General features: G+C 41.1%; 1 protein-coding gene across 1 annotated transcript; it reads left to right on the top strand.

The window, feature by feature from the left end:
* Window positions 1-19236: 19236 nt before the first annotated feature.
* Window positions 19237-133184, top strand: VCAN (versican). The gene is made up of 15 exons (XM_075411446.1): window positions 19237-19480; window positions 27492-27567; window positions 35955-36326; window positions 47724-47898; window positions 48013-48140; window positions 59008-59301; window positions 71713-74907; window positions 94832-100333; window positions 102379-102492; window positions 104965-105078; window positions 112812-112970; window positions 113740-113822; window positions 128603-128747; window positions 129891-130073; window positions 130541-133184. The coding sequence occupies exons 2-15, from the start codon at window positions 27498-27500 to the stop codon at window positions 130669-130671; spliced, it is 10665 nt and encodes a 3554-aa protein (XP_075267561.1). The 5' UTR covers window positions 19237-19480; window positions 27492-27497; the 3' UTR covers window positions 130672-133184.
* Window positions 133185-133438: the final 254 nt, after the last annotated feature.

The raw sequence follows: 133438 nt of genomic DNA, 5'->3' as shown, positions 1-133438 counted from the left end.
GTGTCCTGGTGGACGACAGGTTAACCATGAGCCAGCAGTATGCCCTGGCTGCCAAGAAAGCCAATCGGATCCTGGGGTGCATCAAGAAGAGTGTGGCCAGCAGGACGAGGGAGGTTCTCCTTCTCCTCTACACTGCCCTGGTGAGGCCTCATCTGGAGTACTGTGTCAAGTTCTCCGCTCCCCAGTTCAAGAAAGATGAAGAGCTACTGGAGAGAGTCCAGCGGAGGGCTACGAGGATGATGAGGGGACTGGAGCATCTCCCCTACGAGGAGAGGTTGAGGGAACTGGGCTTGTTCAGCCTGAAGAAGAGAAGGCTGCGAGGGGACCTTATAAATGCCTACAAATATCTGAAGGGTGGGTGTCAGGAGGATGGGGCCAAGCTCTTTTCAGTGGTGCCCAGTGACAGGACAAGGGGCAATGGGCACAAACTGAGGCACAGGAAGTTCCGTCTGAACATGAGGAAGAACTTCTTCCCTCTGAGGGTGACGGAGCCCTGGAACAGGCTGCCCAGGGAGGTTGTGGAGTCTCCTTCTCTGCAGATATTCAAGACCTGCCTGGACAAGGTCCTGTGCAGCCTGCTGTAGGTGACCCTGCTTCGGCAGGAGAGTTGGACTAGATGACCCACAGAGGTCCCTTCCAAACCCTACTATTCTGTGATTCTGTGATTCTGTGATTCTGTGATTCTGTGATTCTGTGATTCTGTGATTAATGGGAAATAGCCACCTTTCTGAGCTGTATTTATTGTGGTTGCCATATGACAGTTTGTTAGAACTGGCTAAAATATTTTTCTGCGGAACATACAGATGTGTTGATATCATAATATTTTAGAAATTCAATTTTGATTTTTGCCAAGTTGTTTGTGCTATAAAAATTCCCAGAAAGTCCAGGAAAAATTGGAAACAGAAAAGAAACAAAAGTCCAAGCATTGCTTCAGATTGTTTTGGGGATTTCCATTTCGGCTAGATTTTTGTTCCTCATTTTATTTAAGTTAAAAATCTAAATCCAAATCAAAAGTATTTTTTTAAAGATAAGAAAGTATTGCTTAATCCCAAAGTAGTTCTTGAGCTGACTGAAAGCGATAAACTTTGTATCAGCCTGGAATAACGGTCTTTTCCGTTGGTCCTTTATTTTGTTTGTTTTCAACTAGCAGTTAAAAAAAAAAAAGCTGTTCTCAGCTCTGGTTATAGACAAGAAGTGCCAATAAAGATGCTGGGATTTGTCTGAATGAAGCAATGAGGAGAGTTTGACCTTTCCCCATCCTTCCCGGGCAGCCTGACTCTTCCGCCCTTGGGGCCTTCTGAATGTGTTTAAGAAAGGTGAAGCACAGAAACTGCCTCAGGGGGGAGGTCGTCTTTGGTGGAGAGTTAGTTTTAAAAGTTACATTTTTTGCCATCAGCATTAATAAGATTTTTCACGCTAAACTTTCTGTTGTTGTTTTTATACTTGAAACAGGTTTTTTCGAATATTCTCATCTATGACTTGTATTTACGAACACCAACTGGTGGATACTCCGCACTTATTACACAAGTTAAAATGTGACCTTCTTGGGCACCTTCTTGGTGGCAAAACACCAGGATTTCGGTACTTGAGTTCTGTCTAGCAGACATCTGCCAGTTCAGCTTAGCAGGAATCCCCTTGGGACACACCCACAGTTGGACTGTTTGTAACCAAGCCGAGCTGTGAAGCTTTTGCTGGCACCAGCCATACCTTTTCCACTGGAGAAACAATATAGATAACATGTCATCATGAAAATTAAAAAAAAAAGTGTTTTCCAATGCTTTCGATTATCCAGAGGCATTGTTGTTCTCTTATTGGTTTTCTTTTTTTTTATCATGCAGAACATACAAGCAAAAGCTGGCTGACAAATGTTATAGTTGCTTTCAAAATATGAAACAAATGGATCCTACAAACATCGGCCAACAACTACATTCTGAGATTTGTTTTGAATGCAGAAGAGGCACGTGTGAGCTGAAAAACTAGGTCCCATAAATCTATCACATGCACATTGCCAGTTTATTTAAGTGATACAGTGTTATGGTAGTTGAAGTGATTGTAGGAGAGCACTAATAGCAAGTCATTAGTTACTTAGGTGTATTTATTTAAGAAATATAACAGATTAAAAGCCTTCTGGTCAGAGTAGATACTCCATCATCTTTAAAGTAAAATAATTCCTGCAATTTATGACTACTTTTGTCATAATTCAGGCTTTAAAACCATGAATCACAACTGAATTGCTGTTGACTGGGCTATAGGCAGAGACATTTCTAACAATAAAAAGATAGTGGAAATTTCTGGTTGTTGAACTTATTTTCCCGTTCAAATAGGTTTGGAAGACAACACTGAAATGCTCATTTCTGATGTCCCTATGCCTCCCACATTTTCAACTTTAAGACGTCTCTTTAGCAACTGAAAGTGCTATCACGTGATATAAGAAAAGCATTTGCTTTACATTTTCATGGTTAGTGGAAAATGATATGTGTTAAAAAGACAGCAATAACATTTCTATGAGCCCTGTGTATTAAACTCTTCATATTATTGATTACATTGACATTTTACATAAGCATCACAAATGTGATACTTGAGCGTAAGTGGTGTGTGAGGCTAATTTTAAAAACACAGCATAAAACAGAGGAGAACAAAAACTTCACCCACTGTGTGGTGATGATCCGAAAGCCTGCAGAAGCAGGAACATTAAAAGCTGATTGTCAGGACCAGGACTATTTCTCTCATATCTGTCGTGGCAGCCTTCTGATAGTTGTATCTCTGCACACTGGTGCCTCACCTCTGGGTAGAAAGCTATGTACGGAATAAGCTTCTAAAAGCAGAGGATGGCAAAAGATCACCTGTAATTTTTAAATCAAAGTGGGGTTTATATATACACATGGCTGCTAACAAACCGTGGTCTTTTCTGTGCATCATGGTACAACCTAGCACACGAGCAAAGGCATCTACCCCCAGCTGTTGAAAAGCGTACGCGTGAAGTTTGTTTGCTGGAGGTGAGAGACTAGCTCAATCTCATTACCCAAAGATCTTGACTTCTTTGCCGCAACATGCAATGGCAATGGCATCTCAGTAAGGGTGTGCCAGGCATCTGTCACTTTGTTTTGGTGTGACAAAGAATAAAGGTGAAATCACACAGTGTGTAAAGAGCGGTGAGCACTGGTTATGCGTGCTCAAATGTAGCTGAAGTGATCTGGATTTGATCTGCGGATCTCATCTTCCTCCTTGCAAATTTTCTCTCTAATTTGCCATGTACTCTTGTAGTTCGTGTAATCCCCCACATGCTACATGTGCCTTGTGACTTCAGTTCGTCCATCCGCCTTGCTTTCCAAAGATGCACTCAGTCACTGCTTGGTGCTTGCTCACTGTGAGTTGCCACCATTATCTGACTCTTACTTTCAGTCTGGCTGCCTTGTAAACATTACATACAAGATATAAAGGCTTGAAGTTCTTGCTCAAGGGTGGAAGAAATGCAGTATTGCTGCTCTACAGCAGTTGTGCGTTGGGTGACCATCTCCCAAATGAATGTATCTCTCACTGGCACGAAGCTCCCTCAAGCTCCAAATACCTCTGTTTGAAAAGTGATGATGTAGTGATATTTTACCATGCACTTAGAGAAATGAAAGAACAGACGTTGTGGTTTTGATTTCTTTGTGTTAGAGTGGTGAGATGTGTTTTATACCATATCCACTTCTGTGTTCTGACAATGCACAAAGATAATGAATATTTATAGCCTAGCTTTTTGACCATGGAGATGGGTCACCTATTTCATACTACTATGGCTGTAGGGTCAGGGATGGCTAATTGGAAAGGCTTTTGGGAATGAAAGCTAAGATTTATTCGATGATGCCTCATGCCAACTAGAAATGGCTACAATATTAAAATATCTGTTCTTTTTCGTTTGTCGGGCTGCTAATAGACTATCTGTTGCTCTAAAAAAAGGGCTGGCTGTACAGCTTTTAATCTGAATAGGTCATTGTGTAAGTCATTTTCTGTAAGACCTTTCATTTGCTATCTGGGACCCAATAATGGAATTGCTTTCTATGTAGGAGCACTTTTTCAAGTTAGGAATATGAAAAACATTCTTGTCTGACTTGCTTCATGGCAGTAGAAATGTTAATATATGGGTAATGTTTAAGCAGAAGGTCTCTAATATCAAATCCTTCAGAAGGAGATGTGATCCGCTGTTGAACTAAAGCTCCTTTATGCTACATGGCAGCAGGAGTTGTGGTACTGGCACATTTAAGTCACAGCTTCTCAGTTCAGAGCTGACTTTTATTGGGCCAGTCCTTACATGAACATGATAGCTGGGCTTTTCATAGCAGTCTGTAGAACCTGCGCATGTCTTTCCCCTGAGCAGATGATACATACGTGGACCAACCTCCCAGAGTGAAAGTCTCGGTTTAAAATTGTGATCATTTTCCTAAGTCAGTCATCAACATTGGCTGTGCCCATAAAACAGCTGCAACGGTACTTATTAGTTAAAGTAAGTAGTTAAGTAAGTAGTGGAGTAAGCTTGTTAGTTTCCTTCTATAATCCTTCATTCAGAAAACACGTCACCTATTTATGTAAAAGTGTATTTGTATGAGTACCTACGTTTAACTCTAATGATACAAAATTATCAGAATTTTTTAGGAATTATTCAACTGGGTTATCTTCCTCTGTGTTTAAAATAATACTTATTTTTCCTATCCTGGGGACGGGCTCAGAAAACAAAAAAGCCAACGTTCAGGGTCTGGCCATTCTGCACCGTTCAAAGCTACCTCCTGCTCCTTCTGACAGGCTATTGTACACATGCTATTAACACACTGATTTGTGGACCGATAGGATGAATGCCCAGGTGGTCTCCAGTCTGCCAAAAGAGCTCGCACACTCTCTCTTCCTTCAGGCAAAAAGAACCGCTCACTTAGATCAATGCTACCTTATCTTGCCTTTCTTCAAAGTTTGCCTAAGTCAAATCAGGGCTCAGCTTTCAGCTTGCAAACTCAGAGTTGTGCATTAAGCCCCTGAGCTGAATGTTAATGTAGTTTTTCTGAGGGCAACAGGCACGCAATAACAAAACCCAGGGAATGCTATTAGTCCTCTTGATAGGTGAAGTGTGTGGTGTATGTACGTGTGAGCATGGGTGCATGAACTCACACAAACAGGGCATCCTATCTTAGTCTATTAAAATAATTGCATTATTATGTGAAGAGCTTATTGCAGTCTTCTGTGCAGGTTTAAATGCCTGGCCCTGAAAATGTGCATTTCAGAAAGATAGCGTTTTTCTATTTAAATGCTTTCAGGTTTCCTTTCATAGAGGCGCAAGTACAGTCAACATATTCCTTTTGTTTGACCTTTTTACTGAACACATTAGAGCATAAAGCTCTTTGAAGTCAAGGGAAGAATTCTGAGGAAATTCAGGAACAGGGATTAGGAGGTAGATATGTAATACAAACAGACACAAGAGATAAATACCTCCAGTATTGTCTTCTGTTAAAAACTTGGGCTAGTCTAATGGTAAAATCTAATAATAACTAATACAATAACAATAAAAATAATAAAAATGTAAAAATATATGGGTTATATATATACATCCCACAAACAAAAATGACAAACTGAATTTTAAGAAACCCTGCAAAATTCCTTGGGAAATCAGAAAATTTCAGAGGTAAGACTGCAGTGGCTCCTTGATGGTGGCTGTAGAAGTAACTTCATATGAACAAATTTCCTTTGGTTCAGTGTTCCCTTCTTGTAGATTATTCTTTGCTAGAGAGACACAATATCGATTCCCTTTATCCAGAAATAGTTCCATTTGAGACTTCGATAGCCAAGCATTTTTTAAATGATTAGAAGTTAAAATGATGTCTATGAGACGTAATGGCCGCTTCTGTTTCAACAGAGATTTCACACTCGTGATTTTTCTCACTCTGTAGCTGATGTCTGTAACCATGCCTCAGGCCCTTTCCCTGCATCATGACGTCCAGAATGTGGACTATAAAATAATGAATGTTAGTGAAAAAGTACTGGATTAAAAAAAAAAATTGTTTTACTGTCTTTTTTCCTTTTCTTCTGCCAACAGGGAGGGTTCCTCTTCAGACTCAGCCATATGCTGTGCCATCAGCATTGATTGCACAGTACTCGTGGTCATCTTCATCCACTGAAAAAATGAGGTGGATGTGGGGTATTGCCTCCATTGCATCCTCCCATAACGCCTGTTGTTCTCTCTCAGGGCAAGGGAGCCAGAAGTTACGTTGTTCATCCAGGCTGAAGGGTGTGCTGCCGTTAGTCGGATACCAAGCTATCTTCTGACTAATTGAAGACTGTAAATGAATACTGAAAAGCTATAGCCCATAAGAAATAGCTAATATTTTTCTTGACTTGAATCTTTGCTGTTGCTTTGTTGCACAAACCATTAACTCTTATGCAAAAACTGTGTAGAGACTTTCATATAAGGTACTTCTATCCATGTTATGCATGTTACTTTCAGTCTTAAAAGTCAATGAGTTGCTTTCTAGCTTTTCAGCAGCCAAGGATCGTCTGCAGTTGGATAGTTAATACATTCCAACAGCAGGATGTTGCTGGGGAGCTGTCTCGGGGATGGCACTTGCATATCTCACAGGTATTTTAATTGTGGCCCTAACCACAGTGAATAGCTTATTCCTACTCTATATCTTAGGGGACATTTTTGAGCTAGCTCCTTAATTTATCTTTACCATTTATTACCTGTAAAAAGAATGAAGCAAAATCTAACAGTCTAAAGATTTCCTCAACTTTCCTGCTTAAAAGCAGAGCTGTATTTGATCAGCTTTTTTTGCTGGGATGGAATCAACTCCATTCTCACATCAAAAGGAAAGCTTCTGCAAAAAGTTTTAGCACAAACAAATGAAAGCAAAAATCTTTTCTTCCTCTGTTTGCCCTGTTCAGCCCTCCTCTCTTTAGTTTCACAGTTGCTTAATGTAATTAAGAGGAACAACGATTGTCAAGAGGACATGTGCAGCCGGGGTATTAGCACCCATGATTCAGTCTTGCTCGTGGTGATGGAAGTGATTATGATTTCAGAAACAGAATTAGTGCTGCTGAATGCTCCTCATACACGATCAGCTACTCAGCAGCACTGGGAATTTGAAGCACGATCCTGTGAAAATAGATGTTGACAAGACCTCAGATCCTGTTCTCCATCAGCGCCCTGAGATACTGTAAGCACTGGGGTGTGGGAACTCAAACACAAACCAAGAGTCCGGATTTTCTCAGCTTTTAAGTCAAAATAGAAGGAGTGTTTGCCCAAGAAAAGGAGAGGCCCTTGAAGGAAGCAGTCATGCTATACATTCGAGAGAGACATGTATGAACAGAAGACACTGGGCAAACTTTGCAAGAAGAAGCAAATCTCATGGAAAGCTTTCTCCAGCTGCTGCTGACAAGTACAGCAGTAGATTTGCCAGGGGTTAACAGGGCTCTAGGACCTCCACTGGCCCAAAGCACCTCTCTGCAGGGTCTCCTGAAGCAGTCCAGCATGTACATGGCCCTCTTGCATGTCCAGCAGTCCCACTGCCTGTCCAGGGGAAAACTGCAGTCAATACAGTATCCGCAGCCATGAATAAATTCTGGTCTTCAGACACAGATCACTTACAAGGGATTTCACCAGCATTACAGCCCTTGGCTTTAGCCCTGTATTCACGAACTTGAGCATGCTTTTTCTTGTCAGCTTTGAAATATTGTAGGTATAACTTGAGCATGCTTTTTCTTGTCAGCTTTGAAATATTGTAGGTAGAAAAATGCTTTCACCTTTTATCCATCCACCGTTCTGTGCTGAGCATTTGTTCCCCCCCCCCCCCCCCATCTTGCATACCTGAGTTGAATATAAGGCAACTATTGCAGTGTGTGGCTACAGTGACACAACTGGTATTTGTTAATAAGGCGCTGAATCTGTAGTACGTAGTGGTGCACTGAAAGTCTTCAGTGTGATGCTGAAAGCAGCAGAATGGGCTGGACTACATTAGGAAGTTTCTGAAGGCATTAATCCCAAGGGATGCTCACAGGCAGAGACAATCCAGCCCTCTGCGAACCAGAGCGAAATGAATGCAGTAGTGCAGGGAGCGGAGGGCGATCGGCACAGGTTACACGATGTGAAGGGCTTCGCTGGAAGCTACTCAGACTCTCATAGCACAAAAACAAAACCACGGCAAAATGAGCAGATTCTGAGAAAAAGCATTGTTCAGGCCTTTGTGTTGCTTTAAGCCTATGAGAGCTTATTAAACAATGCCACAAATACAAAATTATGTGTTCTCATTCAGTTTTTGAAAAATACAAATGTCTCTCTTAAACTGAACATCTCAAGGCACTCCACAAAAGGCAGACAGACCGTGGCCTGAAAACTAACGTCTCGATCCTGATGCGGCAGCAGAAACACAGAAGAAACACTAAACACAGAAGAAAGTGGCTGAGAAGATAAAAACGTGCGAGTCGTGGCAAAATCGAGGCCTCCCAGTTCACCAAAAAAACGGAGCTAACAAAGATGCTTAAAAAGTGAAAGGGGCAGCAGGAGTGTGCAGGTATGAATGGATATCTGGTTGCATCACAGCTGATACGGTGTAAATACATCTGCCCACACATTAGAAAAAGGTATAAATCCCCTTGTAGCCTTTTCCCGTTTGCATCCCGCATGCTTCCGCCGAGCTGCTCGGGGCTGTGTCAAAGAGCCCACTGTTCGCCAGCAACCGGGGAGCTGGGGCAGCTTCTGAGCTCGGAAAAAGCCGCGTTTCACTTATCTCTCCTCCTCTCCTCGCGCCCAGATGCTTTGCAAAACAAACAAACTACATATCTACATATCATAGCCAAAACCGCGTATCAGGCTACATTCACTGAAAGCCTCACTGTCTGGAGCTGTGAGATTCAGCAAACCTTGGCTGGGCTGCCCATGAGCCTGCTGCTTGATTTATGTTTTCAGATGGAAACTATATGAAGCTCTTAGTTATGCCTGGTTTTCTGCCAAGATCATTTTGACCTAAACTAGACTTTATAGAAACTTAAAGCATGAGGTGAAATGTCACATAATCCACATTAAAACCTGGATCTATTTTTTTTTTAAAAAGGAGGCATGCGTTTTCTTAGGCCAGACTCTGAGTTTTTCACTCATTTTAAACTTTCTCTGTAGGAGCTGTGAAAGGAGTAGCTGTAAGGCCCAAACTGGCTTTCCTGCCTTGTCTTCTTTCACGGCGTTATTGGTTGAGTCTGATACCAAGGCAACAAAGAAGGAATGAATGCTGAATTGGGACTGAAAGTTGTCTGTTTCCAATAACAAGCACTATCTCTCGAGGGAAGGATCCAGCTTTACACACGTGTCGGAGGCTGACAAGTTTCAACAAAACGAGCGCGGAGGCGAAGAAGCCATGGCGAGCTCTGAGCATCTGCCGAAAAGAAGCGGAGGTCAGAAGCCGGGATGGAGAATGTTCACCCATCTCGCCTTTAAATAAAAAAAAAATTAAAAAAATTAGAAAACAAATCGTAGCTTTGGTTCCACCCGCTTTGGCCGGCCAGAGAGAGCGGGCAGCGCTCATTAGCGGCGTCGGGGTTAATTACCGTAATTCGCAAGAGGGGAAGCGCCACCTAGCGGCCCGGGCCGTGCGGCCGAAAGGGGGGTGGGGGAGGGGAGAGAGTCCGCCCTGCGGATCCCGAAAATGTGGGACAACAGGGCCCGGAGACCCGGGATGGACGTCCCCGGGGCAGATGCGTTGCTCTTCATGCAGTTCGGTGTACCGAAATGGAATTCCTCCAGGAAACCTCAGCAGAGCAGCGGGTTAATGAGAACCCTTAGCAGGGAGTGTTTGCTGTGTGAGCCATTCCACCCCTAAGTAAAGCAAGGGGCAAAGTCTGTACCAAACTCAAATAAAATCTGACAGGAGTGGGGGGAAAATGCACCAGCTGCAGGTCAGCAAGGAACGCTAGCGGATCTCAAACACCAGCCTGCCTATTTTCGTTAAAAAGCAAATAGAGAGCAAAACAAACACTTATTTTTCCCCCGACTTTTGTTCTTCTGTGGAGTTTGTTTTGACACTCACCCTCCTTCAGCTATACTGTCCCCTGGTTTCTTCCCTTTCCATGGTGTCTTGCTGCTCCTCGACCCCCTTTGCCTCTGCCTTGCTACCTGAAAGGTGGATTGCTCCTGTGATCAGGCCACGTCGTCTCAGAGTACTTCTGCCAGGTCCAGTCTCTCTCTCCGTCGTACCGATGGATCCTCAAATTCCCTGGCACAAAATTCTGCGTAAAAGCAGGAAGACCCTCCCACGCTGAGCTGCTTGATGCAGGTCCCCTGGAGTGTATTTGGGGGATCCCCTCTCACTGTCCAGAGTCCGAAGTGCTAAGGACTTGCTTAATGCAGGAGAGGGAGGTTGCTGTACTTCAGAGTCCATCGTTGCGACAGTGCTGTTGTAGCTGTCATGTGGCAGCTCTGTCCAAAGGACCAGCCGGTGCTGGTTTCACTACGACTTATTGCTTCTCTGCTGCGGGATTTTCTCTAACTTCTACACTTTCTATTACTTTACTCTCCTGATAGGCCCGACGCATTCTGGGGCTGTTGACTGGTTGGTGGGAACTGGCCGGAGGGCAGTCTGCAAGAAGCAAGCTCCCCAAAACCTACGATCCCTCTCATACCACCCCATGACCAGCATGGCCTCTGGGGTGACTGCCACCATCTTCAGGTGGTTAGCTGTTCGATCCGCTGCACACAAGAAAGTGCGATACCCTGCAATGCGGCTGATAGGCAAGAGAGGGAAGCTGTGAAACTGGGTGTGCTACTGCATAGCATGACCAACGGTTTCAGCAGAAACACTTAAAACCACAGCTCCCCTTATCCCTCGTGCATCTGAACCTGGGGAAGAAAAAGAAAAGAGAAAGAAGGTGATCAAACAGCTGTTCTTAAGTGGCTTTTATTGAAATATTCTGTGCAACGACGTAGCTGAGGCCAAAGATAAAAACGAAATACATCCCCTCCAATGTGAACAGAACCGGAGCACCTCCTGTCCTTCAAAATAAAATGACAGAATCACAGAGTGTTCGGGGCTGGAAGGCACCTCTGTGGGTCATCTAGTCCAACCCCCCTGCTGAAGCAGGGTCACCTACAGCAGGCTGCACAGGACCTTGTCCAGGTGGGTCTTGAATGTCTCCAGAGAAGGAGACTCCACAACCTCCCTGGGCAACCTGTTCCAGGGCTCCGTCACCCTCAGAGGGAAGAAGTTCTTCCTCATGTTCAGACGGAACTTCCTGTGCTTCAGTTTGTGCCCATTGCCCCTTGTCCTGTCACTGGGCACCACTGAAAAGAGCTTGGCCCCATCCTCCTGACACCCACCCTTCAGATATTTATAAGCATTTCTAAGGTCCCCTCGCAGCCTTCTCTTCTTGAGGCTGAACAAGCCCATGTCCCTCAGCCTTTCCTGATAGGAGAGATGTTGCAGTCCCCTCATCATCCTCATAGCCCTCCACTGGACTCTCTCCAGTAGCTCCTCAAAATACCAAGCAGGTGGGTTTTTTCTGTATTTATTGTACCACAGTCCCCCCCATTTCTTGACTCATGGGACCATTACTGGGGGCAGGACCGGTGGGAAGGACCAGCAGCGATTGCAAAACCTCCGTATGGCAGCAGATTTTGGTGAGTCTCAGGGGAGCTCGTGCTCCCAGTCTGAGATCTCCTTATTTGCTCTGGAGCATGTCGCTGACCCCGTCTGCAAACTCAGCATCCCAGAAGAGATAGTGCGAGCTGCTATTCAAGCGCTTTGGGCACGGAAATGTCAACCGCTGGGGCTATTTCACTGCAGGCACGTGCTCAGGTAGGTGTCCCATTTGGAATAGAGAAGAAGACCTTTCTGTTGCCCTGCTGCACCAGGCTAACAGGGGAGGTAGGTCCACTGCTGTTAGCACAGAAAAGTCTCGCAAAATTTATGGAACTTCTGCCTGGTTTTATACTAAAAAGGGCATTTTTTAAGCTCCTGTACCCAATAATATGAACGCAGAAGTTGTTCCCATTTCCCCTCATTCTGGGAGACCCCACTCACCACGACAGAGGAAGCCTTTCACTTAATTATCTGTGTACCAGAAACACTTCTTTTTATCCTTCCCTCAGCAGCTAGAGGATAATAATGGCTTGTGTCTTCGGAGGCGGCCATTGCTAATAGAGTGGCAAAAATTAGCACGCAATCCTTGGTCACAACCAAGCCCTGCTGGTACTTGCTCATAACGGAGACCCGGGAATGGTGGGGGGATCTTGACGTTCCCCAGGCAGAGTGCCCTGCTTTGGTTTGTGGAGCATTTTAGCAGCATTGATGATGCCTGGCTTTCAGGTTTTACCCGGGGATGTGCCCTCATTTTCTCTACCCACCTGCTGCAGCGTTTGGAGGAGGATTGAGCCGCAGAATGTGGTGCCGGTGCTCATGGTGTACACCACGGATGGATTCTCGCTTATTGATGGCTCCAGGCTTCCCAAAACACTGAGCCCGTCTTCCTCTCAAACAATGAGATTGCTTTACAAATCACAGTTTTTTCTGTCTTTGATTATTTTTATTTGCGCATTGGGTCTTCAGGGCAAAGTTGCTTCCTCTTTCCGAACTTTCCTCTGCTACCGCCACAATTCGTGTTCTGTGTTAAATGCAAACGAGATTCTCAAGAATGACATTTCCTGCTCTGAGGACTTTTTTAAAAAAAAAAAATATATAAGTCGCAGAACACTCCACAAAGCAGGGTTATTTTCATCAGAGGGGGACTCCTCCGGCAGCGTAAGGACAGCAGGGTGTGCTGAGAGGTCGGCAGTGGTGGGACCCCAAGCAGAGCAGAGAAGCCAGCGCAGATTCCGGCAGAAGCCAAGACCATGTGCAGCCCTGCCTGCCCCTCAGCACCGAAGGGAGATGGTTCCCCAGTGGGATGACAGGATATGTCTCTCTGTTTTTGTACCCACCCTTTCTCCACGGAGTGAAAAAGCATCACTTACTACATAGGAAGTGATTAAGAATTTCGTGGGGGAAATGTTTGCAACTACCCCAAGAATCTTGTGGATTATTCAAGATGTATTTGCAGACCCCCTTGCCCTTTTTATTGATTAATTTATTTTAAAAGGAGGAATCACAGATATTATCCTGGCCATGTCTGAGAGCCAGCCAGAAGTTGTGGGATGCCAGGAATAGGCCCGGCTCAGCTCTCTCAACCTGCTTACACTCTTTCTTCAGATGGGTTATGACTCTTTGTGTAGACACAGACATTTCCATCTTTCCTTGCCTGCTAATGACTATCAAAACTTCCACCTTTTTATTTTGATCTCCAAAAAGAAGTCCCTGTGGAAGAAAAGCAGAGGTTTTCCTGCATGGTGGAGGACAAGGAAAAGCCCTGCAGTCTCCCTTTCCTCCTTTTTTTAGGGCCTTCCTGCTCTGCTTCATTTCTTTGCTCCCATTCACAGATGGCAAAGGAGAAGAAACTATTGACTGACACTTGTGGAATCAGCAGGATCTTTCTAGTGACTTCAGTGGGCTTTGGATTAATCACATTGCGAATGTTTGTTATTGCTTTAGTAAAGGATGAGAAGACCCAGGAAAAAGAGATTAGTTAAGAAAATCTCTCTTAATCCGTTTCAAGAGCTCGCCCTATCAGTGTGGAACCAGATCCAGCAAGTTTATTCTTTGCACAATGGTGGTACCTTCATATCATAAAAAGAAAAAAGAAAAAAAAAAGGAGAAGTTATGAAAGGCTCATTTCATTTGGTAACAGTAAGTGAACAAAACCACATTTGATTATTCAGGATTACTTCTACACTAAAGCTTATGATGCAGCCACAGAGTTATCAAAACAAAAATAACGCGTGTCCAGGATGGAGTTTATCAGAGGAAGCCCAGGGCAGTACGGATTAGCACAACACTTGACTATAGCTCAGGATGCCCTGTGCTGATAAATTTTTAGTTTCTTTCCCCTTTGCTTGCCTTGTCCTGTGCTTGGTCCTTGTAGGCATCAGTGTTGAGAAGGACCTCAGCAGTGACCTGCCCACCTCCTCCCCAGAATTACAAAGCAACTATTCTTTAAAGAGTGAACTCTGGCTGTGTAAAACAGACGGCTTTTTGAGCCTGACTTGAAGACAGAGCCTCATACTTTGGCTTACACCAGCCAGAACCAAACACCACCAGCTTTTTGGCACAGATTTTGGTGGGACTAGCCGTGGAAGCGTAAGTAAAAAGATCCCAGCCTGGACCCTTGTCCTTGGAGTTAGTGCAGAAACACTGAGGCAAGAACAGGAGGCAACATCAAAATGCGGGAGAAAAACATGCCGTTGTCTTTGCCATTGTCAAGTCCTGCTGAAAGCCTCCATGTCCTGGACCTTCTCCTGATAAACTCTGTCCTGGAAGCTGACTACCTTAGTGTAGATAATGCCGTGTCTGCATCATTACATTTAATGCAGAAATAATACCCAACCACCAATTGTGGTTTGTTCTGTTACCAAATGAAACACTCTATTCATAGTTTCTCATAGCTGAGCACTCTCTCTCCTCCGCTGCAGAAATATGGAGTAAAAATAGGTGGAGAAGGGTTTTGCCACAAAAGAAACATTTACATAAGCCATCAAGTGTTTCGTTTGAGAAAGTGGTTGTGTACACTACGGTTACCACTGCTGCTAAGGTTGACTCTTTTGAAGAGTTTTAATTTGGCTCTAAAATCGTATTTGACTGAAGCATAGGAAAGAGAAGGACTGGGGAAAGCTTCTCGTAAAAAACAGAATCTGAGAACTTGCAAAAGCCTATTGTTATGAAAGATTTTGTGGTTTGCGAAAACACATTGGGTTTTAGATAGCTGAATCACGGCAGAACCAGGAAGCAGCCTACATTTCTGTACCTTTAAGAGGAAAATTGGACTGATGGACTCCTTTTCAGCACAGCTGGCATAGCACAGCCCTTTGCAAGTAGATGGGAATGGGAATTTAGACCAGAGGTAGTGGCCAAGTGGGATAACTTTGCAAGGATCTTTGATTTGCCTGAACTGACCTTAGTCCTCCTGGCTTCTAAATTGTATTAATTATTTCCTTGACTTGTATGCAGGGCTTTTCACACACAGGAGCTCAGGAGAAAAAAAGGAGGAAAAAAGCATAAGAAAATATGAAGAAAAGGTGACTGTGAAGTCACAAAAGATCGCTTGAGAGAACCTGTGCCAGACAAATTAGTTTCTTCCTTGATAGACTGTATTTCAGATTCGCAATACTCCTTCAAGCAATGGGAAGCTTTTTTTCCCACAGATGTTCGATTTGATATTTGCACATTGGCTATAGCCACGGTCTAATTAAATTCAGATATTTTGAAACAATGGTTTCTCATAAAGAACCGTTCAGGGTCTGTGTTTCGCATTTTAAATGATAATCATTGTTGAGTCACTAACATAAAACCTGTGCTTAAAAAGTGTGCAGTGAAAATAGTATTTTTCATCGTCTCAAGACTATGATGTAGCTAGCAGGATTTTTTTTTTTTTCCTCCGGTGAGATTGCTTTAGGATTGAGACAAAGCCTAAACATTTTCCCTTTGTTGGGTTTTCTCACACAAATCTGAACATCTGAAAACAATGATTTGTCATGGGAGACATTTGGCAGCCCGAGCAAAGGTTTACTGTTTCTACTTTGCCTAAAATATTTACAAAGAAAAATATCTGACGTTCACAGTAAATCAGACAATGTTTCAGGGCCTCTGACATAACTCGTGGAGGAAGTTTGAGGGGTCTCTCCGAGAGGAGAGAAGGAGATCCCGTTTCTGGACCTTTTTTTGATTCAGTGCAGAAACCTCAGCTCTCGAGGAAGGAAGGGAGAGTCAAATCAAGCAGAGTGAGGGGTTGCAGAGGTCTGCTTTCCTAACTTGGTCAGATCCTCGCTTTCCTCAGTCCTTCTCTCCATTCTTGAAAGCCCTGAGGGTCTCCAGGGCAAACCACCCTCCCTCCTCACGGTTGTTCTTCCAGTCCGGGGATGCCCGCGGTGAGAAACTCCCCGGCCCCGCGTTTCGAGCACCGCCCACCGCATAGGGAAGTGGTGGTGGCTCTGCGACCACCCCAATGCCTCTGCCCGTGCCTTTGTCCCGCCAGCCCGAAAGCCTCCCCCCTGCCCAGAGACCCCCTCCCAACGCTTAGACGGGAGGGAAGGGCGGGGGGGGGACACGCACAGGGCTCCTCGCTGCGCCCTCCCTTCGCCGCCTGGCTCGGTTACCCCCGCCCGGGAAGATGAGAGGCGACGGGGGCGGCCCTGCTCCCCCACCCCCCACCCCCCCGCGGGGCTCCGCGCCTCCAGCCCCGGGGCCGAGAGGCTCCGCGGGGGCGTGGGGAGCTCCGCGCCGGGGGCGAGCGGGGCCCGGCGGGAGGAGGAGGAGGAGGAGGAAGAGCGGGGGGGGGGAAAGGGGTGGTTTCTGTATCCTCCGCTTTCTTCGCAGCTCCTTGAATGGGCGGCTTGGCCGTCCGGTTTCCATCAGGGCTCCGGCATTCGGGGGTAGGAGATGAAAGGGGGGGGGAGAGGGGGGGCTTTTTCTCTTTAAAAATAATCTCTTTTCTTTCCCGTCGTGGAAAAAAAAAGGCGATGCAAGCGAGGAGACCCGAGGCTGGGTTAGCCCCGGGATTTAGCTCCTCGTTGCTTCTTGGTGGTTGCCTGTAGGCAAAGGGAGCAGTGCCTTGCCCCCCTCCCCCCTCAAATTTCTGGTCGTCTCCCTCTCCCCGGGAGGGTTGGCCAGCTCTGCAACTGGACCCCCGGCACAGCGAGTGTCTCAGCGGGCACGGGGAGCTGCAGCTTCCCCACTCAGGGTTGTCCCTCCTGCTCCCGGGGCAGCCACAGCTGCGAGAAGATGCTGCTCGCCCAGCTCTGCGGGAAAGCTGAGATCTCCACAGGGCAGGGAGAGCAGAGCCACCGGCTCCGCTCCCCTTCCTCTGCCAGGAGCAGTTGTTCCATCTCCAGTAGCCAAGAGGTGGTGGAGAAACAAGACCAGGGCTGCAGAGGTGGCTTCTGCTTTGTTAAAGACCGCCCCTCCCGCCTGAAGCCAAGGCATGGAGCGGAGTGAGAGCCGATGGAGCTGGAAAAATGGGGCAGATGGTGGAGGCTAGAGGGGACAGCTGATCTACCCTCAGTTTGATGGCAATGCCTGGTCATTTACGAGTTCCCCATTTGTCCTGGTGGGTGGCCTGGAGAAGTGGAGATACCTGATGCCACAGGGTATGTCCTTTCCTCAGGCCCAGGGTGGTGGCAGGGGTCCCACCACTGTGCCCAGAAAAGGGAACGGGACACTGGGACTGGTGGAAAAGGAGGGGATTTGTCCAGGGAGATTCCCACCTTATCTGTGTGTCCCCTGCAGCCGGAGAGGGGCCTGAGATTGTACGAGGGGAGGGAACAGTGCCCCAACTGTGCGTCTCACACAACCCCGTTGTGTCTGGCAGAGCTGAGGAGGCTCATCTGAACCGACGTTGGAGAAATTCAGTGTTAGTTTTCTCTTTTCATTACAACGTTGCGCAGAGCAGGTGCGCGCACAGCCTGAGCAGCGAGGGTGGCCCTCTGCACATGGCGGGCAGGGAAGTCCAGGCTAGCAAAGAGTGGCGTTAACTCTGACAACCCCCTTCCCATGACTTCGTATGAGCTGCGATGCCTTTGTGTGGATTTGCATTAAAAATCCTCAAAAAATATGCCCACCACTCTTTACGGTGCCTGTTTGAAAGCACAGAATTGGCATTTCTCTCCACCGTTTCGCTGCACGAGGTTCAGGGGTTGAGAAACTCTCAAGCTCAGTGCCCAGGAGGCATGCATGCTGTGTAGGGACCGATCCACGAGAGAGAAACTGGAGGGATTGGTGTCAGGGGAGGCGGCACTGGTAGGGGGGCTGCTGCACACTGCCTGTGTCCACACGGGAGAAGGGGATCAGCCCCTCTTCAGGGCCCTTGCCAGCAAGTAAGCGATTGTGGATTTACCCTGTTTAAGGAGGAAAGAGCAACCAGCCCCGTGAAGGTGAGGTCAGGATTTCACGCGGAGGTCATGCCCCGTTCACACCCAGTGAACAGCTCGCACAAACCCCATCCGGTTCAAGCCGCCAGGTCTCCCCTCTCCCCCTGCTTGGCTGTCATCTCTTCCACTTCCCGCTCCTCTAGCTTGGCACCAAGGGCTGTCTTTGGAAACAAGAGATTTGCGCTGGTCTCAAACTCGTCAGCACGACTCTGGGGACAGAGTAGCTGGAACAATAACGGCGAGAGGCGCTGGGGAGGAACTCCTGCCGCCTCTGCCCAACAGTTGTACCTGGGGCTGCCAAAAAAGTGCCCAGCGCGATGCGATCAGACGCACCTACCTCTCCAGGCATTTCTTCTCTGGCTCCACCATTTACACCTTGCTGGAGGAGGGGGGATTGTGGGACAGGTTGCTCTGAGGGTGAGCACGCCCGAGGCACCACTCCTGCCAGTGTTTTGTGCCTGGTGAGGGGTGCCTCAGGCGTCTGTCACGGACCAGGATGGGCACTTTTTGGGAGAGAAGCTGCCCGAGGAGCACAGCTAGACCCTTTTTTAATCGGTGAAAGTCCGTTGTAAAAGGGTGGTTTACAGTTCTGCTTATGACTTCATCTCCGAGAGGTTTGGACAACATGCGGAGTTTAATCTTAAAAAAAAAAAGAAGGGGGAAAAAAAGAGAAAAAGTTAAAAAAAAAGAAAAGGAAAAAAGTGGCTGGAGATGCGTAAAGCTAGGGTGGAGAAGCTTGGCTCGGGAGGCTGCCGATGGGAGACTGCCTGTGAATTGGCACCGTCAGGGGAAGTTTGGAACAAGCACCGATATATTCCTCCCTTGCAACCTCCGCGGAGGGAGGCTGGGGAGGCAAAGGGGGGAAAAGGGATTCCGGCCCCGGCCACTTTCCCCGTTTCAACCGGCTTCGGGAGCCGGGGTGGAGGAGGTCTCTCCATTCTCTCCCCGGTTAATTGTTTAATTGGGGAACAATGAGCCTCTCGGTGCCGGGCGAGCGGAGGGACCCGTCCCGCATCCATCATCCCCGCTCATTTCGGTCTCGCTGCCGGGCTGGGGGGCTGACACGCACACAGACAGACAGACAGACAGACACACAGACACGACCCCCGGGGGCTCGCCGCTCCGCCGAGGCGAAGCGCTGGGGGCTCTGCTGCGCCCGGGGAGGTTTGCAAATTGCGAGGAGGCCGTTGCAGAGCTTGTGAACCCTCCTCTCCCCGAGCCAGCGCCCCTCCTCTGCAGCGCTGACGGTACAAACGATATAATAATGATGGGTGGCTGAGGCTCGCATTTGAACTTGCAGGCGAGCTGCCGGTGCCCGCAGATCGGTTCGGGCTCCGCGGCTCGGAGTCAGGTGCGGGAGGGGAGGCCGAGGTCTGGGAGAAGGGGGGACCCCGGAACCGCCGTCTCCTTCCACCGCCGACCAGGGGATTTTACTCTTTCATGCGGCCGCTGGGATCTCTGGACTAGCCTGAGCCACCACGTTGTGAATTTTTTTGCAGTCTCTGCAATACGCTACCTTTTAAGGTAACTCTTTTAATGCCCGTTGGGTTTTCTTTATGGGTTGGTTTTTTTTGGTGGGTTTTTTTTGTTATTGTTTTTTTTTTTCCCTTTACACATGACTGGCAGCAAACACCTAGCGTAAGATTTAAAACAGTTATTTTGCTGCTGGTACCTGTTCAGGGACAAAGAGTTGAACCGCAGACCTTAGGCGGGAGAGAATAGCGATGACCGGTGAATTTAAACAACCTGGGGTAAGTTCAACGGCACACGAGGGAAGAGGAGAAGGGATGCTCGGGGGACCCACGAACCCCCCACCCCCCCGCCCCAGTGCGAAGGGGAGAACAAAGAAAACTCTGAAATAAAAGACTTCGGAGTGGGAGCCCTGACAGCAGCCTTTGGTGTCGGTTGTCTGAGCGGCCGGAGAGGCAGAGCCGGACCTCGGCGAGCGGCGGGGCCGGGGAGCGAGGAGGGAGGACGCGGTTCGGTGCGGGTGTCCGGCACACAATGCACCCGGGGGGCAGGAGCGACGGGGGGGGGACACACACACGTTTTCTCCCGGCTACCGGGTTTCCTTGGGCTGTGAAAAGCGTGGGCTCCCTCTCCTCCGCTCTGCTGTGTTCCCCCCCTCATCCTTTCTCCTCTCCCCCCTCACCCTTTCTCCTTTCATCCCTTCTCCTTTCACACCCCCCGTCCCTTCTCCTCTCCCCCCCATCCCTTCTCCTTCCCCCGACGTTCCTGGAAAGCTGCTCCGAGGGCAGAGCGGGGCTGGGGCTCGCCGGGCAGCATCTCCCCGAGCGGGGAGGGGCCGTCTCCCCCGTGTTGTCCCCCCCTCCCCCCAAGCCACGTTTTCCCCTCCGAAGAGGTGGGCGGTGGGTTGAGGAGGAGGAGGGATTGCAAGGTCGGCGGGGCGAACCCCCCCCCCCCCCCCCCAGCTTCCCGGGGCGCTGCCGGCCCCCGCCGCTCCTCGGGGCTTCGCCTTTGTTGCGCGAAGAAAAAAGCGAGAGCGTCGTGGGAGGAATTAAGGGAGTCCCGACGGCGGGAAAACGCGGGTGGGTGGTGGAGGGCGGGGGGTTTGCGGCATCGGGAGAGGATCGGGGTCCCGGGGCAGGCGATGGGACCGGCGGGCAGCTCCCCCCGCCCGGGCCGGCCCCAGGCTCCGTCCCCTCACAAAGGGGCGACGGGGAGCGGGCGGAGGCCGGGGCCAGCCCTCATTGTCCCCCTCGTCACGTCCTGCCCGGCCGCCCCCTACCCCTCCGCGCACCGGCGCTTGGGATCAAGCCCCGGTGGCTTCTCTTTTTTTTCTTTCTTTTCTTTTCTAAAAAAGAATGAGTGTCGAAACGTGTTGCAGAAGCCTGCCCTGGGATGGAGGAGTGCAAATGTTGGGGAGGGGTTGGGTTTTTTCGGTATTTTTCTCTCAGGAAAGCTGAGGGTAAGGGGACGTTCCCAACAGGAGTAAGACTCGGCGGGGCGAGAGGGGCGCAGCGCCCGGCGGGGGAGCCCTTGCTGAGGCGGCGGGGCGGGCCCGCCCGGCCCCGGGACGAGGGGCCGGGGGCAGAGGCTGTGCCGGAGCTCGGCTGTGCCGGTCCTGGGGTCTGCTGGGGGTGGGGGGGTACCCGGCGGGCCGGGGCCTGGGGCTCCCGCCTCAGGCGTGCGCGGCCCCGGCCGCTCTCGAGGAACGGGCCGGGCCGGGCGCGGCGGCGGCACTGCGGCGCCCCCTGGCGGCGCGCGGCGGGCTTGCGTCGTTTCTGCGGCCGGCCGTTTCCCGCCAGAGGGCTCCCCGGTTTCTCCCGCGCGCCCTCGGAAGGGGGTGTGTGTGGGGGAAATCATCTTCGTTGTGAATAATAATTAATAAATAACAATAAAATAAGTTTTAAAAGTTGTCGCCGCGGCGTTTCGGGCTGCTCCTCGCGCTGCCGGGACCGCGGCCCGGCGGCGGTGTGTGACAGTGGGGCGGGCCCGGCGGGTTTCCCTCTCCAGCCGGGCCCTCTCAGCGCTCGGGTCCTGAGGCGGGCCCGGCGGCCGCCGGTCCCGGCTGAGGGGGGGACGGGAGCACCCTCAGCCTCCCGACGACGCCCGACGAGCCTGTCAGCTGCACTGAGGAAGCCCCGGTCCGGCCGATGGCGCTTGTCCTTGTGCTGAGCCCCGCCATGGCGGGGTCGTGCCCGTCAGCCGCGCCTTCGCACCTTTTTCACCACCGCTGCTCCTCACGTGTGGCTCCAGCGCTGAGGAGAGGCGGGGCGGGAGAACGTCCGTGGCTGTTGTGAGTTCCCCCTGAGGCTGCCGGTGCGGTAAGGGATGACACCGGGTGCCCCCAGGACCTTCCTGGGGCCCTTGGGAGGAGCTTTGCAAGCCATGGTGGGCTAAGCAGGGGCCGCTGTTGCATTGGACGCAGGCGGCGCCTGCTGTGTGGCAGTACGGTGGGCTAATCAATCGCACGCAATGGTGGAGACGTGGTGAAACTGGGAAAGTTAATTAGGGAGCACTTGCGGCCGCAAGGCTGGTGCGTGTCCGCGTGGCATGAGAGGATCAAAGGACTGCAAAAGCAGAAGAAAGCGCAGACTTTGCGCGTTTGAGGAGGGGTGGCAGTGGTGAAGGTTTCTGGCGGAGCTCGGAAGGTGGCAAGAGGTGTGCTGTGTCTGGGATCGGTCACTTCCAGCTTGCCGGGGTTTCACTGGCAAGCTGTGTAATTTACTGTTTTACCCGTTAGTAGGAGCAGCAACCTCGATTCACTTCTCTAGTGCCAGATCCTGTTAAGGTTTTGTGGGGTTTTTTCCCCTTTCTTTTTTTTAATTTTTTTTTTATGTGAACCTGACTTTCACTATGCAGGCAAGGAGGTTCAATGGGCAGAGGCTGCTTTTTACGTGTTTGAGGAACACGTCCTGCTTTTGCAATACAGCTATAAAGCACGTGCTGAATCAATCTCAGTGTGACTTGGGAAGCTGCAGCCTTTAAAGACAGTGTCACCTCTATGAAAGTAGCTGATTTCTCTTTGTCCCAACTTCAGAGAAACTGGGAATAGTTTTTGGATGGTTTTAGTCTGTTCCACACCACGACAATTCCCTGTCTTTCTTAACCTGGAGTTTAAAATGGAAAGAGAGACATGATGTTCTCCCATCTGGTTAAATTAAAATAGCATTGGTGTGAGATCAAGCTTATACTGTAAACTAAACACGAGCTGGAATTTGATCAGAACTTATTGCTCCTACGAGTTTTTTGCTGTGGTAAGGGAAGGTAGCTGTGCCTGCAAAAATAGGAGCCCTGCTCTCCCCCCACGGAGCGAGCCTCTGCTGCTAGTTTTTGAATATACGAAGTTTGTCAAGGACTTGGAATCTTTTGGTTAAAAGATGCTGTGTTCAGCATTGCATCCAGTTTAAAAATGTAGTGCAGATTACTGCTGTAGATCCGTCTGGCTGCTGTGACTCCTAATAAAATGGATCAGTCCAGTTGGAAACCAGCCAGCGGGCAACCCAAGTTTGCTCACATTAAGTGAGATACTTTTTTAACAGAAGGTGGAAATTAAACACTTACTCAAGTCTTGCAGTCCTGAGTTGGCAGGATTTTCTTACTGTGCTTGTAGTATTATGGCTTTCTCTTACTCTAGGTGTAGTGACACCAAGGGGAGAGAAAAAAAAAAGAAAGCTTGTGGAGAAAGGTATGGTTAGGAAGGATTTTTGGCTAATTACAGTGGACTTCGGGGCAGTACGGCAGCCAACCAGCAGAGGCCTTTGCAGAGTGCAGGAATGGGGAATACAAACCGGTTTTGGAGCAGGGATATTGCTGAGAGGGCTACAAGTGAGCACAGTCAGCGGCAGCCTCTGCCAGCAAAAGGAGAGGAGGCAGGAGCACTCAAGTCTGACAGCGGCGGCCTGGAAATGTGGGCAGCACTGAACGGGAGTTGGGGTGTTAGGTGTAAGCAGCAGCCTCTGCCTCTGCTATGGCTCCTGAGGAGGATGGCTGGTACCAGGTCTGCAGAACTCTACCTTCTCCTAAGCTAGCCTGCCTTGGGGGGCTGGGGGAGCTACTGCTGCTATAGTCTGCGTGCTGTCGTTTGGAGAGGGTGGCAGGGCTAATTGCACATTTAATTCTGGCAGCTGTAGTAGAACAGCGCTCAGTAACCCAGGAGTGTTTATGGGAGCCCACCAAGGACCAGAGTGTGAAAACCCTTGTGTATGGAGGGTTGCATGGGAATCATGCTTGTGAGCCTGAGGATTGAAAATTTGACCCTTCCCACTGTGTTAGTCGTTGCTTGAGTAAGTGCCTCAAGGTAGAGGAAATTTAGGAAAAGAAAAGATGGAGCGATGGTTTTCCGAGAGTTGGGTGGGGATTTTTGGCAGGTGCCTCATATTAAACTCCCTGCTCAAACAGCACAGTTTTTTTTTGAGCTATCTGAGCTCTTGGCACAGCAAGTGTAGTTTCTGCATGACTCAGTAAAAGGCTAAGCAGCTGTCACAGCCATTGAATGCCCTCTTCCGTACTGATGGTTGGGTTCAGCAGTCACAGGATACCTTGAAAATTACTCTTCCTTAGTTGTCTTTCTGATTTCATATTTCATTGTGGGAGTATGTATTGTGTCCATCGACTGGAAGCTGAAGATGCGAGGTTCTTTTCGACAAGATCCCTCAAATTGCACTTGTAATGCGGTCGCCAGCATGACCTCAGAGGATCAGCACTCAATGCTTGTGTGCAAAGTGGAGCGGAGTGGGAAGATGAGGTCTTCCTTGTGCTCTGGAATGGTAGAGGGCTCAGCTGGCTCTGAGCCTGGCAGCAGGGCTTGTCATCTTACCACACGTGCGAGTGGTTACACCACCTGTTATTGTGGCAGTATCGCAATGGAGTCCTGATGGCAATGGGCCTTCCACTGGCATGTACCAAGCATGCAGATACTCCTGGTAGGGGCTGGTACAGTGGAGCAGGTGGTGGCTGCAAAAAGCAACCAGCCCTGTTCAGGTACAGCACGCCCGTCTTCCAAGGGAAAGAAAATAATTTGTTCTTCTCAGTGAATTTCTTTTGATTCTCTTGTTTCTGTTCCCAAAAGCCAAGGTTGCTTTCTGGGGGAGGAGGGAGATAAAGCATAAGGGTAAACAAGGAAAGCTAAACTTGTAAACAGTTTGTTCTTAATTTTTGTGTAGCTGTTAATGTAGCCTGTGTGTGACGCGTGAGAAACATATGTGGACAGAACATCTTAAAAGGAGGTCTGGAGCTGCTCTGCTCTCACAGGGGCTAGAGCTTTCGCGTTGTCTTGCAGATGGGCCCAGTATTCACCGCCTCTGAAGGTGGAGAACTCTGCAGGTCGTCTTTTTGTGCTCTCTCCAGAGTGCTTGTGTTACTGAAGGAGCTAGTCTGCAATGGGTTTGATGCTTGAAGCTTCCAGCATTTTCAGGATACGAGGGTTGCTTGATGGACCTTCTAGTCTGTGCACATCTGTAGGCTCAACTTGACCTTTCTTTTTTGTAAAACATTGTGTAGTAACGAGGATCATTTAAGTGTTTATCTAAGCAAACACATGACTGTCTGTATTTCAGAGCTGGTCCATGGCACTAAAAGGACTTCGATATCTGCAGCTCTTATCTTGTGCAACCTCCTCACTCGTAACAAGTTCCTACAGGGAATTACTAGGGCATACATAGTATACCAGGACAGAGTATGGATTTTTTATGTCAGTTATTAAATAGCCACTTTTGTTTTCTCCATGTACGGCTTGGCTTGAGTAAGTGTAGGGAGAGATAAAACTCTAGCTGGATGGTGTTGGGGGGCGTGTGTCTTTGGAAAATCTTTTATGGCAGATAGGGCTCAAATTGAATGAAGTCAAAGAAATCCCAGTTCTTGTTTGGGATTCAGTCATAAAAGTGAAAATTCTATGAAGTGAATATTGCAAAATAAGTGATATCACATTATACACTCAGCTCTGTTGAATGCCTGAAGCAGACATGGGGCGTCTTTGGCAGCGTGCAGTCTGCTCTACAGAAAGCAGCTGTATTCTTTCCTCCACGCCCTGGGAATGGGCTGCAGCATGTGTTTCCTAGTGTAACCAGCCGGCTCCGGCCATCCACATATAGGGAATGAAAAGCCCTTGGGTTTTCAGCCCTTTTGGGTGGGAATTTTTATCATGATGCTGTTATGTTAGAGATTGCCTCATTGGAAAGGCTTGGTCTGAGATGTTTTGCGTCTTTTCTGAACTGTTCAGCCGCTGCAGGATAGATGCCAATTCACACAGACTCATGTGAAGTTTGAGCTGCAGCTGTAAGCTGTGGAGAAAATTTTCCTGAGGTTGAACATGTCACCACCAGTTTTCTGAAGATGTTTCTCTGTGTGTCTTGCTGTCATGTTCAGTATAGCTTGTGGAGTTACAAGTTAATGTTTTAACCCTAAAGCATTAGTTGCAAGTACTAAAGAACTAAAATGCGAGTGTAAAAAATGCTGAAATATGTATGTGCAATACAAGTTCCATAGTTATAACACAGATGCATATCTATTAAATCTCTGTTTCACAGTTCCTTAAAGCATTTTGGTTGTAATCTCTCTTGGACTGGAAAAAACTATCAGTTCAGATTACTTGCCCAAATGAATCACAGAATCACAGAATGGTAGGGGTTGGAAGGGACCTCTCTGGGTCATCTAGTCCAACCCTTCTGCCGAAGCAGGGTCACCTACAGTAGGTTGTAGAGGACCTTGTCCAGGCAGGTCTTGAATATCTCCAGAGAAGGAGACTTCACAACCTCCCTGGGCAGCCTGTTCCAGTGCTCCGTCACCCTCAGAGGGAAGAAGTTCTTCGTCATGTTCAGATGGAACTTCCTGTGCTTCGGTTTGTGCCCATTGCCCCTTGTCCTGTCACTGGGCACCACTGAAAAGAGTTTGGCCCCATCCTCCTGACACCCACCCTTCAGGTATATATAAGCATTTATAAGGTCCCCTCGCAGCCTTCTCTTCTCCAGGCTGAACAAGCCCAGGTCCCTCAGCCTCTCCTCGTAGGGGAGATGCTCCAGTCCCTTCACCATCCTTGTAGCCCTCTGCTGGACCCTCTCCAGTAGCTCCTCATCTTTCTTGAACTGGGGAGCCCAGAACTGGACACAGTACTCCAGATGAGGCCTCATATTGACAGCAATATCAGGAAACCCAGGATTTTGTCATAAAAAATTTTCAACGGCAGTGCTTGATAAACTGTTGCTGAAAATTATTTCTTATGTTGGCTACCTGGTAGGTATGCGTGATGATACAGAAGAGGGGCTGTTTATAAACCTGTTATAATAATAGACATTTATGAGGCTTGCAATGCTTTTGTTAGTGTGCTCTTCGAATTACTGGGATATTTACAGATTCATCATGTGTAACTAAGAACTGGAATAAAAATGAAGATACACTATTATGAACATGCAATGTATTGTTATGTACATATGATATGTGGGAAGAACTTTTCAGCTGCTGGAAGGTGGAACCTGTAAAGGAAATGAGAAGCAAACCCAAAGAGAACTCGCATGTCTGAGTATCACTTTGGACTCAATAACGTGAAACTCATTATGGATCTGTATTTGACAGGGACACATTGTCATTATAACAAATTTCCACCATAAAATATTAGATGGAGAAATCTTGAAAGCAGGAAGCCTTACGGCAACCTACTTGCAGACGGGAAGGATCATAGCACGGACATTGGCTCGCTATCAAATTTTATGAGAAGTTTGTCATGGGGAGCCCCTCCTGTCATGAACCAGGTTTTTACATGTTGCTAAATGACAGAGTACTTTGTGTTATGGACATAAAACTACCCAGAGGTTGGATCTGAACTGGCAGACAACACAGGAAAATGTAATCAGATTATACTCATATACTGCTTCCACTGTTTGGGAGTAATTTTAAAACAGTGAATAAAATGGCAGAAGATCAATATACTAAGAGTTCTTCACTGTCCTGCTGAACATCTCTTTTGAGTAGATGACTGCTTCTAATATCAATGACAGATTTTGATGTACTGAGTTATAACACTTGATAAGGACACGATGCAATACTAACCACTTGCTCCTTTATTCTTTATTTGTAGGTCAAGATGTTGTTAAGTATAAAAAGTATCTTATGGATGTATTCTACGTTAGTTATAACATACGTGCTGCCTAAAGGTAAGTCTGCTATACACAGAACCATTTATTAAAATTCATTTTAGTGGTCCAATCAGAAAGGTATTTCCCAGCACTCAGGAAACAACCCAAATTCAGGAGATTCCGCTGCTGGTGTTGCCTCTGCTGCTCCTTATGCTGCATTGTGTAATTAACGTTGTTTCAATGTTGTCCTCGTTGCCTTGCTGATTTATACAGAAAACTCCTGGTGGGTTGGCATGTTTTTGACAAGGTTTTTACATGCCTGTCTGATGTTTCCTGAGGATTGTAAGTGCCATTGCTATAATTCAAGTAAGAATAAAGTTGTTACAGGATTACATTCTGTAAAGCAAAACAGATTGCCTTCTCCAGATATTCAAGAATGCATTTTAATGCTTTAACCTGCGCTTCTGAAATGTTGGACATGTTGGCCAGGCATGTCTCTCACCTTCATTTTCCATGATCCACTAAGAAGCTCCTTGCAGTAGAGAAGGTGAGGGCTGACAAGGGGGACTAATTTTAGTGGAGGGCAGATACCTTCCATGGGAGCTTTAGCCTGATGCCACAGACGGAGCAGCAAACGGTGCCAGCGGCACAGGAGCAGCAGCGGGTTCCTGGGACAGACCGAGCGAGGCTGCAGAAGTGGTGAATGAAATGGAGTTTTTGGGCTACAGGAATGCCAGTCTGGCATACCTCCCAGCTGGATCCCGATCTGTGTGCTCATGTATGTCATGGCACAGCAGCCTTTTGCGTCTACGGGTCACAGCCCATACCCTCTTTGTATTCAGGGTGAAAGGTGCCATGTGCAAGTGGGATAAGGGGAAACCAGTAGCCCCAGTTTGTGCCTTGCCCTGTGATTTGCCAAGGGGACATGCATCTGGAGTGGGCAGTCTGGCTGCCAGCTCCCTGTTGTGTGAGCCAACCTGGTGGTGTATCCCTTGGCTGCTGGGGTCTGGAGCAAGGATATGTTAGGGCAGCTGCAGGTCTTGGGTTTGGGTGGAAAGGAGGAGTGATTACATGCTAAATCTGAAGTATCTATTCATATGTGGTTGCCATGGTTATTTAAAAGTTTGACTCAAGTCTTTAGTAAGGAAAAGGCCCCTACAGCTGCTGCAGACTCACAAAATTGGGATAATAGCTTTCCCAAGCCTCAAAGCAAGATTTTCTTGATCTTTGTTTCCCTTTTTGTTTTTTTTTGGGGGGGTCTTTTTTGTTCTTCTGTTCTTTCTAGGGTATCTTTGAACTGATTTTAGCCTTTGTGAAAATGAAATCTACTCATTTTTCTTCCCAGCTTGGACACTGTTGCTAGCAAAGTTTTTGGATAGTCCTGTGACATAACAGAAAAGACAGTTGTGTGTAGTGGAACCAACTGAAAAAAAGTGGGCGTTTTTTTCCTCAGGCAGGTTGAGAGCACCTTTCTTTAGTATTTCCTACTATCACTTTCTCCTTAAAGCTGGTTTTGTTTTTCCGTTCTTAGTTAAACATGCAACAGGCCAGGACAATTAGACTTGTCTTCAGCAACAACAGAGTCAAGGCTTCAAGCAGAGGCCAGGCCACTAAAACTGAGCTTCCGTTTTCTTATTCATGGAGGGCTGAGACAGGTTTGTTCTCCTCTCAGTTTTTAACTTAGTATAATGTCTCTAAGTGTAAACTGAGGTATGGATCTTGGATTAACAGCTGACATTTAATAAATTTGTTCCTATGAAGCATTCAGAGAGGCAAAGTAAGTGATTATCAGAAGAGGTCACAGACTTGCAATGTAAGTCTACATGGTGATCTTGGAAGTTTGTGTTTGATAAATTACTTGGTTAAAGGGGCCTTATAAGAAAGATAGAGAGACTTTTTACTGGGGCAGAACAAGCGGTAACTGTTGTAAACTGAAAGACAGTAGGTTTAGTTTGGACAGAAGGAATATATTTTTTACAGTAGGAAAAAAGACGGTGAGACACTGGAACAGGTTGCCCAGCGGAGCTGTGAATGCCACTATCCCTGGAAGTGTTCAAAGTCAAGTTGGATGATGCTTTGAGCAACCTGCTTTGCTGGAAGATCTCCCTGCTCATGGCAGGGCAGCTGAACTAGATGATCTTTAAAGGTCCCTTCCCAACCAAACCACTCTATGATTCTAAGTTCTAGCTTTCCTCAAGGCGTAAGTACCTCTTATAAGGTATAGTAAAAGGAAGAGCTGTTAGCAATAGTCAGCTTCCAAATGGAGTAAACGGTAGGACATCACTCACATGAAGAGAGGTCTGAAGACAAGATTTCGCTGTAAATCAATGTTGGGATGGAGAACATGTAAGGAGACAGAATAAGTAAGGCAAAGGAATTTGAGATGAAATTTAAACCTAACGTTTCTGTTGTGACCTATTTAAAGTCCCTTCATGTTTACTTAGGGCATAGTTCCACAGTCAGTCAAATTGCATATAGATTTTAGCACTGGGTGGGATGGTCCTGCCCCTTTTCCATCCCCTGGTGCTAGTTTTCATGCTTTCCTTCTTGCTGACAGTAGTGTTTATGTAGGTATATGGCCATCGGAATCAGGTAAACGACTTGTTTGAAAGACAACATATGGCATTTCTTGCAGTTTATTTTTCCACTGGGTCAGGCCTTTGATCTGACTCATTGCCTTATGCAGATGCTAGTGCAGGCACAATTCAGGGACTGGGTCCATTCATTACTGGAAGTGGAGAGGAGTGGAATGGATCCTTAGAGTGGCAGAACATGGGATGGCACCTTCAGAAGTTCCCTGACTTATTCCACCTCTGTCCACCTTACCCTGTCACCTCTTAAATGGCTTGTGTGGTCTTGAGTAGAATTTTTAGTACTTAACAGGTTCTATATGCACTTCTCAGTAAGGACTTCTCAGGAATATAGACCAGGTTCTTACTGGTCCTGGTTTGTCTGAATCTTTTGGAAGAAATTCAGAAAGACCGTTGTGTTCCTAGAACACGCTGTGAATTTTGTGGGTTTTATTTGTGAAGTTGAGGGCAATACTTTTGCAACAGAGAGTCTTCAACATTTTCAAAGTATGGCCATGGTGAAGAAGACAAAGATGAAGAACACTTTTTTTCATTAATTGATCCTATAGAGTCTATGGGATCAACTCCTTCTGTTTTGTAGAAATGTCAGTCAGTTTGTGTAATAACATTTTTGAGGATGAGTGTTACAAGATTACAGACAGTCTTTACAAGTACAGCTGTTTCTTTTGTTTAAAAACAAAAATTCTAAAATATACCTCTGCATTTCGAAGTTAGGTTTCTGAAGTTTGAACTTTTATTCTTTTTAAATCCAGAATTCACATAGAAAATTGAAGCCTTGAAATCTTTCATGAAACACAAATTTCTACGCTTCCATACCCAAAAAAGAATGTGTCACTCCATATGACTTCATGAAACAGTCACTTCACTATGATGCATTGTAGCATTTCCTTTAAAAATCTTTCAGGCAAAATTGTTCTGAAAGTTTAAAATTTTTCTTTCAAGAGTAATACGGGGAAATTTGTCGAAATCGGCAGCTATTTTTAAAATGTAAATCCTGGAATCTGTGGGTCTTAAAAAGTGAAGCTTAATTTAGAACACAGCAAGTTACGAGCATGCAAAGTTTTATGCGTTTACTGCTAACCGTTATTCCCGTCTTTGTTTTCTCCTCCACTCTCATCTTTGTGAATGGTCACATTCATAAACACATAAGATGTTTGCAAGGCATGCTCGTTACATTTTAGCTAACGACAAAAGTATTTTTCCTTTGAGGGCAAATTGAGAATGGTCTTGCATGGCTTCCATAAAACTCTAAATTCTCAGAAGATGTTTTTCAGAAGGGCAGCAGGAAATACGGTGTAAGCTTCTGGGGTCACGGGAGTGCCCCTCTGCGAGACCTTTGCTGTTTGCTCTGGTGCATGTGAAGGATTAATGACAGAAGTTCACGAGCAAGGTTTACGCTTACTCCTAGTGTGGCATTTACTCACTGTGAGCTAGCTAGTGTTAGGATATCATAGTTTACAAGCTGGACCTTGTGATTATGAGCAATGTTGGAGCTTATCTTGCCAGTTTTGAGTGACTATTTGTCATGCTGTGAGTATGCTTTCGTGAAAGCTTTGTAATCCAGAAGACAGCAGAAATCCCCTAGATTCCAGTGCGTGATATGTTCTTTCAAAGGTATAAATAATATATCATTTTAAACATCAGTTTGTCTGATCATGTTTATGTTCTATATGTGCTATAAAATACATGTGTGCTTGCCTGTGATGTCTGCATGTGTTATGTTGAGTTCTGCAGCTAAGATTTACACTTGCCTGGCTTCCTGTGTGTTTCTTGCAGAATATGAAAGTAGTTGGTTCTTCATCACTCTACGCCTCCTTTTCTTATTCTGCTTAATCAGACCAGAAATCGCCTGGTAAAGAACTCAGTGAGGGTTTTTATTGGGTCTTAGTCTGTTACCTGGGCTGTCAGAGTTTCATACACGTTTGTATAAGCAGCGCATTCATTTTAATTTACCATTATCTTAATTGAAAGATTTATGGTTAATGAAAAGACTTCTTTTAGGCTCAGTGTTAGTAGCCAGATTAACAGAACACATAATTTAATTAATTCTTTCTATTGCTACTCGTAGGCAGGACAGTATACCATATGTCTAGGCAGGTTGTTGATAAACTAAAAAATGAGATTCAATTTTTTTTTGTCTCATAAATTTGGCTTAAAATAAATAGAATCTTTTGTTCTTTAAGCATGTGTTTTTTGTCTGCATACTCAGGAGCAACATTCTGTTCAGTTAAGCTTAATTATCTAGCATAATTGCTCCTTTAAGCAGTGTCACTTCATGTAGGGCACTCTTTTTTTCAGACTTCTTGTCCATTACAAACCTACTGTTATGGTCGTTATAGTTAATTTAATACAAAAGGGCAGAACTCTACCTCTTTATTTTTTTTTTTTCTTTTCTATTTAGATTTCTATTTTAAGAGTTTTGTAACATTTACAACAGGAAAAAAAGTACATATTCTAGGGAAAGAGACTTTGTTCTCAAGCAAAAATTTCTTTTGTAGTTTGTCTCCCGCTTCAAAGAAAGATATCAAGCTATATGTCATTGGCAGAATAAGATGACTTTGCCACTGAAATGGTAGACAGGGGGGACCTAAGGCAGTTTCGCTGGGGGGAAAAAAGCAGGAAAAGTCAAGCTGGAATTTTTTTTTTTTTTAAAGAAAGGCAATGCCACGTACCATCATCTCCATGATAAACTGGTACAAATGCATAACCATAGCTTTAGGTTTGGAGAAAATAGGACAGTAAAGATTTGTGGCAAAATCCTATCCAGTAAGTTAGACCTCACAGGACTGTCTCCTGCCAGGACATCTCATGGGTGAAGCTTTCATTCTGTTTCTGCTGCTTATTCCGATACTGGAAACAGGGGAAGACAACAAAAATATTCAACTGCTAAGGCATGCTATCTACGGAGTCTGTTCATAATCTGACTGCATTGTGCTGCTCTTGGCCCAACTCTGTAGTCCCATCATCTTCTACAAATCGTTTGTTGACTTTGCTGGGAGTTCTGCCAAGATATGTGTTTGTGGCCAGGTGATTTGGACTTAGCTGTGTATTTTATTCCTTTATTGTCTATGTATTTTCCCTAAGAAATTAATTATGCATGAGTGATACATGTTAGTTAGCAGCAGAAAAAAATGCTTATATTAAATGCCAATCTGTTTAGTCATTTCAAAACCATCCTCTTGTTCAAAAGTATGTGATGTTACAAGTATTCTAGGTCCTACATGATGAGGTGGAGATATGGTATAAAACAATATAGGCAAACACCTTTTTTTTTTTTTTTATCAGCTTGCGTTCCAATTTGCAAACAGTTACAAAACGTTTAGTTTTGTGTTTTTGCCCACCATGTCCTTTCTAAGGAATAGTCTATCACATACCGTTGAAAGTGGCTGAAAAGGAGACTCTCCTCTCCTCTCATCAAAACAAAGGGTGCTTTTGTATAGTTTTTTATAGTGCTTTCTACAGCTAGATGGGCATGGTCTCCTGTTCTGGGGTGCAGCCCAATTTATGATAAATCTGGTTTGCATGTCATGACGACATGTGGTGTTTGCCAAGAGTTTCGGTCTGCTGATGTAAAGACACAAATTTTAGAGAGAAAATTTCCTCAGGGTTCAGTGCTGATATTCCAGATCACGCATAAACAGAAACAATGTTCTCAAAAGTTATTAAAATTCTGTCAGTCAGGATAATTAGGTAATTTTTCATTTAAGAAGTTCCTGTAATGTATATAGATGACAAGAGATCATAATAAATACTAAATACTTTGAGATGGATCTTAATCTCCCACCTGTGCAATTTGGCAGCAATTCCATCACAACTGATAGGACTGAGTATTCATTCTATTTCTTTGTCTCTAACCCACTGTAACTCAGTGAAGTTTCGAGAGATTAAAGGTGGTATAAAAGGCAGTGGTGTTTCCATACTGTACATCTTCAGGATAAAATCAGTCCTTTCTAGTTTTAAGCAATCAGTGACTCTAGGTGAGTTATGTTTTTATTTCCTAACAGAAATTAAAAAAAAACCAAACTTCAATGGATTTTTTTTTATTTCCTTACAGAAATAGAAACTCAATGGAATTTTTTTCCTTATGAAGTGTGTATGCAATCAAAGCTTTTGAGCTAGTCTTAAGTCTTCAGTAACTTCTACAGTTTTGTCTTCAAGCCTTGTGAATTTTCCAGTCTTCAGTTTTATATTGGACCTGTTTTTGTCTTTCCCAGTTTTCCAAGGAAAGAGGATCTTGCTGAGTGATCATCTTGCTGGTAAACATGCTCAGACGCTCAGTGCTCAGTGCTGTTCCATGTGAACTTTTCAGCTGAGCTTTGGGTGCAACGCAGCTGTTTTGGCACAGCACTACCCCATTGCTGTTATACTGTCTCCAGTCTAATCAATTTTGGCACAGTCACCTTGAGTGTATCTGCATTGTGTTCCGAAGTGTTTCTAGTTAGGTAGGCAAGGACGGAAAGGACCTGAGGTCTTCCGTTCAAACTCCAGGGTCTTCCTTGGTCAGTCAATTTCTTTTTGGTTTTTTTTCATTAGTACTTTATTATTAAAATACGTGGCCATCAAGCTGATGATTCTTGCATTGAACCTTTTTAGACAGTAGCATCAAGACTTTATCCTGTATGAAGTCATCTGTCTCTACTAAAAATAATCAAGTTAATGAGTAATTTTTGCTTTTTTTCCTTCTCCCCTCCAGTCTTCTACTCTTTATAGAGAGATTATATTTTTGATGATAGGTAAACTGGTAGATAATTTTCATGTGCTGGTGTCTCCTATTTCATGTATCACTCTGTTGGTGGCTAGTATTTGAAGTTACTGTATTTCTAGACTTTATGAATCCTAGCTCACTCCAGATTAATGACCAGCATGTTCCACCTTTCAGAAAATGTTAGAATGCAGAACAGTGAAAGAGGTGAGACAGATACTGTTGTGCATCAGCTTTTGATCTTCATTAAGCCATTATGTATGGTGAAATAACAGCACACACACAAAAAAAAAATCTAACAGAAATCGTCTCTTCACACAGTTGCTGTGTGCAGGTTCAATGAACAGTAGTCAACTTTCCCCTCAGGATATTGTCAGATGGAAGCATTTCACTGCAAAGTGTTTGCAGCTGCAGATGTCATAAAAAATGATAAAGGTCCTATCATGTCAAGTCTGAGCCAAATAGGGACTTTCTGTGCACTTTACTTCCTTCTTTGCTTTAACATCCTGAAATACTTTATTTCTGCAATGTGTTAAAGTACCTGAGGCTACAAGAAAATTATTTCAAAAGAATGACTGTTTGGGAGAATCTCACTGGAAAGGCTTTTGTTTCAGCACATATGCAATAAAAATTGTTAACGCTTGAAGGAATAATGGAGTAAGGGATGTTATGTGTGCGAAGTCATGGGCTGTTTTTACTCCTAGAGCAGGAGCGAATGAACAAGCTACTGTGAGATAAGGCAAGGTGTAAACATCAGTAGCTCCGCTGTATGCATGCTGTGGGCCAGCCACAGACATGAGACAACTCGCCATCTTTTACTCTGAGCGGTCTTCCTCCTGTCAAGTAAAGAAACCATCTCTCTTACAGATCATCTGTAAATTTCACAACAGTTGCTGAAGAAGGTCAATAACTTGGTGATCATAACAGACAGAGAAAATATCAGAAAGCAGTGAATTAAATTTGCCCAAGCTGAAGAGGGCTCCATCAGCAGCCTAGGATAGTAGTGCAAATATTTTTTTAGCTTGTACTCATCAGTACTGTTACAAATCAGCTAAGGTTCATGGATTTCAGGTCTTGCATGCCTGTGAATTGTTAAACAACAATGAAATGTATCTGTTTCTGCTTTTGCTGTTCCACTAACATGATTTCTGCTTTCTCTCCCCTTTTTCTAGTTAAAGCAGAAAAAAAACCCCTGGTAAAGGGATCCCTTTCTGGAACTTCAGTCCTGCCATGCTTCTTCTCAACCACACCCATTATAGCCTCCAGCTATGCAGCTGAGTATCTCCGAATCAAATGGTCAAAGGTTGAACTGGATAAAAGTGGAAAAGATGCAAAAGAAACCACAGTCCTGGTGGCCCAAAATGGCAACATCAAAATAGGTCAAAGCTACAAAGACAGAGTGTCTGTTCCAACCCATTCAGAGGAGACTGGCGACGCTTCACTGACTTTCTCTAAGCTGCGTGCAAGTGATGCGGGCGTGTATCGCTGCGATGTAATGTATGGAGTTGAAGACACACAAGGCATTGTATCACTGGCTGTGGAGGGTAAGGATTTATCTGTTTCATAGGTACTCAACAGGGATTCTAGTTAAAACAGTAAAAGCTAGTAATTAACATATAACTAGAGGAGCGTCTTTAGCAGTTTACCCTTCCTTAACTCTTAACTTTTCCCATTCTCTTTCTGTCTATATATTCTTATGAAACTTTTCAAGTCCGTAGCACTCTCATTTCTTGCTTACACCTTACTTTTGATTCCTGGAACAAATGCTGTTTTCTGATTTCCAGAGCAGTTTGGTACTTTGATTGGGTTTATATCCTTTGCAAGACAAGCTCCTTCTTTTTCTTTTTTTCTTTTTTTTTTTAGAAGATATCTCTCCAGTTTTCTCAAACCAGCCCTTTTGAAACATGATACATATTGTACTAATACGTCTGTTTGAAAAAGTCAGTGTCCTTGCAAGAAGACAGACTTGGCAGGCAGAAGTAGTTTCTTTTTAATTGTTTGCATAGGATGAAAAGAAGAAACTGCCGTGCTGCTGGGGCTGTGGTCGGGCTGTCTTGACACTTGGTGTACAAAACCATAATGCAAACAAAACTGGCAGCCACTCTTTCTGTGATAGGAACATCAAGCACAAAGGAAGAGTTTCTGTTGTCCCAGCAATAAAGGTTGGGTAGGTTGGAGGAAACCCATCTGGCAGAAGCTGCAGGAAAACAAGTAGGGGTGTGGCTGCTAATGTTCTTCCATGTGGTGGATCCAGGGCTCAGAGTTTACTTGCCATCACTATAAGGAAATAGCCTCCAAAACTCTGAGGGAGAGAAGTGTACATGTAAAGCAATAAAAGAGACAGGACTCTCAAAAGCGTGTAAGTGGCAAAAGGAGCATCTGATCTACTTGTTTTTCTCCTAAGAGCCTGCTTGTACTACACGATAAGTGCAGCTTAGAGACTGCTCTAGAGCCTGGAGCTGTATAGCCCTGTCGATTTTTGGCACTAAGCCTGAGCTACCAATCTGTGCTGAAAGGCAGGACATATTAGCCCTGGCTCTGTGCCATGTAAATGCAAATTCTGGACCCAATTTTCTCTGCGTGCTTAGAACAACACTGTGATGTGTGGATGTACCAGCTCGCGTGAGCCTTAGTTTGGACTCTGCCTTGCACACCTTTGCACTTCAGTGTTTTTTAAAGTTCAGTATTTACTCAAATAACTTAATCCTAAAGTAAACATTAATATCTGCTGCTGGAAATTATGGCTTTGGCTTAGATTTCTTTTTTTATAAGCTTAATACTGTATTGTTCTTCCAATATGCTTAACCTAACTTGAACAGTCTGTCAGCATTGATTCAATGAAAGGTTTTGAAGGTGTGGTCTTAATTTGGAAATACAATAAATCAATGTAAGCATTAATGTCTGTATAACTTCATAAACTGGTTAGTCCTAATGGCAAAAGCAAAAGAAATCCTGTTTTGAACACTACTTTTCAGTAACTAGTGTACCTGGCATTCGTTATTCCTTTTCAAGTGCTCCATTGACTGCATATCTATGTCCAGGAGCAGCTGACATTTACTACAATAAAAATCTGATTATCTATGGCAATACTTTAACTTCTGTAGTTAGTGCTCCTGCAAAACACTGCAATGAGGTGAACTGAAAATATTTTTTTTTTTTTTTCAGTGGAGAGAAAATTTTACACGTTCCATTTTCTTTCTGCAACTATTCTTTTCTATGATTGCTTTAACGTCAACATTTCAGGAGGGGAAAAAGTCAGGTCTTGGCCCAGATGGAAAAGAGCATTATTGGATTGTCATTTGTGCACTTCATTCTCAATTTAGTACATTAAGTAAATAAATACCATTTATCAGACTCTTAAGGATTTCCTGTCAAGCTTGCTGCTCATATATTCTGCCCTCATTTCAGTAAGAGTGTATGTTTTATTTTTTTTGTGTGATTTTGGTTTTCACAGAATCATAGAATTTAAAAAAAAAAAAAAATTAGTCCCAAACTTAATTTATTTCCGTTGTCTTTTTGAATCTGCACCCCAAAGTGATAACAACTGGAGAGACGAGATCTTCTGTACCATCTCTTTCTGCCTGCTTTGCTGCCTGTCGTTAGCGTGGTGTGGAGAGATCTTTCCACCTTAATTCTGGCAACTTCAGAGCTGACAGCTTGTGTGGTTCAGCACTGTGCTTTGGTCAGCTCTGCTGGGTGCAGCTGTGGCTGCTGCTTGCAGGACGACCCGGGAATGCCTGACAAAATTATCACCAGTTTTGCTATTCTGCATATTTTATGCTCATCACAAGTGTGTCGTAAGATGCCTTTGTGTAGCATTCATTCTGTGAGGACTGAGCAGGCATGTGTTGCTGTAGCTTTTCATTGGATTAAAATAAAAGAGTTCTTCACCAGAAGAAGTGGTAACTCTCGCTCAGGTAGTACATGCTTGATCATATAGCTTAGCCCTAAAGATAGGAAGCTTCTGCAGATTTCACTGTCTGGGGCAATTTAGACGTGGCACTAAATGTTACTAATGCTTCAGGAAACAACACTCATCTGTTTCTTTAAGTGCCAACACTGTTACGTATATTAAATCTAATCTAACAAATTTCTCAGGAATGGCCAAATGAAGTAGGCCAAAGCTTATCTGCATCATTCTGCTTAAGTAGATTTAATTGCTCTTCTGTTGCTACAATAACTTTGTGGGGTTGGTACGCTCGTTTGTTTGGGTATGTTTAAACCAATGCAGGACTTGAGTTTCAGGTATTTTCAGGACTTAAATTTAATTTTATGGACATTCCCTCATATGAAACAAAACGCATATTCCAGCATCAATGAAGCCAGGTAGATATGCTTAGACAGCTGTGCTGTTTGTTTTTGAAATGAACCTTTGCAATAGGTAACTGGGAGTGCTAACCTGAACTGGAAGAAAAATTACTGTAACTGCTATTTCTATACTTTCATTTAGGTATGTTAGGAATATAAAATGTCTATTGAACCCATTGTGCACCAGATGAGTGTATTTTACCAATGAGGGAATGTATTATGATTGAAAAATGGGATTTCTAAGAAAGAATATGTTTCTCTGTAGCATATACTTTTTCCCAAACAGTAAAATTTTAATGCCTATTTTTTTTTGGCTGGAGTCTTAAGACCAACTGTCTACAAAAGAAATGTATAATTATGCATCTATTTTGTCTGTGTAGCTATCAGAACAGACAAATTTCATAATATGTATGTAAATATCCAGTTAATTTGCTATTTTCAAATGACAAATGTGTATCTGAATTTCAGAAAAGTCAGAATTATATGTTATTAGCAACAGAATAAATACTAGCTTTACCAAGAAGATAGGATGTAAATATAAAACTGCCTTCTTTGACCATGACAAACCTATGTGTCGGTGCTTTGACTCAAAATGCTTCAGCATTGAATCCTACCTTGACAGAGGATTATTTATGTAGGTCTGAGTAGAAGATTTTATTTTTGATATAATCAACTGTTGCCTAAATTACGCTTCTGTCAAATTAGGGCAAAACAAAACTCACATCTGTACCATTTCAGACAAAAGATCTGTCTGTCCCAGTGTCCTGTTGCCATGAAAGCAGCAACAGCTGACACCAAAGGGCAAATGTCGCCATTTTCCCTGTGTACAGTGTTGCTGTCAGAGACTTGTCACCAATGGACTTCCTGAGGCAAAGGGGATGGCTCCCTGTTGGATAATCCTGCATGGAGTTATTTTTTTTTCCCTTTTTTTTTTCCGTTTTTGATTTTTGAGCTTGTGTAAATTTTTAGTATTCACAGTTGAACTCCTGGTTAAGCAACCACTTAACTGCAGCTGGTAAAGTTAATTGCTATTCACAAGGAAGATATACATGTTTAATCACCCATGCTGCCTTTGTCTCTACACTGCATGTTTCTGCTACATCTTTTTTGGACAGGTAAAATCTTTCTGAAGAATGGCAGAATCTTGGCAACTGCCATAATTCTCTGCTTTTGCTTTGCTTTGGCTATAGGAAGAACCTATGCCAGCTACTTGGATATCAATAGCTGCTTATGTTCTGTTCACTAGGAGCTCAGAGACATCACCAAGACTGCGTGGCTTAACATGGTATCTTGTATCTGCTGAGCAGTGCTTAACTGTGTATGCATCATTACCTTGTGATAGAGGTGAAATAATGTGGTTTGAACTCGGTTTAAACTGCTCAGCTTAAAGCTGAGTCTGAACTGCAGTGTTTTTACTAGGGGTATGAGAGTGGTTGTATTCGTGTTACTAACCGGGGTCACTCAGTTGTGTGTACAGTCCTGGGGTTCTGATCTGGGAAAGTCAGAGCAGTGTAGGACTAGAAGGACATGCCGGGTCACTTTATCTAGTTCCTTTGGTGTTGCAAGTAACAATGTTATGTGCTGTGCTACATGCCTTTGTTAATCCCAAAATCAAGCAAGAGTACCCATTCACATGGGTTATCAGGTGCTTTGCATATTTCATCTCTAAGATCAGTGGGCTTAGATTGAACTATACCCTGTATGTTACTCTTTTCATGTTACAGCTGGTGAAAGTGCATGACAGAGGAGCGAAACACTTAATTTTAGCCCACGCAGGAAGTTTTGGGGTTGCCAGATGCCTGCCCTGCTCGTTAATCGCAACGGTAGAGCTGTCCTTGAGGCAGGGGACGGTGCCAGTGCCGATGGCTCTGCAGGCTCATGCAGAGGGCTGGTTCCATCGCACTAGATACCTCCATTCCTGTTAGTAATTGTGGGAAATGCTTTCCTCGCTCCCTGGGTGCTGCTACAATTACATTGACCTCTCAAGACAGGGAGAGGTTACGTTCAAAATATGTCTAACATTATTACAGTGTTATGCTCTTCAGCTTCTTACAAGAAGTGAAATATACTCAAGTCATTCATATTTGTTTTTCTTTCCACGTGTTTTCTTCTTGTCTGCGTGTCCCTCTGAAATTCCCCCTTTTGCTCAGGAGCAACTCTGTCAGCTCTTGTAATTTCATCTTTCTACAGTGTTTTGAGCTTGTCTTCTGACCCTTCTTGATGTTATTAAACACACAAGTCAGACTGTCTCCCGTTAAGCAGTCTATGGCCTGACAGTTTTTGAATGCTTAATATTCTTTGTTCTTAGTTGTTTTCTTGCCACTGTTGTCTGAAAATGTCAGGTCTCGGGAGCTTTTAGACACTTGAGGGAGACAGTTTTCCTTTCTCAGCAGCTAACACTGAGCTGGCACTTCCTTTCCGCTTTAAGCTGCTTTTGGACACCAGTAGGTTTTCACTGTGTCCCAGCAGACACATCTGGGAACAAGGTGGAGGCTGATGACCAGCAGGTAATGCCTTCTGAAGATCAGCCCCAAGCGTTCACTTGCCTGCTAGTAGCTTACCAAAAGCAATTTCACAGCCTTGACTCAGATGCCAAGCCTGAAATCAGGAAACCTTAAGTTGGGGTGAGATTTATTTCACCTTCGACAATTTAACGTTGCATGCCTAGTCTAAACTGAACACACAGGTTCGTGCTACATTCAGCTTCTCTCTGGTGAGAGTCTGGGGTGAGATGAGCCCTCTGGTAGTCCATATCCCTGGTCAAAGATTAGAGAGATTTGGAGGACTAGTTTAGACTAGACTTCTAACCTTTAGGCAAGGCAAACTTTGATGATTTGAATCCCAGAAAGCATTTTATAAAAGTATTACTGCACCTCTCTATGTCCATGTTTATTCCCTCTCTCTAGTTATAACAAAGTCCCCTTGTGTAAAATAGTTTTGAGATACCATGTAAAAAGCTGGCCTACAAGTGCGGCGTAACAGTACTCTTCATTCTGGAACGTAGTTGAATATTTAATGAAATTATTATTTTATGTGGTGCTATGATATTGGGCAATAAAAAATAACATGTATGACCAAGTGTAATGAAAAACAAAAAATCTGAACAAATCATTCATTTGAGCTGATTTTTTATTATCCTCCTTGGAGATGATTGGATTTAAAGGGATCAAAGTGGCAAATGGGATCCTTCCAATTTTGTTGCTCTTTTTTCTTATCTTGCAGGTGAATATTTTTTTTAACAATAGTGAGAGCATTTTGTCCTTAACGATTTTTTAGATCACTGGTTTCATGGGCCTGATTTTGATAGCTTCTCTTTCATTCTGCTGCAAGTCTGAGAGATTTAGTTTTGTGTTGTGTTTTCTTTTGTTTTTAAAAAAAGCCAGTAAATAAAATTCTAGGCTTAAAAGCCTGACCTTGTTAATGGAAGAAGCAGCAATTAGGGAAGCAGAGTAGACAGTAATTCACATTTTCATTTTTATGCAAACTTCTCTTTCTTGCAGGCATTATAATGATAGTAAATGGGAGTTGTTTCCGATGTGGGAACGCTGCCACTCAGTTGTACTGTTAGCCCTAAGAGATTGTGTGTTGACAACCTAATTGATTTATTCTCTCTGCAGCCAGAACTCCCCTTCGTTATCTCTTAAGTATGGCATTTGAAGCGATGCTTTTATTTAATCTTGTAGACTTATCTGTCTTGAAACCTTACCGCTTCTTGAAGTTGAACTTCCGTGCTTCCTTGTTAACTAAATTACCATGGGCTGCTGCATTTTTAAGCTTGTGCTTTACCCTCCTGCATCATGAATCCCAAGGAATCACTGACTTCTGCAGCTGAGAAGGAAAGAGCACAATGGGTAGCGGCCATCAAAGGATGGGAAAGGGAAATTTATTTCTGGGTGAGAAAGACATGCAACGCACGTCAGGAACAGGGAAGCAAATGTTCTGATCAAGCTGCCGTGTCCCTCATGTAGGGACTGGGAACATGGCAGCCGATGGACAAGCTGGTGGGGTTTTTGCATCAGGCTGGATGGAGGACCTTCGGTATCAGAGCCCTGAGCCCAGACAGCGCATGGCATGCCTTCACATGCAGGATGGTAGAGCAGAGGGCAGTTCTGATGGCTAAACTGGTTTTAGGAAGTTGGTCATACTGCAGTAGGAGGACGAGGCTGTGTATTTTTTTTTCCAAGTAATTTTAATTTAAGTAACAATGCCTGGGCCTCAGTGAACACTTCTGTGACCTAGTATGTTCCTGTGCAGCCATAACGGAGTGGGAACGTGGGTAGCTTGGTCAGAGGAGCTCACGTACACCTGCATGTAACTGTGTAGCTCTGTGGGGATGGATGCAAAGATTTTGCATGGAGGAGCAACGTGTGAGTTTGTGCGGGAAGTCTCTGTCCCTGGAGCTGTAGCAGGCACTGGGCTGTCAGAGCAGGGGGTTGGGGTTGACATGCACTTTCTCTCCCCACAATGAGACGTTCCCTCAGGCATTTGGCAAGAGAGCGCCTGCTGGTGCGAGGCAAGACTGTTCTTCTCAGATTGCCAAAGCCTAAGACAGGGGTCAGAAGATGGGTGCAAGATCTCGAAGGAGGAACACGGATGAATTATTCATGCAGGAAGATGAAAATGCTGCCTTATTCCTTCCTTTAATACAGTGCTGAGTAACCTCTACCTTGGCATGTGTTTGTAATGTAAATTTTCTTCTGCGTTAAAGGCAAGAAGGATCACCAAACGTGTGCTAGCTTTGGCAGTGGATTGGGGGTGATATCAGGGGTCTGCACCACAGTGGCTGAGGTTTGAACATAGAAATGAATGGCATAACAACCCCTAGCATCATAATCTTTTCATTTTAGATATTCTTTGCTGTGTGAGACAACTCCTGAAATTCAGGCTGTATGTGACTCCATGAGTGCATGTTTCAGCAGAGTGAGCTCAGTAGTGAAAGTGAACTATAGTTTATTAGCCATACCAGGAGCAATTCCCCTGCAGTTCCATGAGGTTTTGCTGCACGATACCCTGGCAAGCAGTAAAGCAAAGTTGCGGCCCAAAGATGTGCAACCAGAGACCCAGCCTCATACCTGTGGAAGCCCTAGTTTGTTAAAGGTGAAATACTTTACGTTTTTGTTTTCTGGTCGAAGACAGAGACAAATGATTAAAAGACATTTTTTTTCTTGCTTAGACAGAAGTGAATTTTGGATGCTACAAATCACTTTCCTGTGAGCTCTTTCTTGCAGATGCTGCTGCTCCTTCCTGTAATTACACTGACTTTGTTTGCCAGATGTTCAGTGACAACTTTATACTGCTGTAGTCTGTTTTCCAGTTGCTTTATTTGTTCCTAGGACAACTCCTTTCTTGCCTTTTCTTTCAGAGACGAAACAGACAAAGGCAAAAAAATCCTTTACAAATGTTTTAAAGTGCAAAAACTCGGACAATGGATTTTGCCTCTCTCTCTCTAACTGAAACAATGAAAGTCCTGCACGTTAATCTTCTTAGCCCCAGGGGGTCTTTTAATTATTGCAGCTGTTGCACAGGCTTATACGTACTGACATCCTCCTTCCCATTCATCTTGGAGGCTCTTTTATGTCTGGTAGCTCCTCACTGGAAATGGAAGAGCCTTCAACTCTAAGAATAGGTGAAGTTTACCTTTTGGATCAGGGTGAGGAGTACAAAGCATTCTCCAAGTTCCTTTTCAGGATTTACAAATGACCAAAGGCTCTTCTCAGCACTGCAAAAGCTACTCCAAATGTTAACTCTTTAGTCCTGCCTTATTCAGGTATCACAGGGATCCCAAATGTATGCCAGCTAGGAAGGGCAGTGGTTGCTTCCAACATGCCAGAAATGAGAGGTGAGACAGCTGATCGTGGAGAATGCACTCACATATTCAAGTAGTAGGAAGCTTTAAAAAAAAATACAAGCTCAGAGAAATATGTTGCCAGCTCCTGCCAAGTTAGCAAAACTTTTTGTGGTTGTACTGAGAAGCAGTGCTCTTGCACCCAGTTGAAGTCATATAGCATCAGTTAAGCAATCTTGGAAAAAAACAAACAAAAAAAAAACCCCAAACCAACAAAAAAGAGGCAATTATTTTAAGTTCATATAAGATACATTTCAATTAAGATTAAAATAACAAATCAAACTAACAAATTGCTTAACATACGTAGGCATTTCTGGTTTGACTCTGAGTTACAGAGTTGGTGTCAAATATTGTACACTACAGAAACACCAATGCTACCAAAAAAAAAAGGTTTAAAATGTTTGTATATATTCAACAATAACCTGCAGTAAAGCCGGATGCCCAGCTTATGAATACTATTATGGGTTCATACTTATCATTCTGGGTGCATATTTTATCCGCATCTGTTGTGAGCTCTGTAAACCTTACCCATTTCTCATTTCTAGACCCAGAACAAGTCTCCAAATTATATTTCTGTTATTTTAAGCTTTTACGTTCCAAATATGATTAGTTGCTGTTGCCTAACACTTTATGTTGTGAGTTGGCACTCTGTGGTAAACAGAGGTAAACTACTGTGTTGTCTAAGGTACACAAAGCCAAATATGTGCACACACACACATGTATAAGTACATATATATATGTAAAAATAAAGTTTTGCATGTCTTAAGACAGTGTAAATGGTATGTAAATTCTTCACTTGTCACTATTGCCAAACAACGTTTGGGTCCATTTGAAGCTGAAATTACATCTTTGCTTGGAAGAAACACTGTTCATGAAGGGTTCTGTCAGTGGTTCTGAAAATGCGTTTTATGGGGATGCCAGTGGTCTGTGAGCTTCCAGTTAGTGGCTGCAGCTGTCAAGTGACTCTATATTAAAAGATGAAATATGGGGATTATCAGCATTGCCTCTTCTATCTCCTGTTTCTCTGCCAGTAGCTTTGATAAAATTTGTGTCTAATGATTGAGGTTTAACCTACCTGTGAGTAGTTTTCAGATAATGTGTTCTGTTTTAACTTGAGAAACTTTGTTCGTGAATCACAACAAGAAGAAAAATGCGTATTTTCTATTTATTGGCTGTATCCAGACCTCTGATAAGTGGAAAGAAATTACTGAATTTGTCTGCGTGAGAAAAAGTATTTCTAAATATGTTGGAGGCTCTTGAATCTACTTTTTACCAAGTTACTCATATTTCTCTTTACTCGTAAATTAGCAGATGACTTCAATCCTTCAACAATGTTCTAATAACAAAGACTGGTTGTTAAATTCATTATTGCTACAATGCCACCATTTCCCCAAACTGTATTACAGTACGTTATTTCCACATCATGAAGTACTCCAATAAAATCATCAGAGAAAAGGCACATTTTATGGTTTGTTTTTCTTGCTTTGTAACTGTTCTGTGTAGTGGATGTTTTGTGGTGTTGCAATGCTTCTGAGAGATTTTTAGAGTGCAATAAGTGAGGTTGAATGTTATTTTTCATAAACATCAGGGGAGATCATCAGGGGATGTCCTTTTGATGCTAAACTGTAAGAGACACTGGCAATAGTGGGGAAGTGATTTTGCAAAGTGGGATATCGATCTACTGTCACGTAGGAGTTGGTGCCCTTTATGACTTGTTTTAGGTGTGCGTGTACAGCTGTTGCTGAATTCAGTGGGAATTCTGTGTATGTAGAAAACAGAATGCGGTTTCTAGACAGAACCTGTCTTAACCAAAAACCATCTTAACTCTAGCCCTCCCTCTCCAAACATCTGACATACTTAAGTAACTTTTGAAATTGTGAAGATTCTTTCCAGAACCAGAAAGGCCCCAGATAAAACCAAGGGTTTTTTGTCTGTATCATTTGTAGTGTGCACAGGAAAATGGTTATGAAACATTGACCAACAACCATATATTTATAAAGGTTATATTTGTAGTACGCTTTGGTGCATAGGAACAGACATTGGGGCCATCATCGATTGGCAGATTGCATCAAAAGTACGTTTTTTTTTGGTGTCCCCCTCGGTCACACATCTCACAGCAGCTAGCAGACCTCAAGCACTCAAGGCATCCACCGTTCATTGTTGGCACTTCTGCAGCTCCTGCAGCTGGCTGCTTTGCAAAGTCTATTTTGAAGTCCACTGTTTCTGAGGACTAGATGTGCTTAGCCTTGTCTGGTCACGCAGTTTGACTTACAGCTGGATGTGTCACATAGGCCAAAAGGCCAACATGTCGGGTAGTGCTGCTAGCATAAGCAACCCTTCCTGCAGTGCAATTAGCCGACCAGCCCTTGGAACTGGAAGAGACCGGGTAACTGTGTGATGTCATTCACAGATCTGAGCGTTCATTCTTCCTGCTGATCTGTAATGCAGCAGTGAAAATGTGTATATGGTTTAATTACTTTTTCTGTGTGTACAGTAAATATAATTTCATATTAATATTTCATATTTATTATTATTTATTATTTCATATCAATTTCATATTATATTTCATGTTTAATATTAATAACATAAGGTGTTATATAATTACCGGTAGCAGCCACTAGAGGGGGGGACATCATTTGTATGATAGCATGTCTCTCAGCCTTTTACTGTTTTTATTGTACTCGTCAGTTTTCAGCAGTGTAACAACGCCTAGGTAAAGTTACGGTATGATGATTGTTGCAGAAACAATGCAAAACGTGTCACTAATGTAAGTTTTTTGTCTTTTCAGGTGTTGTATTTCACTATCGTGCAGCAACCAGCAGGTATACTCTAAACTTTACACAAGCTCAGCAGACTTGTCTGGACAATGGTGCTGTCATAGCAAGCCCAGAACAACTGAAAGCAGCCTATGAAGATGGATTTGAGCAATGTGATGCTGGCTGGTTGTCTGACCAGACTGTTAGGTGAGACATTTAAAAGGCCCCTTGCCACAGTTTCCCAAAATTAATATGCTTAGCCTGTACAGACTTAAATTGCTGATTTATGGTAATACTAAATATGAGCATGGTGCATTTCAGGTATCCAATTAGACATCCAAGGATTGGCTGCTTTGGAGATAAAATGGGAAAGAAAGGAGTGAGAACGTATGGGCGCCGTTTTCCTAATGAAACTTATGATGTGTATTGCTATGTGGAACACATGGAAGGTAAGATAGGTACACGTTTACTCTGCACTGCCAAATTTAAAAATGACTGGAGATTCTAATGCAGAAAGGCAAAGAAAGAAGAAATTCTGTGTAAAATAACTTTGGGCTGTTTTGGATCTGGAGAGAATTGCTGAGTGAAGTGAACCTATAGTTTGTGGTCTAGCAGGCCTTAATTAAAGGCAGATATGGAGTCTACAGAGAGACAGATTTAAAGCTGCTATAGTTAGTGCAGTAGGTCTCACAAAAGTTGCTGTTAAAGCATCTTATTTTTTGAATGTTATAAAAGGATTTTCAAAGAAACTTGTTTAGTTTTCGAGAAACTATATATACAATATATATAGAGAGATTGATGTAGTACATGTGCTGACTGTATTATAGTTCATAAAGTATGTAATTAAGGTTTTTATGTGTCCACGGCATAAAATTAGACAGATACTTAATTGCAATCCAAGTTTAATAATATCTTTTTTAAGAATGGACATCTCGGCATCAAAAAGAAACAAAAAACCCACGAAAACTTGCCAATGATGAGTTGGGATCAAATTTAAAAATTCTTTGCAATTCCGTTGTACATATATAGTCTTTGTGAAAGCTGCTAATTAAAAGGCTCTAATGCAGCAGAGTGATTATGATTCTGCCACATGGTGACTAAGACCCATGGATCATATTCTGAACCTCATGGTTCCTTGTGGTCCATGGCTAGGCCCAACGATCAACAAAGAGTTTGCTGGTGAAAAGAAAATTAAGGTAAATTTTTCCATGATTGGGCGGTTCTAGCATGCACAAATCTCTGTGTTGCAGGTGTGGTATTGTAATCATTTCTTATAATCTCTCCTCTGGAAGTGAATTTAACTCCATCCTTTCAGTGGGTCTGTAGATATGTTGTGGACACCAGGTATCGTTATCCTTAGACATTACTGTGACTAGCTGAGTATATAGACTTAAAATGTAAATGCAGAAATATCCTTTCCTGTCCTGTAGCCTATTTTTTTCGGCTTTGTCCTGGTTACGGACATGGGAACTTAATGCTGGTACAGAAATACTTTGCAACCAGGACCAAAGTACATTTTCCACTTACTGCAGTGATCTCGGTGTGTCACACAGATTCTGTCTGGACAAGTTTTTATTCTATACCCATTTCACTGTTCCTTTCTAAAAAAATACTCATAGTTCCTACTCAATATCTTCTGGGCAGATCCTTGACTTATATACATTTAGTTTAGTGCTCTTGAAGTTGGCATGAATCACCTATGGCTCTGAGCAAGCCTGCCTTTGTATGTGTACATGCATTTGTAACAAGCCATTGCAAAATTAAGGTGCTCAGTGTTTGTTTGTATTCTATCTTAGAGCAGAAATAAATTAGTTCATGCAAATTTCTTATAGAGATGTTAATCACTGAAATCAGTAAGCAATTTTCTCTTATTTTTAGTAGCTGAGTATCTGCCCCAGACTTTGCAGAGTTATAAAGTAAAAGCAATACAAGTCTTGCAAAACTCAACAAACATATAAGCTTTGCAACTCTGAAGAAGAAGTGATGCAATTTTGTTGGTGCTCAGCATTGTCTTAATTTTACTTATGTTCCATATATACCTGTCTGCGGACAGCATGTCTGAGCACCTAGAGTTCATAACATGATCAAGCCTTGATGGGATTGAATTCTGAATCATCTCTGAAGCAAGGCTTTCAAAGTCAGTTTGGGTCTTTCCTAGCTAAAATAAGTTTTCACTAATCTGTATCATTCCTGGATGAAGAGCAATGCCTTGTTCCTTTCCTTCTTAGGAGCAGAGAAGTGTAACTTATCCTGGATACATGTGACACAGTGATTTCTCAGAGTCAAATATTCTCACTGAGCTTTTAAAAACAAAAATTTTAATAAGTCAAAACTGTAATCTATTTTGCTGAGGTTGGTGTTCCATGCTCAGAACAACATGGAACCCGGAGATGAGGTTCAAAGAGGTTGCAGCGACTATGGTCGTTTCTTTGGGGAAGATGCACATGCTTAGGTTTTCAATTTCTCATGAACATTAATTGATTCTTCTTTGTTACAAAATTTCATTCATGAAGATTTATGAGCTGGCTTTCTTCTCTGGGCAGCTACACATTTCTGTCCTGTTGTTGCGGGTGATCATCTGTTTAAACATGTGCGTGTCTTTGTGGCCTATCAGCTGGACTGCGGTAATGTGATCTGTTTGGATATGAAACCTTCAGCATTTCAGAAATACAAGCTAGCACAGACTATTGGGGAGGTTTGGTCTATCAACCCAGGCAACAATAAGCACATTCATTTTACCTTCTTCCTTGCACAGTAGCTTGCTGTGGAAAACTGACTAAAGCAAATGCATAGTTTCAGCTTTTATCTTAAAGGCTCCATAGCCTGGGACAAGGGTTAAAGACCTACAAGAAGAAGATCTGCAAGGGCTTGTAGGTCTCACTTGAAGACCATCATTGACAACTTCACCTCTGAGACCCACTGAAGCTCTTTAAGACTGTTACAAAGCTCACTGTATAGTAACAGAATGCTTGTAGAGGTGGGTAGAGGTTCAGAATGAAACGGCAGGAGGCAAAGGTGCCTGCGAGTTTCATTACCGTCTGTCCCAAATGCAAAGTATGTTTGATGTAGCCTTTATCTAAATCGTTCTCAGGATATGCATTTATAAAAATGTCCTTGAATTTTTTCTCCCAAATTAGGGAAAGAGCACTCCATCTTAGGCTGGTAAATATTGTTTGCTTTTTTTGCACTGAAGAGGGTGTGAGGCAAAACAGTGTGATAAATGACAGCTGTTTTGTTAAGTTAATAGGTAATGGCATTGCTACTATAAGCACCTTACCACTGTAGTAAGCTGAGTCTGAGAAGAGAGAAGAATTCCCTTCACAGCTTTACCATTGACTTAAAGAAAGTAGAGTCAGATCAACACTGAGTGCATATGAAAACTCATCCTTAAGCTATTTATGTATCAGGAAGGTCCTGTATGTGCTGTGAAGAGGTGACTGCTGTGAACGAGATAATTGCCAATTAGCTGTACAGCCTCAACCTGCTGCATATGGATGAGGTTTTTTTCTGATTGTATTGGTGATTTTTAATACCAGACTATTATAATAGTTAGCCAAAGATGCTTTTCCTCCCACTTTTTTCTGAGTCCTTTTTTTTGGCCCTTTTTTCTCAGAAGTTTTCAAATGAACTGGAGTCTGAAAATAACTTCTAGGAGTCAAAAGGAGTGATGCTTAGTGGGTATAAGGTATAGGCATTGTATAGACATGTTATACTGACATGCAGATGAGTTAATTTATCCTATTTTGATGAACAGAAGCAGATGCATGTTAGAAAGATGCAGTACCACATCATAGTATAGTGCAGGATAAATTATTCTTCGATGCATTCACAGAAACCTGAGCCTCTGAGCCAGACTTCCTTTTAAGATGGGGCTAAGGAGCCAAGATGGCTTTGTCTATATAACAGAAGCAGTTTCTGTAAGAACAAGGGTTAATTTCAAATGCAGAGCTTGTTTGAAGTTACATAGCATCAATGAGATTACACTTTGGAACTGCTCATCCACAGAAGACGGAAAATTAGACAAAATGTCAGTGCAAGTTACTTGGAAAGGGAAAATTGCAGTAAACTAGATCCTGTGTTTTGTTTGCTGTGTTGTAACACATGCATGCATTGTAAAAGACTTACCTTTCAAGATTCAAGGTTACGTCAAATTTCTGATTGCCCTGTCCACCAAAGGCTGATTCTGCACAGTACGACCAAACACTCTCAACACTTCACTAATAACAATAGACATTCATGGTACTTAGTATACTGTAGAAATGTACTTAAACATGATTTTTTCCATATGAATTTGAAAGTTCGTATCTGCATAGCCTATTCGGATTCGATGCCAAATTCATGAGACTTACTTGCACTAAATAGGTCCTTTTTTGGACGGCCTGTGTCAGTGGGATGACTATTCATGGAATAAGATGGTGCTTGATTAATGATATCAAAATCTGGGCTGTAATGAGAATGTCATCATGGAAGTCATCGACCTTGGTGTGTTGGCAACTATTAGCGTGTTACCCCAGAGAGCCATAACAGTGGTAGGAATACTTGCACTACATTTTAAAACAAATGTATTGCATTTACAGTCTAATTTGGGTACTTGCACTGAGGATTTGCACGAGCCATACCATTTCAGTTTTCTTCCTTTCTGGCCATATGAAATCACAAAGTTAGCCAGAGATGTGGATTTCTTCTTGAAACACAAAGTATTATCTGAAATTAAAACCAGTTGTCTAGACTAACTCTTACCATTTCCTTGTTCTGAGGAAAGCCAGAGACATTAAAGACTACATAATTAGAAGTTAAATATTTCGAGTTTTGCTGAAACATTCAAGAGAATAGTTATGGGGCGCATTTAAAATTTCTGAACTCCTAGTGATAAAAATAAGAATCTGGAGGAATCTGGAGTCAAAATATCATTAAACAGGTACTCGGCATGGTCTCTTTTTATAAAATGGTTTACATTCCTTGTATTTCATTGAATATTTCAGTGTACCAAGCATTAACAAAACCAGTTAGAATACCTTTTACTGTGGGACATGATTTACTAATAAAGAGTTTAATTTAAAATCGTTGAGCTGCAAAGGTTTGGGTATAACTCTGAGGTTCTCTTAACACCTCCAGCTGAAGGACTGTCTGCACCAGTGTCTTCTACAGAATAATCCCTTCAATGGAAATGAATGATGGGGAAGGACGTGTTTCCATTCTGTCTTCAGATAGACATGTGTATGATTGATTTGACAGTGCTGTGGTGTCAAAAATGGAGACAAAGTGAGACCAGGTCGCCAAAGCCCACTGATGAAGTGAGGAACTGCGAGTGTGTGGTGTGGAGCCAAAGCTCAGACTACTCCATGCAGCATTGTCTTCTGGCCAAAGCCAGTTAGAAGTCATATATGTCTAACAAGCATATGTAATATGCAGATGAGGACTCATGCTAAGAAAGTTATTTTGGGGTGGCTGTGGGGAAGATTATACAGTCTCTCTTTCATGCACCATTTTCCCGCCCACAGTGAGTGCAGAGAAGAAAAAGAAAAAAACAAAACCAGATGTCCCTTGAATACTTTCCACCTAGTCTCACGCAGTTTTGCTATTGTCATGGAAATTTCTGTGAGAATAATAATAATTAAAGAAGTCATAGTCTGAAATATGGCTTCAGGTGAGAAGTTTCTTCTGTGTCTTGGGCAGCTAAAGATCTTCTCTGGAGTCCATTCTGATACTGGAACAACAATATGACTAAATTTTAAAACAGGGACACAGAGAAAAGGGTCTTTTATTCTTATTTCAGGGCCTGAGGTAGAGTCAGCCTTTGCATTGGCTTGTACTGGACACTTCTCCAGCCTTCAGCTGTGTGACCTAATGCAAGGTCATGGATCCAAGAGTTCTCAAGAGAGCTACAGAGCCCAAAGAGAGTGAAATAAAAAGGAAATAATGCCATGGTGGTTTTTATGTGTGATATTGTGTTTGAGCTCATAATGTGCTAAAGCTTGTCTTTGGGGAGACCCAAAAATCCTGACATCTAATTTATTTTTGTAAGATTAAAGCACAAAAAACCTAACCATATAGAATGTAAAGTTCATTTTCCCCCTCTGTGTAAGTAAAAGCCAGTAACATTTTGCAGCTACAGCAGAGCTCTCCAATGTTATAGCAGTTGCCATGCTACTCTTCTTGCCTGAGGACAAGCCTATGGGAAAAGTATGCTCTTCCATTCTTGTCAAATGCAGTGAATTCCTGTTCAGCCTATGATTTTGCATAGAATAGACCCAAGACATTCAGGAGAGTTTAATTAAATCATTACTAATGTGTATCAAAAGGAATCAACTAACTTGTTCTAACACGTAAGAGAAAAATACTTCTTCAGCTTCTCTTGCTTTAAAGTTGAACCTAGCTGCTTACGTCTTTGTGGTTTTCCAGTCCTAGAGAGTGTTTCGCGGTAATTTGTGACTTTTTTAAGGATACTTCATTATTAGCCTCGTGTGCCAGAGAACCAGCCCTTAATGGTGGCAGGATAGAGGAAGAGAACTGCAGCTGAGACAAGGTGTTTTGTCTGTGGGGTTTGGGAAACCGGTGGAAGACTGGAGCAGGAGTTGGATTAATAAACGGGCTAACTATACGTAGCCTCCAAGGCCCCTGCCTATGGTGAAGACAGATGCAACTTATCAGTCTTGGCCCAAATGTATCTGTATGATTTTCCAGAGTATGCAAGACAAGGGTAGTGATCTCCATTATTTTCACACATGTGTGGAGAGGAGGGATAGGTGTGGCAGTATCTCTTCCCTTCTTGGTGTACAAACAGCCTAGTAGTCCTGTTGGTGGCTGCTGCTGCCTTTTTGTGTGGGCTTTTTGGCCAAAGAGGTCTTCTGCAACTGTAGTCACAAAACCCTTGAGCTCTAGCGCCCCCATAAGGGCATCTTTGCTTGGTGCGTTCCATGATCTCTTAGAAACAGCTGATGAACAGGTCTGGAGTTCACCACAGACCCAGTATGCTCAGAAAAAGAGAGCTGCCACATTTTTAGTGGGGGATAACATGAACACCACCAAGAAGCTAAGATGGAACTTTTTTGTCTGGTTTTAATTTAAAATTATTAGATTTAAGTGTTTCCGTCTATGAGAATGATTAGCTTTTTGTGTATTTAATATCCCTTTAGTTGACACTGAAGGTAATGGAGGCTGTAGAATCTTAGCACCCAACCACAAGGTGAAGCTTGTGAGCACCAGGTTCCAGATGGGACAGTAACAATGAAGCTCCTGTTCCTCTGAGAGAGTGAAATGGTGGAAAAGACTAAAAATGCTACAACCTAAAAAATGTGAGTGTCTCCTTAGTATATGTCATTCCCTCACATGAATTGGATAATAGCCAGGACATTTCATAGGTGGTTGACCAGCCACCATCCACAGCGGTTGGTGTGTTACCAGATGTGTCAAAAGCATTCAATAGGAGACTCACAAGTTACCTCTTAAGCTTCTCTTCAGTTTTGGAGAATCCTTCAGGTATCTGTAAAACTTTTGTGATGGACTTGCATGTGATGCCTTCATCTGCCAGGTGCAAGTGACTCGTAGCTCATTTGGTTGTGCCTATCATGGTGGGTGATGGTATGTGAAGTTGAGGAGATGATCTGTGTTGAAGTATTTGAAAGGGAGAGAAAAAACATGACTTCCATCAGGTGTCTGTTTTAACCAAGCAAAGCAAACACATGTAATGGGAATATCCTGGGGATTCTTCGAGTGCTCTGACTGCTGAGGCTGGATGGTCAACCTGAAGCTTGGTTTTAAACAGGAGCCAGCAACAATACACGTTACATTATTGTCTGCAGTCTAAACATTGTCATGGGTCTTCATTTCCACCCCTGGTACTGTAGAACTAGTTTCTCTCCATCTGCTGGTCTAAGCCCCGGGGTTTGCTTGCATAGTATTGCTAAGTTGCTTGGAGTGTACTCGAGGTACAAAAACATTACACATGGCTTTTAACACACAGACATGCAGACACACACACACACACATACAAAAAAAGCCCTGCTTTGGTGTTGGTGGCTATGTCATTTGTTTATTGACCGGACAAGTTTTCTCTCTTAATTTCCTTGTTTCCAGTGTTTTGGCTGAGAAAATGAGGTGCTTTAAGACATCATAATAAGGACACTTTAAGGTGACAGGATGAATCCTTCTGCTAAATACGGAACCCCTTATGCTTTCAAAAATCACAGTTAATTTTAGAGACTGTATGGATTAAATACATTTTATTACCTTCACCATTATTTTTTTTACTTTTTAGAGGAAGTTTCTGTGCAAGGGTCAAATCTTTTTCTCTTTGGTACTTTGAAGGAGTCAGGATGTTTCAGCTACATTGACTGACATGCTGAAAGCCCAGACTGGAGCACAAGTCATTTTTCCATGGCCTCTGGAAAGCCTCTGTCAGTTTTGAGGTAGGGTTCATGAAAGAGCTCAGCAGAACCTGAGCTCCATTGTATGACTTTTCCCCAAGTGCTTAGCAGTGCCAGAGGAAATTCCTAGAGCTTCTTGCTGTTCTTGCTTCAGCATTCAGCACCTTTCTTCACATGCTGCCTTCTACATTTCCTGCTGTGTTGCCCAGCTTTTATGTAGGCTGGCCGGGGAACAATGTGGTTTCCAACCCAAGTTCTTCCTATGAGAGAAAAAGCCACATTGACGGTGAAGTAGGACCAGCGCTCTTTTCACATACAATAAATTTAACGTCCATGTTGCTGGGAGGATAAAGAAGTGGGGGATTGTTAAGTAGCGCTTCGAGAACATGTACCCGAAGCATCAATAATTTCATAGTCATCTCTTTCTGACCAACAAGACAGGTGCTGAGCAAGTGTCTTCACAGAATCACAGAATGGTAGGGGTTGGAAGGCACCTCTGTGGGTCATCTAGTCCAACACCCTGCCGAAGCAGGGTCACCTACAGCAGGCTGCACAGGACCGCATCCTGGCAGGTCTTGAATATCTCCAGAGAAGGAGACTCCACAACCTCCCTGGGCAGCCTGTTCCAGTGCTCCATCACCTTCAGAGGGAAGAAGTTCTTCCTCATGTTCAGACAGAACTTCCTGTGCTTCAGTTTGTGCCCATTGCCCCTTGTTCTGTCGCTGGGCACCACTGAAAAGAGTTTGGCCCCATCCTTCTGACACCCACCCTTCAGGTATTTATAAACATTTATTAGGTCTCCTCTCAGCCTTCTCTTCTCCAGGCTTAACAAGCCCAGCTCCCTCAGCCTTTCCTCATAGGAGAGATGCTGCAGTCCCCTCATCATCCTCATAGCCCTCCACTGGACTCTCTCCAGTAGCTCCTCATCTTTCTTGAAGTGGGTGACACGGATAGCAAAATGTCATCCCTGCACCTTCCAAGTGATTGCTCTTACCACACACAAACAGTAGATGCTGGTTAGTTGTCTCAGTTCTGTATGGGTCACATATCCCTGAAGTGCTAAGCCTGCTGTGAAAGCAGTACACATGCTCACAGTCTGCTCCAGGTGGGAAGTGCAGGAAAGGTTGTGCAAGCTTTCTCATCACATAATTTAGAGCTGTTGTGAATCAAACTGATGCCATTCAGCTGAAGAAATGTTTTGAGCACTGTTTTCTTCCCAAGCACTCAACAGAAAACATAAAACTTTCTGGCTTCTTGTTTTTTTAAGGTGTTTTTGGAAGATGGCAGGACAACTTTTAAGTTTTTAATGATGTTATGCACAAGCTTCCTTTGGAGGCAGTGATCCAGATCAGTTGATGGAAAATTTGCTTTGCTATTAATCTTGCACTCAGAACAGAGGTGGCTGCCCTGGAGGGGTCTTTCTTTGTTCCATTCTTTCATGATACTGCTGTTGGGACAGTAAGGTGGGATAACTGCACCCATCATTCTGTGTTTGCCATGATACCAGATCTGCCCCTTGATGCAGAAAAAGCTGTCTTCTGCAGAAGCATTTAATAAATAAATTCATTGTCCTTGTGAACTGAAGAGATGAATGAAGCATCCTGGTACTTCTGAGGATGAATGATTCTTTGCTTTCCTTACCTATCCCTCCTCAGTAGACTCGCTCTGTCACTTTACCTCTGAGCTGGAAACTCCCTGCAACATGTATATAAAACTTACACTACAGAATTGATACTACAGCTGTAAAAACAAATCAGAGTTTCTAACTAGTAGGAAAAAGAAAGTTGGCGCATTGCCCCCTTTCACACTTCTATTCCTTTCAAGCCTGAAACAAACGTAATATTGATGTGAATGAAACTGCTTGGAGTGATGTAGGTTTGGTCTGTCTTTTGCTGGTTGCCTTGAGACAACTGCAAAGGTAAGACAGATTGCATGTCCAGTATGAGTAAGCAGCGTTTTCCTGCAACACTGACTGTAGTGTTCTGGCCTTTGGTAGGTAAGGAAGAGAATTATTGTCTTGTAACAAGTATTTTGAATTTGCATTGTGTTCGACAACTGAACATATTGATTTGAGGTCTCATCTGTTCCATCTGAAGTCTGAGCAAAAATTAGAAAGGAGTTAGTTTACTGTTTCACTCCCTGGACATGAACATTAGAGCCTTGATTTTGTTTGTAGTGTTTGGGTGAAGAAGGCAACCAAGCCAACTCCATAATGGTGTTTTGGCTTGGAAGTAAAATGTTAGATGTGCCATTTGTTTTGTTTCAATTTCCAGCTGGATGGCTATTATTTACAAATTATTATTCCGTGGAAGCTAAACTGTACTACCAGCATTCTAGACTAATTCAGCTTTGTCACACTAAAAGGGCTTTGTGCATGCAACATGACTAGTACATTCCCTCACCTTTGTTTCCCTATGGGGCAAGATGAAGACTGATGGAAATACGACATTAGAAGCTGCTGTGGAGCAGCCAGTGAAGAATATTTGCTTTTTTGTGTGTCTCAAGAGGGATTGTAGTGATGGCTAAAAAGGTCAGGTAAGAGGCTTGCAGATGTAGGAGGTTTGTTTTACTGAGAAAGTAAATTCTGTTGGACTGGATTTAATTAGCACAGTTGAGTTGCAAAGTGTACTCAGCAGAGGTCACAGAGAAGCTTCACGGCTGCTATTACCTCTGCCCAGAGACTGAGAAGGGGACTCAATCTCCAACCACAGTGTACCTCATGGCATAAAGTTTGCATATAAATGCTCATGCTTTGTGTTAGGTTCACTTTCATCTTTAAATCTGAGACATTTGATTTTCCAACTATCTGAATTTTTGAAGTAAAAAACTACTTGAAGAAATTTTGGGAAAAAAACCCCGACCTTGCAGGACACTGACTGGAAAAGGGGAACTAAGCTGGCTTGATGGTGGAATGTGATTCTCAGTCTCTATCTTTGTTTTCTTCCTCTAGATGAAGTGGTTCATGTCTCAGTCCCCGAGAAGCTCACCTTTGAGGAATCTAAAGAGCTGTGTCGGAAAAGAGATGGCGTTCTTGCTTCTGTTGGGAACCTGTATGTTGCCTGGAGGAATGGCTTTGACCAGTGTGACTACGGCTGGCTGGCGGATGGCAGCGTTCGTTACCCAGCCTCCGTGGCAAGGCCCCAGTGTGGTGGAGGTTTACTTGGGGTGAGAACCCTGTATCGCTATGAGAACCAAACAGGCTTTCCTTACCCAGATAGCAAGTTTGATGCCTACTGCTATGAACGTAAGCTTTTTTTTAGTTATAATTTTCAGTATGCTCACTACTCTAACCCTGAAAAGTGTTTTCTCTAATATGTGTTTTATTTGAGTTCTTGCGGCGTGCATGAGTTTTTAAAAAATTCTGTTGTCACTATGGCTTTACAAAAAAGAGAGAAAACCCAGACTAAAACAAATACCTCAAAATAACATTGGCAGATAAAAATAGGCAAAGTTTTAAGGTAAGATTTCAGCCTGAGTAGTGTTTTTACACAGAGTGACACACCATATGCACAGTTGCCCTGAGTCTGCAAATGCTTTGTATTTTGGTGCCTGAGTGCACCCTGGTGTCTGTGTCATGTCAATGAACATAACAACAGAAGAAGTGTCCTGCTTGACTAGGTGCATGACTGTCGTGTAACTTGATATTCTGTCTCCAGTGATGGCAATAAGAAAGGCTGTTTACAGACTGCTTACAAGACTGGCTATTTTTCAGCTGTCTAAGATGCTGGTCATTTGGGAGCTATCTCTGGATTCCAGTCATTTTGTCTCATCTTATTTTTTAGGCTTCTACAGCAGTTGTAAGTTCTCCTTTCACTCTCTCAGTGTTTCATGTGCCAGTCAGCTGGTACTGTGGACAGTGTACATTGCCTTTGTTACTGCTGCTTTTTTCACTCCTGATATTTTCAGAGGTGCATCAAGCATTTGCCACATTCACCTGGTAGACTGCATCAATCTAAACCAGATCTCCTCCACACCTGTCAGTTTTCTTATGACTTTGTGGTTAAATATTCCTCTGTAACCTCTTACATCTTCAGTGCCGGCAGCCTGGCTCTGCCATTATGATGTTGCAGCCTATCCTTGTATAGGTTCCTTTTGTCCCAAAAGGTTCACCATCTTCTAGTGTACCTGAATTTCTGTTCATCTCACCTGTGCATCAGTTCCAGATCCCTGCCTGTGTCCCAGGCCTTCCTGGAACTGGCGATGCTTCATAGACCACCAGCGTGGAGGTCCTGCTCTCATCTGCTTGGCCTCACCCAGTACATCTCTCCTACATTTCTCTCTGTGGTTCGTGATGACTACTTACTCTTTTCCTCCACATCCAGAAACCCATCCATGCATCTCATGATATGAAACATGTAAGTTTCCATGTAGCCCTTTCAAATGCCACAGACAAGCTATCTGTGTTAAAAGAGGATCTCATCACCTTATTTCAGTCCTTTAAGATCCTCTGCATCACAGGAGTGTTCTTTGTGCAAGAGGACACTGATAGTTTTGGAAGGTGCATTGCATCTAGGAGATCAGAGTGCTTTTTACCAGCTGAACATCCTGCTTCCCTGAGACATACAGCTTCCTCAGCAGCATAGGGAGGTTGGACTGTTCAACAGGTTTCCTGCAGGCCTCTCTGTTCAAGGAAGTTCCTGTGGTTGCAATTTGTACAGTTGACATTGAAGTGTAAAGGCTATGTGTTGAGTTAGAAGTTCAGAACTTGGTCTTTAACTGTGAATATCTCATTTTTTTGTAGATTCAGTTCTGTGTCTGCAAGTTAGAACTGCTTGAAATGTGCAGCCTGTACTGTCCATGTTTTTGTGGATGATGAACCAAGTGCAGCTGCAGGTCTTTTCAGCTTGGGCGTTGGAGGCTCATTTATGAACAAACTTTACTGCTCGAGAACAAATCCCAACATCTAGTGTAATATTACAGTCTGGCTGTTCTCAGACACTTTTCTCTGCAATATTTTAAAGTAGGATTGTTTTGGGTTTTTTTCCCTTTATTGCTTGTGGGTAAGATGTTCCAAAACTTTGCATGTGGAAGCAGTCCTAATGGACTTCAAGGGAACTGCATGCAGGAATAAAGACCTGTGAAGTTCAGGGGCATGTGCTCTGATCTGCAGAGAAGAGTTTTGTCATATCACTCCTTCTGTTCCTCCCCCATATTGTTTATGATCAGTTTTAAGTGTTGTGGGTAAAATTGACTTTAATCGGGATGAAATTCACCAGTTACTTTAAAAGACTGAAGCTTGGACTGAACATTTTGCCTGTAATGTAGTCTTTATTTAGGAGAAGTTCCAACTTTCTGTTTGTTTGTGTGAATGTCACCCCTTGCAAACAACACGTGCCTTTTCAATGCTCTTTCTGGAACTTTTAGTTAACAAATTCTAGCAACAGACCATTTGTTCTAAAAACATCCATGATAAGTATTGGGTTGTTGCCTTCTGTATAACTGCTTTTCTGCAAACTTTTGCCCTTGATAGACGGAGAATAAATATTTCATCAGTTTGCAACCCAGAAGACAGTCTATGACTATCAACCCTTTTACAAGAAAAAAAAAAGACTAACCAGAACCAACACAATTCGGTAGACAGTGGGCTGCTCTCTAGCAATTTTATTTGCTATCAACATTACATCAGAATTAATTAAATGCTGCTAGCTAGATGACTCAGGTTTTGCCAAATACATCTGTTTTTGTGTAGGAAAATGCAGAAGTTTAATGCTGAACCAAGTACCCTCATTCAGGGCGCCTGTCTACCACGTATTTCAGAAGTTACTGAAAGCTGTCTCCCCCTCTCAGAAGGTGCTTGGGATCTCACAGGAGCCAGCTGTAACCCTTAATTGCTTTTGCTAAAAGATTTATGCAAGTGGCGAGTAATGAGACTTGCTACCTAGCATCTTGGTCTTTCACATCTCAAGCAGCTGCCTGAAGCAGTGGCTGTAGAATGAGTCACTTTCTCCTGTCAAAACCTTGGAGTAAGTCCCTTTTTTGGGGCAGAAAAAGGGAGAGAAAGAAAAAAATAACTCTACAGTATAGCAGGAAGCTTGAATTTAAGTCCTTGTTTCAAATCATCTTTTGTCTGGAAGTTTCTTCCAAAACTTCCCATTATCTCTATTTCAACGTTTCGGTGCAGTAGCCCATCACAAAACCCACTATCCCCAAGCTCTGACTGCTTTTGTCTTGATATGAAGTTTTTACGCAGCAAATCCCACCGTACCAGACAACAAAGCTGTCCTTCCCAAGACCCTGACTCTTTCCATGTAACTCCAATCCAGTGCTTAGAGCTCCAACTGTGCTCATTATGTGTCTCACATTACATTGTTATGTTTTCCTCCTCGCCAGAATAGCCAGTATGCCAGCAAAAACCTTCTGTTGCTGAAAAAGAATAAAAAAGAGATGTTATGTGCATTTATGAGATCTTGGTTAGCTAAAGGTAAAAACACAGAGTCTCTCTGTGAACAGGGCAGGATCAAGCCAGCTATCCAGGTAGCAGCAGCGCCGAAGGTCTGCAGCACAGATGTTCATGCAGTGATCTCAGTTTTTTTACAGCATGCCCATAAAGTTTGCTCTGCCTCCTGTGTGATTCCCATTGACTCAGCTCTGAGGGTAATGGCCACATGTTGCATATTTGGTCTGGAGTGAAATGGCAGTGATGAAGGACCTGTGTCTGCCACTTTTACTCAGGCCACCAAAACAAATGCCTCCCAGCCACAGAAAGGATGAGTCTAGTGCTTGAATTCACACATACTCTGAAACAATAGATTTGTGGCAAAACAGGCATCTGTTTTAGTCATCACCAAGCTGAACTGTATATTTAAGAAAGGGGTTATCTCTTTTTTCAGCCCTGCTTAGAGTCTTTACTCCTGTCCAGCAACCTAAAGGCTCTTTGGTGGAAAATCTCAAAATATTAATTTTAAATTGCAGTGTAAAGGAATCCTCAATTCATATTTTGAATGTTTTACTTTTATTTGTTAAAATACATGAAGAACAGTAACCCAAGCAGTAGATTCAACTTAAAAATGATATGCACTAGTTTCAATAAAACAGCCAACCTGGACAACATTTAGCAGTACTGTTATGTTCAGAATTTTAACTTCAGCAGTGCTCTGTTTACAGTATTACATTATACGAAGTGTCTTGATTTTAGGAAAATAAAAGTGGCCCAGACTAATAATACAAGATTTAAAATCTAAAAATCATATTAAAAAAGTAGAAAACCTTCTTCACTTTGATCCACAAGTGTTTTTTGCTCTACAGAAACCACATGGCTCTGAGTTTCCGAAATATTATCCACGTTTCATCTCACCCCTCCAAGACTTTTGCCAGAATTTTTGGTTCTTTTTTTCTGAGAGGTACCTAATAATGTATCTGATAAGGCTTGAAAAAGTTGCAGGTTAGATATATGATGAAGTACTTGAAGCTCCTTGGAGGCCATCGTCGGAGGAAAAGTTTTTCAGAGGAAAATTGTTAACATATAGGACTTATATATATACAATTTAAAAAAAAAGGGCAAAAATGGCAGAATAACTGTTGCTGAACACTTGAGAATAAAACTTTGTATCAGAAAAAAAAAAGCATTTTTAATGGGTACCTATTTAATAATTAGTTCCTGCATAGAGCTATAGGGTATTTATTTAATTCCATCCCTCAGCCACCCAGGCTCACCAGATCTAATTCACTGAAGTTTGTGGGAATCTTGCCACAGACTTCAACTGACTTTGGTTGGGGCATTTTTTACTACAGCATCTGTATAATAATTTCTACTTCAGAAATGCACTAATCAAAATGTGTATACTTTTTGTCTTACCTGCAACAAAACTGAACTTGATGAACTTCAGATACAGAGGTGGCTGAGTTTTTGAAACATAATTCTGTGATTTACTAAAGCTGAATTCTTTCATAGACCTGTATGGATTTTGGCAAATCTTTCATCAAAATATTTTTTGCTTGACTCACAACATGTGTTGACAGTTTTGCTCTGGATTTGACCATTTTGTTCCAGATCTGCTCTTTCATTTTGACTTTGTTTCATGTACCTTTGTCGTTTCTCTTAGTTTATGCGACTTTGGTTTGGCATTATGATTTCATTTTAGCTGGAGATTGGAAAATTCCAGTTCTGAGACCGCGTTGACGTATGTGTTCATCATGAATGGAGTCCACATTGTTTTGATTGTTTCAATACAGCCTCATCAAGAGTGTATCCAAGTCAACTGCTGCTTGTGACTGAGGGCCTCTTTCTTTGATGTTCATCCCTCTAAAGCTCAAAATCAGAGTGCGCTTTTATAGAAGAAATATAGGAGTCAGCAACCTTCATAGTATGTAGCAGGACAGACCTTTGTCAGATGAAAGCGGAGAATTATTGTCTCTGCAAACGTTTCCTCTGCCCACCCCAAAACCTCTCCAACCAAACCCTCTGTTTCATGTCAGTTCGAGTAAGAGTGTTTCGCTAGGACAGGAGTGTTTGGTAATGCAAGGTTACTTGCTAGCAGTGTTCTTCCGTGGAGGACTTCAGAGCAGGGAAATAGAAAAAAGCCCCTGCTTTGGGAGGTCCTTACAGCATGAGCTGCCATGATTGCAGGCTAGGGCTCAGAAACATCAACGGTGCTCCACTTGTCTGGCAGCAGAAAGGATAAGGATTTTAGGCATAGCTCAAAAGCTGGCAGAAGAAGTATCGTCTTCGTTTTTGCTGCATGTGACTTAGTTTGGAAAACTTTGAATAGTTAGACAGTTCTGTCCTTCTCCACAGCAACCGTCGGTAGCTACATGTCCCAGCTATTTCCTGGATGAGGGGATTATTTCCAGCTTGATGTCAGGGACTGTATTACAGAAGATCTGTGGATTTTTGATCAGTTTGGGAATGACGACAGAATACTGAAGACAAAGGGCGTGGTGACACCCAGGGAACAGAATTGTTGATCTGAAGAAAAAGAACAAAAAAAAGTTTATCTTGGATGAAACACAATAGAGTGCTGAATAACGCCAGTGTCCTCCACCATTTCACAGTCCAGTGTCAGAATGGGTGAAATGCCTTTGGGCGGAGAAGCATCTTGAGGTCGTGGCACTGACCACAGTGTATACAAGGCTGTTGGCTCTGCTCGTGCCTCCTTGCCCTTCTGTGAAGGTGAAACTATGCAAAGGGCTTAAGCTGCCTTACCAAGGCAGCTACCACCAGATAACAATTCTCTAGCTTTTATTATTTTGCTAAGAAGATAGATCTCTGTGCTTCTCTCACATATGCAGTTTAGCAAGACCTACATAGCTGCAGAGATCTCCAGTAATATCTTGGACCAGGTGTAGGAGGAATAAATCCCTGGAGCTCTCTGCTGGATTTATAGCATCAAGCAAACATCACAGAGGCTGTGCACACTAACAGCTTGCAGCACGTTTCTTGGGGCACTGTGCTTCAGTTGCATGACAAAGGAATTTTTAGAAGACAATCAGGCCATGCTGGAAATGGAAAGAAGATCTCAGTAAGCTTGACAAAATCCTGTGCCTTAGACTTCACTAGTACCTCACCCTGAGAAGAAGGAGGAGGGGGAGGTGATGGTTGGGTGCAGCTTGATCTTTTAAATGCTGTGTAAAGCATGAACAGAGAGAACCTGATTTATCAGTCGACTGATGTATGTGGAGCAACTGTTGGGAGCCTCAGGAGATGGAGCTTCGGGAGGAGACACTTCTTTTTCCAAAGCAAGGGAACTTGCATTTATCTGAGTGACTCAAAACTGGGTTCCTGAAAAACAGTCCCTAAGTGCAAACATTGTGGACAGAGGGAGAGGGAAGAAAAGAAGACACAATTGAAGGCATTTTCCTTTCATTCCCTCACATCACTGAACGGGTCAGGTAACAAGGATGGGATTAGGAGCAAGAAGGTGAAGAAGATCCATCCCTTTAGGTGTTTAAGCACAGGAGAGATAAATTGGTTTTGCCCTTTATTACCTTTGGTCACTGCTGTGGGAACTGGGTACCACTCATGGGACATATGGGTAATTGTGTCTCCTTTCACACTAGGCAGGGAGAGCAAAGCAGCAAGAATTTTGCTGTCAGTTCCTGATATGAGTGACAATCTTGGCTTTCTTTGTTCTTTAATTGTTTTTTTTTGCAGTCAGGAAGCAAGGACTGTTGCTTCTATTTGGTGCTGGGATACAGATTTCATCAGGAAGATCTGACTGAAGAGGCTCGCTGATTCTTTGTCCTCTTTGGGAGTTTTATTATAAATAATGTGGAAAGAGAAATGCTTTTGTTATTGTTCTTTTGTGGATAGATTGACAGGTTGTAATTTGTTCACAGAACTACAGTTGTATGTGGGAAAACCAGGAGACAACATATCCTTTCTCCTTTAACCGTCTGACTTCAGAAGTTATGAAATAGCAAGTGGTTTTACTTAAGAATGTTTGTGTTCACAGAGCTAATAGAGCCACTGCCTCTGCTGTTTTGTTAGCTGGAGGAAAAGAACCTTGGGCAATGACATGAAGAGGATTCCTGACCTTTTTTTACGCTTTTAAGTTTTTTCTTACAAAGATGATGAACTAATAGCTTTTAAATTTACTTTTTTTAAGAATCCAATTAATTTTCTGTGATACTACACACATTTTTTAAGTGGAAAAGGATACTGCATTTAGATTTTAAAATTATTTTTCTTGTTACATTTGACTCATGTTTTGATGTCAAAACACAGTTTAGGTAAGTGGGGGGATACATGTGAAGTTATAGAGAATCTCTTATAGCTGGAGTATCAGATTTTGAATCCACCATATGCTACCACGTGCCCCATAAGTAATGAACAACACTCTGCACCCCCTGTCCAACTTTCTGCTTCCTGAAATGAGTGAATGAGTGGTACAGAGTCAGTGTAATAATAAGAGATTTCTGGCTCAGTAACCCAGAGCACCAATTTTTGGTTTTTTTATCTGTTCATACTCTTAGACTTGTCCAGTTTGGAAGGTTCTGCCAGTAATTTAAACTCCAGCAGGCATAACTCTTGGAGTCAGGGGAACATTTAAGACTGTCCTCTCTTCCAGAGTTGGTAGCAGGGAAGGGACAGACACCCAGAACAAACTTAACAAAGCAATGAAAAAATTAACATACAAAAACATGTAAAAATTAAACTAAGAACCTCTCTGCACAAGCGTCATGCCCTAAGTGTGCTGGAAGATGTCAAACCATTAATTCTGACTCTCTCAACGTTACTGATACTTTGGAATAATTTATTTTGGCTGTTATTCACAGAAAGAATTCACTATTTCCAGGTTTTGTTCTGACTTCAAAGTATTTTTTGTTGTTTTGGCGGTTGGCAATGACTCAAAACAATTTCTTTTTCTATCTGTAGTACCTATGTTCTTCTAGGTTCTTAAGTACATACCTAAATATAAACACACAAGCAATATTTATGAGTGCAGAGAAACTGCTCAAGTTGTTCAAGTTAGACATATTTAAAAATTTTATGGAACTGGTTATACTGAAAATGTGTATGTATATAATTATTAATATACATAATTTTTAAAAAAAGCATTTTTTCCTCCAGAAAGTACACTCAGATGTCCTGAAATTATTATTAAACAGCACAGAACATATTAAAAACCCTATTTGGTAATCACAAAGTTAAGCCATGTCTAAAGGTGTGTAGTGTGATTTCCTTGAAATAATATTAAGTTTTAATATTACTCCATTATTTATTAGGGGACCCAATAAATGCTTACAAATATCTGAAGGGTGGGTGTCAGGAGGATGGGGCCAAACTCTTTTCAGTGGTGCCCAGCGACAGGACAAGGGGCAATGGGCACAAACTGAAGCAGAGGAAGTTCCTTCTGAACATGAGGAAGAACTTCTTCCCTCTGAGGGTGACAGAGCACTGGAACAGGCTGCCCAGGGAGGTTGTGGAGTCTCCTTCTCTGGAGATATTCAAGACCTGCCTGGACGCGGTCCTGTGCAGCCTGCTGTAGGTGACCCTGCTTCGGCAGGGGAGTTGGACTAGATGACCCACAGGGGTCCCTTCCAACCCTGAACATTCTGTGATTCTGTGATTCTGTGATTCTGAATCCTTATTTAAACAATGGTGGGAGAGAAGAAGAAAATGCTGTACAGTGAAAGCATAAAACAAAAAGAGAGTGAAAAAAAATATAGTATCTCTACAAAGTCACATACTCCATCCAAAACCAACTTCAAGCTGGTTGTTCAATACAAAGGGAACTGATTAAAGAATGACAAGATAGTCTTTGATATGACCAGCTGTTGGTGAGAGTATTTGCCTTCTTGCTGTTAATATGTTCACGAATTTCATTAGGAAAATCTGCCTCATGTCTTGAATCAGAAGAGGGACAAAGGAGACAACATACTGCATGCATGATGCAAGAAGTACAGTAATGCAAAACACCTGGGTGGAGTGGATGACGGTTCAAACTGATATTCAGTCTATTAAAAACACAACCTTCTCTTTGGTTTTTATTTTTCCTGCAGAAAACCCACATTGATAGATTTCTCCTTGAAGTAGAGTCTTTTTTTGATCTGCTCAAATAAGTTTGAAAACCTGAAAGATCTGTATGAATAATCTTCTATTTATGATAAAGCAGTTTTGGAGGCCCTATCGCTGATTTTAACCAGAATTGCTCTTTGTGCACTGGTAATGCCCTGTCAGCTTCCAAAGGAGAAAGTTTGGCTGTTCATTGCTAAACTCTGAAAAAATATGTGCTTTTCTTACACTAGCATATGAATTTAATATTTATTGATTCACTTATTAGTATACACAAATCAAATGTGCTTGGTATTTTTTCAGGTTTACTTCATAAAAGTGTACCTATGTTATCAAGTAATTATCAGATAGTGAGTCATGAGCAACAAATAACTGCATCTCAGGCATAAATATGTGAATGTTTAGGACTTCCAGGCTTTCCTGGAAACTGGGAAGCAAGGTAAATGGTTCTCAGTAGAGTACACAATTTCCCAGCGGTCATGAAATAAAGTTATCTTTTTTTCCACGGATTTAAAAATCTGTTCTTATGCCCTCATTTTTGTCTAGCTTTGTTAGAGGGTATTACGCTTTCATATTCTTTCAATAGTTGATAGTCTACTTAAGATAGTCATATTTAATCATATTTAAGATAGTCACTTAAAATATGATAACTGGGGTCTGAATGGGTACTTGATGTTGGCTGCAAAACAAATTCAATCTGCATTAAGGAACTCATCCTATGGTTAGAAGGAAAAAAAATGAGATTATGCTGTCTCCTTTCGCTTTTTCCATAGAAATAAAGTGGTTAAGGCAAACTAGAGGGTTCTTTGGTAGAAATTTAGCAACTGCCAGCTGCCACTCAGGAGGACAGTACTAACTTATGTGTGTGAACTCGTCACTCCCTAGCTGTGAAGTAAGACTGTGGTTTAAACTATCCTCATGCAAGCAGAGAGGGAAAAAAAATTGTAAGAATTTATTGATTCTTGATTGTGTGAACACCATCTCACACTTGATCACATACACACTGAAAAGAGCAGTAAGCTTTCGGTTGTACAACCCGAAACACAAAGATCATTTGTGTTAAGGCTGTGCTTTGCTTAGTGGGATTTCAAGAAATTTACTCCTTCTTGCTCAGCTGAACGTTTTAACCTGCAAAAAAAGAGTATGTAAGTAGCTAAGTCTCCTTTGTAAGACCACAAAAAAGATTTAACATACAGCAGGGAAAAGAATCTGTTCCTTTTTCTGCTGGCAAAGAACATTACTTCTAAATATAGTGGTGTCATATTTTCTTACCCTGACAGTTTCCTTTTCACTTTCACTTCTTATTCAAGAAAGCTGAAATATCTGCACTTTTTCTTCATTTCCCTACTCTGTAAATCTACCCGTTTCAGAAATCCTAAACAGACATCCTCTGGCAAGCCTGTCTGCTTCAGGGTAAATCAAATAGGTCTCTTGCAAAAATGTCATTTTCAAAGCTTGGTGTGTGAAATTAAACAAATATTTCTGTGACCCTAACTTACACATGCAGAATTCATATCTGCAAATATCAAAGGGGTACCTAATTAGACATCGGTGTGTGAAAAGAACTAATTTGTGCATACATACTGCGTATGCTTGAGTATAAACTGTCATTGCACAAATATGTAACTAAGTTGAGACTTTCTGAATCTTTCACTTACTTTCTTCCTCTGCTTTGTTCATATTGTTCGCTCCTGCAAGTCCCAAGTCAGTCAGGGACTGCACCATTACCTAGAACATCTTCACCCCCATAGGCCAAGAAGTAAAAATCCAGTCTCAGATCTCACTTTGTCCCCTGATAGCTGGTATTCATACCTTACACTGAGTAAAGTTTCCTGATGTCTCAAGTTAACACACAGCTAAAATAATGACAATTTGTCTTCAATAATTTTGTAAAATACTGTAACATTAGTGATTTCTGCATGTCAGAGGAATAGATTTCTTTGCTCTATTGAAAGCTGAACAATATTTTGTTTTGCAAGAAGCTATGTGTGTAGTTGTATCTCTCTGGTAAGCGGTTAGTCCTCATACACACATCCTGTCTAATGCATTCTTTGTATTCTTAGTATCATTTAAAGGACCATATTTTGGTCTTTGCTTCCATCCATGTAAGGCTTTTCACTCTCAGTCATTTAGCAATTAACAGCAGTGATTTAAGTCATTCATGTCTTCCACCCTCAGCTTTTTCTGAGTAAATTCTGTTTTCTGAGCACAAACTCACCTTCTTCAAGAGTTTAAAATCTGATACCAGACTTTGCAATGCCATGGTTGTCAGTACACATTTCCTCCTCAGATAGCATGGAAATCTGGGGCAGAAGGAATGGACAAGGTATAAGGCAGCAAGATTCTTTAACATGTCACAATTTGGTTCACTGATAAGACCATTCTTTGTATTTCTTGTCAATCTAGGATAGCTACCTCCTTACTCTTCCCACCATTCAGAGGGTTCAACACACTGCCTTTTCATGTTCAACACTCCCACAGAAGCACTGCTGTGTCTGAAGGAGTTTCAGATGTACATCTTTGAAGTGTTTTCCAAAGATCAACATCATTATAGAATTAAGTTTATGATCTTATGGTTTACTGTTCTCACCTTTCACCATAATAAATTTCTCTCAGTATAATTTAAGTGCAGGGCAGCAGCTCTTGCAGCGTTGTAAAACGGTACTTTCTGATGGCATGTTTGTTCCTGTTGCTTAAGAGTGCTCTCACTCCAGTGAGGATTCCTTTTTGCAATTTGTAATTATGTGCTGAAAATAAACTAAAGTTATATTTCACTCCCTTTACACACTTGATTTTTATGCTACAGTAAGCTTTGAAGAAAACCCACAGGTTTGCAGTACCACTCATTCATGACATCATTAAATAAACTTTCATATTCCTTGATCAGTACTTAGCTGTCTGATGGGTATTCGTTTAATATGAGGACTTCTATTGGTAATTATACAAACAATAAATATGAAGAATAGTGCTACTCTTCTAATTTCAGCTGACTTTAAGTTAGATGTTCTGCAGCTTCATAATGTACTATTCAATGTCATTCAAAGCTCTGTTTTATGCTAAACTATCTAAAGCCTTTGACCTTTCCCCTTCTTTCCCAGTATAGCATTTATTTTTTGTTGGGACCATTCAAACTGAATTAAAGTAACATTTGTTTGTGTTCTGACTGAATGATTTCTTAATATCTTTTTTTTCTTTTTTAAGGTAAAAAAATCATGACAGAGCCTACAACTGTTAAGCTGATTACATCTCTGAAAACTCACAGCATGAAATCATCATCTGCTAGAGTTACTGTTAAACCTCCTGTTTTTGAGACTGCGATTACTAAAGTGGCTGTTACCAGAACAGAGGTCCCTGCTTTGGAGCAACCAACCTCAGAGACTGAAGATACAGAAATGACTACTCATGTGGCTGAGGAAAAAAGGGAAATGGAGGTGCTTATGGAGAACATTAAGTTAACCACCCTTCTACCTCAGACTGTCACAGATGGCGAAATAAGCACTTATGATACACTGGGAAGGACTGAACATGATGTTTCACCTAGATTAACAGAGAGCACATCTGCAGCTTTGGAACTGGAGCACACTTACTCTGAAGCAGAATTTCCCGAGGAACAAGGTAGGTCTGAAAGCATTGAGGACGCTTTCTTGACCTCTGTAACTTTTCAGGATAGCACAGCTGTAGCTAAGAGTTCCACTGGTTCGTGGGAAGATACTGAAACAGGAGATACACAAAAACAGGATTCTGATAATCAGACTGAACAAATAGAAGTGGGTCCTATGAGGACAGCTACAGATAGCTTGTTACCAACCTCTTGGAGAGAGTTTCCCAGGACAGGGGCTTCAATTTCACTAACAAAAGAGAATATGTATCTTGGTGCCCACTCAACAAAAGAACCCACTAAAAAGTCAATGGAGGCAAAATCTGACAAGAAACTTACAACTGTTGTAATTCCTAAAGCTTTTTTCACTGATCAGTATGATCTTACTACAGAGGGGGAGGGCAGAGAGAGCATATACACCATTATGCCTGATAGGGTTTCTGGCATGGCGACTGGTAGCGTCCCAGAATCAGATGTGCCTGCTGCATCAGAAACACTCGTAGACAAGCACACAGTAACCACTGGACAATTTTCTACAGCAGATGAGTCTACTCCATTCATTAAATTTAGTTCTGCGACAGTGTTTGATAATGAAGCATCAGCTGAAGGGAGCAGAGAGGATCTGAGAGATGTGCAGCCTACTGTGTCATCTGGAATACCTGTATCCTTTTCTGTATCAACTGTTAATCAAACAGGATCTGAGGCTATCGCGCTCTCAGGAAGTACTCTTTCTCCAGAAAACTTTGGAGAAGGCACCACATCTGCTTTCCACTCATCTCAGCATCCGGAAGGATCACCTATTTTAGAGGAGCAGGTAAAAACAAAGGAGGCAGAAACAAGAACAGTAGATGTTAAGTTCCCTCATACCACAGCCATCATTCCTACTCACATTACAGCAGAATCTGAGGGACGTTCTGCAAGTGAGAAGTTCACACAGGCTGCTCCAGCTTCTGGCATGTGGCTGCCAACAGATATAGATCAGGGGTATATGACAGAAGAGTCATCTCATACTAAGAGAATACAGGAGTTAGATACAGAAGATGATATCTCTGGAATGGAGCCTACATCAGCTCCAGGGCAAATTACAGAATATACAAAGCATCCAGGAGCTCTGATTTCAGCAGTTACAGATGAAACTAAGACAAGCATGGAGCCAGCGGAAACGAAAAGTGACGAAGATGCTGTATCAGCTGATTTTGATCAGAGTAAAGATACTACAGGTGTCTCCGACAGAGGCAGCTCTTTGGATTTGGAAATGACCACAGTATCCAAAGTATCACTGAATGAAAGTGGTGCAGCCATAATGTCTTTTAGCTCCTCAGGTGTCACTGTATTTCCAACTGCTATGCCCACAGTCATGGAGGTAACTGAACATGAAGGAGATGAAACATCAGAATATGTTTTGAAAACATCTGTTCCTGCCCCAGGAGTCGAACAAAGAGAGGCTACTGAGACATCGGTAGCAACACCTGCCGAAGAAGTCTCTACTGAAATGGAGGTCTCAAAATACACAGTGACAGAGGAAGGCCAGACAAGCATTGCGACATCAGCTGAGGAGGATTCAGTGGCAACACTTCAAGACAGAAAAGGAACACCATCAGCTGGCTTTGGAGGGACGAAGGAATCTATTACATTTACAGATGTAACAAAGGTAGCTACTACGGTTCCACAGAAAGAACATGATGCTTCCCTAGTTCCAGTCACTGTAGAGAGTGAGGTCACTAGACATATGCCAGTTACTGATCAGACTCCTTTTGATGGTGTCTTTCATACAGAAGCAGCAGAAACAACTGCAAAAGATAGCGAGGTGTTCCCAGAGGAACTTGCCACGAAAAATCAAGATGAGGAACCAGGTAATGCCACAGAGTCTACCTTATATGTGACATCTGTCCAAATACATGAACAAAAGACGGCACCAGGATCTGAATCATCTCAAACAGCTATTGAGGAAAAACAGGATGAGACAGGTTCAGCTTACGATGGGACATATCCAGCAACAGAAGTATTAGTGTCTGCAGTGAAGTTCACAGATTATGGAAGAGTTCTGGGACCTGATGAAACTAGCACCAGGATGTTGCACCTCACAATGACTCCGAAAACTGGAACTGCTGCTGATCAAGAAGAGAAGGTCACTGAAATGATGCCTATAACGGTGGGTACCCAAGCAAAAACATACAAAAGCAGAGGAACCGCCACCAGAGAAGAAGACGGAGATGTAGTGAGCTGGGAATCTGTGTTGCCCCCCCATATGATGCCGACTGATCATTCTACTGTGGAAAGCATTACTCTTCAGACTTTGGCGGCTTCTCCAAGTCAAGCTCTGGAAGGTTCAGGAATATTGGAAGCACCTGAAGAAACCAAACCAGCTATATTTTCAGCTAATGCAACAGATAAGGCAACAATTCTCAGCGATGTAACAACACCTTCCATTAGTGCTGTAGCCAAAATGCAGCTGACATCAGCATCCAAACCTTTTGTTACTCAGAAGTCACCACGTATCATTCCTGAGGAGGAGGAGGAGGTAACAAGCAATGACATCATCATAATTGACGAATCTATTTCTCCCAGTAAAGCCACTGCTGATGACGATCTGACAGGAAAGATGGTAGAACCAGAAATTGATAAGGAGTATTTCACAGCATCAACTTCTACTGCAGTTGCACGACCTACTGCACCACCCAAAGTGAAGGAGGCCACAGAGTCTTTACAACCTCAAGATGTGTCTCCTTCTACTTCACACGCTGATAGTGGAAATGACATAAGAATGTATGTTATTCAAATCACAGGCAATGATACAGGTAAGAATTTGCTTTTTAGACCTGCAGTCCATCAGAATGGACAGTTTATCATAACGAACTGGTGTACTTTAGAATACACTGGAGATGTTTCTTGGATCACCGAAGGATGCAAAGTACAAGTTTTATCTAGACAGCAACTTACTAAATATTGGTAGGTCTGCTTTTCTATCCATTAAAAAACCTCTCATATATGTGTTATATATATGGTTTGGGGTAAGACTGATTTCTGTGTGAGAATCTATATGAAATTGTTGTATTTCTTCTTAAAAGTCATGAAGACTGTAGTCCAGTTTTCTTATTTTAAGTTGTCAAGCCACTGATTTAACTTCAGCTATCTGTGAAACAAGCATTTTAATTTCACAGCTTCCATTCCATGCATTACTAGTCCTAAACAAAACATTAGATTATTTTAACATTCCATTAGTCCGTAGCAATTAACAATGCCATGTACTGTGTATTCAGCTAAAAAAGGTTAAGACACTCTGCTGTGTCCACAAGTGGACCTCCTGTGATCTGGGGGAAGGGTTTTGTGCACATTTTTGTGGCCTATCGCAATGTTTTTTTAGTCCATTTTACAGAATGTGTAATGCAAAATGACATAATTTTTAGTTTCATTACATTTTTTAGCTGATGGCACTGTACGTGTGTGTAGCTTCAATTCCATGGGTATCCAGAACAGAAACTCCTGAAGTAGCAATAAACAGTTGAGTTTTATGATGAATGTGTCTCCATAATGCAATAGGTGAAGGCTATGCAATTTTACATTGAAGAAGTCAATAGTCAGCTGAGTATTATTTGAGATGTCTTGGTAAAAACTTATTTTTTAGAATGAAATGTAAAAGAACTGACAAAAAGGATGAAGGTCAAAATGTCTGTTAGGTTCAATGTTGCATTCTGTTTAATTATTTTATATTTATTTTATATTTATTTTATTTTTTGAAGGAACACAGTAAAAATTCATTTATGTCTTCTATACCTTAACTATATGCAATGCTTTTGAATGGTTATATAAGAAACTATTTTCCCATTGGTTCTCGGCCATAACATTTATATCTTTGTGGAACTTATCCAACAGAACACATAATTCATGGAAGTCTTTTGGTTGGTTTTGTCAGGTTTGTGCTTGGTAGAGTTTCATTTGAAATCAAAAGGCAGAATTAGTTTTCCTGAGATGTGCCGTATGATTATTGGACTTTTCATGCAGTGGATTTTGTATCTTTATTCACTTTATGCTTATTATCCTACTTTATGTGTACAAGCAGTAAAACTGCACAAGTCCTATCAGTGGTAGCTTAACTTTCTATTTCAGAAAATACTAGTTCTGTTGTTTTAACATTTAAACACTACTTTGGTTTCTGTGGTATATTATCATTACTTTTGTCTGAAGGTTTAGATGTTGCCAGTGTCTTGGCGGTCTCAGTTAAATGAGACCAGTCTGGTAAGTCAGAACAGAAATGTGATTTCTAAAGACTAGAGTTCGGCCACATATTGAGTACTTTTGTACCTGTTGAAATTTGATTAATTTGACTTAATAATTAATAGTTGGACTCTGTCATAATGAACTAGTTTTCCCTGTTACATTATTGAGTTATACTACAATTTATTGCCTGTGGGAGAGTGGGTTGTGTTGGGCAGCTGCGTGTTCCAGGTGGATGGAAAGAAGTAGGATGGTTTGGGTGTGGAGATATGGTGTTTCTTTCAGATAGTGCAGAAGGTATACGATTCATGATTTCTCTGCATATGCGTCACAGAGAGTCTTATTTTATACTTTTTTTCAGAATGATATGGGCACTGTGCTTCATAAAATTAGGAACTGGTTAAAGCTGGGTTATCTAAAGGACAGTGGATCAATGCATAGCCGCTCTTCAGAGCTACTCTAGCTTTCACTTGGGTGATCGGGTCCTCCTTCAGGATTTGCCTTCTACATCTTCACGAGCTTTCTAAGGCTGTGCATGCATTTTCCAGGTGTATATATATACTCATGCGTGGGGGTGTTTTTAAGCAGAGTTAAAGCTATACATCCTTAAAATTCTGCCTTTAGGAATTATTTAATCTGTCAGCATAGAAAAAAAAAATCTTTCTCTTGAAATACTATGAAATTGTCTATAGAGCAGTGTCTGTATTCGGTTTAAACATAATGAGATTTACCATGCCTTTAGCGCAAAAGGAGTTTTTTTTTTTTTTTTGTTTTCAGAATCTGACAGTAGAAATTCCTCCATTTAGCTATCCACAGAGAAAAGGCATCCTATACCTACTTACCACAAGTTAAGTTAGAGCTGCCAAAGATTTATTCTGTCCGAGATTCAGATTAGTGTTTTCTTTACTTTCTCCAGAAATGAAAGACTGCATCTGTAAAATCCTGTCAAGCCCAGTTTCTCTTCATTGTTCCTCAGTCCATAAACTTTTATTTGTGCTGAAGAAAATGTACATAGGAGGTGCTGAAGAGGAATCAATCTGGAAAATCTTACTAACATATGCCTTTGACTAGGACATAGTTCAACTTCTTACTCTGTCACTCTTTGTATGAAAATTGATCCACAGTCATACAGGAACTACCTAAACTCTACCTATGGCTTTTTGTTCTCAGCTAAATGGGAACAAGAAATACAGTTTTCATCATTACATTGATCTGACAAAGGTTTTTCCTCCTTCACTTTGGCATGTTTTCAAGATAACATAGCTTAGCACTCTTAAATAAAATAATCAGTGAGAGTTACAAGCAAAGGCCATAATGATTTTCAAGTCAAGAGTCCAAAATTGCCTCCTGAGAAATGACAAGATGCTTATCAAAGCCCATCAAACAATAGCTGTTTCAAATAGGAATAATAATGAGAAGTTTGCTGTATAAACAGTATTGTGTATAAATGAAAATGATATTTTTCTTTTTGTATATGCACAAGAGTTGGAAATATTTATGAGATTTATTTATTGTTCTTCTTTCTTTACCTCCTTCGTATTCAGCTTTTGCCAGAAGCAACAGTTTAACAGTGAAACAGGGCTCAGCAGCAATGTGGTACCGTGTTTTGTTTCCTGTCAATCAGCTGTATCACTTAATTACAGTAAAAACTTGCTATTATACTAACACAGATGAATATTACTCTCCACAGCTCCATTTACCTTCTGTAGCATAGGCATAATAATACTTAAGTGCACCATGGAGATACTGTTAGGCTTTGTTAGTTATGAGCAATATTTTATGCTCTGAGTGGAAGAAAAGGGTCATGCCAAAAGAACGGAGTTCTGAGAGATGCAGATGTTTTTAGGAGTTCCCAGCAAGCAGGACAGAGTGTATCCCTTGCAGCACAGGAGTCCCTTTGCCATCGGTAGGTGTCCTACCTCCCGGTGAAGCATGGTGAGAGCAGCTCATTGCTGCTTTGGGTCTGGCAAGTTCACCCGTGGCCATGCTCTCGTAGAGGGAGAAGCAGGAAGGGTTTCTTGCGCCTTTCTTCTCAGTCTTAAACCTTCGCTAAACTGGCACCAGTTGCAGTCTTTGGCTGGAATGTGCTGTTGATATATGGAATGTGCTATGGGTGTATGGTATGTGGGGAATATTATTCTTCATTATTATTGTAGACTCATGCTGCCCTTGAAAGACGTTGAATGTTGACTGGGTTAAATTCAATTAAGTATTGTGGCAAGGATCTTAGCCTGTCTTAGCCATCATCCCCCCCCCTCCCCTTAATATGAGGTAGTATGGTATATAACTGAAAGTGGCTATTAAATTAAATATTTTCAATTTTTTAATACAAAAAACCCTTAAATTTATTAGACTAGAAAAAGTTTCTCCTAGAGGACTTCCTTTCTTACACCATCCAAAAGGTAAACAGTTATAGCTTTTAAAATGCATGCTTGCAATCAATTAAAAGTTTCATAAAGGATGTTTCAGTTACTTTTAGATAAAAAAATTTACCCATGGAAATAGAAGTAATTTGGGGGCCTGATGGAAGGTCAATCTCATTAGCTTAAATTCTGGAAAATGTCCTCTAGTGCTGATAAGAAAGAACACAGTGCTGAATGGATTAAGCTGCTTATTTGTATAAGAATACAGCAGTTTTCACTGGGAAAATGTATTGTACAAACAATCTGTACACTTCCATGTGAGCAAGTGTGAGGCAGGTGCACAAATTAATGAGGGATATAAGGCATGGTTTTTCAGACAACCTATGGCACATAGGCAGATCTAGGGCAGGTGTTCCAATTAACGAGGCAAATATATTTGTGCATGGGGAAACATCCCTCTTAATGCTACCAAAAGGACCACGCACATGTTTCATAATGGAAGGAGCTTGGGACTTCATTCGCTTGAGTGGAACAGCAGGCTATTGGCTTGGGATTGTGACCGCGTTGTGAAAATGAGAAAACAAAATAGCCCTGCACTCTGATGTGTTACTATATTATCAGCTTTCCAGCACATCAGATAGGACAGAGGAGTTTGTCTTTCACTACAGAGATGCAAAACTTGCCACCATGTGCCCTTTCAGGTTCTCATGGCTCCTACGTATTGTGGTGGTGAGGGCTGATGCTGCTGCTGGAAGGTAATGGATTAGCAGCTGAAAAAAAACCCAAACCTGAAGGAACTTTTCAGCTCATAAAGCTTTTATGAGCTGAAAAATGCTTGTGGGGGTGTTGTTTAACAGTGGTTGAGGGGTTGCTGGAAACATAACTCCTGTCTGTATCAGGAATAGTTTGCACACCTGCATTTTTTGGAGACATTTGAAAGTCTTTGCTTAGTGAATATGTTTCAAAGTGCTTATTGAACCCTGGGACTCACACCAGCTCTGTCTGGTTTCTTGTCCCCTCCAGCTTTGAACAGAATGAAATTGCAGGAACTTGTGCTTTGTAGATGTAGAATTATATGGAAAGAGGTTAAAAACCTTTGTGTTTCAACATGTAATTCTCTGACATGCATATTTCTGTCTTAGCAGTGTAAGAGGGCAAGTGAAACTTGAATGAAATGCAGAATGGTAATGAGTCATAGTCATAAACCTTAACAAAGAAAGCAGAATGGTAATGAGTCATAGTCATAAACCTTAACAAAGAAAGCAGTGTAGGGTCTTTTCAGGTCCATCTTAGGTCTTGTCTTAAAATTCATTTAATCTTCTTGTCTTCCCAGCTCCTTCTGGAGGGCTGTCCCAGATCGTCACGACTCCTTTTAAGTCTGATTCTAGTATCTAGCCTGAATTGCTTCTTGGCCAGTCTATACCCATATTTATTCTTGCCAGCATTGTTTTTTAGCCTGAATAGGTCTTTTTTCTTCCTGACACTTATCCCTTGATACTTTTATTTGTCTGTTCAGCTATAGGGTATAACTGTGTCTCCTTTCAGCCTTGATTTTGTTAACTTCTGAGGGGAATGTGTGCGTGGGAGAGTGGAATTGTGCTGGGAGCGTGCTGGGAGGAAGGACACTGGCTCTGTTCCAGAGGCTGTGGGTGTCAGGACGGTGCTGTGACCACACCAGATGATGGTGTGGAGGTACAGGCACAGCATGCCTCAGAAAACCATTTCCAGGCAGCACCTCGCTTGCAACAGAGCCAGCTCGAAAGCATGCAGCATGTAGGCTTGTATCTGTCTGCGCCTGTACCCACGTTGTTCTCTTTTAAGTCATTTTATTTATGCCCACTGGCAAATATCTATCTGGACGCTGTTCTTTGTAGTATACACACATATGCTATGTGCAGTTTTTGATGTACCTTTCAAAAGTTACATGTATTCATTATTGTGTTAGAAAGACTTCTGCAGAAGGTGAGGAGACTTTGTCTTTTATGTGCTGAGATCAACATTTGTTTTTCCTCAAATGAAAAATGTATGCTACTGAAACTTATTGTTTATTCGTAGGACGTATTTCAAGTTACTGTAAAGGAAAGATGCTCTTTCACATTCACTGCATTCTGCTGCTTTATGCAGTGACTGATAACACGCCCGAGTGGATGTGTATGAATAGGATTTCCCTGCCTGTGCAAGCTGTTCAGCTTTCTTAAGAAATGCTTATTTCTTGATATCACTGATATCACTTGATATAATTTAAGAGAAGAATTCCAAATCTACCTAAACATCGCAGTGAGCCAAATAGTGTTTCATTTGCAAGTTCCACCTTTATGCATTTGGATGTGGTGTTCTGTGGCCACTGTTTATGAGTATTGTGCAACTAGACTGACCTGAATTAATTTCTGGTGGGATGTTGAAGCAATAGTAAAAGTGGCCTCACATGGGCTGAACAAACTTCCCATCTTATTAAATACAAAATCTCTTGTTTATTTAATGGAGGGCTTGGCTTGTCTTTTTATTAACTGTAATGTCTCAGCTGACATTAAGACTATGGCAGCTGCTGCTCCTCATCAGCCCTGGGGAAAAAGCGCATTCCCTGCTGCCCTCAGCACGCTGCAGTTAGTGGACATGGTCTTACTTCAGTGTTTGGGTTAATAATGCGGTCCTTCCTGGCAGTGTTTTGTTTTGAGCTCTGGGCTTGTGTGTTCAGCTCAGACAGAAAACCACCCAGTGGTTTTGAAACACATTTCCAAGCAAAACAGCTTTGTCAGTTTCTGATGGCCACTCAAGTCATTTTCATGCCCTGAATGACTGAATTCTCTGTGTTATTCATAAAACCTGTCACAGAGACAATCAAGTTCTTATTTTATCTAGAGTAACTGGAGTGTTAAATGCTAAGTAACATGCCCAGATTCTGGTATCATCTTCCCCAGTGTAATTAAACCATAGTAATTCCAATGAGATGATTGAAAGCAGAATTATTGTGGGGATTGGGGATGGCATTAGAATATCTTCACAATGTTTTCAGCTTCTGGTTCGTTCTATAATTAGGTGATTTTTTTCTTAAGAACAAATTTGTGTAACATATTTAACCCAAAATGATAGACCTGTTGCTTAATTAAACCAGCTGGAATTTTTCTATTTTAGAATACTTCTGTTGCACTGGTGCTGTGAAGGGCTTTTTAAAATACATTGGACACCATCACATATAAATCATATTTAAAATGCAACAGCAATGAAGTTCTGTGCTTAGGGGTTAAGCAACCCCTAATAAATAAGTAATTGTTATAAATGCAGGCTTTTTGTACACTGTTCCTTTTTCCAAAACAAAGGAAAAGAAAAAAACCAACCCCATATCCAACAGAGCTGAAACTTGATACTTAGAAAATTTCACAAGGAGCTAAGGCTGTGAATGAAGAAGTGGTCTTTAGGCCACTATTGCTGGCTCTTCCTGAAGACTTCTTATAGAACAATAATTTATTTTTCCACATTCCTTTATAGGCTACCATAGATACAAGGAACAGTGCCCTCATGTTAAATACTGTTCAGAGGATTGCTACACATTCTCTGCCGTTTTTACATTGTTTCCAAGGAAACGTCTCAGATCTGGACATAAGGATTACACATTTCTAGCTTTCTTATAGCTCTTTCTTTATTCATGAGAGAAATGAAGTAATTTTATTCATAGGTACCATGTAATTTTTCATACTTCTGTTCTGATGGAGAGTAATCCATTTAAAAATTTTGTTTACATGTGGAGAAAGTCTGAAGGAATCCCCTTGCAGAAGAGATGAGCTGTCTTTTACAGGAAACACAGTATGAATGAGGAAAGTGGTTTTCTGTACTAAAGTTTTCTGAATGTATCCAGACTGTAACAAATCTCAGTAGTTCTGATGAGGATATGATCTTTTTTGCCTCTTTCAGAAAATATTATCTACCCTCTTTTACTTCACATGAAATGATTCATTGCATACAGTGAACCTCTGAGTGAATACAGGATGTGATCCTGAAAATGTAAATAAAGATGTTTTCATAAATGGCTCAAAGGCTAAAGATCTTAATAGAAAGTCATTCCTTTAATGCAGGTCACTTGATAATTACTCTACTAAGAGCTCTTTTAAAATATTTTTTGGCTATTCTTTCTTTTTAAGTATGTAGTTTTCAGTGGGGTTTTTCTGCAGTTGTTCTTTGAACACTTTAGATTTAATGATTGGATTACTCTTGATAATCCAGCTAGTCTTCTATCTCTGTGTTGTTTTTTTTTAAGTGTTTAGATGATAAATTTGATCGATAGTATACCTAATACCCACTGGTGTCTTTCAAGATACTTGTGAATGATTTCCTGGCACAAGTCAGGGTGTGTTGAGAGTGTCTCCTGCGTATTTTGTATCATCTCTGAGTACATGGAGCTGAACTTGTCTATCTTTTTCTGTGCAGTAATTAACATTTTTTAAAAAAATTACTCAGAGAATTGTACTAGGACTTGTCTGACAGGTCCTATATTACTATATTTGCTTAAATGAGGAGAAGTTGATATAAAAATTTGTGTAGAAATTTCTCTTCATTTCATTGGATTACTAGATGACCTAAGAGGGCACAAACTAGTTGTTTACTCTACCCTAAGTTAAGTAGGAACATTTTGAAAAATAAATGAAACTGAAGTATTTCTGTGTCTCCAAAATGTTCCTTTAGCATTTATTTGTTCTTACTTTAATTATTTGGCTTCTTGGGCTGTGTGCTTTTTTCAGTGTATTCTGCCCACATTCAGGGTCTGTCAGGTGTGAACTAATTCTGAATCAGTAGCCCTATAACCATGTTCATACAGGATGAGTTTGCACTAATAGTTTTATGTCAAAAGTCTGTTCCCCTCTGCCATTTTTTTTAGTGCTGCACCAGGCTTACCACAGCCAGTCTATTTTTAACTATAGATGGCTGAAAACTTTTGTTCTCAAGTATTGTCCAACAGAAATGTTTTTTTGAAAAAACAAGTGTTTCTACAACCAAATTAGTACTTTTCCAAAACAAATGTTCCATTTTTCCCAAGAAAAAAAAACAACCTAGATGGAAAAAGTTCTGCTTTTAAAGGAAGAGTGAAACCATTTCTTATTTTTATACATGCATGTGCTTATGTGTTTAAAAAGCAGCTCATGCTCTGTATGCATTATATATCTCAAAGCAATGAAATGGTTAAATATTTACAAGTATACTGCTGCTTGCTCTCAGATAAGCCTTCTCCAGCTATAAGCTTATTCTAGAGTATTTGCTGCATCAGGCTTTTTTTTCTGCTCTGCACTTTCTATTTCATCTGCTGTCCACATGTCTCTGCAAAGTTCAGGAAAGTGTGAGGATCGAAAGCCCCCTGAAAGTTGATCCAGGTAGAAATTATATATCAAAATACCATTCAGTAATTAATTTTTGAAAGGTTTTCAACCATATGGCACTGTACTCCTTTTCCTAAAATTGTGTCTGAAAGAGAGAGTTACACTTGTGTCATTTTGTCTACAGCAGTGGGGTTTTTAAAGCCTTATGTTGGTTTGACTGAGAATCGGGTTTATTGCTAGGCTGCTTGGGATGTTTAATACCCAAAGCAACCATGTTCATTAACCCCTATTACTAAATTTCAAAATTTTTCAGCTTTTTTCCACACAAGTCAAGGGGTGATGTTAAGAATAATCCATTAAAATTGCAATTGTAGAATCCGGTCTGTGTCTTCTGAATAATATTTGTAAAGTGCAAGACCCGGGTCTGTGTGCAAATATCCGTGTGCCACGTATGTCAATACTTCTGTGCATAATCACTCTAGCTGTATATTCTAATACATATATTTGCATTTAAGATCTTATGAAGATGCTGTAGTAGCTGGAGTTACTACTGCTAGTGCTGCAATAACTCAAGTAATTTTGCACAAGCAGATGGGTCTAGGACAAGGGTATTTTTCCCCACAATCGATTATTCCAGCAAAGCTTTGATCATATTTCAATGAAGAAAACTGAAACTTGAAACAAGATTTGCCATGACAGAATGAATGTATGTTGCCATGTGATTAATAACTCTAAATATCTCCTTGAAAGGAGCAGGGACTACAGCCAAACGGTGCAGCTAATCAGCTGTGATTTTGAGGGCTGGCTGCATGACCAGTGGGCTTGTGCAGACATGAAGTTAGAAGTGTACTTATGAGGTACTTGAATGATGCTTGGAAAATTGTAGTGGATAAAAAGTCAGAAAAGGATCATGATAAGTGGCAGCACAGTACATAAACTTCTCTAGATATTTGTAAAAAGACCATTGTGAGGAAGCTCAGATGGGGTAATCATCGTCATAACTTTAGTTCTTTGAAAAGAGTTATTCAGAACAAAACCATTTTTCATGAGGACAATCCTCCTGAAAATGTATGCTTCTTTCTCTTTCTTTCTTTCTTTCTTTCTTTCTTTCTTTCTTTCTTTCTTTCTTTCTTTCTTTCTTTCTTTCTTTCTTTCTTTCTTTCTTTCTTTCTTTCTTTCTTTCTTTCTTTCTTTCTTTCTTTCTTTCTTTTCTTTCTTTCTTTCTTCTTTCTTTCTTTCTTTCTTTCTTTCTTTCTTTTCTTTCTTTCTTTCTTTCTTTCTTTCTTTCTTTCTCTCTTTCTTTTCTTTCTCTCTTTCTTTCTTTCTCTCTTCTTATCTTTCTCCTCTTTCTTTCTTTCTCTCTTTCTTTCTCTCTTTCTTTTCTCTCTCTTTCTCTCTCTCTTTCGTCTCTCTCTCTCTTTCTCTCTCTCTTTCTTTCTCTTTCTTTCTTTCTTTCTTTCTTTCTTTCTTTCTCTCTTTCTTTCTTTCTTTTCTTTCTTTCTTTCTTTTCTTTCTTTCTTTCTTTCTTTCTTTCTTTCTTTCTTTCTTTCTTTCTTTCTTTCTTTCTTTCTTTCTTTCTTTCTTTCTTTCTTTCTTTCTTTCTTCTTTCTTTCTTTCTTTCTTTCTTTCTTTCTTTCTTTCTTTCTTTCTTTTCTTTCTTTCTTCCTTTTCTTTCTTTTCTTTCTTTCTTTCTTCTTTCTTTCTTTCTTTCTTTCTTTCTTTCTTTCTTTCTTTCTTTCTTCTTTCTTTCTTTCTTTCTTTCTTTCATATCTCTCTTCTTTCCTTCTTTCTTTCCTTCTTTCCTTCTTTCTTCTTCTTTCTTTCCTTCTTTCCTTCTTTCCCTTCTTTCCTTCTTTCTTTCCTTCTTTCCTTCTTTCTTTCCTTCTTTCCTTCTTTCTTTCCTTCTTTCCTTCCTTCTTTCCTCCTTTCCTTCTTTCCTTCTCTCTTTCTTTCCTTCTCTCTTCTCTCTTTCTCTCTTTCTCTCTTTCTCTTTCTTCTTTCTCTTTCTTTCTCTCTTCCTCCCTTTCTTTCTGTCTTGTCCTTCCTTCCATCCTTCCTTCCTTCCTTCCTGTCTTGCTCCCTCCCTCCCTTCCCTCTTTCTCTTTGCCTCTCTCTCTTTCTCATCAATATACAGCCACATACATAAACACTGCTGTCTCTCTTAGAGCTTGAACATCAGAATATTTTCTGGCTTTTTTCCCCACAAAAAATTCCTCCTTTGAGACAAACTGCTTTGATTCAGAAAGTAAAATTTAGCTCATATCTACTATGTGAACCAACCTTTATTACTCCTGCACTAATATGAGATCAACCTAGTTTTTTTCCAGAACTGCCACATTAAGGAGTATACTCTAAGTTTGTTCCTAAAGCCAAATATTGTTGACATTACTGGAGAAAGGGACAGAAATATTCATTATAGGCCATTTCGCATCTGAGCAGCCACAGGAGCAGTCAAATGGTGAACATATGCTTTGACATTGTAACTGGAGTATTTGATTTTTGCCCCAAATCTTTGTCGTGATAAGTCAGTTTTGGTTCTTCTGGGGGGGACAGTCTCTTCCCATGTTAGTAGGGCCAGAACTGGTTCCTTCTTGTTCCATCTGTGTAATGACAGAAGCATTTGGTATCACCCTGGTGTAAGTGTAACCAAGGGATGGTGATGAAGTAGGCTAGGAAAGGGCAAGATCGTTAATATCTCACTGTTTCCACCTCATTCGTGGAATACCACACATGAGATCAAGGCTGAAGTTGTTTTGATGAACAATTGCTTTCCTTCTCAGCCAGCTCTTCTGCTTACCGCCTGACCTGATGAGTTGTCCTGCGGAGCTGGACTTTTATATATACATATATATATATGTCCAGACAGACCAGCTAATCCAGATACCGTGTGACTACACAGTCTGACTTTTTGCTTTGCTGAGGATTTCAGCTGGAGAAAATGATTTATTGCTTGCCAGTTATTTGTTTTTGGGTTGTTTAGCCCTGCAGAGTTTTAGAATTGTCTTCTCTGTAGGCAGTAAGTAAAATGTTGTCATTGGAAGGATGCTTGTGTCAAGGACCACTCAGGAGGAGACACCACTGGCTGGAGTGTCGTTTTGTTAATGACATATTGGAGTAGAAAGGAAGTGGGAATAGTTGTCATTAGAATACTGTGTGACAAATATTCAGATCGTTATCCAGGGAACTGTATCCTGCACTTGCTGGAGCTTAGACTTCACATTGCAAGAGCTGCCATTTTTAACAACTTGACATTTTACTCAATCTGTTTTTTCTTAACAAGTTTACCACTGTGTCACGGAGGGAACACAGGAAGCAGTGAAGCTGAAAGAAATACTAGACACTGCCAGAAGGCTTCATGATTTGCTTTTATAATAAAATGGTTCCTTTATTTCTGACATGGTTTTTGCATCATCATGTCTATTACTTTAAAATTTGGCAAGGACTTTTAAGCACAGCCACACAGGCCAGAGCCCTGTGCAAACCAGATGTCCACATAAGCAGCATCCACTTTCCACAGGTGTTTCTGGTCATAGCCAACAACTCTGTCAAGATGGAGCTTGGGGGAATGGTATAGCTGTAAAAGGACTGCAATTTAGGAACATGCCAGCAATTGATACTCAGGTTTTCAGCAGGGCTGTATCTTGCATGGAAACAGAGACAACCAAATATGGTAAAGCAGGCTGGATAAGTGAATTAGAGTAGGCAAGACTGACCACCCACCTTGAATTACTTTCAACTCCTACCCAGCCAGCTGTGCAAAAATTATTCTTTGCAAATATTTTCCTCCAGAAATTTACTTGAGCAGTTCACGCAAGGTCAATTAATAAATGACTTTTTTTCCACTGCTGATGAGATTTTAAAAATGCAAACTACTCTATTAACTATCAGAAGAAGAACAAAACATAAATTTTGATAAAATTTAGAAAGTAAAAAAAAAATAAACCTATTGAAATGTGCCCTACATCCTTAAGCATTTCTAAAGGGAGCCAAAGTTAACAAAACTTTTAGAAATACTTATCCAGCTGGGGAACATTTTTAAGCGAACTAAATAAAATCTTCTGTTTATTTAGACTGAACAGTAATCAAGAACTGGATTTTACTAGACCTCATCATACATATAAGTCACGTTAATGTGAGGTAGGAGGATTAAAATAATCAAAAATTAATTATTTCTGGACGTTTCTTTGTTGTCTTTTACTTAGGTGTGTGTAATATTAGCCATGTTTCTTTAACACCTTAGACCAGCTCCTTGGCTGTATCCCCACCTTTTCCTGACAGGGGAGATGGGTTATGCCTGAAGCACTGTTGCACTTTGACCGTGCTTAGGTAGGTTAATGATATTACAAGATGGCACAAGTTAGAGGAATTGCATGTACTGAAGGCTGACACTTGGAATTTTCCTTCAGCAGGAAACGTCTGTATTTCAAAATCTTATTTCTTTTTGAAATGAGATGAAAAGAACAATTTAAAAAATCCCTTTTCTATGAAACAAAATGACCCAAAAGATGTTATCAGAATGTTTTATTTCTGTGAAACTGAACCTTTCTCTTCCAATTTAAATGTAATATTTTAAGGGAAAAAAAAAACAAACCCAAAGGTTTTGAAGGAAAAATTATCTTTCTTTGTATGGGGGCCATTTTGTCAGATCACTTCTTCACTTCTTCAGTATGCTTTTAAAACAAAATATATTCAATGAGGCTGACACATTCCTGTGGAATTGGTTGAGTTTTGTTTCTCTGGAAGAGTTTCAGCAAGCTGTAGTCATAAAACTGCTTGAATCCACCCAGGCTGCAAATCGGGTCCCTGGGAGAGCTGAGGTTCAGGGGAGTCAATGTAGGACATAAAGCTGTTAAAGTCTTTCCTCATGCTAGATCCTCTCCCAAGGCCAGATACGAGACTTTCACAGGGTTTAAATAAACCATTTTGAACCTCTTCTACTTTGAGGACTCCTAAATATTTTCCGGATGAAGTGGAGATACCTGTTGGCTGAATTTAAGTCTGCTCACTGTAGGCCCGCTCTTGGTAGGTCACCTTTGCAAACCCATCAGGAATGTCACACAAAGGCACAGCGATTTTGAGATAACACAATAAAGCCTTTTGTTTAGGTTATTCAGAGAATCTTAATCAGATAGTGTGCATGTTTACTGAATTATTATGTGTATTGTCTGTTTGGATCCACTCTTCATACCAGCTTCAATCTGCAGGAAATCCTGTGAATGTACAAAAAAGAGGACGATAATGATTCATGTGTCTGCTGTCCTCGTTGCCGTCAGTGTGCTTTTCGTAGCATATTTTTACAATCTGTTCCTGCAATGACTTTCTCCGAATAGCATTTTTTGAACGAGTAGGGGTCTGATCAATAGCTTGAGACATCTGACTTGAGTTGTCATTTAAACGCCTATCTAAACTGATAGTCTGTTCTTTCGTGATCAGCTGTACCATTGTGTTAGCTGCTAGGTATTAGGTATTTTTCTTATCTGCTGGTCCTATTCCCAGATGCCTCTGACCTTGATGTCAGAGCATCTGATCAGTTGGAGATGACATTTAATTCTGTTGGCAGGGAGTGCAAGTTCATCATCATGTGTGTGATGGTAGTCATCTGCAGGAGGTGATGACTGTGGTACCTTGCAGACCAACTGTAGTAAAGAGGGGGAAGACATATAAAAATACGTGTAGAGAAGATGTCTGTGGGGAAGAAACAAGATGACCTAACAGGGAAAATCAATTAGTTAACAAGTATGCACAGGGAAAACCCCCCATATTTTCTCTTTTTTTTACTGAAATTAAACTGCTTATTGCTTTTTTCTCTGAGCCAGATGTTTTTTATTTTCATTACAAGTTATGGCATTACCTTTTCCATAGTCAGCGAATGTTACGTGTGCAGAAATTTGGTACAAAACCACATACATACAATATTGTAACGACATTTTAGTCATACTGTGATCTAAATTCACCCTGATATAATTCTGTTGAAGCTAAAACAAAAATTTTCTGATTATCAAGTACAGGAAGAAACTACACTAGTGCAAGCTGTTTTGTTTTTTCATGCTAACCTGTGTTGTGGTTATTGGTTGTTGGTAGTGAATGTTACGGAGTTTGTGATAGTGTCACATTATGCTGTGAAACACATGCTTTCGAAACAGACAGTCCAAAATGTTTTTGCTCTTCTTTTTAAGTTCTTTGTTTCCTTTTAGCTCTGTTCTAAACAAAATGTAGGGCCTAATTCAGAGTCCACAGAACATTTTTGGAATCTTTCTGTGAATTTCATGTTTATCAGACCTCTAGTCCTTCTACAAAAGACTGAAGTCTGTTACTTCTTGTAAACAACTCAGCATGTTGCTACGAAGCAATAAATGGACAAAGAGCAGGAATCTATAGGTGAAATTCTGTTATTTGCAGGATTCCAGGTTAGATGTTAAGAGTCCCATTTGGATGAGATTTCACAAAACTGTGCTAAATCCATAAGTCTTCTGAATTAAATATTTTGGGTTTTGAAAGTTTGGAAAAAATCACAATCTGTTTCCATTCTTCTTAAGCTGCTTATCTAAAGGTTTGTGAGAGAGGAAATGCTTTTTACTGCCTGACGCCTCAAAAATGATCTTGGAAAAGCCCTTTAGGATTCTTTGTAGAATATTAAAACTCTTCTCTAGAAAAAATGTTACTACACGTTACACATTTTTTGGATGTGCAGAAATTTGCTGGTCCACGACTAATATAGAGGCAATTTTTATATCTGATCCAGTGAAAAATTACTGTGGGTTTAGAACCAATTGTCATCAGAAGGGTTGTAATGGAAGTTAATGCTACCTCAGTCAGTTGCTCTGTGGTTATATGTAGTAGCAGTCAAGTCCTCTTGTGGCTAAAAAGCACCCTGTAGCCAGAGGGATTTCCATTTCTTACATATAGTTGACTGTTACTGAGATAAATGCCTATTCCATACTGGTAATTTGAAACATCTAGACATATTAAATGGATTAAGAAACACTCTAGGCTGCATATACACTCATCCACCTAACTATTCCATCTATATTTCAGTGCATACCTCATCACTTTCCTCAATAAGAGGATTTATGGATAAATCTCCTTTAAGACTTGTTTGGATTGGCAGTCTAAACTGACAGCCCTTGGTTTTACTACTTTTTAGCTACTTGATTTTACTTTCTTGGAGTCAGAGTAACAAAGACAAAGCACCTCTTTGAACTAGGGTCTATTTGTCTTGTTTGCCATGATAATGTGTGAACTATTGATAAACATATGTAGGAGCCAAACTCCCTTCTTTTCTAGTTGTCATTTCATCTCCTGTTAATAGTCTCAGGTCTGTATGTCTACCTGCAGCTGGAATGGACATGAACATATATAGGGGTAACATATGTCAGCTGCATCTAGCCAGTTTAAAACTATTGCAAATGTTTGTGTGTCTGCCTTAAGCGTCTAACAAATCAGTTCAACAGAAAAGACTTTTCCCTCCTGCATTTGTATTTTATGGTAGCACTTAGTTTTTTCATCCTAGTGTCTTGCTTATTCTTAGAGGACAATATTATATGTTATAAGAGCTATATTGTTACATAGATTATTGGCCATCTCTGGGCCAATAGTTGTCTTAAGACAACTCTACGTAGCTGTGAACTCTGAGCATTGGGACTTTGATAGCTAACACTGAATAATCAAAGCTCTAGAAAGGAGACGAATTTCTAATTAAAAAAAAAAATTCATTTGGATTCTTTACTGTTTTCTTAAAAGCTGGTTACTATTTTCTTGGAAAAAAATCCAAACCAAAACCGCTTAGTATTTAATGAAAGAGACTCTTGAAAGTTTATTATTGGAATATCATACCTTTACCCGAGGTGCTTTTATGTGGATCTTTGTGGCATGTGAGATCTTGAAAAACCTAGCAAAGCAGAAGTAAGGTCTGATAGAGATCTTTGCATATGTAAGAATTTGTATGTCTTCTAGGTGAATTTGGAACAGATGTTGTTCATTAAATTTATTACCTACCATAAATGATTTGGCGTGAGCTGGTAATTTGAGGGACTCCACAGGTGTGCACTGCTACTAAAATAGTACACTAGTCAGAACTTGTTAGTCATGGTACCCTCCTACAAATCACAGTCTATCCAGTCCCATCCAGCTTTTATAATTTTTTTAAGGTAGTTCTCTGCAAAAGCATGCTACATGGTTTGTGCACACAGTCCTAACAGCTGTGTATGAAATTGTAATTAAACCTTATGATTAGTCTATATACCAGGTTATTTATACATATTCCTTATTAATCTGTGCGCAGAGTACAAGCCATATTTCTTGCCCATGCACATTTCTGTAAGTAGTTCTTTAGTTCTGTATGTTGGTGTAGTTATTTTTTAGTCAGTTTACTGAGAATCAGAAACCCTCAAAGCTCCCGAGCAGCTTTGATTAGCCATTCTCCTTTCAGTTACTGAATTCCTGTGTATTTTTGCCTTCACAGTTTTGAAAAGTTCTACAATTCTGTGTCGATTAGAGCTTCTACCTTTATGAAAATACAGTTGCTCAGTATGACTAGTGTTGCTGTTCGCTAAAATTTGTGGATTCTTAAAGTGATGTTCTTAGACATGCTCCTCCATGTCATATTGCAAATCTTGGATGAATAACTAAATTCTTGCTTTTCTGCTTGAACAAAATTTGAAAGAGAGATCTGAGAAGGCTCAAAAAAATGGCTGTATTTTCTGTGGCATCAAGTAGCCTCTGTAAATATTTACAACCTACTGGAGAAAGGAGAAGGGAGAAATTCTCTCCTTTTGAGCATTGCATAAAACAACTCCCAACAAGCACATGTGAAGGAGAGAGAAGTTTCAACTCTGTAGTCATCTGATGGAGCTGTCGTAGCACAAAGTAAACACCAGGCTTCATTATAGCAATAGGCAGGCAGAAATGAGGTTAAAACTTACCATTTTTTGTCACACTGGGAATGCTGATCTTAGTGCTGTACAAACAGAATATTTCAGTGGAAATACACAGTGCTGAAGGTGATTTATTCTTTGTAAGGCTGACATGGGTCTTAATTTTTCCCAAGTTGTTTAACAATTAGATCAAAGCCTCAGATTCAGGACACCTTATTACCTGCTCTTTGTAAAACAGGCCTGAAGTTGCCATTTACTCTTCAGCTGGAGGTCTAGCAAAATGAAGATTCAGTAATACTTTGTGAGTTTAGCTGTGTGAGATATTAGAACATTTGTTCTCAATAGAGTTGCAATGACCTTTTCAAAGCCCATGTTGCAGTCCATCTGCACACACGGAACACCCCAACCCAAAGAATCACAAGCCTTTCACAGTGCTCTGTGTCAGTTCAATGTGATTTAATACATTCTATTCCAGAATGATCACCTGATTACTCTATCTCCAAGGGCTCAGTAGTTATAGAGGTTAAATGACATTCATATGTAGGGAAATTACTTCAAACTAATGAAATACTTTAGCTGTCAGGTTCTCATTTTTTTTACGTCTTTGAATAGCTTTAATTAGGAAGATTTACTTAAAAATTGCACTCTGTCACGCACTGGGTATACCAGAATGCCTGCAAATATTCTTTGGGCAGCAATCGTTGCTGACAGCACTGTAAGACAGGAGTCCTTTATGTTGGTTGAGATCCTCTACTGGCAGGTGTGAACAAAGCTCTTTTGGCTGCACCAGTTTATACCAGCAAACAGTAATTTTGCTTTGGACGAAGCGGTAATAAACATAGACTCAGAAGAGAGATACATTCACGGAATAAAATTTCAGCACAGTTTCCAGCTTCAAGTCAGTTGGACAAGCCTGAAATGTGGTTTTTTTCTGAGTCTGCTGTATCCTTTTTTGTTTTTGTTTGTTTGTTTGTTTGTTTTTTGTTGTGTTGTGTTTTTAATAAGGGTAACATCTATTGTCTGGAACAGAAGGTTTGAACTAATGCTTGTGCTGAGGGCACATTTAAAAAGCGTCAATGGAGTTTGGGATTATAAATCTTAGAGGAATTCACAAGATCTTCTGCAGCTAAAATCTTGTCTGCTTAGAACTTCCTTCCTCCTCTTTATCTGCTTGGACACCTAGAAAAAGATTTGAGAGTTCTGCGATCTGTGGGAGCATGAAAATAGTTCAAAGTAAATGGCAAGCAGAAGAAAATAGCTGGACTTTACTCATGTTACTGTCTGAATGGTGATTGATCTTTGAATCTGGGAATTTTTTCTTATTTGCTTCATAATGCTTTATAATGCCAAATGGAAACAACTTTCCAAAGTGAGACTTTATTTACTGACCTAGGGCCCAAATGTAAATAATAGAGCAATTGATATAGCCTTTATGGTGTTCCTAGTAATTTAAGTTACTCTATAGTGAGAATAAATGGAGTTGCAGAGGCATATTCTGTAAGTCCTATTTTATTTTAAACTTTGCCTTGCTTAGCTGTGTCGAAGTTCAATATTTGGTAAAGGTTAGCTAATGTCTCAAATCTATGGAAGCTGTTTCTGCAGGTTGGGACCAGAGTCTTCTGGTCTAAAAATTATTTTCATCTTGTCCATTTCTTATCTCTGCTGGATAGTGTAGGATAAGTTAGCTCAGGTGTGGATTTGGGACTAAACACACATGACAATCAACAGTATTATAAAATTAATGTGTTCAATGTACACAAAGACTTAAAAGAGAAAATCAAACATTGTGGCAGTGTTTAAGTTTCTGTCAATAGAACAACACACTGAATTTTCTATGTTTCATTTTGAATTTATTTTGTTGTTTGTTTTTTTTTCCCAGTGGTTTGCTTGTACTTCGTATGTCTGCTATAATGCGCAACCATTGCTGTCACTTAGGGATTATGAAAAACTCTTTTTTTTTTGCAGATCATCCGGTGAATGAAATTTTGGATCTGTTCAGTCGCCACATACTTCCTCATGCAATAGATGAACCCCACATTGATGCAGAATCAGCTCAGACTGAACCCTGTACTTCAGACTCTGTGCAGGATTCATCTGAATATATAATATTGGATCCTTTCTTTCCAAACATTATAGAGTTTGAAGAAGAAGAAGATTGTGAAAATACTACTGATGTTACAACTCCTCCAGCTTTGCAGTTCATCAATGGAAAGCAACAAGTTACTAGTGCACCTAAGAGCACAAAAGCTGAGGAAGCAAGAAGTGACCAAATTGAAAGCGTTGCACATTCCAAAAATGTAACCTTTTCTCAAATCAATGAATCAAACACATTTATAATACCTGAAACTGAAGCTTCTGGTACTATGCAGCCCAGCAAATCTGGAGAAGTAATAGGGGCATTTGAAGTTACACAACCGACCGCAGATGTTGCAATGTTAGAACCTGTTTATAGTGGTGAGTCAGAAGTTGCCACAACAGAAAAATCAATAGCCATTACTTCTTCACATGAGCAGTCTCTGCAAAACAATAAAGAGACCATAACGTGGCATGGAACAGGGGATAGCTCTGCTAAAGATACAAAAAACTGGCTTTCAATTACTAGTGAATCTTCTGGAGATGGGTCCACTGAATCACATTTATCCAGTTCTGTCTTCTCAGAAAATGTGACAACGTCAAGAAAGAAAGATGGCGAAAAAAGTTCTGGTATAACTTCTGCTCCTGATGGATTTACTGCCGAAAGTTCTGCTGTAACTGCTTCTCTGGATGCAGTTTTTTATACTGCTACTGTAGACATAGGTGTGAAAGACCTTATTCGAGAAGAGGCAACCCCTGTTCCAGGAGATTATTATAAATCAACGATTAAACTTAATCCAAATTCCCCTACTGGAAATCTGGAAACAAGAAGTCATACAGCAAAGCCTGAGATGAGTGCTGCTTTTATAGTTCTAGAAGGCTCTGGAGATGTGGAAGAGGACATCACTATAACTTCAGCCATGACAACAGAAACAGCAGTAACAGAAACACTTTCACCTCAAGGTATTTCTTTGGGCTCTGACACAGTACTGCCACCAGAAATTTCTGTAACCATTTCAGGAATCTCTTCTGCTTTGCCCAGAGGAATAAGCACTCTTTATTCTGCTTTTGATCAAAGTTCTGAAGTAACTCTTGCCACCAATTCTGTGTCTGAGTTTATTACAGAAAAAGTAGTTGCCAGCTCTCTTGTAACAGAAAAGAATATTGAAGATGAAAAAGAAATACAGACCACTGTTTATTCAAGTCACGAAAATTCAGCTACTGTTGGAGAGGGAAATTCAGAGCTGAATGAACTTGGGAGCAGTACTAGTAAAGTCAGAACTATAAGTCAAGAGCCCAACCCGCTCAGAAGAACAGTACTGGTAACAGGTAGCATAAGTTCTGAAATCCAAAAGGTCACCACCGCTCCTCTCTTGAGAGAGAAGAAGCTTTTTATAAATGAAGGATCAGCAGAAGAACCAGCAGACATATTTTCAGGGGGTCCCACGAGAAAAGTGGTAAGTACTGACTCCCCGTTTATTGATCCGGGTTCTGGAGACATAGATGCTATCATGGAGTCTGCTACTTTAACTTCAGTTCCATTAAGGCCAGTTGCAGAAACACAAACAGAAAAGCATGAAGGAAAAGTTTACAGCATTGATGATGCTTCACTGAAGAATGCAGCAACAGTATATGAAGAACATGCAAGGACAGATGAACCAGTAATATCAGCTTCAAGTACTGGGTCATATGACTTGACAAAGGAGTCTGAAGTAGCAAGTCAGATGTCCCAGGATGTGTTTAGTACAGAAAACCCAGGAGAACTGAATGAGGAAACAGAACCAACTTACACAGCTCCTTCTGAAGTAAAACATAGTCATGGTTCTAGAAAAGAGATAATATCTCATGTTGGACAAGGAGTTCGAACTGAATATTTAGAAATAGGTGAGGTCACATCTTCTCCAGTATCAGTGGTTAGTAACAGCCCTCTTGACATCATGGTGACACATGGTATTGGCAGTATAAAAGCAGTTGCTGAATCTACAGAAAGCAAAAAGGCAAAAGTTAGTTCTTCAACTGTCTCATTAGGCAAGATTCTCCTGATAGAGCATGGCTCTGGAGAAGAATTCAAAGGTGACAGCAGCACCACAAAACTAATGTCTAATGGGTCTACTGAAGAAATACTTGGAAGTCATTTCTCATTTATTGATCAAGGATCTGGAGAAGCAGACACAGTCATTGATTCTTTTGCAAAACCAGCAGTTTCACCCACTGGGAGACCAGAAGCACGAGACAAGTATGACAATAAAGTTGTCAGCACACCCTCTATGGATCTTGCCTTCACGACTGAAGCTGATCAGCTAGTCACAAGTACTGAACATGATGCCACTACAATGGTAGATGTAAGTGACATAAGAATGGAAGAGAAAACCATTGATGAACTGACAGTGAGAGCTTTTGCTACGAAGATTTCTTTGGTGGAAGACACATATTCTGGGGAAGACAGGCCACGGGAAATTTCACCAAAACCTATAGAACCTTCTGAAGAAACAACAACTGACCCATTCTTTGAAAGTGCACAGGCTAACCATGAACATCTGGGATTTTTAAATGTTCTGACTGTTGGTCCATATTCAGAAGAAAAAGAATTAGAAACTGAATCTGTTGAAAAAATACTTTTGCCATTTAATAATGACAGAGTAACTGAGCCTGTAATGACTGAAAGGAAATACCTAAGCTCTCCAGTTACAGGTACAGAGCAGGAGGAGGAGTTGGTACAAAATATTTTCCCAACAAATGATATTCGCAGATCACTTCTGACACCCAAAGAAGAAAAGCTAACAAATAATGAGCTCATCAGTGATCCATTATTTTCAGGACAAGGATCGGGAGATGACCTTGCTGTTATTCCTTCTGTAGCGCCATTGGCAGTCAAAGAAATCATGAGTACTTCAAGTCCTCAAACTTCTCATCCTGCAAATATGGGACCCAAACTTTCAACTGACAAGACACAAGACTTTGAAAGAGGAAGCACAAATGCTGAAATTAATGAAGAAGTTACAAGTGCTGTAACTGCGCTGCTGTCAGAAACAGAAGACCAGTTCCCCAGCTCAGTGATCACCAGTTCCCCAGCTTTAGCAGAACTAAGTTCCAAGAGCTTCAGCTCCAAAGAAGTTAAAGAGATGACACATTATTTTGCTGCGATTGAAGAATCTCACAACAAAGGAACTAACTATAGGAGAGGAGAAAATGAAACAGATAGGACAACAGCTACTTCTAAAGATGTTTCTCAAGAGGAAACTTCACATTTACTGATTAAAGATGCTGTAACTCCTATTTCTGTAATACTGAGTGGGACTCCAAATCTTGAAACAGAAGCATCGCTTATAACATCAACAACAAAAATGGTAGGCAGAGTATTACCTGAAAGCTCTGGAGAAGGATCTGGCTGGGGTGGTGTTTTAGATTCATCCTCTCCTGGTATGTTTACTCATTTGTCAATACCTCCTGTGTCAAAAGTAGAACAAAATGCTTCATACAGTGTTTCTGGTGAAGTTTATTCTGTAGTTATGACAACAGAGGCACCGATAGATGGATCACAGACTGTGATCACAGGTCCAACGTCCCTTTTTACAGAAGAAAAAGAGATCACAGCAAATCTATCTGCTGTCCAGCCAAAGACAGCTACATCAGAAGAACTGGTAAGTGATACTGGGTTATATGAGAAAATTGATGATGATGATAAAAGAAGTGTTATATTGAACGTTTCTGTTTATGGTGATATCACATTAATTGAAGAACGACTTCCAACCCCATCAGAAGAAACAACTATCATAGACATGGATCACTCAAAATCAATGCTTGAAGATATAATAAGTGTGCAGACAATGCCAAATCCTGTCATAGAATCAACATATGGTGGTGATGATAGCGTGACAGCTGAAGGGAAGAAATACGATTCAACACCTAAATCTTCCATAACCAAAGAGAAGACACTTGGATCTGGCGATAGTCTTTCTTTGACTGTTTCCAGTCAGCCAAGTAGTGAATCGGTAACAGCTGGGCATAGACGAAGATCAGATGACAAAGATTTGGGTTCAGGGAATGTCATGAAGTTTGCAACAGAAACTCTCATCACTACTGAACTCTCTGAGCTGGGCATTTTCCTTCCTACGGTACCATCACTGGCAAGCCCTCATGTGCCTCATGAGTCTAAATATGTTGTAACAAGCACAAGAGAAGATGCCTATGAACTGAGTACTTCAGCAAACAGCAGAGTAACAGTAGATCAAAGTGAAACAATCTCTGTCTCTGGCTTTTCTGGAATGGGCCAAGAAGAACTGGATGATAAGCACTCTGTGGTTCCTTCTCTCACACCAGTTTTAACTACTGAGACAGAAAAGGCTTTGACAACTGACATGTTTGATGTAAGTACTGTCACCACACAGCATACATCCCCACTGACAACCGTATCATCTAGCAAGAATGAAGAAAAGCATCCTACAGTATACACAAACACAAAATCGGCATCAGCAGAGTATGAAGAAACAGATTCAGTGAGCTTTTATTCTGTACCTCAAACTCCTAAATCCTCAGTAATCGTTCAGTTAGTTAATGGGGTATCTGAATATCCTGAGGTAATCGTTCCAAGTACATCATCATCAAAGGATTCAGATCAGTCCAATCATTCATCAGAAGGAACCTTCAGAGAGGTTAGTTCTGATATTGCAGCAACATACAAACCCCCCCCTACAGGCTTTCTTGACAGAACAGAGTCTTCTCTGCTGGAGTTTTCTCCCAAGCTCATTTCAGAAAGCACAACCACTGAAAGTACTCCTCACTTTAATAGACTTGTAACAGACAGGACAGAGGAGACAGAAACTTCTGTAACTGATATGACTGTTGAGGAAGAAGCTATTGTTTCTGGAGATTCTCCATCAATACATGCCTTGCCTACTGCTTTTCTGAATTTTGGAGAAAGAGTAAGCACAGATGTTCCGAAAGTTAACACAATAAAAGTTGAAGCTTCCTCAGGGACAGTGGACAACTCCCATCAAGAAGATGACAGGAGTACTGAGAAAGAGATCCCATGGCTTTTTTCCACACCTGTTTCAGATTCACCCAATAGTATTGAACGTGAAGAATTTAAACCTGACCAGGAAACAGTTACAATGCTAGCTTCATCCTCACAACCTTTGGTTAGGAGCGCAGAAACACAATCAGCTTTGCCTGGTCGAGAGGAGATCACAACAATTTCTTCTAACATTGCAACAAAAAGCACTGCCCCTGGGAACAGTCCGTATCCAACTGAGCAGTCAACGATCAGCTCAGAGGAGCTAAATACTATCGAACTTGTAACTTCATCATTTTACCTTCCGGAAGTCACTAATGGATCAGATTTCCTGATTGAGACCAGTGTGGGTTCAGTTGAAGGCACAGCAGTGCAAATTCCAGGTAACTTCCAGATATGATCACTGTCTTGTATGTTTGTTGTGAGACTTGTAAATGTGTGTCTTAATTCTGATAAGAGGTATGATAATCAGAGCACAGCGTGAAGTAACAACAGAACTCGTGAGCCTCAAGCTTTGAAAACAGCGTGGTTGTACCCCCCACAAAATGAAGGAGGATGGGGGTACCAAAACTCAAGTTCAGTGAGGAAGGTAACATTGATTGTGGTAGAGAATTCAGCTGTGATTATTTAATTTTCCAAGAGATAATTTTGTCTGATAGCTTTACTGTGATGGCATCATGATAGTACTTACACAATTTGTTTATAGGTAGGGTTGTTTTATAGCATCTTGCAGTTGACTTCAAGAGCAGATCTAGTGCACGTTTTATTATGAGAATTTTCTATAAATATTAACTTTTCTCAATACATGATAATTTTCCAGACAAGAGAAAACCGAGACTTCACTTTTTCACCCTGTCAGTAGCCTTAACTGGTTGATACAGTGTCCTATAAATTACAGATCTTTTTATTACACATCATTTGCCACAGTATTTTGTTTTACATAATGGTTGTTAGGCACCACTTCACCAAATACACAGATGATACAGGTAGGGTCAGTATGAGTAGGGTCAATATGAACTTCAGTTCATATTTTATCTAGATATAGCTGAAGGAGAGAACTGAATTGACTTAGTTTTATAGTGTTTTCTGTTATTTTTCCTCAAATAGTCCAGGTAGCTGTCAATTTGAAAATGTTCACTGGGAAAATATCCAGTCTGTAGGAGGACAAACAGATAGTAAATGCACAGTAAACATCGTTAGTGCTTAACATAGCCCTACATTTGGGGCTTTCACTGAAGGAGTCCTAAAACAAGCACCCTATTTTGTGGATATGATCAGATTCTTTTCAAAACCTGCCCACTTAAATACAATCCCAAACTTATGTAGAGGGATTTTCTTCTGGAGGCTTTCAGCGAAAGCTTTTGCTTTCTGATGACTAGATAGAGAACTTGGTACTTGAAGACTTTTCTGAATGTTTTACTTGTAAGGCTAAAACAGATGTCACTTGTCTTTAATTTCATGAACCATAGTCAGATTGTTTTGGAAAAATGTAACCAAAAATCTAAACTTTTCTCCTGTCTCTGAATTTACTTAGGTTACGGAGCTCTTTTACCCATTTTGTAAGTTTTCAAAGCCAGGGCTTTTTTCTTGTATCCCAGAAGGACTGTCTTCATGATTTTCCTCTGAGTCTGAGATGCTAATACTTAGAAATGGTGATCTAGTTCGTACTTGTGAGAGTGGTTGGTCCTAGGCATTAAATAAAATGCAAATATCTAGGTATCTAAACTGACTTGAAATAAACATCACTAGAAGGCACAAAGATCTGCAAGGAAAAGCATTTTAAATGATACTCCCATAACAACTGAGGATATCACAGCAGGTAAGCTTTTATGTTAATGTTTAGTTCGGTTATGAATGTGTTCAGTACCTTCAGTTGTATTCTTGAAATGTGTTTTTAAGAAAGACAGGCAGGAAATATGCACGCATGAAAATACCCTTTCAAAGAAATAAGACATTATTTGATTAAATGTAACAAAGTGAAACAACAGCAGCCAGCCAGTATGTTCTGTGTACCCAATCATTCTGCATAAACTAACCCTGTTCAGAAAAAAAAGCATTTTCCATTCATTTTGCACATGTTTAACTGTTTTCAGCTATAATTGTCATGTCATGCAAACTAAGTCCTCAGTAGAGTATCATGACTGCCAAATATAGTACAAATTTCTATGAAAAAATGTAATTCTGAAAATTATTTATACTGGTTCATAGTAAATGCCATGTTGTTGTTAAAGTTGAAAATAGTGATGCCTGAAAATAAGCTTTACAATTTTACAAAACTGTTTTATTGTCAGTAGTCTAGAGTTTCTGTAATTACAGTAAAGCCTGCAACATCAGTGCAGAAACGAAGGAAAATTTCTTCTCCAAAGAAACCAAGAAGACAGCAGTTCCTTGAAACAGAGTCAATTTTCTTTTTCTACTTGTTTAACAGGCCAAGATCCATGCAAAAGTAATCCCTGCCTTAATGGTGGTACCTGCTATCCGCGTGGTTCATTTTACATCTGTACATGCTTGCCAGGTTTCAATGGAGAACAGTGTGAATTAGGTAAGCTGATGCCATCTAGACATTGATTGAGTCAAGTATAAAGTTTTCATACATGAGATCTGCAGAAGTGGTGTGTTTTGCAGTTGAAAAATAAATAGACATTTGAAAAATTCTACAGTGAGGCCTTACTTAAGAAAAGAACAAGAAATGAAGGTCCACTTACAGAATCACAGAATCACAGAATCACAGAATGGTAGGGGTTGGAAGGGACCTCTGTGGGTCATCTAGTCCAGCCCTCCTGCCGAAGCAGGGTTACCTACAGTAGGCTGTAGAGGACCTTGTCCAAGTCTCTCCCTATAAACTACACAGATGTGTTTGCACACAAATGTAAGAGAATTGTAAATGAACGACATGGCCTAGAATTCATAACATTAAATTCATAAAAACATCAAATAAAACCAAATAAACATTCATATCTAGGATAGTTCTTAAGAGCTTTGTGTAATTATTTGGAAGGGTGGTAGAATAAACTAATACCAAATGTGACTGGGAAGCTGAGCGCTGAATGCCGTCTTGATATTTTTTCAAGGAGATTGTAAATATGATCATAATCTTATACTTCTTAAGTATAAATTAGTATTTTCGTAACTTTTCTAGCTGAGGACCTCTTCAAGCTGCCTGTGACGTGTGTTTACCTGCTACAACTGTGGGTTTCAAGAGACTCACCCATACAGTTCAGAATAACCATATTTTCCTTCCAACCAGCAAGCCAAAGTGTGATAAAAGTGGTAGTTTGGCTGTTTAGTGTAGAGCTCATTTAGGCTTTTGAAAAGCTGTAAATTTCATTCCCTGATAAATACCATGGATTTACCGGTTATACAGTTGTCTGCCAAATTTGAAAGAAAAAAATGTCATGCAATGTTGCTAAAATTAATCCAACCCATCATACATAGCATGGGAGAAAAAAACCCAACCCTACCTAAGGGTTGATATCACTGCAGCATAATTGTCAGGATTACTATGGTTTTATTTGTGTTCTGCAATACAGTATGTGATTAAAAAAATAATTAGCCAGTGTTTTCCTCTGCTTTCCCAGCTCGTGTTGATGAGCTGGCTAGTTGCCTAATAGGTTGTTGCTGGTAGATATCAAGTTTTAGACGTTGCATCTTAAATCTTCTTTATCAAGTTATATGGCACCCCCTGGCTGAAAACCATAGGTCAGAGATAGTAACTCTCTCTTTTTTTTTTTGATTATAAAAGAATAATCTGTCCAGCTCTTGTCCCCTAGAACTCTTAGTGGCTTATTAATGAATTGGACTGGGACACTCCATGGGTAGTTGCCATATAGAAATACGTTCTGTGGTGCTTAAGAAAGTAAGTCTCAGCAATTTTAGCACTCGATTCAGGGATATTCTGTAGGTAACACAGAAAAGTAGAGAACTTTCCAAATGACTGGAACAAATAAGAACTAGCAGAAAATTTGAACAGAAGTAGTTTTTTAAACCAAAAATATTTAAAAAGAGCCTTTCACACGATGCAGAAGTTATTCTTAGGATTGCACAACTGTTTGTTGGTTTGTAGATATGTTTAAAGTCTCTCATATTTTAATAGTCAATCACTAGCAGCAGCTCAATTTGGACTAAGATGTTTGCAAAACCTGCATTGAAGTTTAAGCTGTGATTGCTTCAGAGGAACAGCACTCATTAGAAAACACCATATGATTTTTATAAAGAGACATGCTAGTTGCTAACTTGTGCAAATACATGCACAAAGTAATCATGTTAAATGAATTAGTCCTCAAATTTAAAAGCCAAAGACAAGGCATTTTAGCATCCAGAGGAGTGGGTGAAAGAAGTGTAATTTGTTTACTCTATAGCCACAGGCTCAGGAGTAAACATGTGCATGACTATGCATGTTACTATCTGACAGGTCATTTAGTGAGATTGCCTTTATGAGGCTTTGTCCTTATCTTGACAAGATTAGACAAGGAAGAAATGAGAAGTGCAAACTGATAAGATGCCAGAGCATGCTGCTTTGCAGACTGAAATTAGCCGTCTGTTTGATGGTATATGATAAAATTTCCAGTATTTGAGATTTGTGAAGATATTTGAGGTCTCCAGTACTTGACAAGAATTTTTTGACCCATGGTCACACGCTCAAGTCAAATTTTCCACCAGTACAGGAAAATACTACACGCTGCACAGTATCACTTCTTTTTCAGCTACTGAATGAGGAACTGAAGGTCTAAATTATAGAAATTAAGTCAGGAGTCAGAGTGCAGGATATAAAATTGTGGATCAGTAGTGTCACTTTTCCTGAGGAAACTGCTTCTAGGCTTGTGGATTAAGAGAAAGGAAGGTTGTCCATAGTGAAATCAGTTATCTTGCAAATAAACGAGTCACTTGGATCTTTTGCAATACTTCATTCTTCTGGAGTGAACTGGTCCTAGTAATAAGTACAACTAAGGCTGAAGAACATTTCCCTTGTAGGAGGTGAATGGATTATAAAAACTCTTTGATCTGTATTTTGTAGATATTGATGAATGTCAGTCTAACCCATGCCGGAATGGAGCCACGTGTATAGATGGCCTCAATACCTTTACTTGCTTGTGTCTGCCAAGCTATATAGGTGCTCTCTGTGAACAAGGTAAGGTGTATTCTTTAATCTGTGGTGATTGAGGTCGTCTGTTTCCATTTCAACACCCTTCTGGAGTAACTAGGCAAAGCCTCCTAAAAAAGCGAGGATGGAAAAACCGTCAAAATCTGTGGGAAGTCATCAGTGATAAGGAGTGAATATAATTTTTGAGTATGTTAGACTTCCATGATTTTTGGCTCAGGATTTTTTGTTTACGTTTACATCTGCACTGTCTTTTGTAGGAGGATGAGTAGACTCTATCCACATACTAACCTGACTGGAAGTCACATTGCGGCTGTACTGAATATAAACTGATATATTGGGCAGTTTCTGTGTCAAAATAACAACTGCCGTACAGTTTTCAGGTGGCTCCAAGGCAAGAACACCTGGCTCGCACTGGCTTGCAAACTACTGGGAAGACACATAATGTGGTTCTCTCATTATTGTAGTGATGCTTATGGGATAATGAGTAGAAGCAGAGTGAGTCTCTGACCAAGCTTCTGTCTTAAAAAATTATATATCATAGAATCATAGATTCATAGAATGCTAAGGGTTGGAAGGGACCTTAAAGATCATCTAGTTCAAACCCCCTGCCATGAGCAGGGACATCTTCCACTGGACCAGGCTGCTCAGAGTTCCATCCAGCCTGGCCTCGAACACTGCCAGGGAGGGGGCATCCACAGCTTCTCTGGGCAACCTGTGCCAGTGTTTCACCACCCTCATGGTGAAGAGTTTCTTCCTAATATCTGATCTAAATCTGCCCCCTTTTAGTTTAGAGCCATTTCCCCTTGTCTGATCACTAAACACCCTTGTGAAAAGCCCCTCTCCATCCTCCCTGTAGCCCCCCTTCAGGTACTGGCAGGCTACTCTAAGGTCACCCCAGAGCCTTCTCTTCTCCAGGCTGAACAGCCCCAACTCTCTTAACCTGTGCTCGTAGGAGAGGTGCTCCAGCCCTCTGATCATCTTCATGGCTCTCCTCTGGAACTGCTCCAACACACCCATGTCCTGCCTATGTTGGGGGCCCCAGAGCTGGACGCAGGACTCCAGGTGGGGTCTCACGAGAGTGGAGTAGAGGGGCAGAATCCCCTACCTCGACCTGCTGGCCACACTTCTCTCGATGCAGCCCAGGATACAGTTGGCTTTCTGGGCTGCAAGTGCACATTGCCGGCTCATGTTGAGCTTCTCATGCACCAGTACCCCCAAGTCCTTCTCCTCAGGGCTGCTCTCAAGCCCCTCTCCGCCCAGCCTGTTCTTGTGTTTGGGATTGCCCCAACCCACGTGCAGGACCTTGCACTTGGCCTTGTTGAACTTCATGCAGTTCATGCAGGCCCACCTCTCCAGCCTGTCAGGGTCCCTCTGAATGGTATTCCTTCCCTCCAGCGTATGTCTATGTCCACATATACATGTGGGACCATACAAGGGACCATACCCTTGGCAACTTCACCCTAGAATTTTCAAATTGATTTATTCTGTGATTATTTTAGGAAAAGTAGGTGCAGGATCATACTACAAGGAAATTGTAAGAGGCTTTTGAAACTGGAAAACTGAAATCAGATTAAACATCCAAGTCTTTGTAATTTTTAGAACATGGTCTGCAAGAAATCCCACTGTATTTACAAGAAATATTTACAGTGCAAGACGCTTACTCATTATGTGCATGTAGGAGGAGGAATAGGATAGCAAAATCTGTTCTGTTAGTAAAATTAATGAAGACATTTCCATGGGAAAAAGAAATAATGCTTTAAAGTTTACTTTCTAATACTTATGAAAATACTTTTCTCTCTTTTTTCAGCTGAATGTTTTTGGTGACACGTGAATGAACTAGGCCTTTGAATTTGGTTAATTAATATTGTGTATTTTCATGTTTGTTTCTCACCTTCAGTGAAAGGCATTTTGCAAACTCTTCCAGCTCAACCTATAGAGATTTCTTTGTTAGAGCTGAAAACTCTCCAATCGGACCAGGTCCAGCACTTTTCACTGTTTAACTTTTTCAGTAGTTCGGCTAACCTTGTACTTTGAAAGGATTTTCTGAATCTGTTCCCCAAAATTATAAGTTGATAGTGTCTTCACATCAAAATAAATAAATGTTTTCACTCCCTTCCTCCTCCCCTTCATTCCAGCAAATTCATAGTAACAAGAGACTCTGAGTACAGTGGTAGCTTTAAGCGGGTTTTTATGACCAACCTGAGAGTGCATTTTAGGTGGTTAATGGGAACATTTCCTAGTTTGTCAGTCAGAACCAGAGCCCTGCTCACTCAGCTTTGGAATTTAAATTTCCTCCACTTAAAGTCATGCAGTGGTTTGGGACTTGGGAAAAGCATTTAGTGCCAAATTTCCACTGCAGCAGACAAAATAAAACTGTGCTGGTGATTCAGACACGGTTGTCTGGCAAGCAGACTTTATTTCAAGGCACAAGTCCTGACCTCACTGGATTTAAAGACCGGCCAGAACGACAGAATATGTACCTCGGTGCCACAGGAAAGGTGGAGTTGACCACATCGAGATTATATTTCTTTACTCTCTTTTTTTTTTTCTCCAATATATACTGTTCATTTTAGAAAGCTTCGAAAAAAAGCTGAAGGGCTTTCTTAGGTATGGTGCTGAGTATTCAAAATGCCATGGAAGGCAAAGCGCAAAGTAGGAGACAACTCCACCATGTCCTGGACTCACAGCACCGGTGTAGAAAAAAATGCAGGGCTCAGAATTTCACCCAGATGACCCCATGAGACTTATCTAGACTAAAGGATCTTTGGCTGATGCGTTACGCCTGTGTCAGCGTTAGGAGAGGACATGAACAAAGGACAGTGCATCTGCACATCCGTGAGCTCTGGCAGGTGGTAGAAGTTAGAGAAGCCTGCAGGGTGATCTAACCTAGGGTGAGGGAAATCAATCCTGAGTCTCAGGGAGCTGTAATTGGCTCCTTGACAGCTGTTTTCCTTGCCAGGTGGAAATAGTTCAGCAGACAATCTGAGCCCAGGAACTTCTTCCTGAGGAGAGCTGAAGTTGTCTGATGATAGAAATAGAGCAGTGGAGGGTGTTTCCTTTTTACACTAGATTGGTAGCTCACTAAGCCAGCATCACTGCTGGTTCAGTCTAGATTAAAAGTGAGGGGAGCACCTCTGTTAGGTAATATCCGGTTTTGCCCACCACATGTATCTTTTCAATGTACAGATGCATATTTGCATGCCACTTGTTGACATTTCACAGAATCACAGAATGGTAGGGGTTGGAAGGGACCTCTGTGGGTCATCTAGTCCAACCCTCCTGCTGAAGCAGGGTCACCTACAGCAGGCTGCAGAGGACCTTGTCCAGGTGGGTCATGAATATCTCCAGAGAAGGAGACTCCACCACCTCCTGGGCAGCCTGTTTGAACATCTCTTCTTAAAATGCAGAGCTATCCCAAAACTTCTTTTTCAAAGGGTGACTGCAGGCTACAGGATCTTGATATGAGTCTTATACTGGGGGAGCCATCAGTCTTTCCTTTGTCATCCCTCTGTGAGATGCCCTTAGGAGAGCTCTTGCTGTCCAGGTGAAAGAGGCCAGAGCTCAGGTCCTCACAGTCTTGCTGCCTGAAGCACTGCTTTGCAAGCTCCGTGTTTGGTGAAAGAGGAGGGGAGGGTTGTTTGATACAGTGTCTCACACCGGGCTGGTGGAACCAAATGTAGAGAATAGTCTGCAGGGACCAGTGGGGTGTATAAAAGTCTGCAGCTGTTTTTGCATTATCTGGCCATCTGTATTTGTGGTAAAGAGTCCCTTACTTCACGAATAGTTACATGGGAAACAACAAAATGGTTGAGACTTGCAATCTGAACCACAATTTCAAGAACAAGAATTCTTTATGAGAACTGGATGAGCACCTGTTCAGACTTTGCTCTTTTTTCCTTGGCTGGCTAGAGTTTCCTTTTCTTTTTCTCCTTTTGCTATTTTAACTTGTGTCTACCTGCTTTCAAGGAACGGCGTTTCTGTTTTAAACTTAAGGTTTGGCTTTGTCCACTGCAGGCCCTCTGCAGGCGCCCCTAGGTTAGCCTGTTTACCAAATGCAGCTGCACGCGTGGGCCGGTGTGCCAAAATGGCACATATGTGTTTGTTACGGCGTATGCCTCCTTGGGATAATACAACCAGCTGTTCTTTTCCAGATTCTGAAAACAAAACAACTGGTTTTTTTAATTGTCATATCAGGAACAATGTTTTTTCACAACTCAAGTTTGTTGCTCGAATGTCTGTGATTAGTCTGGTCTCATTTGATTCACTTTGTTCCCAGGGCTTGGTAGCTTGGGATGGAAGTGTTTGAGAAGGGCTCAGTGCTAAGATACTTTCTGAAAACAGATGGTCTCTAACTGATGGCTTTCAGCTGAGAAGGGATTATTTTGAATATTTACCAGAGAAATGGTTTCTTTTCAAGATATGTGGGCTAATGGGCCTCAGGCATTTGTTCGTTAGCTGAAGGCAGACAGTCACAGACAAAATTCACAGCTGAGTAATGCTCTCATTATGTTCTAGTACCTGTGTTTCAGTCTTTATTTTCTTTAAGCCTCTTACGGATTTTCTTTAAAGACAAGGGACCTATTGTCAACAGCGTATTGAAGCTGTTGAAAAAGCAGTACCTATCTGTGTATTAAACGTGCAGAGAACTTTTTTTAATACATTGTTTAGAGAAGTTGTTATATGTGTAGAATTGCAGTTACAGAGAGCAGAAGCAGTGTAAGTAACTCCATGCACACATCACTGAAAAAGCCTGTAAATTGTCATAAATCTTGACTAGTCTGACAACTTTTAAAACATCATAAATATTGCAAGCAGTGTTTCAGTCTTTCCATCAGGTTCTGGAATAAGGTTACAGAAAGCTGTGATTACCTCCCTGGATAAGTATACAATGAACATGGAGTATTGTGTTCAGTAAGTGCTTGTACCTACACTGCTCACAGGTGATCGGGACAGTAAATTTACAGCCACCTAATTAGACTATACTGGTTCAGTAAAGGTATTAAAAACTTAGACCCATATGGATCCTTTACCTTTGTGTCACACTTTCAGCTTTGTTAATGCGGTAAGATACACAGACTCAGAAGATGAAACAGTCCCCCCATTTTAACTTGCCTGGTTTGCATTTTCCATCCTCTAGCCTTCTGATGCACCCTTTCCCCATTCCTTTTTTCCCTCTTCTCATCAACCTCTCCTCACAAAAAAAAAAAAAAATCCTCTCAATATTCAACTATATCCTATTCAACTTTTCTCTTTTGGAAAATAATATGCCATTTTGGATAGAAGGAAAGAGTTGTATGTGCACTGCAGTGCATACATTTCAACTAAGAGTACCTATGTCACCATTTGGCATCCTCTGTCTTAAGAACAGAAATTTTATTAGTTAATATTCATGCTCAGGCAGTTATATCTCATTCTTTGAATCCCAGTCTTCTAGGTTTTGTGTTTTCAAGCCTCGTTGCCTCTCCTATTTGCTTTTCAGCAGATCTTCTCTTGAATCGTGCCCTTCTTCTCTAGCAGAGGCCAGGGAAGTTGTGATTAGAATAGCCTGGAGATGCTCTCTGGCCACAATTTTCTCAGCCTGCAATGCTGCTTGTTGTTATCTGACTTCTTTCCTGTGGGAGAAGGGAGTCCCTGAACAAGATGAATAATTAAATCTTAAGTGCCTTCACAAAGGACATAGCAGTGTTAGTCAGCATCGTGTGGTTAAACAAACGTTCTAGAAAGCCAGAGTCAGACTAAACTTTAAAATGGCCTAGATGCCAGCGATTAAAGCCGTATCTGCAACCTGCACCTCCTACAAAATACATAAAGGGAAAAGATAAAAAACTAACAAATTGGTGGTGTAGATTACATTCCTTTTTCACAGCTGGGATTACTCTAGGCGTAAGCAGTTTTCTACAGCTTAATCTGTTGAAAATAGAAGACAGATAATCAGTGTAAGCTGTATTATGCCTTTGTATTTGGTACATTCATGTCTGTACTGAGGACTTTTGGAAAAAAATGTTGATAACAGAGTCCTAAGACAATGACTGCTGTGTTATTAGTGTTGACAGAAAATACCAGAGCAATTCTGTGAAGACTCTGAAGTCATATGTTTACACTTTTAAATCTATTTATGTACATGTAAAGTCTCGATTTTTATCTTGGGAGGTTTAAAAACTTTAAAAAAAAATAGACAATTTGGTGCTTCAGGATGTCAATGGCTTCTTCCTGCTATGAATTAAGAACCAGCCTTGTGTTGTGAAAAAATTATTCCACAATTGTCTTACAGGTGGTAGGTGCTCAAACCTAAGAAATACCATAGTTAGAGAATGTGCAGTCATATCTTGCTGGCATGTTCTGTAATATTCGGCTTTTTCTGTACTAATGCAAAAAGAACCCCTTTGACCAAAGTAGGTTATTGACTATTGACTATACTGACTTACTGAAATTAAGAAATCCAATTTCATACCCAGACTGTATCTACAGCTCTGGAAAGGCCAGACAGTTGCTTTCAGGCACAGTTTTGTTTGGAAATTGATAAAACTTGGTGGGAAATAGCAAATTGCTGTTTGGTGGGTGGGGTGGGGAAGGCCAAGCTCCGTGTTTCTGTTCTTCAGCATCCTGCAAATGAGGCCTATCAGGGTGAGTCATCAAGTACTTAGATAGCTGGAACTGGATGTAGTCAGAACAATCTGTAATCTGGTGCTCAAGTGTCCTTTATGATGCCATTTCTTCTGCCATAACTCAGAACAGTCTTGAGTTTTCCCCTATTGGTTCTCCCATCTCTCCCTAAAACTCTTTCTAGTAGCAAGTTCTTATCACCAAGCACAGCTCAGACACATTCAGGTATTGTATTTGTTAATCCCATCTTATTAATACTAGTTTTTGCCTGTGATTCATTCCTGCAGTGTTGGTGCAGAAGCAAACGTGGAGCCAGAACTTTATTTTATCTTGCCATCTATTCTGTTTACAGCTGCCTAACCTTGACAAAATAATTAACGTCAAATCCATGGATTGTTATTTTTCCAAGGCTCATGTTTATTTCTCTTTAGATAAAAGCATATACTGGCTGATGTGAACTTCTGTCTATTTTGCATTCTTGTCAGTACCATCCCTCATACATGCACAGACAATGTGCATTTCATTACTTTGTATTTTAGCATTACAGTCTTCCTGATAAACTGATGCCTAAATTTTATTAACTTAGAGTTTATTAAGGAAGATATGTTTGGGAGGAGGATTTGGAGGCGTAAGTTCAGAAAGATAATACTGCAGCTTTGCATATGTGGACTGAACAGTCACAAGCACTTATCTTCATGTTATTTTCAGTTATCAGTTTGTTCCAAACCAAGGTAATTCAGTACCGTCACTCAAAGGACTATTTGCCCTTGCGAGTAAAATTTCCCATCCCCATACAGACCCTCAGAAAACTGAGGTGAGGTGTAGACTAACTGCAGTCCAACATCCAGGCATTTCATTCATCTGGAGTTATGGTCTGAAGATGTCCTCCTGAGATCCTGGAAACTCCCAAAGCTGCCAGTTGCAATTATACTCCTCACATAAGTAATATTCTTGCAGCTTGTACTGAGACGAGGTAGACAGAACTACCTGAAAATATAATGAAGCCTCAAGGATGAGTGTTGATTCTTTGCATTTGTACTGGTTAATGGGTCTGTATCTTCTTGAACCTTAACCCTGCAGAAAATCCATCCGCTTGCATGAAACATGCCTGTGCTTCACACCTGTTGACAGAGATGTGATTTATTTGTTTGTCACAGACACGGAGACCTGTGATTATGGCTGGCACAAGTTCCAAGGACAGTGCTACAAATACTTTGCCCATCGGCGTACATGGGACACGGCTGAGAGGGAGTGCCGTCTCCAGGGAGCACACTTGACAAGCATCTTGTCTCATGAGGAGCAGATCTTTGTGAACCGTATGTACTGTCAGGATTCCTCTACGCAAGAGCAGGCACTAAGAGTTCAGACCTAGTGAAATATCCTCCTGATTACTCAGCTTTTACACCTCCATCTTAAAACATACTTTTAGAATATTTAAAAAGCACACTCTGTGTTCCTCATGTTTACTTTTGCAGTCAATGCAAGTTCCCTATTATTATCAAGTGATTATTTATTGCGTAGAAAGTACTTTGGGTTTTGCAAAAGAGAATAGGAATTATTGTTTTGGCATTGGAAATTGATGAAATATTTTTTCTGGAGTCTTTAGATTTTTTGAGCACCTGACATCAATGACAATGCCACTATAAATTATATTAGGTAGGCATAAAGAAATAGTCCCTGCATGTTGTGTTGCACAGTCTAGACAACACTGGTCACAGCCTAACCAAAACCTGAAAAAAGTAGATTAAAATATGTGCTTTTATTATTTTAATCTTTTTTCCTTTTTTTTTCTCCCCTTCATAAGCACTCAGGTAAGGAACTAATCTGTTTTTTCTGGGAGACACCATCAGGAGAGCAGAGACAGGATTGTCTGAAACTGTTAGATGACTATCTGCATTTTTATAGACATCCCAAATTAAAATTCAGAAGCTGAAAAACAGCCTGTAAATAGTTGTTTGCATAATGAGTAGAAGAATCTTAAGAACAGGATGTCTGATTCATTCTGTGCAAATTCATTTTATTTTCATTGGTGATATTTCTTCCATTTATGGGAAGGTTAATAAAAATATCCTTCTGGTTCCTTAGGTATTGGGCATGACTACCAGTGGATTGGCCTCAATGACAAGATGTTTGAACGTGATTTCCGCTGGACTGATGGTAGCCCGCTGGTAAGATGCCTTTGAAATGAAATCACTCATTCATTTCTTTTTGTGGTGGCTTATCAAATTCCCACCAGCAGTGAGGGAAGCTGTGTGAAAAAAATCAGTCACTAAATATGCACCCAAGCAAACATCCAGCGAACTCTTGTTTTGGGATAACTACTATTTTGTGGTGTAGTTCTAAAATCTTATCCTTAGTTCTTATTATTGTATATGTGGGAGCTCTCAAATCTTCCACACAGAAAAACTGAAAAAGTCAGAGACTGTAACTTAAGGGTCTCTGCTGGAGCTGGTTTGTACATTTCTGGTCTTACAAGAGAACATATGTGGCAATCCTCCTCTCCCTTCGGTATATGGAGCAGAATGCGTTTTTCAGACGAAGGTATGGCGTCCAAGCTCTTGTATTTGCTGGGTCTGTGAGAGCGCACAAAGCAGCCTCTCAAGTATTGCTGGAGTTTGTTCTAGTCTGTATGACAGCTCTATAGCTAGGATGGAGAAGCAGACATCCTTAGGTGGTTCAGGAGGCCTGTAAATAATAATCTGTCCATAAAATTTTAAGATGCTGTTGATACCTCTTATTGCCTTAAAACAAGAAGAAGAATCAGCAGAAGGAGAGGGAGAACACTCTGTACTCACCTTTAGCTAACCTAAATCAAAGTGCTGATGGATACAGGAAATGACGGAGCTCTTTGCAATTCAAAACAGTCTCTTTGGTAGAAGCGACTGGTGATTTATTTCTGTGTAACACCCACTGAAGAACATTACATAAAAAAGCCCCAAGCTGGTTATGCTTATTATTTTCCTTTCCAGTTACGAATTCTTAAAGGAGAAAGCATCTGCACACACATATGCACACGCTCACACACGCACACAATGATCGTTGCTGTGGGTACAACTTATGTAGAAAGACACCTGGGGCAAGGCAGGCTTCGTTTATTACCATTTCATGTAAATAACCAGAGGTTTAGAGTCCTCTGAAATTACTTGTGAATAAGCCATTTCTTGGAGAAACTACCATGCGTAACAGGTGACAGCATGGGGTGGGGGAGAAAAAGATGATGAAACTTTTTGTTGTCCGACTGATTGTTCTTTGCGTCTGTGGTGGTACTAATCCACCCGTTTGTGCTTGAAGCCACAAAGTCTTGCGAGATGTAAGCAGAAGAGTTGGATTTCATTGTTTACTCTTGCCTATCCTCATGTATTTTTGGGAACACAAGATGGGCCATAGCGTTGAACTCCACTCATTCTGGATGAATTCATTCTCTGTCTCCTGGTGTGGCTTCTTACACCTCACTGACAGTAAATGGCACACTGTGAGGGCGGTTTAGGTTTGGTTGGAGCTCAGGGGTGGTCCGGGCTGTGTACTGTGTATGGTCAAAGCGCCTAGGCTTCACTAAGGGATCTAAAGTTAGGTGAGATAAATTTGGGCATAAATGTAGTGCCTGAAGGGGCAGCCCAACTTACACTAAGTGTAAAACAAGAGACATACTGATATATTCCAATGACAAATTTGGTATGTCACTGAATGATGAGTTCCAGGAAATTAATATTAGGGCTGAGATTCTGTTTTTTAATTCAGGCTACTGGGCACATGTAGTATTATATTTTTGCTTTAATTTTCAATTTTAAGAAATGAAGATATTCTAGGAACAGAACAATACCATCTGTCCAACAGATTTCTCTTCTGATTGATCTTTTTTCCACTTTTATTTTTTTTAACAACTTCCCTCTGTCTCTTCCTTCGGAAACAATTTAGGTGTCTCTTGAAATCATTTATGTTCATTCCTTCAATAGCTTTCATTCATAACTTATTCCATATAGTTTCTGGATGCCATGGTTCTGAGCAGCCTCCTCATTTGCTACTTTCCTTAGTTTTTAACTTATTTTTCACACTTTCTCACTACTCTTCTGGTTACAGTGAATTATTACTTCTCTAGTAATTAACAGGAACTACAACATAATTAAATATATGCATCAAATGTATTTCCCTTATGATGTCTTAGAATTTCTATGAATTTGAATACTGTGTAAGTCAAAAAATTAAATTGTTTATCTATTTGCAGGTGGACTGTAGTCATGATAGCATTAAATGCATCCATATAATATGTGATCATAAAAATCAGAATTATTACATCAATACTCAGGTTCTAACTTGAATTTCTGAGACTAGAGGTAGCTCTTGCATATAGCCACAATCTAAACAGCCTTCTTGTGTTTTACATATCAGGGCCCACCTGTAATTCAGCAGTTTCTAACTTTGTTGCCCAGCTCCATGTTTTCTCCAAGATAATATTATCTACAGTTCTGTTCAACACTTCTGACACAGAGGAAAATTTGTCAAGTCTGCTGGGAATACCCCTGATATCTAAGAGTTTTCTTGGAGATACTGTCAGAAAAGTCACTGCAGCTTTTAGGTACACTGTGCATCTACAAGTGATGTACATTCATCTTTGTCTTGATGCTTGTTTAAATTTTCTGCCAATAACATATTTGTTTAATCTGAAAATCATGCTTCCATGATTATATTAGGTTTTGAATTAAAAAAAAAAGTTCTGATGCTTGGTAGACTTAAAGGAAAAAGCAAAAGAATAACAACAGCAACAGCAAGGACATGTTGTAGAATTGTTGGTGCAATGCTGAAGTTGACCCAGTATTGCCCAGATGAAACAGCTGTGGTACATTTTAGTGATTTCTCTTTCACATGAGTTCTCTTTCTGAACCAACACTTCTTCCCCTTTCCCCCTGAACTGGGAATCATTGAACCACAGGCTCTACCATTGGAGATTACGGAACAAGGTTTCGATTACTTTGGTACTCATTTTCCACGGACATTAGGAAACCCACAAATATTCAATATGTTGAAATGAACTCTTTTGCCAGGTGTTACCATGTATTTTATTAGCAGTTGCTGGAAAAGGGATCAAATACCTTTTTTTCTCTTTGCACCGAAAAAGTATTTCAACCAGTGAGTTCAATGGAAGGAAACCAGTCATTTTTTCACATTTTCAGCTCATGCCAAGTTGTGTTTTTCCAGATTTCTTAAACTGAAGCTAAGTGCCAGCCACCGTTAAATGTGGTAGTTGGACAAAGCACATATGTGAGTTCCTTAGTGAAAACCGACAAACATACTTCCAAGTGCACTGCACGCGGTTTCTAGCAACAGTAAGGGACAGAATACACATACCCACCTTAGCTATTTTTTGTGGACTTCACAGTCTTATGCAGCACTGGCATAGAAATATTGTGCTGTCTCACTTCCATTGATTCCCAAAACACAGGGGAGTCTTTTTTGGGGCACACTTCCTGTCAATTCATGTGAGATGAGGGTGATAAGCTCACCTTTGTCATTGGCCTGGTAATGTGAGAAAGCTTAAATTTTCAGATGTGGTTGCAGAAATTTCCCTTATCTTATGAATCAGTAGATGATAGTTTTGCCAATCAAATAAGCAAGGGCCATTCAGTTTTCTGTGCAGTGTCCAGATGAGATTAGTCCATGCCCCTTCAGTAGGATGAGATGTTTGTTTGGTTTTTAGGGTGCGTGGGACAATGCGACCAAGATTTTTAAAAAGTGAGAGTATAGAATTAACATTCTTACTGGGAAAAATATGCTGAACCTAGAGCACCCTTGACAGGCTCAGAGCCCTACTTGAAAACAGTGGCAATTATTTAGGTGCTTAGTAGTACACTAACTACAGTCAGCCGCTTTTGATATCTTGGCATTCTTTTTTTTAACCCCTACAGAAAATACTGGCTGTTAGCAATTCATCAAAACCAGCAGCAGTCCAAAAAGTCTCTTTATTCCTGTGCACTGTTTTTCATGTAGCAACTGGAATTTATGTTTAACTTGCAAAAATAATGCCAATAAGCAAGTCTCGGAACAAATGAAGAGTGATCTTGTAAATACATGCTCTAATTGTCAGAGTTCCTCAAGGAAAGTAGTGTCATGAATAACAAAGCAAGTACAATCAGGTTCAGTGAGAAAGGAATAGTATTTAAGACTTTTTGGTCCACGTGACATTTTGTCCATATCTGTATTGAGTCTATACATTTTCCATAACAAGAACTTTTAAGACAAGCAGAATTATCCTAACAAAATAGAAGTGGGCACGCTCCTAAATCATAGTATTGTAGGCTTTGTTCCTGCAAAGAGCATTTCAGGAGGCTTTTTGATCTACCTCACTGAAGTGTTTGATGCAGAGTTATCTGTGTGCTGTTAGGGAATTTCGGCAGGTTTATTTTTGAATTATGAAGTGGTTTTTAATTTAAAACTGCTCAGCAGTTTCCTACCTTTCAGGCAAAATACCATAATCTTATGCAATGAATTGGGCTGTGTAGATAAAGTCTCTCCATCTCCTGGTAAAAGAGACCTTTTCAGTATGCAGCACCCACTACATCCCAAACACAGGCTAGGCTTGAAAAGTGCAAAATAACATGAATAAAGTAGTTGGGTCATACCTCTCATGCCCTAAAGTTTAATTGCCAGTCCAGGTGCTACTTTTACATAAACAAATTACTTTCCAGGTAACTGATATTTCATGATACTGGATTTTACTGACCAGGCCAATTTGCTTATATTTGTTGTTTTTGTAATTTCCTTAAAAAACAAATTAGGAACTTTTTGGCTAATCTCAGAACATGTCTTCAAAGGAGCTCCTTGGCTAAGCTGATGCTACCTTGTCCAATATGCAGAACAAAATAAGCTATAATTATACTAAACTGCAGAATCCATTGCTGGCCACCCATACGATTCTAATTTGTTCTGATTTGCTGTACTGTATCCGTATGGCAGGAAGCAATCTTTTCTCATCTACAATGTGTTCCTGCTCTCTCTCTTTTTCTTCTTTTCTTTTTTCTGTTATTGAAAGAAAGAATTTTTCAGTGTTTCCGGTGGTTGGGAGAGGTGGATTCATGCTCTGGAGTTCATGGGCCACATGAAAAATACTTTGGCAGCAGCAACTGTTCCCTTTTTATACCAAGGGAAAAGAGTTGATTGCAGCTGTGTTAGTACAATATAAAAAGTGAATGCTCTTTCAGGAAACCTAGATCCTTACTTGTGGTGCAAGTTCAGTTAGAGCTGGAGATATGGGGCCACTGCCACAAGCATGGGCTTGGCATACCAGCAGCATCCAACACTGCACAGACCAGTAGGAAGAGAATTTGTAAGCTTCAAACTTTGGCGTATCAGCCTCATCCCTAGCTTCAGATAATGTGTCACAAAGGTGGAGGTAGTGAGAGCAGGTACTGAAGTGTGTCCAGAGAACTCACAGCACCCCAACATTTTTAGAGCTTCATTATTCATTACTTCCTGAAGATCAAGCAAATTTCTGCTCAAGACATTTCAGGTATTATTCCATTGACAGATGCAAGAGGCAGAGGAAAATAAAACAGAGTTTTAAAGAGCATGTTTTGTTAGCTCTGCTTTTCTTCTGTTGCAGTGTAGTTATAGGGCTGTTGTGTTGGCATTTGGTATGGGAAAGCATTAGTTTTCCTCTGATTTACCTTCTACACAGGAATGAAAATGCCTATAAGTAAGACTTTGTTTACATTTAAAAAAATACAGAATCAAAAGTATTCTTGTACTTTTCTGTAGATTTTTCTCCCAGTATTTCTGTGATAGTGAACAACTCTCTAAGGTTGAACCGTGGACAATCTGCATCCCACATAAAAATCTTTAAGAAATAAAACCATAGACATCTGGGAAATCACAGTGATACAGGAGAAGAAAGCAAGGCCTAAATACTCACACAGCTATGTGAAAAGAGGAATTTGTCCATGCCTACTTGGATCTTTGCGTACTTCAAATATGGTGTGATACGAACTACATAATAACAAAACTTACATTATCAGTGGAGACATTTAATAATTGGCTTGATCAGAGGGAGAGGGAACACAGTGTGACATTTGAAAATATCTTAGGGAAATTGAATTTAAATAATTCACTTAGTTCTGTGAATAGTAACTTTTACAGCTGTAAAGCACACCCATCCAAACAGAAAAAATCTGGTGTTGCTTTTGGCAGTTTCTCCATTGTATTTGGATTGCTGGCGTTTCACTGTTAAGGACCCTTGTGAGCAGGCACAGTGGTGAAGGAATCCTTTGGAGCTATTCATGTTATGGATTAAGCGCATATAGCTACTTGGGGTAGTGCCTTGGGCCTCCGTCTCACAAGGGGAGTTATTCATATCCTTTGGAAAATGCTGTTGATAATTAGTGCTTTGTAGGGCGGTGAGCTCACTCCCATTACATAAGATTAGTGCTGTAATAAGGAGCTGGCTAGTGTCTGTGGCCAGTCTGTCTGTCACTTGGAGAATGCTGCCAGCTAAGAAAGTAATGGGGCATACTGCCACTTTTAAAACTGTCCAGGGACTCTGCGTTAGTTTTTCTTCCCTTCGGTGTAAGAGCATTTAAGCTTTGTGCTTTGCAATGCTGGACCCCAGGTTGTCAATGTTAGGTAGCTACATTAAAAAAAAAAAAAAACGTGAAACAAACCAGAAGTTTAATTCTGGCAAAAACAAAGCCCTCTCTTTTCCTTCCTTTATTGGTCAGTGAATCAGAATGCTTTAACTTCATCAAACCTGTAACTGCACCCCTCTCAGAAAGAGTAACTTTATTGAACACAAAAACCTTCAAAAGGCATGGAGTATTGTAGAGAAGGAGCCTGCCTCTGAGGGTTAAATAAAGCAAACAAACTAAAAAGTACTGTAGTCAGCTGCAAACAAAAAGCTCATTGTGCCAATGTCCCACAGGATCCTTGGAGAAGGAGATTTTAAACCTACCAAATGTTTTGGTTTTGTGCTGCAGTCAGTCATTACAGGCTCTTTTTAAGATGCTCATTTGACCTGCATTTAAATGGAGGAGAACTATATAATGTTATTAATGACAGGTATACTTTTAGTTCAGTGTGTCGTAGGCAGTAAGGAGGGCCTTTTGGACAAAGTGGGGTTTTGTCTCACTTTTACCAAGGGGGTCAGCAGTTACTTCAGACCCGCATTATGGTTGGCTCTGGGCTAGAACTCTTGGACAACTTCAAACGTGCAGTAGTTGTTGACACAGGTAACAAAGTGCGGGATTTGCCTTTTCTCAGTGGCTCTCCTGACAGTTGTGCACAAAAATAATAGGTCACACCCCATGGAATTTGCGTCATGTTGATAGTATATAATTTCGTTAGTGTGACTAGCAAAGAATACGTATTGTACCAACCCTACATTTAACATCCTGCCGCAGTTTTGCTCCACAGTAAAACGCTTGCCCATTAGCAATAGAATTTCATCAGCACTTTGCCACTCGTCTCTGTGCTGACTTCTGAAAGCCCAGCACACACCATATACCTACAAAACAGAACTATGCAGTGTGTGAACCATGATGAAAGTTGGTACTGTGAGTTGGTACAGAGCAGATAAAAGTTAATGGAGTTGAGTTCACTGGCTTTAATTAGCTTTTAAAGAGTTAATAGAAGAGATATCTTTTCTGTATAATTATTACTTTGAAACGACTCCCGTCAGTAGCTGGACTCAGCAGTGAGTAGACATTGCCATCTAGTGGGAGCTACTTGCCATCCTTAGTGGTTTCTGCTTCCCGTGGAAAAATTGTCATATTGTGGCATGGTTTTAAAAAAACGTCAAACAGCAAGTCATCTGCTCCACCACACGATCACCTCCCCCCAAAAGATAGCATTGGTAGTGCTTTTATGTTTCAGCTTCATCTGCTAGGCTTTTTTACTTGTTTTGTTTATATTCCTTAGATTTCTTTCCCCAAAAATTTTTTTTCATAGATCTTACTGCTTATTCAATTGACAATCAGTGCTTGTGGATATTCATGGATATACACGACTGTATGTTATTCAGAATCCTTTTTTTGCAAGCTGTTGCATAGGTAATCAAAGGGTTTTTCAATACATCCCACTGCTCTGTTACTAAAAAACCCTTTCAAATTAAATCTTTTGCAAAGCTCCTTCTGGGAGTTTGTCTTGCTCACAGTGTGACTCTGTAAAGGGGAGTGTTGGGTGCCTGCCTGATCCAAATCCTGCCAGTTTCCCAGATCCCATGCAAATAAAGCCCAGATTAAGGGCTTGAGGGAAGCCATTCAACTAACGCCCAAAAAATATCAGGATCTTGGCATGTGATTTCTATCTGTACTTGTAGATAAGTTTACATGTAGCAGTTGTCTTCAAATTGACTAGAATTTCTCCAAGCAAGGGTTTATGAACACACTTAGCTTGGTCCCTCCTCCACCAAGTTATTTTAGCATGTGTCTGAGCTGTGCATGTGATCTACCCTACAGAGTTTAGGGCACCACCTATATCTTTAAGGTGCGGTATATGCTTAAGCACTCACTGAGTGCAGTTTTTAATCTTGGGAATGCTTTTGGTGAGTTCTGTCAGACTGCTCCCATTCATAAAACTAAACAGAAAAATCCTTTGCAGGGCTGGGGTGAAATTAAGTGAAACAGAGCCTATGCTATAGGGTAGTTTCTAGTCTATCCCAATGTATAAATGCACTTACATACTAGGTGAACTTAATGGAAGTATTTCAGACATTGCCAAATCTTCACAGTAATCTGTTTGATTTTTTTTCCGATCATCGAAAGGAAATGCAATCCCTTTCAAACTTCCCATGAGCATCTCATGTAACAGAACCAGTGTTATATAACAGCATGAGCCACAAATAGGGGTTTTCTGAACTGATCTATATACTCATTGTAACCTTGTGCTGATCTTGCCAATCTATGAAAATGGGTAACTTCCAGGGCTTACTGAAAGTGGGATGTAATTTTTAGTTAAGCTATCCAATTGTAACAGAACCTGCACAGCAAGGGACTTCTTCAGTGACTTTCCTGATAAAGATTTCTAAGAATTTGTCTGCTGTTTTGAAAAAAAACTATATTCCTGTTCTTAGCAGAGTTACGGGGGCAAAAAAGGACAATAGCCAGTTAGCTTTGCAGTGCTGGTTTCCGCTTGTTTAGTGATAAATACCAGGCAGGAAATCTTGTTTCACTTTAAGATGAAACAGCACAGAGAGGATCCAGTCGGCCAATCCCTACATCTTTCCATGTTTTTTTGATTTGCCTCATTAGTCTTGCATTAAGAAGCAATTAGATAGGGAAGCAGCCAGAATGAAAGAAAATAAAAATTGTATTGGAAATTGCAAGTGCCAAAAACTGCCAAGACAGATTTGTACTTCAAGCTTATTTAAACATGCTGAAAACATGCTTCCTTTTCCCAGACAGAAAAGCATTAACCCTGTAAATCTGAATAGATGTATTTCAGGTAAATTATCTCCTAGACTTAGTTTTGTACAAAAGGTTGTTGGCCTTTACACAATAAGGAGGTCAAGCAGTAAAGTTTTGTTTGCATCAGTAGTTTATTTTGTTGTGCTTCATTAAACACAGTGCTTGTTGACTATTTTGGAATGCAAAATCCAAGCGATTGATCTCAGCCACTTGGTGTGCCTTTTGGAGATAAAGGAATGGCTGAAATTTCCAAATTAGTGTCACAAAGCTGAGATACCCTTACTTACTTAGATTCACCATGGCAGTGCAAACATGCGAAAGAGCTGAGTGGATTACTCATTAATAAGGAAATGAGTCCTTAAATAAGGCTGGTTATCTGAAAATTTAAATAAGAAATCTCTCACAAGGTAGGATCTTGTTCATAATGGGAAGGCTATGCCATTCAGCTTAATTAGCAGCCATCTGAATGAGAAAAAGTAGTTACTTGGTAATAAAGTTAGCTGCTTTACAGCTCTTGCTATAATCCTAGCTTTCTTAGATTTAATTTGTGTGAAAAGTCAGCCTGTCACCCAACTGGCAGATTATGGCTGTGAGTTAATTCAATGCCATATAAGGAAATCCTCCCCCAAAATGTGGAACTTAATAAAATGTCTTCGTGGGCTTTTGTAACCACCATATCCAAGCCCCTCCTGTGAGGCAACAGAACACATTGTCACAGTTTTACAGACTGAGAATCAGCCAGCCAAGTGCATTGTCTACTGCCACGTAGGAAGCCTGAAGAACTGAACCCCATCTCAGCTGCAGCTCTAACCCACGGACCATCCGCCGTCTTTCTGCAGGAAAAGTTTTAGTGCTCTTTAGCAGAGAAAACTCTTAGAAAAAATAAATCCAATGTGTTGGTTTGGGCTTTGGTTTCAACAAAAACCCCTGTACAGTAAAGATTAATTAAATATTACAGTGTGATTAAAGACCTAAAGAGCATAACAGGAGCGCCAGTCTTCAGCCAGAAATGATGGCAAGACAGACTAGTGTTGTGGCTCCCAAATGAATGCACAGGGACCAAAATCCTGTCCCCAAGGCTAGGTCCTGCTTTTGTCTGATTACACAAAAGAGTAATTTTTTGATAAAAAGCCCCAAGTGTCTTGCCATCATGGATGTTGAGAGCTTTGCGGAGTGGCTGTTGCGGTGCTGTCTGTCTGAGCCCAAGGTGTGTGCTTCCAGCCTTCACTCCCTGGCATTGCTTTGAACCTCCCTCTCCACAGCCTCCTCAGCAAAGCACGCTTCATGGCTGGAGGAGAAAAGTGTAGCGGGCCAAACCTCCTTGGAATTACATTTTGAGTCATGTACATGATTAAGAGTATATGTGCTAAAATGTACAGTCTGGAAATGCTTCGCATTTTAATCCAGGGGAAAACTTCACATGTGTTGTGATAGTGTTGCTTAAAAAACAAGGTGGCAATTCTTTTTAGGTCCCTCTGTGCGATCCCCCAGTATGAGTATTTCTGCTGAGGACTAAAAGAGTCGTGGCAGCTTTTCTTCCATGTATTAACTTTGCATTTGAATCTATTTAGGTTTTCAGAAACATAAGTCATATCTTATGAATGATACAGCTAAGAGTGTTGCTAAAGGTGTCAGCTGAAGCTTGGTAGTTGTCAAAAGGATGTCTTGAGCTGTATCAATTCAAACGCAGTACTCCTTAGTACGGTTTCATTGGTCTGCTGAGACAAGAACAGTTTACATGAAGATATAATGTAGCAAGCAGGGTGTCAGGAACGATGCCAGAAGGTTTTGGCTCCTCTGTGATTATGGCTGATCTTTTTTGGACGTGATCTTAAAAACCAAACAAACCTGAATGGTACATATTGCCAAGGAATTAAGTTTTTGTTTTTTTGATTTTTTTTTTTGTATTTTGTACGATGTACTTTTCTAAAAGACAGTAATGCATTGAAATACAAGGATCTTACATGACGTTGCATCTTCAGAAAGAGTATCTTGTTCAGGATATTTTGAGCAGTGTTTCCCAAAAGAACAATTACGACCTGAATATCTTAGATGCTTACTGCACTTCTTGCATGAGTAGGGAAGTCTTTACACTTAACACACTTCATACGAGAGGTTGTAAAGGATACCTGTGAAAACAAACAGTACATATCAGTGTGTGACTTATGGGATTTGGTTCTTTCCCATTAACTTTTTGCTGATGTAAGTTTACTGGAGATAGTGCTGTCGCCCCTGATTTACAACAGTGTAAGCGAAAACCAGAATCATGCTCGTGGTCATGCAAAACTTTAATCCATAAGAGGAAAGCAAAATATTAGTTCATTTGTCTAGCAACTTATTCCACTCAAACTGTGAGAATCTTTTTGTATCATTATCCCATTATCAGTGGCTAAATAAGGAACTGAAAAACTACAGAAGAGCTGGGTGGAGACCTAAGAAAGCAATTCAGCAGTCTGGAACTTCCTCTGCTAAGAAATTCTGGCACTAAACCCAAGCAAAATCAGAGTTATTCAGCCAAAATAAATCCGTGCAGTGACGATATCAGATGTGAGGTAACAGCAAGTCATGCTGGAGGATATCAGACATTCTTGAATAAACCGCAGGGCCTAGATATAATCCTTTGTCATTACACTGCAGCCCTGCCAGCAAAGAAAACAAATTTTGGAGTCATTATGGCAAGGCAAGTATGAGCATATGGAGTCTATGTGCTTAGGGTGGGAGCTGGCAAGCTTCTGAGCACCTTCAGCTCACACGCCCCCAACAGCCATTAAATATCCTTCATTCCCACACTCTGATCCCTATGGAAGCAAACAGCTCTCTAGTATCATTTCCACAAGAAACAGCTGCAAGCCTTGTTGAAGTCTTTGCTTTGCTGTCAGGACATTATTGATCAAAGCTTCCTACCACTAACCTGGCTGCTTTCTTTAGTTTTTCTGTGTGTCTGGGCAGATTCTGAAATGCGACTGGATGAAGAAGTTCCTGCCCATCATCTGAACAGTGTAACCAACCATGCATACACTCGTGACTTACATTAGCAAATATTACTTTTCACTTGGGTTGGGCAGTAAGACACTCAGAGGTGAAAGTGAGAGGTTATCACTTCTTTCTGCCTCTCCAGCCTCTGCAACACACAGATAGACTTCCCGGAAGTACGAGCAAAACCTGCAGCAATTTTCCTTCAATGCCTTATACTTTGTGGTGCACCTGAAGGTGCCTTGCAGCACCCCATGCAGAGAAGGTGGAGCAGGTATCTGGGGCAGTGCCTTCGGCTAGGCTAAGCCTTCTGTGTGTGCTTGCACTCTGCTATCCCTGGTTTAGCAGGCAGTGGCTTTCTATGTTGTGGAAGCGCGGCCTTTTCTGGTTGGATTCCTGCATCCTCAGCCATCTCTGCTGTAAAAAGGCGCTAGACATTTGGCTCAGGAGCCAAAATACCCTTTTGGAAAAGGAGTCTTGGAGCACTCTGGGTTACATTAATGCACACCATGCATGGGCATATTCCTTCCTCCCCGTTCTCCTTCTTGTTTGCTCAGGAGATACGCACAGAGCTTGCTTTTCTTTTTTGCAGTAGGTGTTGCAGGAAGCCCGCCATACCACAGATCCCATTTGACGCATATGTGTGGTATTTGGCTACTGTGTTTGCAAAACCTGTACTCTGATTTATAAGCTAATGTGAAATGCTGAATTCTAGACTTGAGTAAATGGGTTAGTGTGTATTGTAGTTTAGTACTATCAAACACTGAAATGTAGAGATGGAATTAAGTTAGTTCCACATTAAAAATGGGATGTTTTATTAGAGGTAATAAATTCAGTGCAGAAGAAATTTATTTAGACCACGATTGTTAAATTACTTGGATAATTAAAACCTGCGATGGGTAAGATGACATGTGGTAGGAAAAGGTTGAGTATTTAACTCAGTTCTTTCATAGTTTGATTCATTGTAAGGTAAATACTACTTGTGTGGGGTATGTCAACTTTATTTCTAAAATGTGTTCACTGAGGCAGTTAATAGTGGTTATTTCATAAAGTTAAGAAAATAGAAAGCTAAACTTTTATGACATTTATATGGGCCGGCTTTAGACAGAAAGATGTAAGCACTGAGGAAAATATAAGCACTGTAGAAACTGTGTCATTTTGACCATACAAGGGGCTAGCTGCCTGGTTAATGTCTGGCATTTATGTGAATTCCAGTTCTTTCAGATATCTATTTTTATCCTTCATTAAATTCTTCTTGGAGTGACACAACAGAAATCCCAAGCAAATTGCTAAAAGCAGTTTCCCAAATCTTCTCTTGCTTTTCTTTACATAATGTTATGCAAATCTCCAATTACTGTGCTTCATTTGGCATCAAGATGAAAGAAGAAATGGGATAAAGATTATCCCAGCTCTGCTGACTGCAAGGACAGTAGGTTATATATTCCCTACCAAGGACTACTGCATAGATTTTCAATTGGTGTGACTCTCCCTTTGTTTCTATTTTTCCTGCTTAATGATTGAAAAAACAGACTGAATCCTCCCTAATTTTCATCCAAAAATGACATTGTTCAATGATGAGCTTAGCAATGCTTGAAAGAGTGCATTCTACAGTGGAATAAATGCATGGAGCTGTGCACAGCCTGCCAGCAGCCAGCATCCACAGCTCTTAGTAGGGACATATCTTTGGGTAGATGCAGAGCTGAGAGCTGCAGAGCTATGTAGCTAAGTAAATGCAGACCCACTTGTAGCCAGCTTGGATCCCAAAGAACGGAGCCTGCCCAAATCGATATGCCAGATGTATGTCCCCTGTGCAGGGCTAAGAAACTTTTTTTTATTATTTTTCAGCCATTTGAAGGTTCGTTTTTTTTTGTCACATACCAACAATCGGATTTCTACTTCTAAAACTAGTGTGCCGGCTGCTGGTTTTATTCACATATTCTTATACATATCAGGAGTCAGTTTTAATACAGAGGGCAGAATTTGGATCATCATTTCTAAAGCTGAAAGGCTGCTGTATATGCTCAGTCTGCCACCTAGGCCTTTTTGATGGAAATGTCAATCTGCAGTGATCTGAGGGTACATTCTGACACCTTTACTTATTTTATACCTAATTCTGCACGTCATCCCATTGAATGACTTCATTAAATGAGGTCAGAGAATAAATAATTTGAGTCTGAGAAGCTAGCCTGTAATTTGTCGTTTATTAGACATGGACTAATGAGGGTTCTGGGCTATTTACTGCATTTCCTGGCATTCCACTCCATGCCTCTTTATGTAGGAAAGAGTGCGTTTCAACACACTTAGGATCAGGTTTTGTTTGTGCTGAATTGTGTCACTCTGTTTTGTTCACCTGACATCAGTTTACAGCAAGTGAGAAGTTAGATCAGAATATTTTTTCCCATTGAGATAATCTGTTGATAGAGTGGGACGATATTATAAATCTAGCTTTGTTTAGTTCGTACTTGACAGCCTAAATCAAACAATGGAGATTTCTCTTCACCAAAGGTAATATTGTGTGTTATTCTGTAAAACGGAATGTAAATATACTCCAACACTGCGAGTAATGGTTTTGCTCCTCTTTTCTGCAGCAATATGAGAACTGGCGACCAAACCAACCAGACAGCTTCTTTTCTGCTGGAGAAGACTGTGTTGTTATAATATGGCATGAGAATGGGCAGTGGAATGATGTACCATGCAATTATCACCTTACCTATACCTGCAAGAAAGGAACAGGTACAAACTTTCTAGTAACAATGGCGTAATTCTTTAAATTCCAGTTTTACAAAATTAAAATGATGAATTCTAGCTGATTTCTGGTGACCAGTACAGTGAGCCTTCAATGGAGTTACCCTCAGAAAGTCATCCTTTGTCTGTATCCATGTATTCCACCTCTACCTAATCTGATCTTGAGTCAGGCACAAAAGTGTACACAGCCGAAACTCTTGGTTAAAACCAGGCAAATTTCTCCTTAGGTACAGGTCTCAGCAAAAGAGGCATTCATGTACCTGGCAGGCTGTTTTACTTGCATACCGTGAAAATACTGCCAACTCTTCTGTCCTGGGATGGTATTACTGTGAAGTGTGCGCGCAGCAGGTTATTGGTCGGCAGTCAGAGCAGGCAGCTGACCACTGGTGTGTGGTTAGTTTTCAGCTTCAGCTGAGCATGCTTCTCACCCGTCAAGTAATGCTGACCTTTGTCTTCGTCTTCTTTTTACAAAACCATCTAGTTTAATGGCACCACTGGAGTCTGAAAAGCACATTTGTTTTATACACTGTTAGAGCTGGTAATTCCAGGAAACCTGTTACCAGGAGCCATACAGCAATACTTTAGGAATTGCCTCTGCCTCTTTAGATGGGGGAAGTAAAGAAGCAGCCAAAATCTTGTGTGTGCTCCATTGTACCCAGTTACAATTTACAACTTTTTGTTAACATGTTCTCTGGGTCTTGACAGATCCATCAGTTCTAAAGTGCTTTTAAATAGTCTACTGTTGAGGAAGACATGAGAAGTATTGAAAATGAGGCCTTTCTTTTAAGTGCCTGTAGTAACTTCACTCGTTTTCAGGTTTTACAGCTTTCCAGGGAAAATCACTCATTGTGTGAGTAGGCCAACCTTTTTGGCTCAAATTTACGTCACAAATTTGAACCAAAAAAAGCAATACTAACCATACTATCTGCTGATTTCCAATTTTTGTTATTATTGTATTTGGTCTACAAGACTGAGGAACTGCAAAAAAGACTGATCTCCGTATCCTTACTTGGATATGCCTCTTGGGAATCTGAGTCCCTTGACATCCTAGCCAGGGTTTAGAGGTCAGTAGGGTATTCAGAAGTGCATTTACAAACTGACTTTTTCGGTTATGTTCTGTCTTCTTTTCAGTTGCTTGTGGTCAGCCTCCTGTTGTGGAAAATGCAAAGACCTTTGGGAAGATGAAACCCCGTTATGAGATCAACTCCCTCATTAGATATCACTGCAAAGATGGTTTCATCCAGCGTCATATTCCAACCATCCGGTGTCAAGGAAATGGAAGATGGGATATGCCTAAAATTACTTGCATGAATCGTGAGTTCTATGAAAGTAAACCAGTGCTGGATCAGAAGCAATAGACTAAGATTAATAATTAATAAATGTATATTTTAAGAGAAGTGCAAATCTGGTATGACAGATTATGACAGCAATACTGCTCGCTCTATCTGTAGGAAAAAACATCAGGCCTTCAAAACGAATGAAAATGTTCCTCTTCTGTTTTTACAGAAGCCACTAAAATTCTTTTGAAGTAAACAACACTGCTACAAAGCTCCTGAAATCCACAGGTTCCTGGTAACACTACCAATTCTTTCTGCAGCTGTGGTCTAACTGTGTGTAAGAGATGCTTCTCGTGTCCATAACGTGGCCATAGTACCAGTCAATCATCTGTTAACCCTCTAAGTAACCGAGAATAAGTGCAACTGTAATGTGAAGTGTAGCCAGCCCATTCATAGTTAAATAATTTTAAATTAATTTCCCTTTTTTCCTCCTTCTCATTGCAGCGTCCACATACCAAAGGACTTACTCTAAGAAATACTACTATAAACATTCTTCATCAGGAAAGGGAACATCGTTAAATTCATCAAAACACTATCATCGCTGGATCAGGACATGGCAGGACTCAAGGCGCTGAGAGCTAAATGGTGGATGGGAATATCCACCATTTCAGCCAAAGTCGTAACTTTCTGTGCCTTTTCTATCACTTATAGGAGTATTATCAAATTGTTTTGAAACTACGGACTGCGGCATTCACAATGCATTTCGCAAAAATATGGTGTTTATCAGAAAATTTAAAAAAAAAAAGGAGACGTGCTTATGGGGATAAAAGGAAACCATTTCCAGCCTATAAAGATTAATAGTTTTCTATATGCCATCAGTGTGGACCATTCTATGATATATACCAGCCTTCTGCAATATTTAAACAGCTCGATTTTAGCACCAATGAAAATGTAAATAAGATGATTTAAATGTTGTTTAATTGTGTGTTGTTTTTAAAATCCTGTATATAAAATGAAAAGTCACACTAATTTCAGGCATATTTATGGTTAGAATGGCCTCAGAGGTCTTCAGTCATTTATGATGTTGTTTTTATGTTGTTTACCTAGGCTGGAAATGGTTGAAATAACTTCACTGACTGAAATTTGCTATTATCAGGTGAAGATAAACACACATGTTACATGAGGTTTGGTGGTTTTTTTGATGTGAACTGTGCCAATTCCCATCCAAGGTACAGTTTGTGTCCATGTGATGAAAAGTTTAGATAGAGCACATAAAAGTGGCATGAAGCATGAACTAGGGACTGCAATATGGAACTTTTTTTCTGCTCTCTATTCCAGCTTCACCATTCATGAGAAAGGACTGCATGGAGGAGCTGTATATGGCCAGGAGAGCCTGTAAAAATCCAAGTGCTAATACATTAACTTTATCAACCAGGGCCACTTCTTCTGAAAAGAAAAAAAAAAAAAAAAAGAAAAAAAAATTACTTCCACGACATTAACCACAAGGTCTACATTACAGGTCTCTGCATTCTAAAATGGAGATAGACCTGGTGTTTGGGGGATTTTTTTTGTAAAAAACAAACAAAAATCAAAAAAGTAAATAATTTTGTATATATAACCATTTTTTAATCTTTTTATAAAGTAATGAATGTTTGTGTATGAATGCTGCAGCTGTGAAGCGTACATAAATAAATGAAGTAAGCCATACTGATTTAATTTATTGGATGTTATTTTGCCCATGCAAAGAAGATGAAAAGAGCTCACCAGCGCAGTATTAGCCCCTGAGCTCCACTTTTGGAACCATCTTTCAGTTCAGCTTCTGTTTCCCTGGAGAACAGAATTCCTGCTAAAGAGGATGATTTGTTTGCGGTTAGATGGGTGAGAACTGTGTGACTTACAGCAGAATCAGAATCTTGGCTTTCTAGAAAGAAGTGTGTGCACGAGGAGATTATAGGCTGTAGTTGGTGCAGTGCGTATGTAGGAGTTTTCTGTTGTGATTTCTTACCCTGGTCAGCTCGACGGCTGACCTGGATGTGTACAGTAAGTGTAGAAGGTAACGTTTGAAACGACCTCTCCATAGAAAGGACTGTTATTTCTGCGAAGTGCCTTGCACACCTTTGGGCACAAGATGAAAGGAAAAAAAAATAAAAAGAAAATAAAGAATAGTAAGTTCCCTATGATATACCTTTTTAAATAACATTACAAACACGGACGGGAGGTTTATGCCTTTGTGTTAGTGTGGGGATACGATGCAAAAAGTTGAAAGGGAAAGGATAAGAGTTGAAATCCAGCCAACAGGTAACAGTTTCTACTAGGCAGAGCTGCCCAAGGAGTGACCTTACCATAGCTCGTTGGGAACAGTAATTACGGTTCCAGACAACTGGAACAGACAACCATCTCTTCAGAAATGGCAGAGACTGCCCCACTGAGTGTACCCAACCTTTACGCGTTCAACGTGGCAGTGCATCACCGTGTTGGCTGGTCCATTCCCCACCCCTCGCCCCCAAACAATGCACATAATTAATACTTTTCTCTATTTATATTATTATCTTGTATAGTGTATAATGTGAATGTCTGGTTTTTTTGTGAATGAAAGTCCAAAATCTTTGTAACTTTTATATCTGCTTCTGTTTCACCAAAGAAACAAGGTTTTGCTATACTGTGACTTGTCTTGTTATTGCATGTCTTCCCGTTTAAATCTATGCAATGTGATTTTTTTCATATGAATACAATTAGACTGTCAGGTACTTCATAATTATCACGGGCTTAGTCAAGTGCCCACTGGAGTCAATGAGAGTCAACTGGCTGAACTTTGGTCAGTGCTGGATTTGACTTTATATGAGCAGCTCTAGGGGATATTTTAAGATATACATTGTATGTTTTGAAGTCGATTATTGCTTGTATAAGTCAAGGCTCTGTTCAGAAATATTCTACATATCACTTCCTTGTACCAGAAACATACAGAACAGAAAATATATTTTAACACTTTGCAAACTTTCTCACCATATGTATAAAAAACCCTGCATAGATTTGTTGCTTTCTTGTCTACTTGTTGGATTTAAACAATGTTGTAAGGCATTCTGATAACATTGTGATTGTAGTTTTAAATAGGTTAGATACAGTGCTTATACTGATTTTTTCACCTCCTTCTATTACGTATAATAAAATAGGACTGACAACATTCCTTATTAAAAAAAGAAAGAAAAAACAAAAAACAAATCTGTTACCCATGCTTGTTTGTTTAGTCAGAGAATGGAACTTTCTTCAGATTTGGAGACTGTTTCTAATACTGATCTAAACCCCAAACATTCCAATACCGTGCAGTATGTAAAGTGCACCCACTCGTACTGCAAAGCTAGGTCTGCTGTGAAGCCAGGGCATTACCACGACGAGCGCTGTGAT

This window comes from Opisthocomus hoazin, chromosome Z (genome assembly GCF_030867145.1).
Source record: "Opisthocomus hoazin isolate bOpiHoa1 chromosome Z, bOpiHoa1.hap1, whole genome shotgun sequence".
Classification (NCBI taxonomy): domain Eukaryota; kingdom Metazoa; phylum Chordata; class Aves; order Opisthocomiformes; family Opisthocomidae; genus Opisthocomus; species Opisthocomus hoazin.
This window is presented reverse-complemented; position numbering and strand designations above follow the sequence as displayed.

Bases quoted from the DNA above. Each gene is read 5' to 3' on its own strand.
- VCAN (XM_075411446.1), top strand. From the start codon at position 27,498: ATGTTGTTAAGTATAAAAAGTATCTTATGGATGTATTCTACGTTAGTT. The intron at 27,568-35,954 runs GTAAGTCTGCTA...CCCTTTTTCTAG, and splicing joins AACATACGTGCTGCCTAAAG to TTAAAGCAGAAAAAAAACCC. The intron at 113,823-128,602 runs GTAAGATGCCTT...TCTTTTCTGCAG, and splicing joins GGACTGATGGTAGCCCGCTG to CAATATGAGAACTGGCGACC.